Genomic DNA, 107,664 nt, shown 5'->3' on the forward strand with positions numbered 1-107,664 from the left:
ACTGCTCGCTCCGTATTATGTCCATTCCACAGCTATCCATTACCTGGCTCGTCTTACTGGGTGGCTAGACCCAAGGTGCAGCCTACGACACTCAACCCATCCAGAAATACCTCGCCGGCTTGTGCACGCAGATAGTGCTGCACGGCCTGCTAACACAATCGAAGACGCTCCTGAAATACCAGCCAAGAATTGAAGCAGCCCAATGAAAGCGAAAATGTCACTGTAGTTGTGTCCTTTCCATTATGAGGGTTTGTATTTGCTCAAACTGCTTTTTTCTGATACAATGAGCAGTGGTTGAGAGATTATCCTCCCCACATGGCAATGGAGACACCTGAATTGTAGGGCAGTATTGAAGCAATTATCCACTGCCACTCCTCCACGTCCCCACACGGCTGTCAAGCCTGTCAGAGACACTGGTCTGTGTGTGTGTGTGTGTGTGTGTGTGTGTGTGTGTGTGTGTGTGTGTGTGTGTGTGGAGCAGGGGCCGATCTGACACCAGAGCCCCCAGTGTTGCTCTTTTGTTGCTCTTTTCCCAGTCAGCAGCCCTTTTGGTTTGTGGAGTGGAGACATTGCGTTGTTCCCCTTGGCAGCTCGACCCCTCCCAGACTCTCCCTCTCACCTCCTTCTTCCTCCCTCCCAGGCTCTGGGTAGAGAGGGAACAGCCAGTGCTCTCCGAACACAAGGAGAGAAGCTGCCAGCAGGTAGCCATGGCAACAGCTTCTCTCTCACCCGCCACTTCCCCGCTCGGTAAAAGGGAGTGTGGAGAATTGCAGGGCCCCTCTCCTCTCTCTCTCTCGCTCTCTCTCGCTCTCTCTCTCTCACACACACACACACACACACACACACACACAGCCCAAATTAGATGGGTCACAGTGTTTTTCTGGCACCCATTTTAAATAATCATACAGACGGATATGTCGAAAGAGAGGGAGGAAGAAATAGAGGTGGAAGGGGGGCACGCCAAAGAAGTAGAATGGAGGTGTTAATCAAAAAGATTGCTTCACAACAAATGAGTTTTTTTTTTTCTCCACACATAACACTGTGGTGGGTGGAGACAAGGACGCTCGAGATATTTGCAAGCCTTGGCGCAGAACTTATCTCAACCATGCAAGCGCAGGAGGGACGGCTCAGGTCGTAATCGCTTCAACCGCACTGTCTCAGAGAGATGGTGTGAATTTCTGCTCATTCTCTTGCTGTTCGTATCCAAATCCATCTCTGTATCTTGGCAGTTTAGGTTTTGAAGCACCTATGAGATGAGATGAGGAGACTAGACTAGATTTGCCACTTTCACACCTGGAGTTCAGAGTTGTTACATTGTATATTCATGTGGTTCTGTTGGTTTCACATCTGTCGTGGGCGTCTGCTGAGCTGATTGGTCGAGGCCACAAGCGTTCTGATCCATTTTTTTCAGTCATACTTTACAGCAGCAGCGCAGACAGATGTCATAATATGGCAATTTGATTTTTCGCTGCTCAAACTACTTCTACTTTTCCAGAAAGCCTGGCAGACTTTAATGTTATTTTGCCAAACTTGAATGCAGCATTGTTCAGTGGTTCTCTGAAAGCCTCATTCTTTCATTTCAGTTCTTCCTTAATATAGTCATCAGGCATTATTCCACTAGACACTTTATTCCTCGTACCAGATGCACCCACAACTCATGGGATCTGCTATACAACCTATGCAACTGGATATATCCTGTTTACAAAATGCCTCATCCATACCGTACAGCCTTTGATTAGGCCGGGCATCAGTTTGGTCCAGACTAAAGTAAAGGTGTGTTCTCCCATGTAAGGAACCGACCTGGTTCCCTTCTGCACTTGTGTGATCATAAATGCCAAAATGACCCAAACTATTCTTCCACCCAAACTCGCCTACACATTCTCCCAATTTGGACTTGACTTGAAAAAAAGGCAATTTGACTTGACACTGACACCAATGGCTTGATAACTAAGATTAACCACATTAACCACAGATTAAACAATCTTAAAGAATGGAGTCAATCAACCCTTCAGTTCAAGTCAAGTCAATTTTCTTTATATAGCCCAATATCACATGCAATGTCTCAAAGTGAGTTACAGGCTTGCAACATCAGGAAAATTCCAGACCCGCCCAAAGCTCTCTAGGAAGACGAGGAAAAACTCCAGAGAAAACCATAAAGGATAGGGAAAAAAGAAAAGAAACCTCGAGAGAGACAATTCCAAGAGAGATTCCCTCTCCACGAACGGCTGGGTGTGCAATAGGAACTTCCAGTGGGATCATACAAAGGTAGAAAAAAGGCATGCAAAGCAGCAAAGACAAACAGTCATGCATTAGGAAGACAGAGACGAGGGAGAGAGAGAGAGACACAGAGAGAGAGAGAGAGAGAGAGAGAGAGAGAGAGAGAGAGAGAGAGAGAGAGAGACACACAGAGAGAGAGAGAGAGAGAGAGAGAGAGAGAGAGAGAGAATGATATAAGCACGTCACAGTGCGGTTCTATTTGCAGATTCTCCCTCCTGGAGCAGCAGTTCATGCAGGTAGTTGGGAGAGCGGTCCAGGTATGCAGTTCCAATATTCAATGAGTCAGACAGCTGCACACCAACAACAACATAGTTGATCAGCAGACTAACTTACTGTATGCCCACGCAACAGCCTTCACTTACAACTGCATCATTGGCAACAACATTCACTATTGTGTGTGTAATGTGACGCTAAGTCTGAACTACTAAGTTGATTCTAATAAGTGAGTCGTTTCTGTGCTAATGCCAAATTCGTGTTAGGTAACTTTCATAGTTGTTGGAAAAGTTCACCCTAATAAAAAACATCCATGATTTGTGTAAAGCGACCATAACAGTTATTACTCTGCCATTGAATTTAGTATAGAACACATCATTTGTAACTTGAAACTCAGAGTTTAGACTTAGACTTGGCCGTCTACAGTGTAAACTCTGACAGTGTACAAGACAGTGTAGACTCTACACTGTCTTGATTCAGGTCTTGCGTCTGGTCTCCTCCACCTCTTCAGACTCGACAGTAGCACTCGTCCCATCGTCTCCAGCCCTCACTCTCTTTGCTCCTATATTGCCCCTGGCAGATACAGTTTTCAGCAGGAGCCTTGGCCTTTTTATGGAGCAGATGTTTCCGTGCACTCCTGCAGCAGGCCCATGTAAAGTACTTCCTGTGCTTCTGACAGTTTATGTATCTTCCAAGAGGTGCTGATATTGAGAAGAAGAAATAGTATGATGGAAAAAGCTGAGATGTTTTCTTTTCATGAGCTGCTGCCACAGGCCTGCTCTGGTTTAATAGCATCCTGGCTTTTGAAAATAATTCAAACCTGCTTATTTTCTACTTGATTTACTCTGTGCAGGCCGTCCCTCGTCAGGCCGAGGTTTTGATATGAGGCCAACATAAATCAGTTTCTCTTTTGAGTGATATGTTGGGCCTGCACCAGCAGCAAAAAGAAAACTCTCGAATGCAGCCATGGGATTACATCACAGGCAAACAATTTCTATTTTTATGCTGGACCAAGTTTTCTGACTTCTAGGGAAGTCCAAAACAGGAGAAATCTCAAAGATTGAGCGCAGTAATGAAAACATGTTTAATTGCAGACATGAATCAGGGTCAAAGATGCAGAGATTAGACACGGTTGCCCTCTGTGGCAGACTAACTGAGTGCTTGTAAAGGTCACTGGTTCCCACCCCTTCAGATAGACTTTGTTCAGCTGATCACAGCCTCCTGTCACCTCCCTCGAGGAACAGACGGTCTTGGACACTCTGCCTCCTTCACTGCTTTTTATGAAACTCTTTCAGCCACGGATGCTTGTTTGTGATTTAACAGCTTCAGTGCAAAACACATACTGTAACTCTCAGCCTTTTGGTGTATTCACAGTTCCACTCTCTGATTTTATATTTAGATTCTATATTTTCTTCTTGTCTTTGAATATTTATCATAGGATAAACCTATTATTATTAGTAGTACTTGTAGTAGTACTGGTGTTAGTACTAATAGTAGTGGTAGTAGGAGGAGGGATAGGAGTAGTATTATTACTATTAGTAGTAGTAGTAGTAGTAATAGTGGTAGTAGTAATAGGAGTAACATTAGTAGTAGTAGTAGTAATAGGAGTAGTAGAAGTAGTAGTATTAGTAGTAGTAGTAATAGTAGTAGTTAAGAGTCATAGTGTTGTTCTTTAGAAATAAGATTAATTAGACTGATGGTTTCTTTCGCAGTAGTTTTGTTAGTCTGTTAGTTTTATGATTTTAATAAGAGCCTGGTTCATGAATAATTCATCAGGACAAGCAAATGCAGAAGTAAATGTGTCACATCGTTACAAGCTTGCTTTGATCCAGTGGACACGATGTTTGCATTAGTACAAACAGCTGCAAGCTTAGTGGAACAGCCCAACTTGAAAGGTGTGAAAGGTGACGTCCCAGACGGGGGGACAGGTTTCACATGTAAGGGTGACATGTGACTAGGAGGTCACTGACAGGATGTACAGGTGCTGCTTCAGCCGGCGTACGGGAAGACAAAATTGTGTGTACAGGTTTGTGTGCATTCACAAGATCGCTTGACTTCCCCACATTGATACCAGATGGCCCATCCCATCATGGCCGATGGAGGAATTCAGCTGGCAGGACCTCTTCTTGTTCACGGTCACAGTGTGTGGGTGTGAGAGTGTGTGTCTGTGTGTATTTCGTGTCCCTCGTTTTGCCCCTCCTTTCCCACACTGACCTATTTGTATTCTGGGCAGAGCAGATGAGGCTCCAGGCCCGCTGCCCTGCTCCCCTCAAGCCCGGCCTCCCGGGAGGGCATCTGTGGGTCTGCACTGGGCAGATAGGGCAGACCCATCATGGCAGCACTTTAAAGATCACCTCACTGGTCCGTGGAGAGGGGATGTGTTTGGATTTGGGTGTGGGGGCCTCTGTGCTGAGATGGCTCCGGCTGCAGCGCTTTGTTTCAAAATAGGTCGCTTTCTGAGCACAATTCACTACAAAAGCAATCACCTGACCTCAGTATTGGAAAGTTCATGGTCAGTGGAGATTGTGGTTACTCATGACGACCGCTCATAGTGTATTAACTCATCTAATGTCATTTACTTCTCTGTATGTGTGCAGCGGAGAAAGAACATATTTGAAAGCTATCACACAGTGATTACCAAGTCAAACAGGGCATGTATCAGTGCTTCTCAAGGTGGTCAAGGTGTGTGTGTGCGTTTCTGATTTCCAATTCAAACTCAGAGGGGCTCATTTAAAATCACTCAAGCATCTCTGATAGGCCTCCTATTTTTAACCCCCATACCCTCCCCACATCCCTTTTCACCCTACATTATTTGTTGATTTGCAGTTACACACATACCCTCAGAAACCCACACGGCACACTGCTAAGCGCGTTTGTGTGAGGGATAAATGCGCGCGCGCACACACACACACACACACACACACACACACACACACACACACACACACACACACACACACACACACACACACACACACACACACACACACACACACACACACACACACACACAGCCTTGCGTGTACATCCACAAACACACAGACAGGGTGCCGAGCCATAAAGGAATGCAGAGCAGGATAATCACAGCATCATCAGCTCTGTCCTCTGAGAGAGTGGGCCAATAATGCCCCTCTAATTGAATAACTTATCCACAGCTATTTCCCAGGGGGCCGAGCTGCAAGGCACAGTCACAGAGAGAGGGGGGCAGATGGCGGTGAGCAGAGCAGCATCCTCCGAGAGCCACAAAGAAAGGTGGAGGTAAATAAACACACATTATCACACAGTCACAAGAGGAATTCTACTTTTTTGTCATTTGGATCACAGAAGTAAATGACACTTAAACCACTGATTGGCTATAGGTCAATAAAATACAAGACATTTCACAGGCAATTCACAACACTGTATCTCACAAATAAGACAAAACAAGCTTTGTGTCCTCTTCTCTTAAGTCTTTCATTGTTGAATTTCTCCGAGTGTCCATCACAAACGTGATTCCTCCTTGTGTGGGACTGAAAAGCCTGTTCCATCCCCGAGCCGGAGGGTGGGGATAATTCCCCTTCATCTGGTTCCTTGTTCAACCGCCCATGGGCTCACAACAGGGGGTAACTATACATTCTATTTCCTTTTTACCCATCAGAGTGCATGCCACCCTGCGCGCAAACACACAGTATCTTGAAAAGAAAGATGTGTTTCAATCATTATCTTGGATCCCGGCGATGCTCGGGCAGTGTGGGAAAAATGTATTGGCTGTGGCGGCGGCTCTCTCTCAGGGAAGAATGCCACATGGTGCCAGTGTGATTGAACCGAGATCTTGAGTCCTGATGATGCAGTATTTTTTTTTTCTCCAGCTAACTATGTGAATTCCTCTCTGGTGAGCTGTACCTCATCAGTACACACATCCCAACTCAGGTCAATACCTTTATGCCCACAAGCGTTGTGGATAGTCAATGGAATTTTTATTAGGAAACAATAACGGGGGGGGGGGGGGGGGGGGGGGTAGGTAGAGAAAGAGAGAAAGCGAGGTGTAGGGAGAGGTAGTACATTGATTTACCCTTCATAGTTCGTTGCACTACATTTACCCAGCAGAGTGCTCAAATTAGTGCCCTCCAGCTCTCTCCCAATTAGTTTCCACAGAGACGAGGTGTAAAGCCAGTCACTGGCCTCATTACCTCCCCTCTCTCTCTCTCTCTCTCTCTCTCTCTCTCTCTTTCTCTCTATTCACCAACCTCCAACTCTCTCTCTCTTTTTTTGTGCACCCCACCCACCCCCCACACTTTGGCTTGGCTGCTCTCCTCTCACTTTCTCTATCACAGCTCCCCACACCCTTTACTTTACTCTCTCTCTCTCTCTCTCGCTCTCTCCATTTGTGTATTTCCCTGGTTAAAGCCAGGAGCCTTAACAAGGACTGAAGAGAGTACATTCATCTCCAGGAACTCGAGGTGGGTCGGGCTTCCAGAGATCCAACTACCTGATGAGGAATACAGTATATGGTGTTTCTCCACTCTTTTCATTCTCACTCAGACTCTATGGACGTCTGCACTTAAGTACAGCAAAGGATACTGTGTGACAGCCCCAGTAGTGGAACAGAGAAATCACTTTAACTAGTCGAACTCCACTTCCTTACTGGGGAAAGAAAAAGCTGCAGTTTGACTTTCCGTTAAATCCTGTGGTTCCCAAACTGTGATATGTGACCCATGGATGACTCTTTAAGTGCCATCTGGTGGTTAGTTAGAAGACTCTGGACGTGTTTTATTAGTACTCTCTTTTCAATTCTTCTCTTCTCTTTTTTTCCTGCTTTCTGAACAACAATATCATTGTGTCTTTAAGTCGTTAAACATCGAGTGAAAAGGCTGTCATTGTATCACCCCGAGAGACAAACACTGGATTCAACCAATGCATTATTTATACATAAGCAGTAAGTAATTGTTGTGATGTTAAATGACGGTTTAACGATTACATTCATTATCTGACAAGAGAAATCAATGTTTTCTGTAAAACGTTGTAGGTTTTTCATTTAAAGTGAAACATGGACTCCTTCTTCTCCTACAGCGCTAGAATGATTGAATAAGCACTCTTGGTCATATATCCTTGGCCTTGGAACAGACAAATTTTGCCTGCAGAAAAGCAAACACCTTTCCCTCCCTGAAGCCCCCAGTCCTTTCTCCTCCCTCGCTCCCTCGCTCGCTCCCACCCTCGCTGCGTCCCTCCCTCCCTCCCTCCCTCCCCGCAGAAACCCTGAGAGAATCTGGGTGATGTGTCAGGCCAATGTGCTGCCTGCAAACAAAAGCCGCCCTGTCCACCCCAGACCCAGATGTTCCTTATTGATCCCCCTGTGGATTTGGCTGAATGTAACCGCTCCAAAATTGCTCTCTCTCTCTCTCTCTCTCTCTCTCTCTCTCTCTCTCTCTGCACTTTTCACTCTGTGTGTGTGAGCGTGTTTGTTTTTGTGTTCGCTCATGTATATGTGCATGTATATCAAGTCAGAACTGGAAGTGCTGCTTCCCATATGAAGTTTATAGCACCAGCCAGCGGTTTGGGACTGCCAAACCCTGAACACCTCCCTGTCCCCCCTCCTCTTTCCTCTCTATCTATCTCTCTCTCACTCACTCTGTCCTCTTGGCTATTTCTGGTTAATAATGTAGCATGCCTCGCTGTCTGATGTTGTGTAGGGTTGCTGTGGCACCAGAGAGAGCGAGAGAGAGAGAAAGAGAGAGAGAGAGCGAGAGCGAGAGCAAGAGAGAGAGAGGGGCTGTCTACCTTTCTGGGAGGCGCTGCAACTGGTTGCTAAGGAGTTGGTTTCAGCAAAGAGGCGAGAGAGGAGGGAGAGTGTAAAGTAGAGGTCTGGCAAGAGGCAGAGCGAGAGAAAATGGCAAAGACAAAGAGAGTGTGAGAGAGAAGCAGACAGAGAATGAGAGGTTGAGTTTGAAAGGGGAAAAAAAGGAGAGACAAGCCAACCCAGCCCTTGCTCGTTACAAAGCCACTTGATCTTGATAATACACACTCTGCTCTGTTCAACAGCGTTTCCATACTGATTAAAAAACAGAAAAAGCAGGTGGAATGTTCCTGAAGGCAGGTTTAGTGTAAGAGATACAGCGGAGGAATGTTGATGGCATTTGTCTCGTGTCCTGCGGTCTTAAGTAATGGATGGTGCTTGGGGCTTCTTTTGCAGATTACAAAGACGGTGTAAAATACAGTGATGGGGTTGAGCTGATAAGGTGAAACATTCCTTGAATACCAAGAAGCCATGTTCAGGTTTACTTTGCGTAAACTTCAAAGTCTAAATTCTGTTTTCATGTAACAAAACCAGCATTAAAAAAAAATCCTGCATAATGATCCCATGTCTAGTTCAGAGACTGGCGGTGTGGGTGGAATATGTCATTCAAATATAAGCTACACAGTGCATATTTATGTCAGTACAAGCAAAGACACGGTTCCTGGAGGAGGTGGTAGTCTGAGCTACTTGTCAACGTCTCAGTTAAATGTATTTTCCTTACAGCCAACAGGTTTACGGTACAAAATACGTCCCCGCACGCACACACAGGCAGACACACAAAAGCACGCACGTAGACATTACTGCTTGATGTGGCGGGATGTAAGGGAAAGCTGACTGCACGGCGTTGCCTTCAAGTCCATCCACGGTATTTTTGTGCCGGTTAATCTGATTCTAAAGCAAGGCTAACACAGGCAGGGTTGTGTCAGAGATGTCTCTTTTTACCAGTGAGCTGCTCCTACATCAATGAGATTGCCTTTATCTGCCTGCTTGCAGCTTGGGCTCAGATTCTGCCCTCTGTATACGGGAGCTGGGTTGTGGGAGGCATGTGGGCGAAGGTGCGTGGCATCCGGCCTAATGCACAGCCTGGAGAGAAATACTAACACTTCATATTCGCTGCGACTTCAACCCGCCGCCACAGTTGCGGCTCTCACATTTGGACAGAGATTTTTCAGCTGAGTGAGTCACAGGTTTGAGAGAGCTATTCCACGGCGACATGTTCTTCTAATTTAGCTGTGGTGTGAATAGAGAAAGAATCAAATAAGAACTGATTGCAGGCATCTGTGCGGTGTTGTCATCCTCACAAGCGAAGGCCGAGGCCGAGAGTCATCCGTCTGATTACAATTGCAGTTTTTTTTTTATAAATCTTGCCACTGAGTGTTCCTCTGCAGCCCCCAGATCTGCCTTGTGTTTGACTCAGGATATTCCCCGCTGTACCACATTCCACTGTTGTTCCGTTATTCTGGACCGGGTCCCTGCCTGTTCCTGCCAAAACGCTCCAATAAACACACGTCCACCCCTCAAGTCCCTCGCTCTGCAGGGGGCATTCCAGAAGTGTTAGCTTTCTGAGCCTTCCTCCCCGTTCAGACACACACACACACACACACACACACACACACACACACACACACACACACACACACACAGTATTCTTTCCCTTGCCCTAATAATACCCCCACCCCCGTGGCACAATGAGTGTGCTTTTCGGACAACAATTGACCATTCAACAAGATTAATTCATTCATTCTGTGCCATAGTCTGCTCCTTACGTAATAACCAATGATATTATAGATAAAGATACAAATAATACATGTCCCCTCGTAACCTTGCTACTACAGAGAAACTTGTAGACAAACTTACTCAGTCTTTATCTCATGATTCATACATTACCTCATTTACACTGATTGATACATGTAAAGTTTGGATACAAGGATATTACGATATTATGGGTTCATTTGACCAAAGACTTGATTTGATCTACCTGGCATGCTGCTGGGTTTATGATGACATGTTCCATAAAGGCCTGCAGAAGATTTACCAGGCAATAAATAAAAATGTTTCACTCTGGACTGTATCACTGATGCAAACTAATAATAAGAGACGAAGAAACTGAATTCAGCCAACATTCATAAAAGATGAGGAGCAATGGATATCTAAAAATAGTCAGACTGGTCACCATCATCATGCAGAGAGGCCAAAAACTGATTAAATGCACAAATGGGACTCTTTTATTCTTTGAATATATGAGTCATTGCTTAATCGGCTTAGGAAAGGAAGTAGACCAGGTAAAGAAAACAATGTGTGGATTGTTTACACTGAATTTAACTTCAAGTGTATACATGCTTGAGCAGATTGACCAACAATAACATCAGACATTCAGATCTCTTCCTCAGAATACATGAGTGTCAGTTAACGCCAATGTCAGTGAGTTTATGGTGTTGACATGAAGCAAACTCTCAGCTTCTCGTGTATTGTGCAGTCAGAATGGATCCCAAACCTACAAGGTTAGCTCACACTCGCATCCACAACGCACTCAATTACCCGACCCATAGCATAAAATATGCACACATTAATGCGTGGGTATGTGGAGCTAAGTGGTAAGCTGTACCAACATTGGGTGGAGGAGGTCAGAAAAGGGTGTATCGCTCCCAACATCCACGGTCTGTGCTGCTACCTAGAAACCCTGGCATCAATCTGCTACCAAGCAGAGAGAGACGAGGCTGGACCACACAGGGCAGAATGCCTCAATCAGAGCAACCAGGACTGTACTTATGGACTGTACAGGAGAAATGTGTCGGTAGGTAAAGATGCAGAAAGATCACACGTTGAATATTTGAAGCGTAAAATGCACAATGCAGAAATCGGTATTCAGATTTCTGCAGCTTCCTATTGTGATGCAGGTCCTGCAGGGAGCTCCACGGTGAGGAGGGAGCTGAGCCTGAAGGCAGAGCTCTGAATGACATGATTAATCTATGCTCAGCTAAAGGCATGAGCTCTCGCCAGTGACCAAAAGAACAAGACTGTGGGTACAATCAGTTAAAATTAGTTTTCTTCTGCAGCGTGTCCAGAATCGATAGGGTGAGGAGAATCAACCAGGAATACACAAAATACATCCCACCTGGCCTGGGAACATCTAGAGATACCCTAAGAGGAGCTGGAGCATGAGGTCAGGGAGACGGACCGTGACCCAGATATGTGGGGGAACAAGAATGGATGGATGTAAGGTGAAGTTTCTACCTGTTGGATGGAAAATACATGTTTACCTATTTATCATATATGATTTGTGATCCAATTATACCAGTCAACCCTGTTCTTTTTTGTATATTTAGTGAAATGGTTCTCTGGCCCATCATGCAGCTCGTCTCAGCTGTTGACATCAGGCTGTGGTCATCATGAAACTGCCGACCCAAATAACAGCACAAACCATTTCCTGTCCTAACCTACCACAGCGCTCTCTCTCTCACTCAACAATATTACACATTTAAATCTTATTCTCTCCAAGTAGAGGGCAGATATGACTGACTAAGCAGTCACACATCCGGCCTGCATGGCAGTTCAGCTGAATGCCATATGGCTCGCTCGGTTGTTCGGCCACAGTCATGGAAGCTCTATTATTTAAAACCTTTTAGTTTGAGGGTATCCTGTTCCTACACTTGTCTTACACCGTTACAAGCTGAGTGTATGGGTTCACGCCCCAGGTATGGATGGAGGAGGTGAGTACTGTTTCTGTAACTAGTGCATCATGCTGCCTATAGTAGTTTATGTTCGCCTTCAACCGCTGTGATTCCTGCGGCTAACCTGCCTGAATATCAAGCCTGCGCTCGGTCTTCCATGCTGTGTGAAAGGTTCATGTTTTGATTATGACATGACAGGAAAATATCAAATTCTGACTTGCTTTACCGCGTTATTTGACCGTTTTATGACAATGTAAACAACGGCTGTGAATATCCAGTCTCAATCCTGGTCTGCAGACCCTTGCGCTGCTTATTTCCCATCTGTCCCTGCTGTTCCCACCCACACCTGATCAGCTAAGCCAGGTGTGTTTCCATCATCAAGACCTGGCACCTCCCTGTTCCTGATTGGCTCAACAAGTCATATTCATTTACATTTCAAGTGTGTGTAAAACAGGGAGAAAGGGGAAAATATGCAGCTCTGTGTGGACCCGGGGGCAAGATTGAGAACCACTGACATAACAGGAGGATTAACTGCTGTGTATCACTTCCCCTGGATTCACAAACAATATTTCCTTGATCCTTTTTCAGCCCAAAACTATAACAGAGGAAATGGGGATATACCTGTAAGTACTTTTACTGTAATGTTTAAGTTTGTTCAGCAGCTGTTGCATCTTCCACTTTCTGAATGGAGCATTTTAGTTTAGACACTTAGACACAATCGAACAATTCAGCAAACATGTGGAAAACATAACTTCCACGCTGGAGGTAATAATCTGCAAAAGTGAGATTTAAGGAAGGCAACAGTGATGATCTCATGGTGAGTGTGTAATACTCACTGTGCAAACGCTGTAAATTATACACCATCTTAGATCAAATCTGTAGTGCAGGAAGTGTACATATGGTGGCCTGTGTGTGTTCAAAACTCTTACGGTGTTGACGAGTGAACTCTGCTCATCTATTATTCAGGCCGATCACCTAGCCTCCTCGCTGTCTCCATTTTAGCCTTTCACTTGCTGTAGTAGGACCTGCTGCGCGGCGAAGACAGGCCCGGTCGAGGAAGAGGAGGAGGGGGAGGAGGAGGAGGGGGCAGCCCTGTAGATAGCCTGACTGGAGCCAGAAGAGGGCTGGAACAGGAGTATTCATTAAAGTCACCCCAAGAGCACAGGCATAGGAAAGGATAACAAGACCCTAGGGTGGCTGATGTGGGCCCTCACTCCTCAAAAACCATAAATGTATTCCCCTTCATCCAGACAAATCCAGAGTCTACTGTGTCAGCAAAAATACACACACACACACACACATCCACCGTTGCAGGAACATGGACTTTTCACTTTTTTGTTTCGCTATATATTTTACTCACAACTCTTTATTTGACAACTTAAAGGAAATGTTGTGTGTGTTTTACAGCCTCATTCTCGTTTGTCTTCAGATAACGTTTCACATCTCACTCTTACTTTGCCAACGCGGGACAGCTGCACAAACACACGCCAGAGTTCAACTATACTGCATCATCTAGGCCGCTTCTATTTTACAATCAGTTCAAATTTGACCTTCTGCACTTTGCCTTGGTATGGACACACACTTTTCCCAATTCATTTTCCAATAACAATGTCAATGAGCTCCTGCGGTCCGTTTACGTCTCCAAAAGAATTTTTTTTTGGGTTTAGATTGCTGTTTTCTTTCAAACCTGACTGTCTGGCTGAACACTAGAACCGCATGTCCCATTGGATTGTGTTGTGAAGCTGTGCGTTGCCACGTCCCTGTGCCTCTGCTGAGTAAATTGTTATCCTAACAGTTGGGAATGACGGCCAAAGCTATGAAAAAAAGATTGTTAAAAAATCAGAATTGTCAGTAAATTATTGCCTTATTACACAAAATGGCAATTATGATGTTCGTAAAAACAAAGTACTTGATATTTTTAATGTAATCGAAGCATGTTGTATCTATAATGGGGTTTTGATCCAGCTGTTGACTATCGCCGATCCAATAACTCACCTTCACATATTGGACAGAGGTGGAGAGAAGCATTTAAAAGAGCCATAACTAACCCAATCACTCCTGAGGGAGCTTTGTCTGACTGACGTATGTGTCTCTGGGGTCTCTGGGCTTTAACTGCACAGGGCTGTTGTTTTCCCCCGTCTGCCTGCCTGCCTGGCCTGCCCGGTTTGTTGGGCCTCATACCAGGGGTTTCCAGAAAGACCCCCAAGCGATGCCGCGTTCAGCCAGGCTGAGCAGTAAGCTGAAATTAAAGCTGTTTCACTGCGGTTAGTTAAATAGTTGGACAGTGAGAGCATGGGGTGGCCTGGAGTCAAGGCTAAGGCTGTCTGGGCTAGTGAGTGGAAAACTCAGAAAAGGCTAAAGGGTTAGGGGGAGGATGGGTGTGGAGGGGAGAGGGGAGCATGCAAAATAAAGGATTAGAGGAAACTCAGACAGTGACCTGGTTAGAAAGTTTCATCAGTTTTAGGTGAGGGAATGAACGCAGCGCTACAGCTCTATTAGCTTAGTGTCACTGTGTTGCAGCAGTTGGAAAGAATGCGCCCCGTGTGTTACATAAGATGATATAAAGACTGGACAGGACATACACAGGCAGGCTGGCAAGTCCTGAAGCTCTCTAAAGGTGAGCGGGGAGCGGAGGAGAGCGGTTAGATTTTTACGTCGTCTCTGGTTGGAGGTAGACGAGAGTGTTTTAGTCTCTGAAAAAGTGCCTCTTTGTCAGCTAGGAGCCAAAACATACAACAGTGGATACAGTTGCTTAATATTCCTCAATTGCTCTATAATTAGTTGGTAGTAATGCATTTGAAATTGCTGATCATGTGGTTGTCTGAGCGTTTGGATGGCCTGTGGCTAGACTTCGGCAACAGAGTGATTATTGAATTACATAAGTGTTTGGCAGCAATCCGGTGCAAAGGAGCAAAGGGTGGATCTACAAGGTCGCTCCTGCCTACCCCCCATGACTTGCTTGGCTTTGACCGCAAGTCCTGCCCACATTCTTAAACCTCTGCTCACTCCTTTCTGAGGCGATCTGTGTGCGCTCCGTCCAACATGAATCATGCCACATCGTGCTTGTCAGCAGCATGTTTCCTGACAAATGATTTCATCCTTGGCCCTCGTTCAGTCTCTCATCCAGACCACATATTGAAAGTATCACGCGTGATCGTAATCATGATACAGCGTTTGCTTCTTTTTTTCGTGCGAATTACTTTCTATTTTTATGCTTGTTGGATTCGGTACAAGGGAAACATTTTCTCTATGTTTCTAACCTACAGTGGATTGGCCATACATAATGACTGGAATGAAGGGGAGTGAATTCCTGCGCCAAGTTCCTTTAAATCCATGGGGGTTCACGCAGTGCATGGCTCAGTCTTCCAGAAGGAATAGGAGCCAAGACATCTGTGTGACTAGCAGGGACTGATCCCCTCCAGCACAACACTGGGAATAGGGAAAACCGGGATTATATGGTCACATTGCATATCATGGGCGTATATTCTGCATTGCATCCACCGCGTTAAATTCATTATGCAATCTGAATAACACATCCTTATTAGCACGTGAGCGCACATGCGGTATGTTTGTGAGGTTGAACTCTTTATTAGAGAAAACATTTCTAATCTTATTTGGAAACCGGGTGTAGAAGTAAAGCCGTGTGAAAACAAATAGCGGAGAGATGCATCATGCTAAGAGTAATTTACTCAGCGTGGGAGTTTTCATTACCCACTATCCACTGTGTTGACGTTCAGTGGGGTCTCTGTGCCCGGCTAAGAGTCCCACTAGCCTCAGGGTAAATGAATGGTGATGGGGCTGACGGGAGAAACGGGTTTAACTATTTCACTGCATTATATCTCCTTCCTGCAACAGTGCTGTAAAAGTAGAATATTATTTCATCACTGCGTAATTATGATATCTGCCATGCTTGTAATATCACTTTGTTTAGGCAGTAAATCACACGTTTTGCAGCGATAGATTAGAAATAAAGATGTATGTGAGTGGGAAAGATGAGGGCTCAGTATTTGACTATTGGATATGTGCAGGATATCTATAGGTGAGTGTGTGTACATAGGAAATGCGCATGCAAGAGCCTGCAGGAATGGAAGCTTGTGCTCTCACATATGTGACCTCCTGTGTCCTAGAATGCCGCCTCCACCCAACCACACCCCCAACACACACACACACACACACAAGCTCACACACATACACACACACACACAACACGCACATACACATATTCCACCCTAGACAGGCCAGGTTGCCAGAGCTACACAAACTCCCACCCATTAGCGGCAGGATTCCAGGATAACCATGGCAACCAGTCTCTCACCCCCGGGGAGACGAGCAGCAGAACTGAAAGGCTCCATTCAATTTCCACATCCCAGTACAGCACACAAATGGACACACAAGCACACTTTTCACACACTCACACACACTCACTGACAAACACACACACACACAGCAGTACACATGGATTCACACAGACACACACACACGTACAGATATGGACACGTCCAAGGCAACCCACTTGCTCTAACAGCCTCACAGTCACTCTAGCCCTCCTTGCCTGCCTCCACTGGGGTGAGTGGGAGCTTGTTAGTGAGACCGCACACTCTCACCCACGGTCCTCTACACACACACACACACACACACACACACACACACAGAGTGAAACATTAATTACACCTCACTCATTATTAGACACACAGAATAAGAGAAAGCAGACTCTATCTTATGCACAGATTCATATTCTCCCTCAACATGTCAACAACAGTGTGTTGTACTGGGTCACGGCGCTGCGGACACACTCGCAGATGACAACATGACATGTACGTTCTTGTCTGTTCCTCGCGTGACGGTCATAGATGAGTTTGGTAGCGTGTAGTTTCTGACACTCCACTCCCTTCTGTGCACAATCTAAAAATAATGGTTTGAGAGAAATATAGGATGAAAGAGAGGAAGCACACTTACAGAGGGTTTATTGTGCCTAATAAGGACGCAGTTGTGATCTCTGGTGATAACCCCGTCCCCACTTGAGTGAGCGCGGCGAATGTATTCGCTGGGTTTAACCAAGAGGAGAGAGAAAAAAGGTTAATGACGCACAGTGGGAAATCAACCTAAGTACCTCGGTGAGACAGCAGGAAGACCTTGTTTCAGGCAAAGTATCTTGTAAAACCTATGTCAGAAACCTGTAGCGCTCGTGCCGCTCTCATGCACTCATTTACACTTGCATGTGGGGGGCTTGCGGGTAATTGGACTCATTAGGAAAAATAATATCAGTATAATATGTTACAGATATAAAGGTCCAGTCCAATATAGAAGCTGTCAGGGCGGTTCAGGACCTTTGGCTCGGTCTCCTTGGACGCATTTCAACCTCACATTTAGCAACTTGGACATTTTAACATACGATTCCTGCTATGCTATAATCTTCAAAAACTATTAAACTATTTAAGGCTGATTCTGCATGATAAGCGTACACACCATCATTAGCGAGACGGATTTGGCGTGAGCTCTGACCTCACTGAAGCTGAAATATGGGGAAAACAAAGGGCTGAGGACCGAGGAGGAGCAAGTGGAAGTTTGGGAACTCTGAACTGACAAGTCAAACAATACCATGTCAGTGTGTGGGAGCTGTTTCTTTGTTGATTCATGCTTTGCTCTCCCACGCACCTGTCTCTTTAAAAGGTGTGCGCAGACTTTCTGTTCAAATGTAAGAAACAAAGCCATCTAGAATCACTTTACAGTTTCTATTTAAGCAAAATGAGCAAAATCAAGGCGCAGACATGCCACTCGCCCCTCTGCGGCACTAAACCAATTGTTTTTGTTTCTCTGGCCGCGCAGGCAGCAGGGAGAGATGCAGAGGTGTGAGGGTGTGGCGTCTGCCGAGATGGACGGACAGGTGGAAAAAGTGGCAGAAATGAGGTCAGCCAGACGTGTAGAAACGGGCGTGGCACTGTTTATGAAACAATGTAGGACACAGAGAAAGAGAGAGAGGGAGAAAGAGAGAGAGAGAGAGAGGGATAGAGATCTGGAACAAGAGAGGGTTGGAGGAAGAGTGGAGTCTGGCTGGCACTAATGATGGGTGTGCCCAGGGCCACAGAAGTACAGCTGTCTCCCCTCCCAACTCCGGCGATGTCAGATCAGCATAATAAAACCCTGTGTGTTAGTCTGTGCTCACACGAACAGCTGGACCGCTCTGCTGCAACCCCCAAAAAAAGAGGGAAGAAGAGAATAGAGAAAGAGTTGTGCATGGCCGAGATCTTATCTTCTCTCTCTCTTGCCTCCAAGCGTGTACAGTTTCAAACAAATCCCAAAGACGGTGAGGTAGACGGGGCATATTGGTGGACACCTACTTACACCTCTTGGCGCTCTCTGCTTACACAAATCACTTTGCTTTCATCAAGTTTCCCCGGCGCTGACGTCAGCCCGATGTCCAGAGTGCACTGAGTCACACGTGTGCAGGCTATGCGCACGGCCTCGGCTCTGTGTCGGCGTCCACAGTGGCCTTGTGAGAAGAGCCCTTATGAGTCGCCGCACAAGCCGCACAATGCAGCACATAACAACAATACAGACACTGGGATACAATGTGTATAAAGAAGGTAAATGCCTGGTGAGAGAGGTGATGGGAGATTTGCCTGTCCTGCCACCTACTGGCACTGCTGTTGTAAAAACTTTAGCAGCTGCAGGAGTAAAGCAACGCATCGCAGCAAAATATGTCATAATACAGTTCGTTGCCGCGTCGATTGTTTGGAGACCGGCCCTGCCTTAAAGGATATACGCACAGAGGGTGATGTCATGATGTCAGAGGGACCTTGGGCCCTCGTGGTTGTGTCATACCCCAGGGCCGTACAGGCTTAACCCCTAAACACACACACACACACACACGCGTGTTGCATGCAGAGATAACGTCATCTCAGAGAGGAAGAGGCAAACATGTCCTCAGAGTCTCCACAGAGCTTGATCGCTGCGTATTATTGCACTTTTATTTGGTGGCCGCAGATGTAGGAGTATATTCGCCTGTCTGACTCACTGCTTGTCTGTCTGACCACCCCCTCCTTCCAGCAACACTCTTTGTCTCTCTCACTGCATCAGCCTCTCTCTCTCTCTCTCTCTCTCTCTCTCTCTCTCTCTCTCTCTCTTCCACCTCCTCCCCCGCCTGTGTTTATCTTAATCATTGCCGAGGTGATTTGGGCCGGGCTGGGCGGTTGAATAACATGATCAGAAGGGGCCGTGAAGCAGCAGTGACCCGGCTCTGATCACGGCGCTCATCTGGGGGGGACTGCGGTCACACACATTTGTCGGGGATCATCAGGTGGAAGAAATGGCCTGAATAAGATCTGTGTGTCTTGTTACTCACGCTGCATGACCCTCCTGTTTAAACCTTGCTCCTGAACATGTCGGTGTGCGCTGCTCAAGATGTCTGCAAGCAGCCAACCACAGCCACAGTATGGAGGCCTGGGGGGATGTGGGGGGGCGAGGCACAGCGCCTGTGGGCTGTGTGAGTTTGCCTGTACGCTCGTGTGTGTGCATACCAGTACATTTGAGATCATTATGTGTGTGCTTATGTGTGTGCAGTGTGTGTGTGTGCGTGTGTGTGTGTGTTATACAGACCTCCAGAGGCTCCACCAGATGAATGAAACATCGGATCAGGTAAGCTGGGCAACGCTACCCCAGAATGTGCTGCAGCTGGCCCCGAGAGATTACGGGGTACGGTGTATTTGCCAGGCCGTTAAGGGGGGGAAGCTGAGACGGGGAAGAGAGTGGCGCTCGTCAGGAAAAAAAAAGATGAAGAGGGATTAGACATGACAGGCGTGTCATTAATCACAAGATTCTCCAGGCAATGTTAGCAGATCTACCTGCACTCAGTGGAAATCAAAGGAATGGAAACCTGGACTAGACATGGGAATAGGAGGAGAAAGCAAGAGTGTGTGTGAGTGTGAGTGTGTTTAGTCCTGTGTTTCTTCTGTGGCTTCATTATTGTCCCGTTCCCAGTTCCTTGTGTCATTCCTCTGGCCGTGCACCATCAGCCCCTCTGGCAGACGTATCCGTGACAGGTACAGAGAGAGAAAAGCTCTCTGTAGGAAGCAAATCTGTCACCGCGCTAACTAAAACATGTCAAGGGGGAAGTGCTGTGTGTGTCCGTGTGCACGTGCACGCAGGCAGGCAGGCAGGCAGGCAGGCAGGCAGGCAGGCAGGCAGGCAGGCAGGCGTACGCAACGTCGTGGATTGTTGATCGGGATCCAAGACTGTTGCCCTGACGAGTTCATTTCCTAAGTTTAGAGACGGAGGAGAAAGGGAAGGAGGTTTTTACAAGAGCTGGAAGAGACGGAGGAGCGGGGGTTAGAGAGGGGGGAAAGATATCAAGGCAGGGCTGAACTCTGAGACAGGGAGATACAGTGTGTGTGTGTGTGTGTGTGTGTGTGTGCTCAGGGGAGCCAGCTTCTCTCCCTGGACTCCTCCGAGCCCACCTGAGTCTCTCTCCCACCCCTCCAGCTGTTTCCTTCAACACCTTCAAACCTCCTCCCAATCACCCTGATCTCCATCCACCTCCACCCCAGCGTTCTCCGTATTCAGTAACTCCCAAAAATCTGTGTGTGTGTGTGTGTGTGTGTGTGTGCGTGCGTGCGTGCGTGCGTGTCTTCCAGATGAGCTCATTTGCCGTGCCCCTTGTGTGTCTCCACGTCTGTGCCATTTGCGTTTTGGTTCCCCAAACCTCTTTGCAGTTTGGAATCCAGAGTAGAAGTGGAGCCGCTGCAGTGATATTCCGTAACATTTCGCACTGACGGCTGGATCCCAGTGTTTTCTCTTGAAAGCACTCCGGCCTCCAGAGTGCACCACAAACCGGAGCAGCTTGAATTCCCATATAAGGCAGGAGGACCCTTCCTAACCTTCCTCCTCCCTCCTCCACCGCTCCCTCTTCTACCCCATCGCTCCTTTATTGCAACCACCTCTGAGCTCTCTTTCCTTTGTGCAAAGACTCTGGTCTAATGCCTTTAAGACAGAAAAACACACACACAGACAGAGACACACATGCAGGCGGATATGGTCAACCTCAACCTTGAAGCGCAATGTTTTATTCAGTTCATTGGTTTGATTCCACTTTTTTGTCATTGCTTTCAGACATACCTGAGCTGTATTTTGGTTGTTCTGTAAGCACCTCCACAGCAGGCGAGGAAAGTAAATACCCCCATGCCTGACAAAATAAGAAACTCTTCAGATTGAGCCTCACAATTCCAAAGGGAGGATGAGGAGAGAAGGAGAGAGAGAGAGAGAGAGAGAGAGAGAGAGAGAGAGAGAGAGAAAAGCAGAGTGGGAGGGAGAGATGGATTGAGGGATGAAGATAGGGAGGGGAGAGAGAGAGAGAGAGAGAAAGAGAGAGAGAGGAAAAAAAACACAACAACTATGGCTGATAAGACCCTCAGCAGAGGAAGTGTCGTTCTTGGCCAATTCCCAATGGAATCCCAGTATCCCACTGTTCCCCTGCTGCAGGATGTGTGTGGGAATACACAAGGAATGTGGCCCCTTTTGTTTAGCGTGTGATAGGCTCCTGCTTGGCCGTCCTTAGTGCGAGAAGCTGCAGGCTTTGGCGGCGGCGGCTGATCAGAGCGACACTCTACAGCAGTCCTTTCTGGGCAAGACCGCTCCGAAGGGAAAACAATGGCAGGCGATACGGCGGCCATGTTTGAAGTCCCTCCTGGCCTCCATTGTGTTCAGGCTGGACTCCAGTCGTCTCCACGGACTTCCAGCTTAAACAAATGTCCAAGAAAGCGTCTACATCAAACGATCCGTCAAACCCTTCAGGGTATCATCACAAGTACACAACATCTTAATTTGGTGCTGTGTATGCACTGGAGACTTCATTCTTTATAGTGTTATTATCATTTAGAAAAATAGAAAACTTCCTAGCCCGAGGTGTTGCACCAAAGTAAAAACTACGGAAAAGGCTTTTTTTAAATAGAATCTCTAAATGTGTCCAAGGCGAACGTGCCCTCTTACGCAATAACGCTTCCACACAGCAGCAGAGTTCAGCTCCAGGCTACATCCTACACTTTGGAGTGTTACCTTGTTGAACAGCAAACAGGAACATGATTTTCTTTATGAAAGGGAAGGAAGAGACGCGAGTAGACGAGGGGGAAGAAAAAGGCATGTTGAGGTTTATTGAACAACGCGTGACAGTTTCCTTTTTGCTTTGAGTGAAGCCCTCGTGTCGAAGGAGAAAACAAGTCACACAAATGATCTTTCATTGATCGTGTTTCCAGATACCAGAAATGTCTTACAATCAGGGGTTAAAAGCACCGTGTGTAAGATAAAGGCAAGGAGAAAATCTTACCTGATCAGGGGCTGCACTGTAAAAAAAAGTTTTTGGCACAAATCAATAAGATGAGAGAAGAAACAACCACTAAAGACGGCAAAGGTCAACCAGTTTACCAGACAACCTTTACTTTTTGTTTTAGTGCATATTCACTGCCAAAGTTTGGTTTCTTTTCAAGCTGTTGTCATAATACAAACCTTAAAAGCTCATTAATCATTTAGAAAAGAAGGAAAAAAAAGGAACAACATGGAACACATTACAGCAATTTTTCAAAATTCAGATTTGAGAATGAACCGACACATTCTTTCTTCCAAAACAATCACGTCTTTGGTTCAAAAGTCTGTTTCTATGACGCACCGAGAGGCTAGAATACAGTGAGGGAAGCCCAAGTGGGCCTGTATCCTCCGACATATTGCAATATACAGTTTGTCTGATATGTTTTCATTGGAGAGAAAGGCTGCGGTTGTGTGCTTACTGTTTCTCCATTATTTATGCGAAGGTTGATGCAACAACCTTTTCAGGGTCGCCTCAATTATCACAGGATTACCCCAGCATGACAGAGAAACGTCAGCTCGGATTAATCAACCTGCGAACCTACGTGAGGGCGAGTGCTCTGCGTGGACGCCATCGACAGGTATTTGAGAAACGTGGCGGCGTAGAGACGAGAGAAGAACATTAGGAACGAAACTTACAGAAGCAAAACTTTACAATTTAAAAAAAAACCCGCCTGTGCTGCAGCGACACTGGCAGCGGCCAATGTGCATTTGCTTTCACCTTGCTTTCACTTAGATGTGTTTTTATAAAAGGTGGAGTGCGGGAGTGTTTTCCTTTCAATCAGAATCATTGAGTGAGTCAGAAACAGAGGTGGGTTCAAACAAAAACCTAAGAGTGAACCAGGGACACTCTTGAAACACATTCATCTTCCCATTCAGCCTGCCAGTCTGTGTGTATATAAAGAGATTAAAAGAGACTAAAGTGTCTTTAAGATTCTTCTCCTCTCCTCTGTGGTCTCCCTCTTCTCACAAAGAACACCGCTCATGTCACCAAATGGAGTACAGCCACAGATATCTGTTGTCCAGGAACCTTGAGCAAGGCAGCACCAGTTGTTTCCAGCCGCACGTCAGGGCCGCAGATGTCAGATTATTGCTGATTTTGTCAAACCTCTGCATCACAGATTGGCTTGACAAACATTAAAAATACAACGCAGGAAGCGTGTCAAACATAACGCACGCTCACATTCTTCCTCTGTTTCTCAAGGCAGGCCTGCACTCTGCCTCAGTGACAGACGAGGAGGCGACACCGCGGTCAGTCACACAGGAAACTGAGAAGGCAGACGACCTCTCATCCGCCCTGAGCTTTGGATGAAGCACTTCCTCCCAAATGACAGCAGCAGCAGCAGCAGCAGCAGCAGCGTCGCGCGTACTGATGCTTCGGTTGCTCTGCAGCTACGAGGCTTCCTTATGTGCCGCGATGCTTGAGAGATCATCCACCAGATACTATATACATCTGCTGGAGAGTAAAGCCCGACACGGCAGACGCGCACACACATGGATTTTTAAAAACACAAGGCTACCACGTTGCTCTTTGGAGGGAAATCACATTCACAACATTTTCAAGTATATACGAATAAAAGCAAATAAGCCTGCAGCTCGGACTTTAACACGTCGGATAAAAGTTCACAAACTGGGTTTTCAACTCCAGTGTGATGCACACTGGTGATGTCATAAGCCGACCCTGAGCTCAACGCCTTCTGATGCTGTTGTGTTCCTGAGGTGGGTTGTGAACACGTCATGTCTGCACTGAAACCGGTGAAAGCAGCTTGGTCGCTCTGATGGAAGAGTTTAGCCCTAATGGAACTCAACCGCTCCTCCCACCAGACTTTTATCTGCCAGCAAATACGACTTCGGTATTTCTCATCCAAGTCTGCAGGTCTCAAGGTCCAGACATCAAACATTAACTCTGTGTGTTAGTACATGAATATCTGTTGAGCTCTAGGAGTCTTTTAACAAAGCAGTCTGAAGAAAAGCACCGTGTCTATCTGCCTGTGTGGGCAGGGCAGGGTAGACCGTGTTTCCTCCTCCACCCCCCCTCCTCCTCCTCCTCCCCCCCCCCCCCCCCCCCCCCCCCCCCGCCCCCCCACCAGGTTTGCCACATCAGGGCTTCTTGGCTGCAGGTTTGGCTTTCCCGTTGGGCCCCGTTTTGATCTGGGTCATCTCCACATCTGCCTGGGTGTCAGCAGGAAGGCACAAGCGCATGCGTTCGATGGTCTTCTGGTAGGCTGCCTTCTCTTGCTCCAGAGAGCGGATGGCGTGCTTCATTTTGCTCTCCCGGGACAGGAAGTTCTCCATGTTGGTCTCCAGCGTTTGGATCTTCTGCCGCGCCGCCTAGAGGACATGAGGGGTTTTAGTTCAACTGTCATGGGTAGAATCACATTTGTAGCAGTTCACGCAAGACCTACTGTATGTTTTGTGGTCCAATAACTTAAACCCCTTTATTAACATGTTAACTCTTGGTTGTGACTTAAAAGATTCCTGTAGCAAAGATTCACAAAGTTCAGAGCAAAATGGGGGGAAGTATTTGGACAACATGCAACACTGCAACTCTTTTGTCTTTCCATCATTTGCAGCATGTCTTTTAGTTGATGTTTTAGTGCCATCTATAGGTCGGCTGATGTACTACACATGTATGTCAACAGACCCAGAAGTTCAATTCCTGCACAATTACATGAAATCTATGTGCGATCCATCTTCATTCATCTCCATTGTGTTTTTATCTTTATATTATATATTTGTTTATATGACTACCTTCACATTGACATTTAATGTGTGATTTCATATCCTGTTGTCTGCATTTATATTTAATGGACCTGTTTTGTTTGTCTTGTCACGTTTCATCATCATGAATAATAATAAAGAGAATTAGAAGAACAAGAAGGTGCACTGGGCGGTCGCTATGATGTTCTGGGCAGTTGCTAAGGAGTAAGTGGATGTTGCTAGGGTGGGTATTATGGTTTTCTGGGTTGCCGGTGGTTGCTAGGGTGCATTCAATTCTGTTTGAGGGCGGTTGCAGCTCAATAGGATAGTTAGGTACAGTACATATAAACATTTATACAAGATCTTGTAACTCAATCTATGATTTACCAAACCAAGCGTTGACAGTTAAAAGCGATGAGGGCGGTAAGAGGAAGACATTTAAGGTTCTGATGACATCGTGCTTTCAGATGAGGATGATTCCAAAGTGTGACATCTACCATTTGGAATTAAATTAAGAATTAAGTAATTTCTTCTTTCCTTTTTATTAACCTTTATACAAGAGAACTACATTTCTTAAACAGAGGCAGCAAGAGCACAACATGTATAAAAGCAGCAGAAAGTGAAACCATGCACAGAAAATATAATGAGTTAGTCTTGTGCTGCAGATGGAAACGTTTATGTGACTTTGGTGGAACATCAGGTGACTGTTTGACCTTTCAAACCCTGTGTTCACTTCAGCGGTATGTTTAGGTTCACAGTCCTGCTGTAACTGCTATGGAATAAGGACAATTATTCTTCCCTGGTTTAAATATTAACAGTCTTAAAGCCAAACGTCAGCACTGTGAGGTCCGACCAATGAAAGTGCCTCTGCTCTCAACAACACAGAGCGTCATTAGCAGACCACTGGCGCGCACACACACACACACACACACACACACACACACACACACACACACACACACACACACACACACACACACACACACACACACACACACACACACACACACACACACACACACACACACACACACACACACACACACACACACACACACACACACACACACACACACACACACACACACACACACACACACACACACACACACACACACACACACACACACACACACACACACACACACACACACACACACACACACACACACACACACGTTTGGTAAGCCTGTGCTGTTTGGATCAACTGGACTATCAGATTCTCAGCAGGTTCACTCCACCTCCCCGGGGCTGCTGCTCTGACGCCTGATTGAAAGTGTAGATGCAGCCCCCATGAGCTTGTGGTGTGAGCGGCCATCAGCATGTGTGTGTTAAGGAGCATGGTCTCTCTTCCTCTCAGAGGAAAGCTTGCAGCGTGAGAACTGTTTTTGTTAAATAAGACAGAGGAAATGTGTGAGAACCTGGTAAAGACAACTGAGGAAATACAGGTATAGGAAGCACCTCATGATATTTACATTTCAACCATCTCAAATAATTGCGACTCACCAATTTAAGTCAACTGCACTTTCTTGAATTTGTCCTCAAAGGACATCTGTTCAAGAGTTTCACATCAGTCACCATTCAAAATTAAGAGTTAAAGGACTCAACTCAAAGTCATGTTGAATAGAAATCTTGAATGAGCATAGAGATACACACCACATATAAAGAGGCCACTTTCCTCCTTCTCCCACAGATGGTGATAAGACAGCTCACCACTTAGAAAACTTAATGATGTAAGCGTTGAATCGACTCAGCAGACTTTAGAGCAGAATGGCTACACTGGAGCTGCTCCTTCTGCTGGTTCCTCTCTAAGCATCATTCATGCAGAAGCAGAGGCCATCGAGGTCCTACAGGAGAAGACCTTTCACACCTTCAAACTGCCCGGGGAGGCCACTTTTCTGTGTGATCTCCAGTCAGTATTACAGTTTGTAGCGCAATACATGACGCAAAAGACGTCAAGGTCAGGTTTGGAGATACAGTGGACGTGTGGCGGAGTAGCTGAAAATCGGAGCGACAGCAGCAGCAGCAATAGTAGCGTTCATAGTATGCAGTAGGAGTATTTACCTGAAGTTTTTCCAGCAGCTCCATGTTCTGCTTCTTCAGCTGTACATTGGTCTTTTCCAGTTTGTCGAGTCGCTCCGAATCATCAGGTAGTGGCCCTGAATCCAACATCTCATCCTGCAGGACGTGATACTCCACCTCGTAGGCGTGCAGCTGCTTTGAGATGTCCATGTCGATTACCTGACAAGCCACAGGGAGAGCAGAGCTTAGATGGTCACTTACTTGATATATTAAGTATATATGCAAAATGTCTATGCAATTCTATTCTATTCCCTGTAATTCCCAGTCTGTACCTTCGCCATGATCTCCTCCATCTGTGCCTGACTGAGGGTGGGCAGCGTCGTCTTCAGATAATCCACAATGCCCTCAAAGCTGTCGCACTCTACTATCTCTCCCTCATGACTGCTCAGCAGACAAAGGGCCACTTTAAAGATCACCTCAGTCCCTTGCGCAAATAGGAAATCTGGGGAAAAAAGGCAGACAGCAAAGCAATGAATATGGAATACACGCGTCTAATAGTGAGGCTTTACTGTCCAATTTGGGATGTGGACATGTAGAAACATACCGAAGATGCGGGACACAAAGCCAAAGGAGAACTGTGAGGCGAAGAGCGTGAGGAACCACGGGGCTGCGTAGAGGCTGGGGCAGATCTCGTGCTCCTCCAAGTGATAGTACAACTCGCGATGGTAATCATGCAACAATCTGGAGAGCTGGTACATTTGAATCTGGGTATAGACAAACACACACACGCACACACACACATATACACATTGATCAAAGTCTGGAGCTACACCACAAAAAACTGGAACATCTGGATCAGCAGGAGACGGAAAAATCTATTGTCCTTTATCCAAGCGTGGAGCTCTTTAATTCTGCAAAATGCTGCCTGAGAGACGCGCAGTAGAGATCGCGCATCTGATGAGCTGCACAAATAGTCTGACAGTCTGTTTGTACTACAGCGATCCCGTCAAGTGCAACAGCTAAGCGTCCGGAAGAGAGAAAAAAAGAGAAGCAGAAGTTAGATCGAGCTAAAATTAGACTGTTATCAGATAAACTGTTGCCTGACAGTTACAAGGGAGACAAGTAATACCTTCACCTCCTGGTAGAGAGTAACGGCTGACAGATAATAGTCAGAGCTCTTCCCGTCCCAGAGAACTTTGAGTCGGCATTGAAAGGACGCTACAGGAATGTGGAGCGGCAGGAGAGCGCCTATTGGTTGAAGGGTTTACCTGATGTGGATTAAACATTACCACGCCTGCTGATGCTTTAACACGGGGAGGTCAGGTGACATGTGTAAAGCTAACTGAGCACGCATGCATGCCTGTGTAGTTTGCACAAGGGGTGGAGACACTTGGCTACTGTTTGCTGTAGATAACTAACACAACTCACACACACAAAAGCTCAGTCTCTCACAGGATACAAGAGAGGTGAATAAAGAATGTGGCTTCTTACCACAAACTGGTTTAGATAAAAAATAAAGTTTAACTGTGAAATTTACATAAAATCAGAGGATTTAGTGTTTTCTTGCACATAAAGTGAGTTTTAGATTTATTGCATGTAATCAATATCAATGTATTAGTAATCCAGTAACATAAAGTATATTGTAGGGGCATATTAAGACAATCCTAAATGTAAAAATATATAAAAATATTAATACATTGCAATCCTGTTAAAGATCAAATCAAATATATTCAAATAAAATTACTTGAATTCAAATTAAGTCCAATCAGATAAAATAGACACGTAAAAATGCCTGCTATTGTTATTGGAGTTAACAGAATCTGAAAAATAACACTTTATATTGATGTATTTCTTCATCCATACACACCTGCAGAGAGACCATGTCGGGTCTGTACTGGCGTCTGATGCTGAGGTCGTACATCAGAAACTTCAGCATGTCAAAGGCTTGTTCCTCGCTCATGTGCAGCAGCAGCACCCCAGCCACAAAGCTGATACCCTGACAGTAGCCAACCTGGATATTAAACAATAAGACGCTGCATCACAACGCGGGCCTGACAGTAATGTCCCATGGGGAAAATGGGGAAAAATGTGTCGATTCTGCACGTAAGCCACACAACTGCAGCAAGTACCTCTGTATCCAGCAGAGAATAGGCTTTCAGGAGGTTGTAAAGGGAGAGCTGCCCCGCGCCCAGCTGGGCAGAGAAGTACTGGTGTGTGGGGAAGGTCCGGCCTGAGGACAGAGACACAGACGGAGACAGATTGAAACAAAAAGACCATGATCATCCAGGCTACAAACAACATCAGAAGACTTGGTGGTAAAGCATTGGCATTCACTGTGGGCACAGAGTTCACAAGTGAAAAGACGAGTTAAAAAGTAACATAACCAAACTGCTATTAATAATTACAACCATAATGACTAATGCTGGTATCCATGTGTGGTTTTATAGCGAGGCAGTGTAAAGTCCTTCATCGTCATTAAACAGTCAAAGTGCATGATGGTGCGAGTCCCTTTGGCCTTGTGCTCACCTAGATCCACCAGAATGGCGTGCTGCTGTGCGGTGAGCTGCTTGAGCAGGTCTTGGTAGGGGGTGTCTGGGGGTTGATGACGCTGTGGCAGCCTGTGACGCAGCCGGTGCTGATGGGAGAGAAGCAGCCACACCTCCCCGCGCCTGCTCTTAGGGACACCTGCACGGAACGACAACAAAGCCTGTGCTTATCCCGAATACAACACGCTGTTTACCGTTCAAAACATTCTCCAGCTCTCTATCCTTACCTTGGCAGAGTGTGCGGCAAAGCTCCTCCTTGTCTTGCAGGACTTTAGTTCTTCCCGGGGTCGTCAGCTTTCTCTCCCACAGTGCCTGCGCGTCCTTGGAGCACTCGCACACCTCCTGGTAGCTCAGCTTCATCTTGCGGATGTGCAGCTCGTCTCGGCTTGCTGCAACAACGCCACCAAAATAAAGAGGGATGACTTTAATTCAGCAAATCAGATGGCAGATGGAACCAGACAATCAACACAGGAGACCAAGGGAAGAGGACAGAGTGATACTTGTGAGGGAATAGTCCCTGTGGATAAAGTCTAGATCCTGAGCAATATTAGATATTATCATTGTATTTGCAGTGAAATAGTAATATTTATGTTTACAATGATTGATAATTTCAAATTAAGTTTATTGTCCATCCTATATTTGTTGTATTGAAAGTAAAATTGATCCTCAAGTACATCTCTCTGTTAGGATTATTCAACAACAAATCTAAAAGTTTTGTTTGTATGTAGAATTGTATGTACAGTAATTGTAATGAAAGTGTTCTCCCAGTATTTGTCAGGTCACCAGCCCCATGGAAAGCAGATGAACAAAAGCAACCACACAACACCCATGATGACATCGTCCTCATTATACAGAAAGGAAATGAACAAAGCAGGGAGATGTGAGTGATACACAAGGAACGAAAACACCATAAAGTAAAACTGACCCTGACCATGCAAACTACAAGAAGTTGATTTGAATAGGAAAATACAGAAACAGACACCCAAACACATGCAAAACATCCGCGCAGACCCAAAGAGCAACCGAACTGAACATCTCTTACCTTCTATTCAAAATGGTTATTCACAGTTAGGTCCTCAGACCAGCATTGGTCTCATATGGTAACAGACAAAGGGAAACATTTGTTGGTGCTCAGAATAGAAAGGCTGCTTGATTACAGAATGTGGCGCTGGTTCTGCCATTAGAGGGCGATGTTTCCAAAAGCTACGCCCTGTTTTTATTTCTAAACTGTGAATAAAGCATGCTGTGATTTAGCATGAAGAGAGAATGACTCCCATGCATGTTCAATTCAATTCAATGTCCTTCGTGTTTGAGGATCGGTGAGTCGATGTGTGTGTGGCACATGCAACACTCAAACATTTTTCTAAAAATAGCTGTGCTCCAGAAGCCCTAACAGAGGTGGCAACGTTTCACTCCTTTGAAAACGAGCAGGAGTGAGAGATGACAGCTGAAACGCTTCTTAACTCCGGCCTTTCTGTCCTTGCTGAAGTTAGGAACAACACATGTCAGGGACCCTGGAGGTATTGTGGGACAAGAATGGCAACTACCAATGTCAGAGCTGTTTTTACCAGCTGATTAAACCGGGACAATGACACCAGTGTGGGCAACTTTCAACAGGAACGGCCTCGTGACAAATTCAAATCATCTCCAGTGTCTGCAGAGGAACTAACCTCAAAGCAAGAACAAACCTCTTTACCGTCTAGCAGCAGTAAAATTGAGCTCAGTGTCCATATTTGTAGTTCATGTGACAAACAGGATTCATTCCAGAACAAAGATCATAATTCATCTGGTTTAATAGTGGGTGTAACTCACCCTCCAGTCTCTGGTTCTCCTTTTCCATGCGCAGCAGCAGGATCTGCTGGTGGATGGCAGTCTTCCAGAGGACTCTGTAGTCCGCCCCTGTTCTCTTCTCCCCAGTCAGGGGATGGCCTTGGGCCATGGGCAGAAGATGGCCCATGGGGTCTAAACCGGTGTGCAAGGCACGGGGAGACAGCGGCAACAGGTCCCTGGCATCACAGTGGTCTGAAGTATAACAAGCAAAAACATTCATGAGTGACAGCTGGAACAGGGAAGGCCAATGTTAAAAATATATGAGCTGATTTAGGATGACGCAAAACTGTCTGGTCTGCGAAAATAACATGAGTGGATTGTAAGGAAATAACAATGGTTTGTATAATAGTTTTTTTCCCACAACTTTTGGAATATTGTAATAGTATATGATGTGGATGTGTATAATGGAAATAATATATCTTAGAATAAACTTTAATACTAAAATGTGTAGGAAAGCAAAAGCAGCCCTGGCTTTGGGAGCAGATTGGAGGAATCCTTCAGGTGCTCCTTTATCTGACTGGCTCGCATGAGAGATGATGTTTTTCCACTCACACTCATACGTGCCTGTGTGCTTTTTCCATGTATGTAGACCTCAGAATAGTCATTTTCCACATGTATTAAGCGTTCTCACAGGCTTGTGCTAATCGTCTATGCACTTGTGGATTATTCAGAGCGTATTCATTCTGCATCATGTTGTGCCTCGCTTGAGTTGCGACACTGATTGTGTTACAGCGAGTCCGGCAGGTGTCTGGTGTCCCACCTGCGTTCTGCATGGATGCAGGAGGTTTGTTGGTTGGCGAGGCGATGCTGAGGAAGATCTTCTGTCTCCAGGAGATCCTGGGCGGGGGTGCGGGGAGACCCCCTGCGCTCACAGAGTCGTTGCTGCAGCCAGACAAGCTCCTCTTCCTGCTTTCCCCATTGCTAGGAGAGAGCACAGCAGCGTCACAGACACCCGATAAAAGAGTCAGGCATCACGTTACACCAGCAACCTTTCAGCATCCTTTTACAAATGCAGAGACACACAAGGCAGACATCCTTTAGTATGCATGTGCACATACTGTACATCCAACCTGTCCACACAGAGAAAGCCTTATACAGTACATGCCTCTCATCAACACAAACACTCTGAGGTGATGAGGAATACAGTCTGCAGGAACGAAACTCATGCAAACCAATGACTGACACCCAGTGCTCCTGTTAATGAAGCAGAAGGCTCATAATTAGTATGTAAAACGACACAAACTTCAAACGAGCGGCCAAATGTACGGTGTGAGTGGGTTTGTTTCTGGAAAGGAAGCTTTGGTGGAGACAGAAGGAAACATTGTTAATGATCTGCTGGACCTGCTGGGCAGAACATCAAACCTCATCAGCACAGCCATTGTAAGAGTCTATGACTGAGGTGAGGACTCCATTAACGTGAGGTTACTGGATTTGTCTGTTCCATTGAAGAGATGACAATGATGATAAGGAAATGACCCACAGAGACAAAGATCACTGGGGACAATGCTTCTATACACTGATTACAATTCATCACGACATCCGATCATATTACCAGGTTATACTGGCAGTGCAGACAGTCGTGAGGTCTTCATAGAAAGGTGGCGGATGAGCGTGACAGGCTATTGTTCTCTTAACGCTCTACTTTAAAAAGACAAACTGCTTTAGAACCTCAGCTGATGTGGTGCGGATTGTGACGAGCTCAGTGATCAGATATCAGACAAAGGTAAGACAAGACCGTGGCTTTAAATATGTTGACATGTATAGAAGAAAATACACAGAAGGTTAAGGGTTTCTACTTGTCATTCAACCCTGCTAATACTCATCAATGGTGTGGTGAGCTGAAAGAGTTGTGGCTGCTCTTCTTGCTCCTGCCTTATCTGCCCTATTTTTAAGACTGAGCTGCTGTCAAGAGGAAAGAAACATTAAGTGGAATTGACAGTGAACAACCGTCTGCACCGCTGTGCCTCATTCATAATGAAATGTTAACCTTTACTTTCTCCCACTTAGACACCGACACAGAGCGGAGCGAGGCCAGAGAGAGTCAGACGCCCTTGCAGTACGTCTTGTTCCCTTGAGAATACATTAGCTGATTAATTAGTGCAGCAGAACATTATCTAACAGCAATGTTTCACAATAAATACATCAGCGAGATGCTCCGGGAGCATCGCCCGGGTGCAGTAGTCACAAAAGGGGGATGCAAAGGTTTGTAATGCAGTTAATAAAGGCTTTAAATCAGTATTAATCACAGCCTGGCCGTGCAACAAAAGCTTCATATCTGCATGCAGATATAAAAAGGAGAGGGGGGGATCAGCATCCCATTCTACTTCTGAGGAAAACAGGAAGACTGACTACAATTGCAGAGAGAATGAAACAGCTGGAGGGTATATTTTTTCTGCCAATCAAAAAGTGCTGTGAATAGACAGGAAACGGTGTCAAGATAGAGGGTCAAAAAAGCGGAGTGTTAAAAGGCCCGGACAGAGCGCATGAGTAGACGGCTGCTGCCATCCTAACTAACAGCAGTGTCAAGTCACTGGCCGGAGCTTGTTGGGTCTAAGTAGGGGGGTTTGGGCTGTGCAACCCCCTCTCACCTCTTGAGGCTCCCACTGTCTGCCAGGGAGCCCAGCGACCCAAACGAGCCCTGGTAAAAGCTTTTCAGGAAAGAGGGAGCTGAGAAGGAGGAGGGGAGGCTGAAGGAGGACTCGCTCTCCGAAACACTGCGCGTTCTTGAGACGGCCACAGGGCTGCTTGAGCCAAACATATGAAATGCCCACAGGTTATACACACACACATTATTCAAAGAGAGAGGTGCACGTCGCTAACAGCGTATATGTGTGTGTGTGTGAGGAAGGGTAGTGTGTGAGCAACTCGTGAGGCATCAAACAGTGAAGGGAAACTTGTGATGCTATTGTTCGAGGACAGTGGGATTGTTTGTGGGGAGACTTGGGACTGATCAAAGTGCTGCAAATAGATGCCTGTACATTGTCTTTGTGTCCGTGTGTGTGTCCGTGTGTGTGTGTGTGTGTCCGAGTGTGTCCCTGTGTGTGTGTTTCAGGTCAAATAAATATTTGTATTTCTCAGTTTGTGTCATTTAAAAAGGAGAACACGGTCACAACAATGACAACTTTAGCTGTGCGTTCAAAGGGAACGTTAAGACATTAGAGCACAAACTCACTCCTGAAGTTTGACTAAAACGTCTGTAACATTCACATATCTAACCAGGCAGTTACCTGCTCTGCAGCAGTTCGGGGTTAACGGACTGTTGTCGACGCAGGGGGGCCTGCTTGGCGGGCTGGCCCTCAAAGGAGATGCGTTTCTTTATAGGTGGATGACTGATGGTGTGGGCACGTCGTCGGAACTGCATGCCAGATTCCGGGTCATCCTCAGGGAACGCAGGAGGGGAACCCGGAGGAGAGTGGCCAGGAGACTCCTCATCCTGCTGAGGGTGAAAGAAAAGAGTGGTTGGTCGGTGGAAAATGGACACTCGCTTCTGTCCCCCTCTACACTTACAACCCGGCTATGGCATGAATACCTCAAGTGTGTGCTGTTATCTACATTTATGTGTTTGGAGGCTTCGCGATTACTAAGACACACAGAAGACTTCCTGTGATTGTCTCTCCCTTCCCACCTCCAAGTGTGGACATGCTAAACAGGTATAAACATGGATATTTTCCGATCGGGTTGGACACCAAAAGCATATTGATGTTGTATGTTAAAAGCTGTAACAATGGTTGAAAATGGGTGCAAAAGTTTATATCTACATTCATAACATGGTTGGATTTTGACTGTCTTTTGGATAAACTGAGGAGAGTGAGCAGAATATATCACAAACTCCTCTTTCATGTGCAGCATTTTGGAGGCTGGAGAGATTCTGGCTGCAAGCTCAGAAGCAAACTTCAAACGGTGTGAAGCGTTCTGAAAGTCAAAACTACATGCACAGAGAAACTAACTCCAAAAAAGCTTCAAAAGGCTAAAAAGCTTCAAACGGTTAAAAGCCAAATAAATCAGAAGCTCAATCACTCAAATTACAAGACTGCACTCACCTAGACAATGCAGCCCCGCAGCAACACCAGCAGTCCAGGTTCAACTGTGCAGTCAAACACACTTGGATTCCTGCTTCCTGGTCTTAAAACTCCCACTCCCTCCTTATTGTATTCTAATTGCCAATGTCCTGTGACTCGCAGCATCGCACACTATTGGCGGGGACGCTCTTGTATTCAACTCAAACTTCAATCTCCTCCCTTCAAGCTTAAAAATGCCACCCTCTGCAAGATGAGACACGACGGGAGACATGCAATGATGTCTGAGTCGTTTGTGCATGGAGTTAAAAAGAATAACACTGTAAGGGGAGTGACACCACGAGTATTGATTACACCGATTCATACCCTGGCATGGCTACAGGCGATTGCAGGAGGCTTTTCAGTCTGTTGCAAATATGGATATGCTAAAACATACCGTACAAACTAGAATATACGGATACCATTTTAAGGTTTTAAACTAAGAAAGGAAGTCAGGATAAGCATGGCTCAGCAGACACAGAGCTGGACATCCTGACTTGATTTCCTGCCTGCCAGGAGACCTACATCCTGACACAATCCCCTAGACGACGGCGTACTCGGCTTAATCACGGCGCAAACAACATTCCTGGTTGTGACGCTACTTCGGACACGGGATGAGTGAAACAAAGAGCAAACGCAGGTAACAATGTTAATATGGCAAGAGAAAGAAAAACACAAGTTCTGATTGATAAGTTTTGAGCTTTGAGACGTAGGGACACAAGCAAGAGCTGTGTTGAACAGACATTCTAAGGCAGGAGGCCCAGAGTTGTGCAAAACGGACCAACTAGATAAATGTGCTGTGATTATGCATGCACTCAATGCTATCCATGATTGTAGATTTAAATTAACTTATCAACCGTTCCACCTGATTCACCCCCACAAACATGCAAATCGTCCAAAATGTGAAAAAAGGTTTTAACTGGAACCTCTTTAGCCTCAGACGATGATGTCATATCAGCTGTGGAGGATTTTTTTGGACCGCATGGTTACCAGACCAGCATTAAGTGGTAAGGAGATCAACTTAAAGCATGAAAAGTGAGATCATTCTTACTCGACTAACCTTACCTCATTTAAAAGGTTCCATTTGGAAAACCTGCACTTTTACTTTTCCTTGCTGCAGCAGTGCACACTGTGTGAAAATACAATCTAGGTAGGTACTGCTGTTGCTGTTATCATGCGTATCATGACTGCCCTGCGTTGACCCCTCTGTAATGCATGTGTGTGTGTGTGTGTGTGTGTGTGTGTGTGTGTGTGTGTGTGTGTGTGTGTGTGTGTGTGTGTGTGTGTGTGTGTGTGTGTGTGTGTGTGTGTGTGTGTGTGTGCGTGTGTGTGTGTGTGTGTGTGTGCGTGCACGCGAGACAAATTTCAGATTCAATAAAGTTTCCTCTTCTTCTTCTGTTAGTTGTCTCATATCATTACATCTGACATGTCATGGAGGCAGAATAGAACCAGAGGTCATATGAGATAATATAATATTCCAGCCCATACAAGGGTCTGTGTGTGTTTAACATAAGTCAGGAGTGATGAAGGGTTAGAGCGGCTCCATCACACAATCTCTCCACATTCTGCACAGCGGTGACATAACAGAGCCCGCAACCCCAAATGGTTGGCTGACAGCTCCATAAACACACTCTGCACTGTTTGGCTGCAAAGGCTAAACCGCACAACTCTCTGGAAACGATGCAGCTCAGCCTCCTGCTCCCACATGAGAAGAGAACCGCTGGCTGCATCAACTCATGTTTACGTCTGTAACTAAAGGTGACTGCCGGCGTATCACACGTGCCACTTTCCAGGGACACGGCCGGAATAGAACTGGTACAAAGGTGAGAATTCCCAGAGTTCCTCCAAGCACAGCTCTTGGAATTCACACATCCCCCCCCATAGCAACACTTACCCTATCAAAACTGCTCATGCTTCCCAAACGTCCACGCATCCGGCTGGCACCCTGGAGACAGAAGTGATTACATGGTATGAGAGAAGTTTCGAAAGCATATAGCCAGAACCAAAAACTGCACTAGAAAACAATCATAGACGCTTGATGGTGTGAGGAAGATGAAACATCAAAGGGCCCAGAAATACAAAGGACGCAAACATATTCTGACACGGTTTATAGTGACAATAACAGATGGCAGCAAAGCTCTCAGACTGCCTCTCTTCTTCTACTAAGCAATCGTTCTGCTGTCTCACTGACGCATGTGGGTCAATCCTAATCCCCTCCATGACAATGACACAGAAACGGCAGCAGACACCAGAGGGAGAGCAGAGAGAAACCTGAAAAAGTTCACAGCACCTACCGCCTACGTTCACTCAGGGGTGGGACAGTCACAGACAAGAGGGAACAAAAGGTGGACAGCGAGAAAGCAACATAACAACGCTGAGGAATGAAAGCAGGAAAAGCACTTTACCTTGGAAAAGATGTTCTCCAGGGAGCTGGTGATGGAGGAGCGAGCTTTGTTTTTCAGGATATCCAGTTTGAAGCGGCTGCTGGTGGCTGTGCCGTCTCCTGCGGCAGAATTATTCACCGCATTCTGTCAGAAAACAAAACAAAACAAAGGGTCAGAGATGAGGTACAATAACAGGTAATATGACTTTCACCACTTCACCCATATAGCTTCTATATAAATCTCTAAATTGCCTGTTTAAAGAAAAAGTGTTCATTAATTTGCAGTTAATTAGATGCCATAAGGAAATTCATCCATTCTCCTATTTAATTATTCCCAACAGCTACAGTATTTGGAGCAGTGGGCAGCCACAGGGCGGCGCCAGGGGCCAGACTCCATGGAAACAGCCAAGCATGTTACGCAAGATATGGAAAGAACTGCTAAAACTCCACAAGGAAAGGATCAAGGGCAAACACAGGATTCAAACCCAGGACCTGTAGTTTAATAGTATTTAGTGGTAGATTTGGTATAGTTTTGGTCTTATGGAGCAGGAATGCAGGATTGTATGAAGTGAAGTGTATGAACCTGAGGGGCCTCTCCGATGTGGAGGTGGGTCTTCTGCTTGGTTTCGCACAAGTGTCTCAGATGGAGAATTGCGAGTTCATTCTCCTCTTGATCTGATGTGGGCTTCATTCTCTGCAAGCATAGATAGACAAACACACAGACGGTTGAGACAGAATCTCTTTCAATCCACCGTTCCTAGCAAACAATCAACAGAATCTGTTAATACGTGACTCATTTTGCCATCATTCCTTACCTGAACTCTCTCAAAAATCTCAACCTGCTCGTTGTCAGTCAGCTGGGAGAGATATTTCTGGATAGCGAGCTTGGCTCTGGGTGGGTAGAGACCTGGAAACAGGGGAGTATGTGAGACTTTCTCGCTTTAATTCTCTGAGAAACAGGTTGTGCATTAATATATTCATGAGTCAGCCTGGAAAAGAAGGAGACTTAACGCTGAATACCTTCAATCCGCTCACAGAGTTTGTGCAGGTCATGCATGGGGCAGGCCTCACACAGTTGGATCTGGGTCTTGCTGCTTTGTAGGGTTACAGCTGTACTAAACGCCTGCTTCAAGGTCATCATCACCTCGTCCACCTGACATTACGTGCACGGGGCGACACAAAAACAAGCAGCACGGAGACGTTTGTAGTGATTTTAATGACATTTTGTGATTTAACAGGACTAGCACCTAGACTAGAGTAGTGTCAATCATCTGTTATGTTCTGTGTCACTCACCAGAGACTCACTGGCACACTGGAAGACATAGCAAACATACTGACTGGGTCCGGACTCTGCTTGGTCCCGACAGATGAATCCAAAATGGTCCGTCTGCTTTATACCCTGAGACAAAGTCGACAAACGCATAACGTTCAACATGCACCGAGTAGAAAATCGAGTCCTTCGCATCATTAGACATAATGAAACTGGACTTGTGCCTAATGCTGCAATGGTTGTTAAGAATTCCATGCTTGTAAAAACATTTCATTTATTTAGTAAAATGGAGAGTGTTATCTTTGAACAGAACGTCTCGTCTAAGGAATGGAATTGGATGTTTGGATGTTATTTGCATATAAATGAAAGATACGAGATAGAAGCCAGCAGTACTATGAGGATGGGAGCAAGTCTATTAAGATATCAAGTAAAAATAGCAGAAAATGACAGCAAAGGTTTTTAACAATTTGTTCATAAGTCATTGTTAAACATGAAATTGTAAAAACAAATTACTATGGTTCCATTATCAGGGAAAATCTTTATTGAGTGATTTTGAAAGAGACTGTAGCATTCTGCAAAGGTTGCTGCATTTTAATTCATTCCATTATCAATAAAAACCATTTCAGGATTTAACATTTAAGCGAGAAAAAGCCAGACTTCTTATATATGATTATAACACATTTTTTTAGTTAATTAGTCTTTACATTTCTACCTGTATAAAGAATTATCTCATGCATCCTCAGTTACTATTGAACTATGATTATTGAAGAGTTTCAAAAGATCAATTTTGTGATGAGCATTTGAATTTCTACTGTTCTTTGGTGCAAGTAAACAGGACAGAGAGACATGAGATATACAGAAAGATGGACAGAAAGGCCCTTTGGTCACAGTCACCTATTAGACAGAACGTATTGTCTGGCCAGGACGGCAGCAGAGACAGCAGAGATGGACTTGTAGTGTTAAGAGTCAAAACACACAAACCTGACAGCAGGATGAGATGTCTTTAAACTTCTTCTCCAGCACCACTGTTTTACTGTCTGGACTTATGAGGTTCACCTCAAAACGTCCCACCTGTAAAACACAAACATGGGCAGACAGACAGATGTATGGGTGGAAGTAATTGCTTAATGTGCTAAAAAAAAAAAACATACAGATCAATTCAAATTCTCCATGGCTACGCTGTTGTGCACACTAAGTGAATACAGGCTGTTTCAGGTACCGTCTTCCTACAGCTGAAAGTGCTCAGATTGGAGGGATTTATCGGGTGTGACCTGGCAACACTCATGGGCCATGTGACTACAATGCTGTACAAATGATCACAAGCATCAAACTTTAAGGGTAAATACAAATGTGTTATACTTTGGTGTAAAAATACTAAGAACCAATCAAGACCAAAGCTGTCAAGGCACTTCAGGACCTATGGGTTTGTCTTTCTCCAAGTATAAACCATGAGTTCTGCAATTTTGACAATGTTCAACACATACAGCACTCCCTAATATATACACATTTAAATGGGGGGAAGTAAACAGCATCTAATATCCCTTTAAAGCTTGATCTCATGACAAAGACTTTGGCTTTCCTCATTCATTGAAAGATAGGCACACACACACATACACAAACACATACAATCAAGGTCAACAGCCTGTGCAAATGATTTTTCCCATAATTGACTGCTTTGGAGTGTATCGTATTGAGCGGCGTGCTCCAGTTTAAAATTAGCATCATGAGGAAATGGGCATGGTGTGTGAGGAATGGCAGCTGGCTAACTCCACAGCCTGCATGTTTATCATGAGGACATTGCCTTACATCCTCCCAGGAGTAGCACTGCAGTCACACATTCTGCTCAGGAGTTACAGCCTCTTTAAGTGAAGTAAATAACACGGTGCCTTCCCCGTCCGTGCATCATAACTGCCACACTCTCGCACATAAAAAATGATTTGCAGGAGCGGCACCTCAAGCTGTAGGGCTAAATACAGGGAGGGGCCCTGTGACAAACACTGCTGAGGCACACAACCATTTGGGGTTGCTTGTTTGGCAGATGGATTCAAGCTCTAATATACATTACTAGTCAAAAGTAAGTGGAAAGAAATAAGTCCATGCATCTTAACTGACAAAGGGAATTTAGAGTCCAACGGCTAAAATCTGGCACAATAACAAACGATCAGTACAACTGTGGTAACATCCAAACATTGCAATATTCCCTTCATGCCTCACACACAGCACATATCCCTTACATCGGAATACACCCCTTTCGATTGATCCCCTGCTCCCGGCTAAGTGCTTGAGTGCATATTCAGTCAGTCACATGTTTCAGTGAGAGCATGGTCGCTCATCTTTCCACACTGCTGTGTTTTTTTTCCAAAAGACTGCAGTCAAATGACCTGCAGAATCAGAAACCTTTGAGAAGCTACACTTTCTCTAACCACGACATCATCCAAAGTAAAGCCCAGGATGACGTCACAACGTTTAGGTCTCTGCATATGAGACCTAAATGTTGTGACCATATCTAAACGTCCAAGAACGATGTTGCTGTTAATGTCAGGTATACATGTACCCAAGGTGAGACACGACTGAGCTATATTTAGTCCTTTGCTTCTACCTGGAAGAGCATGGTGCGATTCTTGTCCGCATCAGTTGGCTGAACGTGGTTGGGTGCGCTGGCGTGTCTGCGGCGTGTGGGGGCCAGAACCACATGTTCCCCGGGCATCTTCTGCAGACTCCCTGCCAGGCTGCTGCATCGCGTGCGGAACTCCTGCGGCTCCTCAAATCCAGAGTCCTCCAGGATGCGCTCGGGGAACGTTCCCCTCAGGCTGGCCTGACTGCCACTGCTGCACAGGCCCTTACCTGGACCAACGATACAAACACATACATCCATTTGTCCCCAGATAACGATGCAGTACTCACAGCAAATAAGCGACGCATATCTTGTACAGACAGGTGATGCATTTCTCTTATATGCAGTCCTGGTATGAGTTATAGTTTAAGCTATACACTACCTAAGCCACTGGTCGTATCCACCACACTGGTGCTTTCGAGGTCTTCCGTGCTCTCACTGAGAACAGAGGACAGTGGGTCTGCATCTCCTCCCAAAGTGAAATCCAAGGGGCTGCTCTCTGTGGAACCCCGCTGGCCATTCAGCAACCGCAAGCGTTTGCGATCCAACTCGTGCTGACGAAACTTATCGATGCAGTCGTCGATGAGGGTGGATGGAGCCTTCTTGTGCCCAACTGTGACCTAGATTTTTTTTTTTATTGATTGCAAACAAATCAAATGCCTTGTCAAATGCAAAAACTCCCTTCGTAAAATGTCAAAATGGACATTAACTATACAGCAGTTTATACAGGACTGATACTGACTCATAACTGAAGAAACAACTTCATCGAGTGGAGGAGAATCTTCAAGACTAAGCATGTCCAGTGGTTTTGAATTACTGCTGCTGCACATTACGCTGCTACGCTGTATGGAAGAGGTACGCATTGATTTCTACCTTGCCACAGTAAAGCACTTCAAACTTCTGGGAGTTGTAGAAGGCCTCCTCCGTCTCCTGCTTGGGCTTAGCATCTTCTTTCAGAGCTGATTTGGACACTTGGCGAATACTGGTGATCACCTCAGGTACCTGACGGAGAGCAGAGCAGAAGGGAGGGAAGAATGATGAAGAAGACACACTGACAAGGAGAGTGGAATGAATATGTGTCCAAGATCAAAGTATACTCTACAGTGAAAGCATTAAAAGGAGTAAATATGGTCAAACCACAGACTTAGATTGTGTTGACAGCTGATTACAAGCTGCAACTTAAAATAAATCAAGGCTTTAAAAAAGACAAAATAAGACTTGAGCCAACAAAGACTGCAACAGCAACATCAGACAGAGTAAACAAACATGACAATAGTGACCTAGTGAGGCGAGCAGCCAGGAGACGCCCTGGCTCTATAGGGCTGAAGACAAAATAAAGGGCTGAAGGTCACCCAGCCTGTTTAGACTCCAGCGTGTTGTGCACAGCTGCAGGGGAGACCAGTGCCACCAGACCTGTATGGGGTTTTCTTGGAAGGAACTAACATAAACTGTGCAAGTTCAGGCAGAGAATATATGTCCCTCCGAGCTTAAGCAACACTAGGGAGTGTCGTTCCAGTTCAGCTGTCTGTCTTGAGGCCTTTTCCGGAACAGCAAAACACACGGGGCTGATGAGCTCTGAAGACCAGCTCTTTAAAAGTAAGAGTGGCTAGAATCAGGGCCACAGCCAAGGTCACCAAGTACCAATAAACAACACTAAAACAAACAGTGGCCCCGCACACTGCACACATCCCCTATCACACCTGATAAGCCAATTACATATCGGGCCGGAGAGCAAATACATTTTTAAAGAACGGGGAGGGAAGTTGCGTAATAAAATACATCACTCTTACTGCAGAAATGTGCTCATTATAAACCGGCGACCGAGACAATAAAAGCGGGAAGGGACACTAACAGGATGAGAATGAAAGTGACGAGGAAAAGAACAGAATGTCCCAGAGAATCTCATCCCAGACAGGTCATATGTTTCAGCCTGAGTCCTGCCATGTTGCTTCTGTGGCTGCGATAGCCCATTGAAGCAACGACTGCAATGATACTGATAAGACGAAGAGGACACGCGTTGGAGCAAACATCTCACACATACACTCAAACAAACTGGAAACTGCCGAAACAACAAGGGTGTGGCTAAGTTGGATCATTTGCCAACAACAGTTACTCAAATTCAAACTTAAGAACATATGAGCGGCCCCAAAAAATAGTGTTACTATACTATACTATAAGGAAACTGGACACATTACGGTTACCAGGGTGACAGGTAAATACCGTGCATTGCTAACTGCATGTCTAATGGAGCAGATGTACCAATTCTCCAAAGAACTGGTATTTTTCAAACAGCGCATGAGAGCCAAATGGGTTCTTTAGTTGGGGGAGAAACTGCAGTCGGGCATAAAAACAGGCAGTGTTGACATTGTGGTATCAAGGTGATTCCGAAGGCCTTGATGGGTGAGAATCACAGCTGTGCCGTCTGGACTTAGGTCAGCCAATTAGGCCGATGTCCGTCACCGCTCTGTCACGGCTGGAAAACAAATGACACAGCTGCGTCTTAACATTTAAAGAAACTCTTCAATTATACATGCAGAAGATGACACCGTGGCACCACGGCACATTTGATCTAATTAATTATTTGTAGTCCACCCAAGACAAAGGCAGGAAAGGCGCTCATTCCACGGACAGAGACAGGATGCGGCACAGCCAATGGGTTTTTCCAGTTGAAATCTATTCAAACCTTTCCTCTGTTTATTGCTGTCGAGGAGGCTCTGTTTTCCTCTGCATCTTCATCATTGTTTCTTTGACTGCAGGGAATGGATTTTGATGACATTTTGTAAATACGTGGGTCAAGGACGAGTTAAGCAAATGCAAATGGGGATGCTGGCCTGTTTGTCAAAATAGCAATCTTGATGAGAATACTGGGCTGCCACAGGTATGATTAGGACCAGACTCAATTATTGACCCAGATCTTGTAGGTCAAATATCTGTTAAGGAATCAGACTCAAAGGATGCAACTGCCACCAATGTGCAGCTAAGAAGATGCCAATTCAGGAAATGTAAAAAAAATTGTTTCAACATATATTCAATAGTTACAGATACAATGGCAAAATCAAAACAAAATCAGAGAGCTGATGGGCCTAGGCAGAGTGACGGTATGTGCTCTGTAGTTCTTCAAAGCAGTTCATGTCTAGCCTTCATCCATTATCATCCGCTTTCTCACCTGCGATATCAGCGACAGTGATACAAGGCCAACAGCCCCCGCTCAGCTTTAGAGATTAGAGGGAAAAACAAACACGAGGATTGTACTGTCTGACCTGGAAACAGAAGCTGGTGGTTAGTTTGAGGGCTCAAAGTGTTGAGTTTGCCCACAGCATCTACGGCGAGACCTAATTACACTCCTAGAGGAGACGGGGGTTAACACCGTGTCAGTGCATGGAAAAGGTGCAGTTGCTGAGCCATGGATTCCCTGCACCAGAGAAGCAATTAAGATAAGGTGCTTCTTAGGTTATAATGGACTCTCTGATATTAAAACTGTAATTAGTTTATATAAAATTGACAATGTATCCTTATGCAACTATTTCCTATTCCCTGCACTATAAAAAGTCATTAGAAAAAGTACTGTGGAGTAGTAGACGAGTCAAAGTTTGGGAAGCTGGAGGCACATTTCTGTTCACTACAGCTCCTTTCCCAGTGCTTTTCCATTCGCCTGAGGACAAGTTAGCAAAGGTCATGTCCCAATTCCAAACAAAGCAAGAGAAAGGCCACCTTCTGTCTTATGTCACCTAAATACTTAATACAGTCGCATCTGAAATGAAGTATGCAACTATTTTAACAACAACAAAAAGGTTTTGGACTATCTCTTCCAGGAGCTGAGATCAATATTGTATGTCTTAGTTTTCAGAGGTAGATTACTCAATTGGTGCTGTATTAAAATCTATACAAAATCCCTGTCTGTTCCTTTTGTTTAATCTAAACAGGAATTTACTTGATTCTGTGATCTGCACTATCAAGCCAACTTTCCTCGTCATCTAAAATAACAGTGGACCGGCAAAAAAAAAAAAAAAAAAGGGTATGCAGCCCTCCTTTAACAATACTATTCCTTGTTTGGACGTAAAATAATCCCAACATGAGAAATATTCCGCTTGGCCCACGGGTCAGTGTCAGTGGAGCAGCTCAAGGCTCGTACGTTATCAGAGGCTCACATGACATCCAGACAAGAATCTTTGTTCTCTGATTTCTAGTTGAACAAGAAACTTGATCATGTTAGGAGATAGGCATCGGGTCTTCAGTCACTCTTAAAAGTCGCACAAGGCACGGTTTTTACATAAAAACAGGCCTTGAACACAACACGGAGGCATCCTATTATGCTGGAACCTAAGCTGGAACCTAACTTGCTGTAAGCAAAAGAGTTGTTGTGTGGACGCCAGCTGCTTTCTTTAATTGGAAAAACCTGTTCAATCCATATTATGCTGTTGATTTTCCATCCAGCCAGTCTACCCACGTAAACTAACTGTTTGTTGTAGTGACATCACGGAGGCTCCATTAGGCAGCTGAGGGGAAACGAGAGACAATGGTGATGGAAAGGTTGTGTTTTTCAGAAAATGTAGACGTGCTTTTGTTGCTGGCTGAATCAGAATCTCCCAATGGAGGAAGTGGGACACTTTTCAAGTAAGAGGAAAGCTTGTTTACATTTGAGCTGCTGGCTCTTTGACAAAATCATGTACGAGGAAATCTTAATGTTCTGACGATGGTAGAACTGCTCTACTGCGCCTACTATAGGCAGGTCGGGCTGCAGGATAGGTAGGCCATCTATCACAGGGCTGACAGAAAAAGAGACAGACAAATCAATCCCAGTCACACACCATTGGACAATTAACAGTTTCCCCTAACTTCCATGTCTAATTAGGACTGTGGGAGTAAACCAGACCGGCTGAAAGACACTGGCACACAGGGTATTAGGCAAAGTGCTCATTGAGAGAGTTTAATATTGATTTTCCCAAGCTAAAATACAAATACGGTGTAGAACACTCAAGACCCCCCAACAAACCTTGGACTTGTACCCATGAATAGCCCTGTTATGACCAGAGCTACATCCAAGTATGGTGCTCTTGATGTGGCTTGGCCAGAAAAGAGAAGTGTCAGTGATTCCTACAAGCCGCCGAAAGATGAGCAGAACCCAGATTACAGCGGTGCACAAATCACTCAGACGACAGCAGCTCTGTTCCAAGTCTGAGGACAGGCGGAACACGTGGGCCCACAGTTTACACTGTGCTGTGCTGCCCGGCTCACAGCACAACAGGCTTGAGTTAGTGTTCTATTTGTGCCTGGTGCCATGCCAGTCTCTCTGAAGAGGTAAATGAGTATCCCAGACTCCAGCCAGGTAAAAGGTTACAACTTCACCGACCACCGCAGACTGTTTGCTTAACTTGCTCGGCTCTCACGTCCCATTTAGCATCTGCGTTAACCGCTGTATGGTTAAAACATGATAATGAACCTATCGTCATGGTTACACTAAGTCAGACTCCAAGCAACAGTCCATACTATTGGGTGTCGGTGAGCTCTAAATGTCAGACATGCTACATTAAACTCATATATAATTATTGCTGGATCATAAACCTTTCTTTAAATGGATCGGGGAGGAGTATTTCCAGTTGAAATACTTGATTGTAATTATCCAACACGTCAAACAAAAGGTAAATACACCCACCAAGCATTCCACTTTTATGTACAGACTTGCCTTTTTCAGCAGTGGCATTGTTATTCTCCACGTTTTAATAGCTTTCTATTTCGTTCCTTTCAGCAAACTAACACAGACTTCAGCAAAACACAAGACAGTCATTTCATCCTAGCCTTTTAAACTGACAGTGATGGCAAATTGACGTCAAAAAGCTGTGATCACCTTTCACACAATGCACTCTAAGAAGACACTAAGAATAGATCAAGAACAAGGTCGTCTGCCAAAAATAAACCAGTTATCCTGTTTTGAATCAGGAACAAAAGAATAAATAAAAATGTAAAACATGAAAAGCTGTAGTTAGAAAAAAGGAAATTTCAGCTTAATAAAATCATATCAGTAACAGGATGTTACACAAGGCAGCACAGTACTGATTGAATGAAAGCATTTGCATTCCACATGGTCTACCTTACACATGTTCCTAACTGCTGGCTACCAAACCAGTTTTTGTTGCGTAATCGTGCCTTTAAGATGCCTTTGTAAGGGCTATAAACATTTGTATCCCAGCGGTGGGGCCTGACACCTCGGTGGAGCTTCTTCCCCAGGAGGTGTTGCCTCTTCCACTCTCACCTTTCACCAACAGACAAATAGTGAGCTCAGGCCTTTGCACATACCACAAGGAAACGTGATACAGCCAATACAGGCACATTTCAGATCAACATAAACACCAGCGAGAGAGAAACAGAGAGAGAGAGAGACAGAGAGCGAGAGAGAGAGAGCATTAGTGAGCAGTAATGTAAGGTGTTTCCTGTTTCACTTGGGGCACGAGCACAACATGGGCAAACGAAAGACCTACAGTATACTGGCCCGTCTCTGTCTAACACTGTTCAACAATCATTGTGGCACAATCCCAAGCTGTGTGATGTGAAAAAAACACCTAAAGACCAAACCACTGACATCAATAACGGGGGTGAATACAAATCTCGACCAGTCTCACAATGTGACTCAGGTCAGCTCCGTGCCAAGGCCCCAGACTGTATGTGGCAAGATACATTTCAACAAAAACAACAAAGCATGACTAACTGACTCCCACCTTCCTTAAATTCAACTGTGGATTTGGCTTTATTACTCAAGACTGGCGTGCTGATCAGAGCATGTAAATGTGCTGACTAGATATTGTGCTGATTGAGTTCCTGTCACAACAAGGGGCACCACAAATGTTTGATCCCCTGAGAGAAGCACAGAGGCTTGGATTAAATGTGCACAAAAAAAACAAAAACAAATCTAGGGTGCCCAGTGTCTCATCCCCAGAGACTGGTGGCCTAAATACTTAATACCAAATACAAACATGTTTTTGCTCCCATCACTAATCTGTTGGTGTCTGTGTTTGAAATTAAATGAGAGTAATCACCTCAAGGAGCATGAAACAAAGACCTCTAAGGACATTTATCTTGTCTTGTGTTTGCAGCTGAAGCACCATTTGATCCATCATAACATTTGAAACACATCCTGTATATGCAATAACAACCTCAATTTGATAGATTATACATGTTTTGATTAGAACTATGTTGTGTATCTAATGTCTCAGTACAGTGTCCAATGTGTGTGTGATGTGATGTGTATCCTCTTGTGGTCTAAAGTGTTGGAAGTGTGATCCATGCTCGGCCTACCTGGTTGGGGTCGCGGGCCTTGAAGACGTGACAGGACATCTCAGACTCGGGGTTGTCCGGTTGTCCCCGGAGAAGGTAGGCGAAGTAGGTGAGGTCATTGCTGTTGTGCATGAACCGGGAGATGAGCTGCGCCTTGTGCTCGAATATAAACACGGACGAGTTGCTGTGGTTGGAGGGGACGCATCGGATGAAGGGGGTGTTCAGGACCAGCTGGACTTCCCTCGGCTGCACCACGGAGCCGCAGTCGCCCTTCTCGCTCCTCCGCCGGATCTCGGCCACCAGCCACGGCAGCATGGGCAGCGTGGTCCGCCTGTCCAGCGAGGACCAGCCGATGTAGCTGAGGGCGAACCTTTTGTCTGACTTCGGGGGGCTGCTCTCCTTCTCATCCTGACACTCCATGTCGATCACACGGACTTTCCACTTGATCGCGTTGACAGCACTGTAAGAGGACTACTTTCCAAAATACAACATGCGACTTAGCATTCTCTCCAAACAGGCGAGATTTAACACTAAACTGCTTAATTTGTGACTGTTTTCATGTCCGCATCCTCAGTGAAAGTTCGCCCGATGACTGCGCGCACAAACCAACATGTGCTCGCACGTCGAGCAGAGAAAACAACCCATGTTTTTCTGCAGGAACCTTCAAAACCTTCTTCCGACAGACTGTTTTGCTTCAAGACGCTCATCTAAATTTACTTACACAATTATGTAAGTGTAGCAGTTTGCTCCTCGCTGCTCCTTCCTTCTATGTGCACGGGCAGTGAGTCAAACACCAAACAGTCCTCCACTGTACTGTCCCAACCAAGCTTGCTCGCTAAAACGTGGCTTTCAGAGCCTCCAGTGTAAACACAAGTGGCCCGGAGAGATCTGATTTCTCTGCCCCGCCGTGCGTCTCTCTCGGGCGCTGAACAGGCGGCGGCGCGTCTCTCGCTCCAACAAAGACAAGACAACCTCAGCTCTCTCCCACGCGTGTTGTTCTTTGTTAGACGTCTATGAAATGCATACTGATGCTTGTTGATCGCTTTGTAGTGCAGTTAGCCTCCCCTTGTTACATATGAGACCTTCCCTTCTCACAAACGCGTTGGAGGCGGAGCGGCTTGTGCGCGTCGGCATCCCGTCCACCCTCCCCATGTGCCGGAGGAGGGCTGAGCTCTGGCTCTGGGGCTGGTCCGGCCGTGTGGAACGTGACAAGAGGCGAAGCTCCACCTTTTCTCAATGTGCACAAGAAGCTGCTCCGTGTACACACACGTGGATCGTGTGAGTGTTTGGGTGATTCAGTGGTAATCGTGGCACTCTGATGTCAGAGGCTGGGACTTAAATCAACTTGGGTCTGCACACTGAAGCTGAACTTGTTTCTAAAAAGGATGCAGATGCAACAGTTTAATAAACCCTAACATTTTTGGGGGAAGATTAGATCAGTCAGAAGTGCATTATACAGCACAGGGATCCCCCTCTCCTACCAAATGCCACAGTTCCAAGCACTCACCCTGTCCCAGAAATAGTCCTGTAGCTGTGCCATATATAACCTCAATATTGAAGCAGGAGCCTGTAGCCTTGCAGAGCACTTTCACCCAAAGTAGACCAGTGGGGGTTCACAAATGTTTTCAATCTGCACACACATTAGGTCACACAAATAGACACACATTAAGTCATGCAGATAAATAGCATCACATTAGGTCACAGGGCCATATTTAATAGAAATGTGCCAGGGCCCTGTGCCACTGCTCTTGTTTTGGTTGCTACTCCCTAAACACCTTCCACTGGGAATAATCAAAATACCCCTCTGTTTGCTGTGGACCCTCCACTGAATGCTAAGAAACACACATACCTCTTACTGGGAAACACTGCCACTGAAATTGCACATAGGTAACAACAATGTCTCCCCAATTCTATATTTAAAGAGCAGTCACATGGAAAACGACACCAATTCAAAGAATTCCTTGTGTACACTGCACATGGGTGTGTGTTCTACCTGCTGTGAGCTGTGGAACTGGAATGAAATATTGCAAAGTAGATTCCTATTACCTGCTTGTTTAGTTATTTATTGGATCGCTATTAAATTATAAGTTGAAATTGACGAAAAGGCAAAGTCATTTTCAAAATCAAACCGTATGTGTACCAGTACCTGGAAAACACACAAAGCAATAATAGGTCTTGTAATTAAGACAGTGACACGAAGCATGACGTGTTCATGTGAACAATACATCATCAGAGACAGAGCATTAGTGAGCAGCATGTTGTAAAGCGAGCTGTGTTCACTCCGAGCGTAAACAAAATAACATACAGCAACTTAAGCAACAGCCGTTTCTACTTTGGCCATGTATTTCCATTCTGTAGTCAACAAGTACCAATACTTAATACTTAATACAAACCAGCTCAGTGCAAGAGATGTGGCACCTGTCCGCAAGTGAAGAGTTGGTATCTTGGTAGTCAAAGTAGTGACAGGAAGTTCTTCATTATAACACTTGAGCAAATGTGCATTGTGGGAAAGATCTGCACAGTCCAATGATTAAAGGATTGATTACTGCACTTTCCAAACATATATAAATCAGGGAAACAAAAGCAGAAGTGGACTGGGTGTGTGAACTCCCCTTTAAGGAGCCACTGTCATTTCTGTCCACACACACACACCCCTGGCAAAGGTATACTTCCTTTAATTCCATGTCAGCCAGGGTGTGATCCTGCTGCAACAGCACGGACGGACGGATCTGTGTTTGCGACCGTCATACCGTCTCCATGACAGCTGCCATCTCCTTGACTTGTTTGTGAAAGTTCTGCAAAACAAAAGTAATTACGAAATGAATTATATTTTACACCGACATGGTTATAAAATACATTAATGTACTGTACAACAACTGTAACTGAAGAGTGAGCTGATGTGCGATACGGACACAATTATATACAGGTGCAGCTCAATGAATTAGAAAATCATGGAAAAGTTAAATTACATACAAAGTGAAGTATTTCAAGCCTTTTTCAAGCAGATTTACTTTTATCCAGAATATTATGAATTATTCCTTTCAAACTGCGTGGAAATATAGGTGAAAGGTCAAACTGTCTTCAATATGTGCTGACATGGTGTATTTATGTGCAGTTAAATATGAAAAATGACTAATCACAAGACTGCTTGTTAGTCAGATGACTCAAACGTGACTTTAACCAACATACACAAAAAGTGTCCGCTGGAGGGAAACAGTTTATGATGTTTACTGAGTGATCATACATCTACGACACACACAGACCTGGAACTGTGGAATGGTCATCTCGAAAGATTTCTGACAGATCTGTCCCGAGGGCTCAGCAATCTTTAGCAGCAAAGTCACATACGGGGAGTTCAGGGACCTGCAGGTGTCCGAGCTCACCGCCATGCCGAGTTTCCACTGAATATCCACCAACTAGAAGAACACAGCAGGACAGTTTATAGTCTCCTAGTGTCTCGTACTCTTCTACATACATTTTGGAGAAGAAGTTCATATGAAATGTTACTGTACTGCATGTGTGACCCAAGCATACCTGGCCAATGCTGAGCATGGCGTGGGCTTCTTGCTGAGTCTGCACCAGTGCTCCCTGTTCACTCCACAACCTGTGCACCACTTGCAGGGAAGCCTTGGGCCATTTGCTGCTGCCTTCTTCCAGCCTTAACACAAGTTCATCTGCAGAGAGTTTGCTCTTCCCCGCAGACCTAGAGACACAAACCTTTATGTATCACACCTACAACATGAAAATATGCATCTTTTATGTATGATTGAGCCTTTTGCAAATTGTGACAAATACCTGAATGTTAACAAGAGAAATCGAATGATGCTCTGCAGAGCTTCATGCGCCAGTCCAACTCCAGCTCTCTGAAATCTCTGCCAAGAACATCAAAGTGTTCACAGTTCACAGTTCAGAAAGAGACTATGAAAGAGGAACTTTGGTTTCTAAAAGTCAAAAATATGATGCAGATGGTGACTCACTTGAGAGATTTCACCTGAATCTACTCCTTTGATCTGCCCTTGAAGATAAGTCAGGATGTGCTGACACTGTGGAGATGAGAAGATTAGTTAACAGAACTATAATGTCTGCAGTAACCACACACACAGATGCCACAAACATAAGAGCACAGCTGCTAACAGCACCAGAATGACAACCATCACACTGTATTTAATATCCTAATGGCTGTGCAGTTAAAATGTCAATGTTCAGCTCGGGGACATCAGCATTAAAAGCTTTCAGATCCGATGAATAAGATGAATTTGATATGTAACTTTTTATACTCAGTGAAATGTGTAATGAAATGGTCAATTTTGTTTCTCCTACTCTCATTTTATCACTTAAAAGTATTGTATGTATAGACACAGTGAACTGCTTGTATGTGTATTAAAGTGTGTTAAATCACTAAAATGTGCAAATGAGTTTAATGGTTTGTGTTTTGGGGATTTGAATACAATCACTGTGTCTCTAATAAAGGGCTATAAACAGTTTTCTTTTTTGAATATGGAGTTATAGAAATAAAAAAAATATACTCACTGCTTCAGCCAACAGATCTGGTGAAAGTCTTGCAATGTTGTCCACAACTTTGGTAACACCTGGAATAAAAATAAACTGCCTTTAAAATCAATTTTGATTGATTTCTCACCTTTTTTTGTTTTGTTTTGCTTTCCTGTGTCTCCCCCTTTTTTTCTCTTGCCACAGCTCATGATGTGTTTGTAACTGCTGGTAATGCTGGATGAAAAGCTAACTGCTCTTCATCATACCAGCAACCCTGATATCATTTGATTCTCTACGGTTACATTGTCTTGTCATTTCAACATACAGTATCTTTGCTGGATGCGTCTTTGTTCTCTTCTGTTCCCTTTTTGTCGTCTTCTCTTTTCTTCCCTTCTGTATGTATAAAATAATCTAAAAAACGGTGCCATAACTGGAAACTCATTGTAATGCCAGATGCTTACTAATAAAACATTTTCAGAAAATAAAATGTAAATAAAATGTTGATGTGTATTTTCTAAATCTGTGCTTGTTCTTATTCCAGTATGTGTGTTATGGACGACAAGTCTCAGTACATTTACACACTATAAATGCAATCAACTACTGTAAACTGATAGAATTAACAGGATTGTTTGGTTCTCCGAATATATGTAACATGTTGCTTGGTATTTTATTGTAATGTAGTCTGTGGAAATGTTATCTGAACGATACAAATCTTTGTGTTCATCTGACTAGTTTGTCTGAACACTGTCAGTAGCTGTTAGCTTATCGCAGTCAATTAGACATGTAACTTCTGCTAATGAGAGGCTGAGTTACGATAGCGTTTATTCCGGATTTATACACTCATTAACAATTCCGAGTCTGGCTGAGACGATGGCGTGCGGGACAGACTGTGGTTTGGAAAATGTCCCGTGTTTTTAAGTTTTAAAACTCACCACAAGATTCGTCAGCAGGCATCTTCTTCCTCTATCAGCTGTACTTCTTCGCCCGATAAAGTCCGTGGTAACGATTTGATAAAGCACAACAGCGCCCTCGTCTGGACGCCAGAAATCGGCCGCGTTCAGTGTTTGTGTGAGCGTATGGGGGGGTGTGTGTGTGTATATATATGTGTATATGTGTGTGTGACATACAGTATTTTCAGTATGGTAAAATAATAATTATGAAATCATAGAGATACAGTCAACTTCTATATTGTGATTTAATGTATTCTGCAAAATAGCAAACCACAATCGCTTATATTCGTCACCCGGAACCGAGCTCAGTGGAATGTTCCATTGTGAGACTGTATAGTGGACAAGTAAAATCATAATCAAACAATTAATTTGACATAGGAAAAAGCAGGAGTATTTAGAACGCGAAGCTGTGGTTTGAGAAATAAAATATACAAACAAAGTCGATGGCTATAGTGGAAATGTAAAATAAGCGTGTTTTATGTTTTATAAATGAATAGGTCCCCCCTTCGATTATTTAAAGTTCCAGTTGGTATAGCGAACACGGTAGTGGTTCTCAGCTGTCAAACAGATTCGTGAAAATCAGTTTCAGCTCCCGGTTATAAGGACATTTAACTGTAAACGCTAACGCTTACCCGAGTAAACATGGACCGTCCCCGCTGGCTACCTCTGGAGTCCAACCCAGATGTATGTATATTTACGTTCGATCACGCCATATTACTTTGTTTAGGTCATTCATTCCTAGTCATGTGAAGGCTAGCTAACTGCTGGAGCTAAAATGAAACAAAAGCTGTAACCGATGTCGCTACTGTGTGAAATCGACAGCGGCTTAACTAACGTGATTCTATGTTTGTGTCGTTCCAGGTCATGACAAAGGTGAGTGTGTACTTTGCATTCAGATTAATGCGAGATTTGATCTACAACACATGAATCAGAGACACAAGGCCTGCTGAGCAGAAACGCTACAAGCTACATTTGCAGCAGTGTTAAATAATTAAAGATACATAATCATTAATACTGACAAAGCAATAAACAATATGAACTTACTAGCAACAGGGTTTATTACTTAAAGATATTGTTTTATGTTTATCATCCTTAGTACAGTCTCCTTTCCTGTGTTTAGCTACATTTTTTGCAAGTAATGGTCGCTTTAGGCATGATTGTGTTGTTTGCATGCATACATTAACTCTTATCTATTGTGTAGTTCCTCCATTGTTTGGGTTTGGTTCCAACCTGGCAATGCGGGGATGTGTACGGATTAGATCCAGAACTTCTCAGCATCGTGCCAAAGCCAGTCTGTGCAGTGCTGCTCCTGTTTCCTATGACAGAGAAGGTACCTGAACGCATCCCAGTCATGTGTCTGTGTCCCATTTAGCTGTCATTTAAACCATCTGGAACATTAATCTTCTCCCTCTGCTTCCGTCCAGTATGAGGCGTTCAAGGTAGAAGAGGAAGAGAGGATCAAGGCGGCGGGTCAGAGCGTCTCTCCTGACGTCTACTTCATGAAACAAACCATCGGGAACGCCTGCGGAACCATAGGATTGATCCATGCAGTGGCAAACAACCAAGCACAACTGGAATTTGGTGAGTAGTTGTGGAGTGTATTGTTCATAGTTCAAGCTGAAGAATATTAAAGTACATGGCTGAACTATTTAGTTAATTGTATACTTATTAAAAACATAATCGTAACCCATCATCTTGTCACTGCAGGTTAAGCACATTGTGAGCTATAATCAACCAAAGTCCAATTCTGTCAGTGTCTCATACTTGGCCTGTAAATGGAGTTACTGGTTATTCTGGTTATTTGTGAGTTTGATAAATTGGTGCTTGTGAGGAGGATTGAAGTAGGAAGACGAGTACTTGGGACACAGATGTGATATCTCTTCTAATGTATCGGCAGCACTCGTGTAAAATTGTGTTTTCAACTTAATACATTACCAAGTCGAAGTACCATCACAATGTTCACATAATACCTCAATAAACTGTTGCTGTAGCACAGTTAAAGAGCTGACCTTTAGTTGTTTAAGCATGTATTTAAACATGTTGTGCTGCGTGTCGTTCATTCTCCTCAGCACCTGATTCCGCTCTCAAGAAATTCCTGGGACAAACGTCTAAAATGACCCCGGAGGAGCGAGCCACCTTCCTCGAGAAAGACGAGGTGAGGACATGCTGGAGAGCCAAAGATGCCACTGATGTTTGCCGCCGGTCTGCACTTGTCTTTCCACCCCAACACCCCCCTCAAGGACATGTCTCACCACCTATCTTATTGGTTGCAGTCTGGAATGGGGGGGGGTCGTTGTATTGCATTACATCATCAGCTCTTAAGTGTATTCTGCCCTCCTTGTGTATATCAATCGGGTGAAGAAAACTCTATCTGTCTCTCTCTCTCTCTTGCTCTCTCTCTGTGTCTTAGTCTCTCTCTCTCTCTCTCCTCTGTGAATGGGTGGTATAAGTGGTCAGGGTGGTGAAGCTACTCTTGCATTGTAAAGGCCCACGGTGTAGTTTACTGCTGGTTAAACATGAATGACGTGGTTGTCCGTCTTCTTTTCCAGAGTATCCGTGTTACACATGAATCCAGTGCACAGGAAGGACAGACTGAGGTTTGTCTGAGGTTGTTTAGGACGCACAACAACGCTGCAAATCTTCACAACACACACCAATTTAATCTCTGGGTCATTTCTTTCCCTCTTGCTTTAGGCCCCAAGCATAGACGAGAAAGTAAATCTGCATTTTATAGCATTTGTGAACGTTGGAGGACACTTGTATGAACTGGGTGAGTCATCTGCTGCTGAAATGTGTCAATAGTTTGAAATCTTGTTGGAGTTGCATTCTCTCTTGTGAAATATCCACATGGAACATTTTCCTGACAAACTCTCCTCCCTGAACGTAGATGGACGCAAGCCTTTCCCTATTGCTCACGGGAAAACCACAGAGGATACTGTACTGGAGGTGAGACAGGAGTACATAACAAAGCTAATCCATGAAAATGCTTTTTGAAAGTTGAATTGCGTTTACATGCGTTTCTCCTCCCGCAGGATGCCGTACAGGTGTGTAAGACCTTCATGGCTCGAGACCCTGAGGAGGTTCGCTTCACCATCATCGCCCTCTCCAAAGATTCCTACTGATGAAGACCCCCCAACTGGCCCACTGCAACTGCCAAACATTCTCAAGTGCTGAATTTGAGTTTTTGTAGAGTGTGTATTAAGTAAGTCAGTAAGCAAGCATATGATTTGGTTCAAAGAAATGTTGACAATCATTTTAAAGTAATGCTACAAATTAGGATTACTTGATATGATTTGTGCGGAATTGTAAGGGAATTAAGATGCTGCTGTTTAACAGTGACGTAAGATCATGATAGACCAGTTTCCCCATAGCTGAATTCCAAGTAACTCAGCATAAAAATTGCTTACATGTCGTATTCGACTTTAAAAAAAACAACATTTAACAGCTTCTATGGGGAAGTGAACATAATTGTGTTTATCTGTCGGTTAAAGTGATGCATATGCTGCGGCTTGTTCTAACCTGCAAGATGAAGAAACACGTTTTACAATGCTTGATAATTAACAGTTATGGCTTTGAAAGCCGGTCCTAATGCGGTAATGCACTAATGGTGTTATAATGAATTGAACAAAATAAGCTTATCTCTGTGTGAGACTAAATTAAAATGGGAGTCGTTCATCATTGCAGAAGGTGCCTACATTTTTTTGTAATAATTAGACATTGCTTAATAAATGGCAAATTTATTACACGTTTCTTGTCGATGCTTCAGAAGTGTGGAACTTGACCAGAAATTCAGAAATCTTTTATCTTTGAAAGGTTCAGTGTTGCACAGGAATCCCACTGGAAAGTTTAGTCATTGTGATCATTGCAGTCACCGATGTAATCGGCATATTACTCATCCTTTAACTTGTGCTGGGGTTCTCCAAGTCTACATGTGCATCAGAAATTAGGTTCAGGTGATGTAAATTTGCTGCAGTGTGGGAGACGATGTTTCACTGTTGAGATAAGAACACAATAGAAAGAAGAGATACGAGTTTCTTAATCATCACTACAGTGTATGAAAATGCAAATCATACATGTATGTAAAATGAGCTACAGCGATGAATTGAAGTGCCATAATGGAAGATGATGGTAATTTATGTGACTTTTTGATTGTAGACCAAAACATATTTGATCTTTTTTATACCTTCCTCGTTTTTATCTTCTATTTTTGAGATGGTTTTGGAAGCTGTACCAAAATCCACCGCTAGATGGCGCACCAGGAAAGTATTAACGAGGGGTGATTTCTTTGAAAGAAAAAAGAGAAGAGAACTGAACTCCTTCTAGTTGCACCGTTGCCTATGAAACACAAACTTCCATATTTACCTGGCTGGTGAACAGCAGCAGGCAGAGGACTTCAAATTAGGTTTTCCAGGCTTAAATCTCAGGATAGTTTCGCATTTAGTTAGAATTGCCAGAATTTGTTGTGAAATTCTACCATAGTGTCGATAAAAGTAGACTTCGAAGAGTGAAACGGCAAGATCAGGCTGTTATCTAACAATCAATCAATCACTCCCTCGGGTCTCCTCTTTGAGGCAGTTGAAGGAACTTGTGGAGGTCCCCGGACCTTACTTTGGGCACCCCTGGCTCAGCCTCAGTGAGTAGCTCTGCCCGCTGTCTTGACTTTACTACACGAGGTTTTGATCTTCACCACAAGCCCGAAGCCTCGACTGACCGCAGCCTGTCGCGACGGATTCTAATCCAGGAGGAGACAAAACAACGAGGTGTGTCGGATGAAAGAACAGGTACGCGGCGGCTGATGGTCTGTGTGTGTATGAGTGTATGAGTGTGTGAGGGGGTGTTATTGTGACACCTTACATTTACTCCCCGAGGCTCATTTTGTTCACCCGAGGCGATACAAAGCTTGTTACAGCTGCAGTCTGCTTTGCCTTCTATTCATTTCATGCCAGTGGACTGAAAAGCTGCGACCCTCTCGGAACCCGAACCTGAACCCGAACCTGAATCTGAATCTGCTCCCCTCGGATCGCGTCTTGTTGCGTAAAGTTGTCGGTGATGGAGTGGAGGGAGCAGTCCAACGTCAGCTGCGATGAAGCCTACAGGGAGGCGCAGAGGTGGCTTGAGGTGAGTGCAGAGCAGCGACAAAACTCTTCAACCGACCCCCCAGGTTTTAATTTGAGCGATTTCAAATGTTTTCCACGATGTTTTTGTTTGTTTTTAAATGGGGGGAAATAACTTTTGGAGTTTGGAAAATCAGTCTGGTCTCATACCGGGAGGTTTTAGTGGCTTTACCCTCCGATCCATCCCGATTTAGAGGTATGTTTCTTTGGGTTTATGGGTGAAAGCTGATCCGAATACCTCAGCTACTTGGCCCCCAGGCGTGTGTGTGTGTGGGGGGGGGGGTGTCTCCCTCTTAGATCACATCTCAGGTAACCACAATGAGGAGTAAATAAAGAAGAAACTCTTAATTGTTCTCTCTCTCTCTTCCTCTCTGAAGACAGGTGCACAGTTTTGACCTCATTCATCCTCATTGTTCCTTTTGTGGGCTCTTGTGGGCTCTTGTCTCAACCCGCTCATCAGTTCCTTTAATATTTTCAGTCATCTCAAGGCTTTGAAGCTCCGGTTGCAAGCAGGCGGCGGTGATGGAAACACCAATATCAATCCTATTAAGACCCCTGGTCCAGGTGTTGTAAGTCACACCGGAGTGTTTACAAGCACACAGTGAGCCAGATTCATACAGCAGCTGGTTTATGTGTATCACCAAATTTATGAGTCTTGTAATAAAACCTAATACCGCATTGGCAAACCGTAGTACTGCATATTTGAATTGTTATTTTAAAGTAATGAATCACAGCTCGTGTGGGAAATCACACGTTCTGACATATGTGTTTATGGTGGTTTTATGGGAATCTGTGATATGAAAGATGCAGCGAAAACTTGATGTTTTGCCCTCAACATGATTTATGATCCTAACCTATCCCCTCTCCTTGTGTAATAATCCAAATTCCGTAGCTACTAGCCCAACAAACCTATTCAGCACTTTCAATACCAGTCTCATTTCTAAAACATCAAATTATCTCAACTTTCCATCCAACCTGCAGCCAATCTCTCCTCTCCTCCCTCTCTTTTCTCTCTCTCTCTCTCCCTCTCTCTCTTTTACAAGCAAATTTATGTTTCCTCCCCTCTCAAACTCTCTTCCCAGCAGGGTGTCGTGTAGCCGGTGTGCCACTGTAACTAAACAAATATTGTTCTTATTTCATGAGGGGTGAATCTGAATGCTTTCAGTGTGACATCAGTGTCTCTCACACTTGCACACTGGCCCATTGTAGTGGCCCCTGCTGCTGGACTTCGGTGGGAGCAGAGTGATTGCATAGAGGGGAGGGGCTTGGAAGCTGAGTAAATTGTTTTGGTGGAGGTTAGAGGTGATGGAGCAATTGGGGTTTTGGGGAAATACAGCGTAGAGCGACTGTCGGTATTCCCTCAAAGAGAACGTTTTCAGTTTTCGCACCGCCGCTGAATGATTAACAAGCGTGTGCGGCGTGAAAAGCACTGTAACAGAGGCATGTATGCGTGGAACGGTAAGCGGGTGGTGTTAAAAAAACGAGACAAAATGATCTGGACTCTGTCACATGGACACATTCCTGCATTAGTCTGCTGTGGCTGTGAACCTCACCCCCCTCCGAGCGTGCCGGCCACTGTGCTGTAACTACAAGGTCTCGTGCTATAATGGAGGTCCTTGTTAACGGAATAGAAAGGCCTCAAGTGTGCCTGTTATGACAATCAGGAACAAGTTGGCAGAGTTTAAGACATCAGAGAAGCCAAACAAGACATCAGAGAAGCCAAACACGCTGCTCTGATTCATTACCAGTCTATTAAAGGGTTAATGGGGAGATTTGGATTAATCTGTGCAACAATGCTGCTTGTGATTACGCTGCAGTAGTTTGGAATGTGACACAAATGTCATGGTGACACAAACAAAGTTCAGGCCAGTTCAGAGGTTCTTATTTGATTCGGGATGGACAAGAGTAATTTACATTCTTTAAAAACCACCACTGGGTAAAAGTCTTAGTCAGAAGGCTTAGAACAATGGTTTCTATTCTCTTTGTGTTAGATTGAGCATCAGTGCACAAACCAAAGATCAGGGTTAAGGTCACATAACAATGCATAACAACTCTGTATAAAGGTTCAGATCTAGTTTTGATTACACGTCATTGTGTTTGTGTCTGACTGACTGTCCACCTCTGATGTAGTTAGCGATGTAACTTACCCACATATGAAACATTGAGCAAAACCTGTAAGTTCACAAAGCTTCCTCCCTAATTGTTGTGCGTCAGATGGAAATTAGAATACATTTGATATCCATAATCCCTCCCTTTGTCTTTCTTTTTCCTCGCCCACTCATCCGTCCTCTAATGTCTCCCCATCCCGCCGCCAACACTCATGAATGGCTTTCCGTGACCTCCGCTCCTGTGTTGTTTTTCACGCCGCGCGCCGCCAGCCTGCGCCAATCCTCCATCACGTCACTGTAGCGGCACTCCGTTTTGAATGTTTTGATAGAGAGCAGTGAGTTGCTGGGACGCACGCATTCAGATGAGCTCGTGTGAAGCAGGACCGCACACAAAGACCCACTTACACACTACGTGCACTTACATGTTGATGTAGTGTAAGTAAGTCGCTTCCTCAGGGTTGTGTTTCTTTAGGCAGATCCATGAAATATAGCCGATATCTGACTTGTGCCCTCTAAAGAACATCAGAACTAGTACTGCATGTGCCTGGGGGGGGGGGGCGGGGTCCATCTCGCGTGTCCACTGAAACCTTGAGTCTTGATTTGCCTCAGTGCCCTGCATGAATAAACAATGGTTGTGGTCACGGGCCCAGGACCCCTTGTGTCTTCTGATGATTCATAATCTACGCCGATAACATTCCGGTACGTCTGTTAAGACTCAAATTGAAACTTGTTACTTTGTTTTCTTTACCACATGAGCGCTCCCACATTTCAGTCCGTTTCTGCTTTTACGGATACATTGTAGAAAACATTCACATTCGGGAAGACGAGCTGTTTTCCCAAATCTCTGCTCCTTTCCTTTAACCCTCCTTTTTTCAGTGAGAGTGGTGAGAGGTATGCTGTCGCAGATTAGAGCTTTAATGCGACTTGGCAGGTTCAGCAGGAGAGAAGAAGGGGGGGGGGGGGGGTAAGGTAGGCTGGACTGGATGGGGAGTTAATACCTTTAATGATGTGACGGAGAGGAGGAAAAAGCACTGGGCCTATTCTAACAGCCAGCTTAGCGCCGGTGCCAGAGGTGGGTCCGCCCTCCACACTCGGCCTGGAAGATAATACCTTAACAAGCCCATTCAGTCCGCTTGACTGAAGTAACTGGATAACATAAGTAGAACCTGAGGAGAGGGAATAAAAAACAAATTGTCCTTGTGCGTTGTTGTATTTGTAGTTTTATTGTAATCAAATATTTAATGTTATTAAGTGAATCAGAGAATAAAAGCCTCCTGTGCCTGTGCTGCGCTCTCTGATTACAGCAGGTTGTCTATTAGAACAGTAGGGGTCAGGGTTTCACACGCCAATGCTGTGCCCTGACTGATGATACACTCCAGTTTGCTGCTAGTGTGGCTGTGTGTGTGTGTGTGCATCTGTACAGCTTCTCTCGTCTGTCTGTCTGTCTGTTCTTGTTTTTCCTGTCGTGATCGGAATTTTGTCAATGAAGGTGGAGTTGATAATTGGAATAGAAACAAAACAAGCACCTCCAAATAGTGACTCCATCATGTGGCAGCTTCCGTAAGAGGAATGATGAGCATTTAGGCCTAAGCCAGTTTAAGAGCTGGGGTGTGCTGAGGTGTTGTGAGACTTTGGCCAGAGGAACGCTACTATTAGTTTCTTACGATCTGTCTTACAGCTCTGATTCATCCCGCCCTCCTCATAATGCTCATTGTACTTTGACATTTATTGTCCATTTGAACAATAACTGAAAGGAACAAAAGATTCAAACGAGGCAATTTGTTTGCTGTGACTTGTTTGACCTGTTTGGCTTGTGTGTGTGTGTGTGTCATGGCAGGTGTCCCATTCTTACTCCAAACTTGTGTGTGTGTGTACTCATCTCTGCCTTACTGATGAATACATCTATAAATTCATTAATTCCTAATATATGAGCGAGCTTAGAACTAATCGCATACGTTCTGCATAAATGTCACATTATTTAGAACACTCTCTAACAGAAACAATAGCTAGAATACAAATAACTACCGTATCAATGTGGGTGGCAGGTGAGGGAAAAACAAATCAGAGCAGGTCTTGCAGTTTAACTTGAAGGTACAAGATACTTTAAATGCATTGAAAAGATTTGATCCAATGGTTTCTGACAGTTTTACAGAATTTGCATGGGTGCACGCTGTGTTTAAGATCAGAGATGACGTTTGTTTCTGTTTCTGTGTCTGTGTTGAATGAGTGTATGTAAGCATGCACATCATATATGCTGTGTGTGTATGTTTGCCTGCATAATGGGTGTCGGTGTTCCTGCAGTGGCGGTTTGAGATCATGGGAAAGGCATGAGGTTATAATGCAGCGCTAGGGTTCCTCCAGGCTCCAGATGCTCCCATAGCCTTGTGGCTTGGGCTGCTTGGCTCCCACACTGTTTTAGCACAGCTCTCTCCCCTTTTTTCCTGTAGATTTTAGCATTAAAGTGAGCAGATGGAGCCAAAAGCGATCCGCTCCAAGACCTTCAAAGGAATACCTGAAGAACTCTTAACCCTGCTCAACTCTGTCCCAGAGACACTGTAGAGCTCAGGAGGAAATACCTCTGACTTCCTCTCCTACTGTTCTCTACATCCTACCTTTCTTCTTCAGCCTCCCCACCCCAAACCCCCGCCCTCCCTCTTCACACCACCCTTTCTAGCCACTTTGCTGTGTTTTGTTTTCCAGGCAGTTACCAAGAAAAAATTTGGAACTAATGACTTCCGATCAGCACTGGAGAATGGCGTTCTGTTGTGTGAGTAAGTACCCTGCTTTACTCTGCCACCCTTCTTAAGCGGCTCATTCATATGGAAGCTCTCTCCTCTCCTCCAGGTCTGCGCTCCGACGTAAGTGTTACTGATATTTCCCAGGCCTGAACCCCTGCTGGGTGAATGTTTGTTTGTCAGTCACATTAAGTGGTTGCCTGTGTTTGCAGACGGCACAGGGGAGGTTGGATTGTAATTTTGCAAGTTATTTGACGTTTTTCACAATCAAATCTGCGCTCTGTATCTTTGTTTGAGATTGTCAAGTGTGATCTATTTCTGCATGGCCTGTTTGACAGATGTTTCAGTTTGGGATGGGCTAAGTGCCATTCTGACTTTTAAGCAGAGCTGGGAGAAACCGTGTAACGGATGGAAATCCTCCAGCTGAAACCACATTGAAGAGCGAGGGCACCCTGCTTTCTCATTAGACTGGGTGCAGTGAACGTTTTGATAAATTAGAGGATTAAATTTATCTACACAGCATTGCCGTTTGCATTGAGTAGTGGAATTGTGGCTTTTCTGATGGGAACATTGGATCGGGCGCCTGAAAACGGGTGCAAGCGCAGCGATCCTACGCAAGCGGCGCTACTAGATAGACTCAGTGATGTTATTTGGACAAGTCAGCAGGATGGTGTAATTACCAGCAGGCGTGCAGAGTCTCACAGACCCCTCTTGGCATCTGATGGAAGAAGAATCCCCTCATTGTGCTGATTGGAGCTGATTGGAGCCTGACTCCACTGTTTGATCACTCCACCAGACCCTTTTATTCGGGGAGCTGTCCATGTTTTCCCAGTGTGAGGAAGAGGAAGACAGACATTATTTTTCCTTCAATTGGAAACCTCTTTGTCCATTGTGTTTGAGCGCCTCAAGCACTTTGGGAAGGAACAGTTAGTACAGGCCATACACGCGATTATTTCCTACTTAACCTGCCTCTTATCAGAATGGTAAAATCGCCATAGTTACCATTGTTTCAATTTGAACTGCAGAATGATTAACCTGGACCCAAAAGCCAGTTGATATAATTTATCTTCAGGCATATTATCAGGTCATGCTCAGGCCTAAAACACCCCTCTTCCTACTCACACACACACCCAGACCCTAGTCTCTCAAATGATGCACACTGCAGAAACATCCACCTTTACGACATGTTGAACTGTCAATAATAAGAAAGAAAGAAACAATAGGGCTCAGAAAACAGTTTTTGTTGTTGCAGGAACATTAGTTTGAGCTGGTGTCATGAAACAAAACAGAGTGAGGTAACTAGAATAAAATATATACATATACTTAGAGGAATATAACAACAATTAGGCAAGTGAGTCTTAAAAAGGATTATGAACAATTAACTACATAAAATAGATGTTATAATAGGAATGCATGTTTACAGTCTAGTTCTTGTCAATAGTCTCATTGACAAATTCCTGCCTTGTTTACACAAACGGATGAACCAGATGAATTTCAACACAGTTTGCTTAACCCTGCTGCTGTTTACTATCTGTCCGTTTGGAATCCAGTAACTCCATGAGTGAGGATGTTTGTACCACCAAATATTTGTATTACTACTTTATTGATCTTGGAAAGCTTTTCATCCCTTGATCGAGTCTTCCGAAGCGATCAGACAATGTCACAAAGTTTCTGAGGTTTGGAGATGAGGTCTGTTGAGGGTTGTCTGAGGAGAGCAGGGTATGTTTTAGGAGCTCAGGACCAGCATGTTTACTTCATAAAGCCTCACTAGCCATTTACTAAACTGAAGCCAGGTGGTCACCATTAAAGAGAGTCGTAAACACACAGCAGCATGACTTTGCCACTCTTTTTGTCCGTTCCTCCGTAGTAAAGCCAGTCTAGCCCAATGACCAAGTACTCTCACTTCACCCTCTCCAGTCTCTTGACTTTATATGTCTTTTCTTTTTGTTCCAGTCTGATCAATAACATCAAACCCGGTATTATCAAGAGAGTGAACCGCCTGCCCACACCCATTGCTGGACTGGTAAGTACCCTTTTTTAAATTTGAATTAAATTAATATGAGGTTGATAAGATTTTGCATCTAAAGCTAAAGATTTAATTACATTTGTAATTAAGCCTGTCGTCGCTTTCTTTCCACTTCTGTCATACGCCGTGGGAGAGTGTGTAGAGGTCTGATCGATGACAGGTCCGCCAATGAGAGCGAGATGTTCGCCTCAATGACTTGTCTCTTTATATCCATCCACATTAATAAACTCTGGAGATGCTGAAAGGCCAATGGGTCCATTTGAGTGCACCCTAAAAATGATGTGTGGCATGCTTGACGCTGCGTTCAATCAAAAGCATCACACACACAAAACGTCTTTGTGCTGGTGTGGTAATTACGTTTTTTGATTGAGTGGTGGGAGATCAGGTAGAGTTTGGTTTACATAATGAGCTGTTGTCAGACGAGCGTTTCTCAATCTTTCAGACAGGAGTTCCCTGAGAATGCACCTTTGTAACGCCTGCCACTGTTTCTGAAAGGAAACAACTGGTGGTCAAGGTCTTTTGGGCCACAGTGGCTCATTTGAAGTAAATGTTTTGGGAGTGTCTGCACATAAGTACTCGGGAAGTAGAGGGTTGAGAACGCTACCTTAAACCCATCCCTCACAAAGCTCTCTCTTGTGGGTGTAATTGGGTCCAGCTGCCCTGAGGAATTATGGAGAACCCCAACTCTAAGCTGGTGGGCTCAGTAACACTCAACATGTTTGGCAAGACAATGACAAGTTGGCGTTAGTAGAAACAAAGTGGCACTGTGGCCAGATGTAAACAGTAAACATCGTATTTACTGGATCAAACAATGTACCAGCATGTCTGTGTTATGACATTAATCACACCGTCTGCCAGCTTGTTTTGGACTGTTACTCATTTAACTGGCTGGACACCTGCTGTGGCTATAAGGGAAAGTATCTTCTCGATCTGAAGCTCCGGTATGTCGGAGACTTGGACTCGGAGCCAAAACCACTCGATTGTAAATTCTCTGGCAAATGTGAAAAAGCTCCCGGTTGGCCTCCGGCTATCAGTTACTGCCAGCTCCATGGGGAAAAGTGAAAAGCGATCCAAACAAACATTGCTTTCTCTCACTGCTGTGAGAATCCCCTTCATCCATGAGTAGCTCAAGAAGTCCTCTGCTCCACCATGAGTAGCAGAGAAGGACCCCGTCCTGTCTCTCTCCATTCTATAAATAGTGGTGTTTCTGTCTTACAGGCATACTGCATTGTTTATGTATTATTTTCCATTATTTTTAATCCTAAAAACTGCTCTTGATAAGTCATGGTCTTGTTTACGTCATGTTTACCTCAAAATATAACATTTGAATTGATCCTCCACACACCAGAACACTACAGGTTTCTCCTTAAAGAGACAGTACCTGAAATCATTGTTTTCTCTCAGTGTGCACAGTCAGTATGTTTAACTGCACTCAGTACTTTTCCCTCAATGCGATTAAAGGCCAGAAAGGTGATTAAGAACCAAATAAACAGGATCCCTCTGTTTTCTGTGTAAACATGATGTTGCGTTGTGTAGTTGCAGTGTGAGGCGAGTTAGTACTCTCAGGCAATACAGAGGATGCATACTTAAGATTAATAGCACAGAATTAATTGATTTACAATTCTTAATCTAGGTCTATTAACTCTGAGTGAGCATAAATTCATTTCTTGACTTTTTTATATTAATTGCATTATGGTGTGTAACCTTTTGAAATCTATTTATTGCCCCAAAAAATACAAGTTTTGTATTCGACGGGGTGCTGAAGCAACTCAGCATTGAAGTGGGGATGTGTTTTTGGCTCATTAAAGCATTGCAAAGGTTTCTAAATTGCAATTAGAACATGTAAATAAATATGATATGTCCCCTTTAAATGATGTAAAATTAGATTGCTATTTCTGCATTGTCAGAAACAGTGGTTGACTTTGGTGAAGGGCTTTTGGAATGTGCTATCAATCGTTCTATCTCTACTGAGTGTTGTTGTAGGGAAAGGAAAGGAAAAATATGTGGTGAAGTTCTAAAAATGCATGAGGAAGAAAAAATACAATGGACAAAGAAAAAGAAAAAGAGGAATGTTGTTTCTGCGTGTTCGTTTCTAATGTTGATATGACTTGAGTAACTGTTGAACGAAAGGCTCTTTTGCAAACACGCCTCATTAACACTCAAATATGAAAAAGTGCTGCCATAATGGTCGTAACTGTCATTTTTAGTTTTCAGAAATAATACCAGGCTGCAGCTCAGGCGGAATCGGCAACAAGGGAGGGAATAGGGAAAAGAAGGAAATCTCTGGTTTTGTGGAATATTTAGCTACATTGGCTCCAGATCCTGGCCTATTCTGTAGTTTAACTCTTGTCCAACGGAATGTTTCCCATGTCAGCACACTTCTCTCCCTGCAGAGTCTATGATGTGCGCTCGGCGGGCTGCGGGTTTAGGTCATGGTACCTTGGTTCGGGCTGGTTCTGCTTTTTACCAATGCTGGGCAAGACGCCTGCAGCTGTGCGGTGGGGCAGCCCGCCACATGAGAGGGGGCCTTGGAAGGGCTGAGTCCAGAGAGACGGGAGTTAAAGATGACTCCATCGGCCTCTGCCCACCGTAAATACGCTGTAATTGACATTGGAGCTGGTTGTTCCTGCATGCACTAACCCTTTGCTGAGCAGAGACTGCATGAAATAGAAGTTGAAGGAGGTAAACAGACATTTTCATCGGCCTTGAGAGTGTCTTTGCTAATTTAAATGTCTGTGTAATCATCTGCTGCAACGACAGGCATTCCACCATGTTTTGTTACAGTGTTTGTGTTGTATGGGTGCATGTTATGCCTGGATCTGATTTTTGAAACGCAGGGGTTTTATGGTGTCTATTTCGAGACAAAGAACGTTTTACATATTCCCGCTCCAGCTCGGTTTGTTGTGAGAGGATTTGAGAGGCCTGATATTTTAACCACGTATAAAGCGCTGCCAGGGGTCATTTCAGAGTAATTGTAGCGTTTGTCCATCTCAGACAAGAATGCAGTGAAATAAATAGAAAAGGCCACAATGTGACGAAGGAGGAGATCGCGTTGCAGGCGACCGAATCGGACACCTCAGGAGAGAGAGAGAGTTTTCTGTTGTTTTGTGTGAAGTCCCTAAATCAGGGTCCTTACGTGTGTGTGTGAGAGGATTAGAGGCTGTGGGTTGGGTACAGCATATTTAGCAGGATTATGTGTAGGTATAAAACATTCCTTCTGGATCATTACCTCATCATGCTCTGGAGAGTGATTGATGGACCTGTACTTTGGCTTATGGTTGATTTGCTCTTTCAGGTTAAATTACATCGATACCTCAGATTTAGTTTGCACTTCCGCAAAAGTGTAGCACAGTGTACACACACTTCATAACAGCCGTAAAAGTCACTGTCACTGAAGAATGTGAATAATGTTGCACAGTCTTACTGAAGATTTGATTGTACGTTGCCTGTGTGTTTCATTAAATCAATCAGTCAGCTGGATATTATCGTGCCCCATCATGAATCTGATAAATAACATTTCTATCACCTAGATAAAGCAGGAAAATGGAAAGCCCCCACTGTTATTATGAATAAGCAGAGGCCCCAGTGCTTCTCTAAGTACATAACACTTACATAAAAGGAAAAGGGGGCCTGGGGGATTGATCCTTGGCCTGTTGGGGCCCACGTTGACCTGCAGAGCCTGGCAAAGTGCCGTTTGGGGACACCGACATACGGGGGTCAACTCTCTTGCTCGTTTGTTAATAAGCATGTTTGCCATCTAAATAAAGAACAAGCTACCCCTTAATTATATCAGCCCATGTTGAAACATGTGTTGGTACATGACACCGTGTTGGTGGAGGCTCTCCCCATGGGAAATACACAAACAACACACGGGGGATTAGACATGGAAGCATCGGAATCCTGGAGAGGAAGAGTGAGATTTGTTTAGAATATAGGTATGTATAGAGAAAATGTGTTTTTGTTGCCCTATAATAAATTCATACATGTATGCAAATCATGTACACACACACACTCACTCACACACACACACACACACACACACACACACACGCATAAAGCCACGCAGTATTAAATGATCCACAGATTGTTGAAGGAGAAACCATCCTTCCATTCCATTGGCCTCTTGTGTTGCATCAGGGAAATACTTCTTAGTTTCTGTCACCCGACCTCATGTATCATAGCAACCAAATGTCTCCAAAATAATCCACCGCCTCATAGATTCCACAGGTATTCTCAACTGCAGGGCTTGGCAGGGAGGGGAGGGGGCAGTTTCAGGGTGTGAGAAGTGCGGTGGAGCAGGCAGGGTGCTCCTGAATGTCAGCTCTGCCTCTCATGACACTTTGGGTGGGACTTGCGACGCTCTGATGTCATTCTTCCTTGTTCAGACTGTGGCCCCACCCTTTCCCTGCCCACAGGTAGTTTTGTTGCTGTCAGTCAGCTTCGCTCTCACAGCCATGCCCCCATGCGTGTTTGTGTGTGTTCTGCATTGGGTCACTTCTTATTTGCTACACACACACGCTCCTCCCCGTCCCTGTCTGTTCTCTGGTGATATGAACTTTGGAAGCAATGAGGCTGTGGGTGTCCCTGCCAGAGAATTCCAGTGTGATTATTCTTTGCCTCTGAAGGTGGACAACGCGTATCCCTGCTTTGTTCTCTGTTCAGGACAACCTGAACGTCTTCCTCAAGGCCTGTGGGAAGCTCGGACTTAAGGAAGCGCAGCTCTTTCACCCGGGGGATCTTCAAGACTTATCCTCAAGAGTCACAGTCAGGTAAGATCTCATTTGTATTAACACCAAAGCTGTTTTGACTGCCAGGCTTGTCAAAAGAGGAGAGCAAGTCTTGCACATGTCTTAGGCTCTCCCTTGATTTAAATGTCCTTTGCTTCTATTTATATGTACTGTGAGCAGGAACATTTCAATGTAACTTTCAATCTATTTTTCAGAACACCTGTCTCCTCATGTGAGCTATGATTGTGGCTGCAGAGGTGTAAAAAGGTCAATTGTGGACATATTTGATGCTATTTTCAGTGTGGAGTGTTCCTGTGTTGCACCTGCCCAGCCCAGAGCTATTTGTGTTATTTTGTTATTTATGACAGAGGAAAGCATTCGTTAAACTGCATGTCGTGGAAAACTGAAAGTAATCTCCAGCATGTCTGATCTCTTGATTCGGTCGAATAAAGAAACAAATATCTGTCTGATACACAGGAAGTGGAGTTCTGCATCACTGTTTATGATTTCCTCTTGTTTTTTGTCGGTTGCTCTTTATGTGTGTGTGTTGCGGTTTGTGCGCAGGGCAGTGATGCATGCAGTATGTTGATCAACCTGTTTAGTTTTCACACAGGTGTGCCTTCAGGGAGTCATGACACAGCTAAAGAGCACAGTTCATCCACTCTGACAGGTTCTCTTGTATCTGTACACCACAGTGCTGTGCAAGCATTAAGAGAGCTGCTTCAGCAACAACAGCCGACCCGTGGTTGAGCTCAGCTAGCAGGCATTCACTGGCAAATCTTAACATATCGCTTGCGGGGAAAACTTTGTGTTGGTGATGAAACTGTGAGAAATTGTAAATGTGACAATCGACCTTTTAGCCTGAGGAGAAAGAAACAGCTCTTATTGTATGTTCTGAATACTTCTCTTCTTCTAGTTAAGATATATCAAAGCTTTTTGCACTCTGCTGAATCAGCATCATCTTAACTACAGACCAGGGATTGTTGCATGTTTCAAACCCATTTCTTACTGTCAGTTTCATTAATGTGCGACCTGTCCAAGCATGTATGCCTGATCCAGATCTAGGTATTTATCTAGATCCCAACCAAATTGTAGCCATTGACAGTATATCATGGTAAAAATAGGTCAAGTGTATTGTATCACACATTTTTAAGAAAACTGCTATCTTATCTTGCAAGAAATATTTCTTAAATGTCCTCCCGTTAATGTGAATCTGCACCGGCATTTAATAGACTCTTCCCTGGAAAATGCCCCATCCACATTTACCAGAATTCAGTTCATAACCTTATGAGTAATCCAGCTAAGGATGAAACAGAAATCTCAAGTAAATCAAGTAAAACAGAAAATATGCTAAATTGGTGCCTTACTCTGATTTATATCCCTGCAAAACTGAAGTTCGAAGATTTACTTTGGACTCTGGAAGACCAAGTTCTTAAGAAATTAATCCAAAATGAATCCACAGATCAATCAATCAATGAATCGTAATTACACGCATCCCTTTTTGATAGCCCCAATAAGCTCATCACCTCCTTTAAGATGATGACACAACCGTGAGAATTCTTTTCCCCCATCAACCACTCAACACTTTGTCATCCAACCTTCAACAACCAGCGATGCCTTAAATGGTTGCCGCAAAAACACACAAAGGGTTTGTGTGCACACAGATGTACATACGGCAGAATACCAATTTAAAATAAACAAATCTACCCGAGTATTTCCAGGACACACCCTCCCCAACCCTTCACAGCGGATGATATGCCACCATAAAATACTGCACGATAGCGCGGATTGCGTAACAGCATTGAATGTCTGATTCATTGTTGCGAATAAAGATAGCGTCATTATGGATCCTGTGCCCTGTACGTTATCAGTATCAACCCTATGGCATAATCCCTCCTCATGACACTCCCAGTAAATTAAACTGAATGAACCGAGAGACGCCCACGATGCGGGCCAAAGATGGAGCTTTTCATGAAGTGATTACCCACATTAAAGTACTAAACTGACCATGAGATATTGCTGCATTTAAAATTGTGTTTCTGCTGATTTCTTTGAATGAAATCCCAGTATCATTATTTTGTTAATGTTTAGTTCCGCTCTTTGCCTCGCTGCCCGGGCTATGATGGTGAATGTGTTTGTGTGTGTGTGTGCGTGTGTGTGTGTGTGTGTGTATGTGTGTGTGTGTGGGCACGGGGGGAGGGGAGGGGCCCAGATAGTGCGGCGGGGGTCATTGACGTATTAATAGAACTGAGGGGGGGTCACTTTGAAAGAGGAGATTGATTGGTATGGTGTCAGGACTGCTGGTAGAGGAGCTTTTTATAGTCCCATATCTCCTCCCACTGTATTCTGGTCCTGTAACTTCACTTGTCTTTAAGTGTGTGCGTGCGTGTGTGTGTGTGTGTACGTTCTGTACTGTATTTAGATGTTCACACACGTTCACAGTTACATATTGTGTCGCTGTATTTCATATAGAGTTCACCTTTGACTTCCTGGTGCAGCACATGTCGCTCCTCTCATCTTGACGTGAGCCTGCAGCTGCTCTCAGTGTGTTTGCTGAGGACTGAGCTGTAATGCAATGTGCCGGTGATTCAGTCCTGATGAAGAAGAAGGAGGTGATCTCTCTTTTCACAGTGATTCCTTAGAACTTTATGCCCATAAGCACCAGGGCCTTATTCAGTCTCTCTTGCTAAATTTGGAGCTTTGAGTTTGTGGTTCCACGTGTGCAGTATTTACAAGAGACCAGTTGGTGATGGCACGCAGAGTGATATCTCTCTCTAATCCCAAACAAGGCTGCACACAAGCAACCAATGGCTTTATTTCGGTGTTGCTTATCAGACCCTAAGCAAATTAGCCAGAGGAAGGGAGGGAGGGAGGAAGGGAGGGAGGGAGAGAGAGAGGGAAAGTTGTCTCTCTCAGCTGTCTGAGCCTGGTGTGAGTCCAGCCTCCACTCCCTTAAACCTACAGTCTGACAGGTGCTTTGCTCAGCTTCCCCATTCCTTGTTTCAGCAGCAGTCGGCCTGCTCTCATCCTGCTGGTATGTTGTTCTTTTGGCCTGGACTAGTATGTGCTTTCCTTAGCAACTCCCTTTAATAATAATACAATTGATTCGAAACATTTGAACGGAGAGGAGCAATCCATCACTGACTTTCACCTACGTGGCAAATTCCAAATTTCACACTTTCGGTGTGTTGACATGCATGTTAAATCATATTAAAACTTGAAAAAATGGCTACCTGCTGTGAACTAGGCGATGTGCTTGATACAGATGTATTATGGTGCCTGTTCCTGTTCCCAGCTCTGACTGGGATTGGTTTGTTTGCTGTGTTATGTCCTATCTTTTAGGATTACTGCTGTCGTGTTGCCCACTCGCTGCATCTTAGGAACTATTGTTATGCATGTTAAGCAGTGACTTATGTAGATTCATCTTGACTTGAAGGTCTGTATCTTCCTCTTTTCATGAAATTCAGAGTCAGATAATGGCTGATACAACATGAACTGGACTCGCAGTTCAGTTTTTACCCGATTGTGTTGTCACAACAACCATAAAAGATTATTGGCTGTCTCTTCTAACCTTTGAGCTTTGTCAGTTGCTGTGGCGTTGCCTTTACCACCTCCTGGATCATATACTGCAGTTTCACCTTTAGCTACGCACGCTGCTCTCCGATAAAGACGCTTATCCATTACTGTCTGCATTCTTTCAATATCATAACTGTCATTTAACGTGAAAACTGTTGTTGTAGAGATATGGATTGATAAGAGATCCTGGGAAGACACGGTATTGCTGTGTCACGTCTTCAATCCCGGAACGTTCTGGAATATATTCTCATATCATCCACCTGTCATTGAATTGTGAAGCTCTAAGCGCAACCTGGTGCTTAACACAGAGGTGCCATGCAGACCAGAATGGAGGCTATGATTCACTTTGGACCGACTCTTTCGGTTGGTAACAGCTGCCCAGGAAATGAGGGCATTGGATTGCTGGAGATGAATCATGGCATCTGTACGGTCCAGCAGCATTTCAGACCGCTTTGTTTAACTTCGAGTCTCCTTTCTCAGTCTCGGCTTTTTGCTGGGTACGGAAATTCAGCAGGGACAGCAGACAGCCCATACTGGTACCACAGCTCTTGACAGTAAGAAAGGAAAAGCCCCCCGCTCCCCCCGACCTCTGACTGTCAGCTGATTGTATAACTCTCCAGACCTCTGTGAATCTTTTAATAAGAGGCATTTCTCACTGAGCTAATCCCTAGACAGGATCTGAGCTATAGAAGGCGGAAATTACAGTGCTTGATTCTATTACAGAGTGTGGTGTCATAGCTGAGACATACTCATCTCTTATTCAACGTATTCCGGTAGGTGAACTGCAATAACTACAAGACAGGGATATACTAGGATTAGAGAGATTACATGATATGTTGTTCTGTGACTCCGACTTGGCCATGCTGACATTCCAGACTTTCTTTTCTTATTCTTATCCATCCTGTTGGTGAATTGCTTGTGTGTTTTGTGCCATTACATCCATTGTTCCTTAAATGACTGCCAGCTGTCCAGGCCCCGAGGCAGGCATAGCAACCCCCCCCAAACCATGATGCTCCCTGCACCAGGCTTTACAGTCGGGATGAGGTTTTGGTGTTGGTTTGCAGGACGTGTTTTCCCTCCAAAGATAGACAGACTATTGTCCCAGAGGTTTTGTGTAATATACTGGTTGTCTTTTGCAAGCTCATGTCATCAATTGTCGTGTTGGAAAAGCAGTTTTATTGCTCTGTGGTCGCGTGACAAAGACAGGAGCCTTGAGCAACCTATGATACCGTTCATTCTCAATCATTGCTTAAGGCAGATTGTGTTGTGACTAAGATGGTAGTCAGACCACATGTGATTCATTGCAAAGTGAGAATCTAGCTCCTTCCAAGGGGTTTACTCAACCTTTCGTGCAAGTGTACATTTATATACTGTAGAGCTCAAGATGCCTTGGAGCTCAGGCTGACGTTAACATTTATTCTGTGGCCTCCAATAGCTGACGGGACAAATGCCCCACTGAGAGGGGTCCAAAGTCTGGCTTGTGGCTGCCATTTGATAAAGGGAATTATTGACTAGGGTTGACTCCCCTCCAGACCAAAAATAAAAGAGCTATGCATGATAGGCAGGTACTTCAAAAAGTCATTGTCCTTAAAGGATTTGAATGGCTCTCTGTGAACAATAGAAAGAGGAGTGGCTGTCTAGTGTCATTACTTGTTTTTGGTTATGGAACTGCGTCCCTGGCTTTTGATCAAACCAAGTGTTTGAACTCCCTGCAGCGAATATGTTGTTTCCCATAGTACAGCCGTATATCAGAACGTGGTTGACAGAGACACGCCGTACTTCTGCCTGTTTGTCTGTCATGTAAGTAATTAGAGAGTATTAAACTCATCATGGGGTGGAGTCCAAGGGTTCATGCTTAGTGCCCTGTCTGTTAGTATTTGGGGTGTGGCTCACTGTGCTGGCACTGCTGGGTTTGGTTTCATGTCTTTATGGAACTGCTGTCACTTCTTGTATCGTTTTGTGTGAACTGTGGGCAGATTGTGAAACCAAACGAGTGATGATGGTGACCAACAAATAAAGTCTCCGCTCCATGACTACAGTGCTGCAGGCTGTAAAAGGCCAACACAAGGGCTATATTTGTGCTCCCTGGTTGACTGGAGAGAGACATGCCTGCCTCTCCCTGTTTCCTCGCTCACAGTAGCTGCAGTGTCTCTGATAAGTATGACACACTGATGCCCGATACTGTCTCACTCACAGCTGATTCATTTGTTGAAACCCTCCTTGTGATTGGGATCCAAGGCCGTCAGAACTACTTGTGCCTGCCAGTGTGTGTGTGATTAAAGCCATTCCCAGTGTAAGAACATAGTTGCAGGGCATTCCGTGTGGTGGTGTTGAATGCAGCAGAGCAACTGATCATCTTCATACAGAGGTATGATTCTAAACAAACATGCACACCCTTTGGTTTCCTTTGGTGCTTGTGAAAGGGAGAGGACAGTGTTGTGGCATCGCTCTGAAGTGCTTTTCAGTCTTTTCTGAATGGTGTTTGGGAAGAGAGGAGCTTGGCGGAGCTGGACTGAGCTGGACTGAGCTGCACTGAGCTGTGCCTGTACGTTCATGAGTCGAGGCCACCTTCACCCTCAGGTCTTGTTCTGGATGTAGAAATACGATTCTTCCTCAGTTTGTCAATTGACTTTGGAGGCAATGCCCCTCCCTGTGGCTGAGAAGGTATTTGTCTTACATTTGAATAGTGGGTTATGTTACACACTTATGTGTGTTTTGTGTTTCTTTGGTGTGTGACTGCCTCAAGTCAAATTTGGGACGAAAGTCTTATTCAACAACAATGAGAGGAAATAAGACTGATTTTATAGTTATTGAAGCTGATAGAGCTACATCCTGCTGCTAATATGGATCAATATTACTGAGCTCCATCACAGAGGAGGAAGGGTTTGTGACCTCACTGGCTGATGAAGAAGGGTTACCTCTGACACTTTGACCTCTGCAGTCATGCTGTGACGTGAAAGCTTGTGTAAGCATGCAAAGGTTGAGCCTCTTCACTGACTCCTGTTCATTGAATTCTGCTCGCTTCATGGGTTATGATTTGCTTTATTGACCCTGAACAAATTGCACCTTTTTATTTCCTGAACTCATATAGTATAATATAATAACATTGAAGCAAATTACTGTTTTTATTTGAATTTTCCTGAAATTGAAATACAGTTGTAGTCGTTTTCTTCTTACTAAGGTTTTATTCTATAGATATGTATTTAGAATTTCAGTGTAGATGATTGTGACATGCAGATTCTATATTGTTATTATATTGAAAATCTATCATATCATTACATTTTGAAGGACTATAATCAGCTTCTTATTTGTATTTCCCCCTTTGCTCTTCTCTTCACTTTGAATTATCCGAATCATATTCTGGGCGACTCATTTACTGTAAACTGAAGAGTTTAGCCTTCTTGGAACAGGAAACAGTAACTTTAAATGTGTGGGAACATAAAATCTGTTTGGTAAACCTCCTGCGCTATGAAAAAAGGGGAAAATCTATAAAACCTGAAAACAGTGAGCTTTTCCCATAACGTAACACAAAACATTGTGTATCAGACTCCAGTCGTGGTATTGATGCTTGTGCTCACTCATCTGATCAGGAAGTGCTACAGCACAGCACAGAGGCTCTACAGGCCGTAAAATAGACCTTTAGAACCTTTTTGTTGTTATTAGTTTACGATATATTAGCATTAGGAAACTTTTTGGGGTTTTTTTGTTTTTACCATTCCTTTACCCTCGGGCCCAGACTCCCACTGCTATAATCTTAAACTTAGCAACTTTGCTCCAAGCCACACAAGAGAGGGATTCTTTCTTTTTTTTCCTCCTGCCTCTTTTATTGGACCCATAAATTTGCAATATGTGGAATTGGGAGGCGTCCATTTCACATTGGAGAGTTGGCATGATAGCCTGGTGTGAGATGACGCACGCCGGTGGGGAGAGATGATCCAATTCTTAACCCAGTTCTTATTGTGTAGTCAGTTCTAATGTCTGGCTGTCATTGGCTCTGCTTTTAAAAGGACACTTTAAAGAGATGTTCCTACTTTGATTTAACAAGTCTATTTTTGAAACTTTTAACAATGATCCACATATTGATTGTCATTCTATCTGAGGTTAAAAAAAACGTGTGGAACCGTTTGGAACATTTCTGATGGACAGGCAGTTATCAAAGCCATCAAAGTATTTTTATCGTCTGCCTGCATAGAAGTGTGTGTAAGAAATCCAAGTGTTCATGGGTAGGAAGGCATGTGTGACTGTTATATGACCACACGATGGGAGGAATGTGTATCATGGGGGCTATCTGACAGGTTGTATATCTTCCTCGGTTATGCTATTTATCACCGTTTAAAGCCAACACGCTACAATCAACCCAGGTAACAGCTGCGCAGCGCACACAACAAAAATAAGCTTGAGCTTTGTTTGGTGTCATAGGAGCCGGAAGGAGCTGCTGATTTAATATGAAAGTGATTTGAAGAGTGCCGGTCCACAGTCAAACCCCTGAACTATGACTGAGATTGTGTATAAGTCAGGTGTGGTGCTTGGAGCTGAACAACAGGGCCTTGTTTGGTATTCAAAATGTTGAATTAGCAGTTATCAGCTGTGTCATTGAGTCAGTGAGTCAGAGACTAAAGCTCTTTTTCTGTCACTTGATTCTGTGATTACCAGTGACAGAAACATTTCCCCACATGTCACAGTTTTTCAACACACACAGCAGTATTCATGTTGGCTGGCAGTGATACATTTTTCCAGACTGTGTGTGTTCTCTGCGTGTTTTCACTCTCAGCTTTTGTGTTGCCGAGTGGCAGCGGTCTGGATTGTGCTCTCAGTTTCCAGCCCTTTCACTGCTGAACACAGAGACCCAAGCATGTCCTGCATTCTTTTATTGTCATTTTCCCATAAACTTCACACAAACACACACACACACACTCACACACCTTTTTCCTGTTTTGTCTTACAGGCATCAAGAGACCAAAAGGAGGCTGAAAAATGTGAGTGCAAACACACAAGATATATTAAAATCATAAACTGAGTTTCTTTGGAAAGTTTTGACTTGCGAGCCGCTCAGTCGTCCGATAAGTCCAACATGATCTGACCTCAGTTCAAGTCGTCAAGTCGTTTCATTAATTCTGTAAAAGCCCCTTAAACATCTTTATGGAATAAGAAACATTGAGGGATAAACCAACTTTTGTGTGTGCATAATCAAGATAACCTTTGCTTTGGTTCCATATGCTCACACAGCTGATCAAGGAAGTGAATTTCTGACTCAACCAAAGTTATATTTAACTGCAAAGTAAGCCTATAGGTGTTACATTCAGTGACCCTGGTTTTATATTAACACGTGTGTAAGCGGGGTGAACATTAAGGTCTGTTCTTTATTAAGGAACCTTTGCCCCGACTATACATATATGCACTTCCTACGCATATACACTGAAACAGCTTGTCACACACACTATCATCGCTTATATAGTTAAAAATAAATCAATGTGTGCAAAAGCATTGCTGGAAATTATTACTGATTTCTTAATAAGCAGCTTAATCATCCCACAAGAGAAAAAGATTGATTGATCATTTTGTTATTGACAATTTCAGAGCCCATGTGGACATAAACTAAACTAATTACACATAAGCGTGAAAATAAGAATTAAGTACTTAAATACTTTTACTCTCAAGATAAACAAACAAAATCTGGCTTAACAAAGATTTTGCTGAGTAAAACAAGAAACTCTGCAGAGGTGGAGGCCCTTAAACACTGTTTCCCTGTTAAAATCTGATTTAAGACCAGATGCGTTAGAGGAGAGCTTGCAGATCAAATTGTAACTGGACCCTGTGTAATACACCAGTGGCACTGATGTAGTGGTGCTTTACTTACTTGCCAACCCAACACACACATACACTCAGACACACACACAGGTAAACAGCAGCAGAGAATTCTGGATGAGCATGGAAACAAGAGCACAGTGTAACGTAGGGCTACAACCATCATAACAACCAGCTGCTTTAGCACTGGAACATACATTCATCACTGAGGGCAAAGGTATAGAGCTGTTTGAATGCATTCTGTCTGGTAATAAAGAAATACTCCATGTGTTGATGATGGATGATGTGTGTAACGATCTATTTTCTTCCCTCCAGGTGTTGATCACCATATACTGGTTGGGTAGAAGAGCTAATTGTGACCCGTTCTATGATGGACCTCACCTGAACCTCAAGGCATTTGAGGGATTACTGGGCACAACACTGTACAAGGTAAAGGACCTCTCTCAGCTCTATTTACTACCCTGTGGAAACCAGCAATAGCATGAATGAAATCCTCTTTTACAGCCACTGCCCAGTACATTTCTCTATCCCTCCTGGTATGTGGACTATGTGTGAAAGCATGAATGTGATAGGCTAAGGGGGGCCTCAGGGTGCTGGACACCCAAACCAAAAGCTACGTTAAGTCATAACTGACCTGATCCCCTTGACTCAGCTATTTTAATCTTGTTTGCAGCAGGGTGCACAGTTCGCATCGTCTGATTTTGAAAATAGCCGCATCTGTTTTTTGAAGAAGCCTCTCACTCCAACGCCGCGGTCACGCCAGTGTTGAATTTAGCACTTTGGCTTTGCGCAGATTTATAAGTGACAGTGTTCAAGACGTCTATAATTCAACTGACTACAGGGACTTTCAGTAATAGCAGTTGGTTTGCAATATGGTTTGTCTGTTTTGCTATAATAATCCCAGTTCAGGGGAGTGGAGTTAGACTGGGCTTAGTTAGCAGGCTTTTATTGTGCGGTAGGATTCAGTGGATCACAGATGTGAAAATTATTTTCTTTGGAAGTGGCTCTGGAGTGTTTGCTTGTTTGTAACCACGCTGGTTAAAGTGGGTCTCAGGCTGGCTTATGTGTTTATGTGCAGTGCCCCAGCGCGCCGCTTTCCATGCAATAAATAGTTGTCATGGGTGCATAGACCGTAGCGCTGTTTGTTTTGAGAGACAGACTGACATTAAGTTTACATGAACACTATAGTAGGATTGTGTCTATACTGCAGTGACGGCAACAGTGCAGCGTAAGACACAGTACACATGGATGGAATCACCAGAATGTCATTATCGCTTAAAGGGGAACTTCACTGCTTGAACACATTGATTTGCTGTCTTGGGGAGCACTATTTGGCAGAAAGAAACTTCCTTAATATTTCTCTTGCTGTATTGGGCTCTGTGCAAAATGATGGAAACTGACCTCAATGATTACTTCCTGTTTGTGTTAAATATGACAAGAAAGCTGAAGTGACAGTATAGACATGGTTGCTTTGAAATCAGTAAAAAGTTCTGGGAGAGGTTTCAAACACTCCTGTGACCCCTGTGATGTCATAGCGGTCAGAGAGGTCCCTTTCTCTGATTGAGGCGTCCCTGCAGACACAGATGTTGCTGCATGCTGAATAGTGAACCCAGATCTTTGTTTAATGGCTTCGAAACGATTGTAAATCACATTCGATCTTTGATGTTGAATAATATGAATGTATTGCCTTAATCAGATTAGAAATAAGGTTCAATTGAAAGTGTGAAGCAGTCAGATGATTAGGAGCTCTGCCATTAGTCACACACACACACACACACACACACACACACACACACACACACACACACACACACACACACACACACAGGGGAGATAACTAACTGGCTGTGCGTGGGTTTGCATTTGTGCGTCCCTGTGTGTGTGTGTGTGTGTGTGTGTGTGTGTGCGTGCGTATGTGTGTGGCAGGCGCTCCAGGAATCGTCCAGTCAAAAAGGCAGCAACGTCCGAGACAGCGGTTTTGGAGACAGCTGGTACTCGGAGCGAGAGGAGCTCTACCAACTGAGAGGAGGAGGAGGAGGAGGAGGAGGCGGAGGAGGCAGACACAGGAGAGACGACTCCCTGGATAGTCTGGACTCTGTGGGCTCCAGACCCCACAGCATCTCATCTGACACCACCCTTAAAGGCAGCTGCGAGGGTAGGAGACGTTCATACCGGTCGCACCCACACACTCATGAATGAACACACACTCACACACACACACACACACACACACACACACATTTGCACATCTTACAAAACCTTTATGAATTCTTTGTATCCTGTTGTTACATCTGTCTTTATTTAAAATCTTGAATTCACATGATGGCGTTTGAGAACCAAAAGTATGTTTTTTCTGGATGTTTTTGTGTTTTTGTGAAATTCTTACTCGCTCTCCCTCTCTCTTACTTTTTTAACCCTGTTGATGCTGGGTTCATCCTTGCTTGCTGTAGATCTGAGGTCATCCATCTTCAGAGAGCTCCGATTCTCTCAGATGATTGGCAAATATTTATAATACACCTCATCCGTCTAGAAACTTCAAATATTGTGCGGGGTCAGAGCCAGAAAGTTAACTCCCATGTGTGAAAACAAATGCATGTCGCCATCTAGTGGTGTGTTGTTACAAGTGAATGTTTTCTCTGGAAATGCAACAAAGCCCTTCAGGAAGGAGAAACGTATCGATACCAAAATCCCCCTGTGATCCCGTTTCAAGACAGAAGCTCAGGATGTCTGGATAGAGAGAGGGAAAGAGAGAGAGAAAGAGAGGGAGGGCGTTCCGGGGTGTTGCGGCTGTCCACTCCAAGAGGATGCGAGGGTGCAGTGAGACATTCCACAGCTTTTTCTGCACAAGCTTGTAAATGAGGCAGCCTCCATTCCACACCCAGCACCCCTCTGTTACAGTTCCACACTCATGCCAGCACACACACACACACACACACACACAACACACTCCCCTCAGCGGCCCTCTTCGCTCTTCCGCTCTTCTCACACACTCCTTTGACTACTTTACCTCACGTCTGGACCTCCCTGGCATTCTCTCTTTCTTCACTGAAACCTCTTTGTGTCCTCCCTGCTCTCCCCTCTCCTCGCCCATGTCCCAGGTTGTTGCAGCGACACCGAGGCAGACTGTCTCTTCAAAATGGCCGAGAACAAGAACTCGCTCAGTTACCGCCGTTCGGCCGCCATCACGCCCAAGACCGCCACCCAGTTTAACCAGTTCCTGCCCAGTCAAGACAAACCCTCGGGCTATGTCCCCGCACCGCTCAGGAAGAAACGGGCCGACAACCGGAATGAGGACAGCCGGCGCAGCTGGGCCAGTCCGGTGTTCACGCAGGACGACGGCACCTTCACCAGGTACCGTCACAGCACTCACACCTGTGCCCTCATCCCTCTGTTCTTACACGTGTTGTTTCTCATCTGAGCCGATTCATGGAGACATGTAGTGATGCATGTGTTTCCAATCCCTGGTTTCTGCCTCAAATGTGTGATTCTCACATTGTAGCCGGTTATTCATTGTCATCTTATTGCTGTTGGTGTTGTTGTGTTGTCTGCGAATGATCGGTTGGTGCTGTCATCTGTGGTCATTTGTCATTGTGACTGGCTGTGGAATGACAAACCTCAGTGAAACAAGGCGTTCCCCCGACTCTGACGATAACGATCCAGACTCCCAGAGCGCCTTGCCCTCGGCTCCTCTGCAGTGGGCGTACGAGTACGAAAGCGGCAGCGACTCTGACGCCGACCGACCTGACCCCGATCTGGTTCTGGACGACCTGGCCAGCAGACGCTTCCACAGCCCCTCCCCGGCACCCCCTGCCAACTTCGCTGTGCCCATCAGTCCCCTGGCAGAGGGAAGAGTGGCCGGGGGGAGTATGAGTCCCCGGCCAAAAGTCGCTGTGCCTCCCAATGCCCCTCCGCAACAGAATGTGGCCTGCCTCAGGTCAGAGAAAACAAAGCGAATATGCCTGTCTGATGAGAGAGGAAATGAGAAAGTGCTTCTCTTGCCTAGTTTGCATGGTTCAACCGTAACCATGAGCAACCGCTGTGGTTGTAGTGTGCCGCTTCTAACAGAGCTCGACATTTTTCAGTTTGCTCTCTTTCATTTCTTTGGTTTTTGTTTGATTTGTTGCTTCAGTGAGTCTTCATTTGCTCCCTCTGGATGTTAGGAGCAGACATCCATTTTTTTGCCTTCGTTGCAGTTTGGGTTTGATTTGAGCTTGCAGTGTTTGGTTAATCCATGCGTGAAGTCTTGTGAGAGAATAACTGTGCTTGAGGAACTTGCTCGTGTCCGTGTGACTGGTGTGCTGCACGTGCGTGCCTGAAAAATGATTTTGACAAATGACTGGCTGTCTCTCTCGAGCAGCATCAGTGGGGAAACGCAGGCCCCCCAGCAGGGAAACGCCAGGGTGGACGACCGCCGAGCCTTGTCCGCCGACAGCCTGTTCAGGGAGATGTACAATGACTCTGAGGATGAGGATGATGACACGGGCTACGCTGACCCGGTCCAAGATGACCTCTATAGCCGCAAGCTGGGCGTCAAAGCCCAGCCTATTGGAAATGAGTCCTATAACAAGTTCTTACCTAAGTTCTGGACTCCAGAAGAAGACATTCACATGGAGAAGATCAAAATGGGCTCTCAGAGGAGACCATGGTACAAGAAGATGCAAGGCTTCAGGTGTGTGAGGGCATTAGAATCCAGTGTGACCAAGAATCCACACACTTATTACACACAATGAGCAAATCTTTTACCTTCTTAAAGTAGAATCTTCCCTGCTACTTGTCTTTTCTTGCTTATTTTACATTCAACCTTTTTTTTATATCACACTTTCTACTGAATTATTGCATGCCAAAATAACCTCAATCATAAATTCTGGTGTTCCGGTTCTGTTGAATGCATTTCTGCTTAGATTCTTGCCTTACTTATGTTCCTTTCTAACTTTCCCTTTCACCCTGTCTCTGCTTCTGTCCCCTATTTCTTCGTCCTCCCTTCGCTCCTGTAGCCGTAAGAAGTCGGGCTCTTCCTCAGAAGACTCTGACTGTGACACCAGTCCTTGGCTCTCCTCTGCCCCTGCCCCCTCCGGCCCCCCTCCCTCTCATTCCCTCACACACGAGGCCTCCGCCCACAGCGCCGTTGTTGTCGGGAAAAGGTCGATACAACTGCACGATTGTGACAATGCAGGAGTGTTTTAGAACCTTCAGATTGACCGGGAGACATCAGAGTCTCCTGCTTCCTAACACACTAATGATCAGATGTGACTGACTGGAGCCCTAACACGCCTGATACAGCAGCTTGCTTGCACCTTAATGAAACAGATGCTGGTTTTTCAGCATTATGCTTTTTTTATTACAGCCCATTATAGAGAATAGTTTTGATAGCTGTAAGTATTACAGTATTATTTTCTATCAGCTTGACTTTACAATCTGCATTTGACCAAAACAGGTTTGAATCAAATATCACCATTTTGGCTGCTTGTTTAGTCTTTTCCTCCTTTTCTTGCTCTTTGATCCAGTTCCCATGCATGCACTCATCACCTCTCTGTCCTTTTCTCTCCTTCTGCTCATCCTCCAGTCCTCACATTCAGCCACACACTCCTCCACAGCTCCCCAAGCAGCATCCCCTCCTGTTAGAAAGCCCCCCTACAGCATTTGCCCCGGTGGACCCCACCTCAGGTCCCAAATTGATTAAATGTCCAAAGTTGCCTCTCCTGGGGCGCCAAGACCCCCGCGAGCCCCCAGACCACATTGATTATGAGAGCATTTTTCCTGACCTGGATAATGATGACATGTTTACCAGGCGAAGCAATGCCTTCCATTCCAATCCAGACCTGGTTACCATGAAGACTCGGCTGTCCGGCAAACGTCGTCAATACACCTCTGAGCCTCAAATAAACATCATCATCCAGCCACAGGAGCGAGGCAGCACCCAGGAAGCCATCCTCTACCCTGACATTGAGCTGGATGATGTGGTCTACCGGAAGGAGAAAACCCAGCAGGCTCAGCTACAGCTCTCAGGTGCCCCTGATAACTATGCCCCCATGCCCATCCCAGAGCCCTGGGCTCTGCCCCCTGAACTCCAGGCCAGACTGCTGTGCCCGCCGTGTCCTCTGACCCAGAAAAGTGCAGCAAATAATCAGAATGTGGTCAACATGGAAACACACCCCACCACAGATGACATGCTGGTCCGGAAATTTGGAGTTTGTTCTAATCAGAGCCAATCGGCCAATCAGAATACTCCCTTACTGCCGACTTCCTGTAGTGAAAGTGATCTGCATAAGTGGCAGGCTATCAGGGAAGCCAGTCAGCTCAAGTATAAGAAGAGGCTGATGGTGGAAACACTGGCCTTTCTGAAATCAAAGAAATGATTCTAATGGTACCAGTTGCTTGTGTTCATTCTGTAGGTTAGTTCCTGTTGCACATTTTGGTGTTCTGTTGTTTCTGTGAGAGGTCATTGGTGGCATATGAGTTTTGAGATATTTCATGTCTGACGTTTACGTGGACGAGCCTGCAAAGCACTGAGCCTGTGACCGCCACAGTCACAGATGGACTTTCCACCTGAGAGCTGATGTGCCTTTCACATTCACAGATCAGTCGTGACTCTTTGAACATAAACTGCAGTGGAGCAAGTCAAACTGACTTCAACACCAACATGAAACTCTTCTTTCACGTGCTTGTTGTTATCTCGGAATTGCAAAAGAAGTTTTTTTCCAATCAGCAAACTGATAACGATAATGAACGCTTTGCACATGAGTCATTCAGTACAGTTTGATGCATAACGGTATTAGATTGAACACATAACTTACTGCTGCTGTCTTTAGAAGTGATAATTTTGAACAACATTGCATGAATTCTGCCACCGCTCTGCCAGGTATTAGATACGTTGGCACTGGCTCAGAAACTGTTTTATTTTTGTTTTTCTATGATTGATTGTGTTTGCCTCTGAATAGAGAACATTTTATTTGAGCTTAATAAAGAAAACCGCAGGCTTAATGGATTTCTGCTGTATTGCGTTGGATTGTCTGTCTCCTGGCGTTACCATAGCACCGACAGTACACGGACGTGTTTATGTCACACTGACATGCAAAGTCAAAGTCCATATCCAAATATGACCCAGGCTATGTGCTGGACACACTGTACCAAGCAGAGTCATTAAGTGCTGCCTCGCCTGAATGAAAGCCTATGGAAATTCCTCATGGCTCTGAAAGAAGATGAAACTTCTGGGCTCCATAGTAACATGAACACAAATCTGCACTGTAGTGTTTGCACATGAACGCACGCACACTCATGCACACAGGCACACACAAAGCCAGCATTTAACCTGAGTCAAGGCCATCTGGATTTACTTCACTTGCGTGTGTAAAGCCTCGTTTCTAATGACATCATCTCCAAGTCTTTAGAAAGGCTGTGTTGTTTGAGGAAAGATACATGTCTGCACGTTTCCACACTCAGGGTCAAGGAAAGGTGATACTGAGCTGTGAGCTTCCTAAATAAACAGCTTAACGTCCCGTAGTGAAAACCTGTGGAATCCTGTTTATCCTGGAAGCTCACCTGAAGATGAGCTGATCTGGGATTAACCGGCTGACTCTATACTCTTGTCCCTCTTGTAACAGTCCAAAGTGAGACTCGCTGTCTGCAGAAATGTGATGTGTGTGTGTGTGTGGTTCTCTCTGGTTTCCTAGACTGCACCAAATAGAAGACGGTAGCGACGGGTGAGTTGATACGGGCTCCCAGGAATGTGGCACGTTTGCATTTGCCCTGCCTCCTACACTCCATCGCCTCCTGCTTTTGTGCCGCTGTTCTCACTCTCTAACTGATAAATGCTGACACATAACATTGTGTATTGTATGGCATCGAACCAAATTGGATGGGAGGAAGGGAGGGAGGGGATTCCATCGCTTCATAAAGCTCTATTGACTAAGCCACAAAGTGAAAGGATGCATACAATAGCAATACAGTGGGGTCATCTACTGCAACTGGTGTGCCCAGTGTTGTTGTGGTCTCAGTTTAAATCCCTGAGCTCTTGTCACACGACTCATATCAACACTAAACTGGAACAGGTGAGTGAAAACAGAGCGGATTTATCCATCGTCCCTGAGTGATGTTGTTGTTTCACATGTTGGGGATGATGACTACAGCTTGTGTTTCTAACCCAGTGAGCTTTCCACGCCGCAGGTTTTAACGGTTGTGTTGTGTTTGCAAACTAACACTTGGGAACCGGCAATATTCTCCACATAAGTGTTATAAATATGAATGGGAGATGTAAGGTGGATGTATGTGTGTGACATTTGCTTTCTCACAGCTCTTTTTCACATAACAAAAAGAAATGCTGCATCTTAACATTTTAACCATTTCCTTATTTTTCCTGCCTGAATTATAAACAACTGGCCGGTGCTGCATTCAATGTCCTCTGGATTTATCTCAACCCTTTCTCATCTGTTCATTCTCTTGTCGACAGGAGCAAATCAGTGAGCGACATCCAGGTCGATCCCGGCGTCGTCCGCCAGGAACGCTTTGAAGAGCTGCAGAAGTTCCGTGAGCAGTTAAAGGACAGTGAGGATAAGTGGCAGGATGTGAGTAACAGATATGTGGTGATATTACCTGTTCATCACCGACCGACCTGAGCTTTCCTTACTTATCTGCAAGCCGACAGAAGGGCCGCGGGGAACGTAACCTCCCTGACATGGAGGATGAGCACATTATCTGTTGGATCTGTAGCATCAGAGCAACAACAAGGGAGAGCAGGTGTTCTGGCGCAGTCTGTGGCCACAGGGTGAAAGGAGAGCTATTTAGATAGAGACAGAGGCAGACACTGATTGGTGCAGTGCTGCCCTCTGGCTAGGGACTGTCCTCATTTCCCAACGTCTGTGGTAGGAATGGTAGGAATCATCACATTAATACTCCGAAACCGTGCAAAATTATATTAGAAGAAAGACACTCAATTACACTCATTTGAGGAAATGTTTTGCAACTTTTGTGCAACTTTATCCCACAGTGGTGCAGTTTTCACATCATACATGCGTCACATGTCATGCTCATCAGGGTTATTCAAGGTACAAGTGACAACAATAAGAATATAATCCGTATAAAGTGTAGTTTCTGTGATAGTGGAGAGTCTGTCAGCAGTCTGATTGAATAGTGTCACAGTAAAATAAAGGAGCCTTAAAGCAGCATTTAGGTCACACAGTGCCTAATACTCAGGGGAAGTGAGTCGGGAGGAGCCTAAAGCACACAAATAGAACACCTTCAAATGTAGCCCTTTAGTTTGTTCCTGTCTTTCTCTCTCCTTCTCAACTTCGCCCCATTCACTCCAGCCATGGAGTGCAACCAGACTCCTCAGCCCGCCTCAGCCGCATTGTAATGAAACGGTAAATGAGGTGATTTAGACTTGTCTCTGTGCAGGATTTGACCAAATGGAAGAACCGGCGCAAGAGTGTCAACTCTGATATCGTGAAGAAGAAAGAGGAAAGGGAGAAGATTGAGGAGATCACACACAGCAGCAGCAACCAGTAAGGGAAAATTGAACTGATTCATTTCATGGTCTAAACACAGTCTTGTTCTTGCAGAGGGCAGAGATGAGGAGACTGTGTGTAATTGTGGCTTAAGTTAGTGTGAAAGTGTAATCTAATCTCTCATCCTGCCTCCCCTTTTTTCCTCTCTCTACCCTCTCCTCCTCAACCTGTGCTCCCATTTCTCCCCCTCATTTCAACTCTAATTTCCTGACCCTTTGTAATTATCCCTTGAACTCTCCCCCTTTTCATCCCCTTTATGCATTATTTCACCAATTACCATCTTCACCCTGTCCCCCCCTCTCCTCATCTGTCTGGGTCACAGGGAGACAAGGAGAAAAACGAGTGTGGGCAGCCGTCTCAGATCTCTCTCTTACTTGGACGACGGGGACGTATTTGAGAGCCCCGTCCCTGCCCCTCGCACCCACACCTTCCCAGAGAGGAGCTACACTATTGACACGCCGTATCACTCCTCTGACTTCTCCGCTCCGGCTCTGAGAGAAGAGGAGCCCCCCTTTGCTTCCACAGCTACAGGCCGGGCAGATTCTCCTCCGACCTCACGAGTAGCTGACATCGTGGCCGATCGTGTTGTCAGAAACGACGCCACCACCACCATCGCTGCCACCAGCCACACATCCGTGCGCAGCCCCCGCTCACACACATCTCCAACAGCTGCGCCTTTGGGGACTTACACCAGCAGAACCAAGACAGAGGAGATCTCCACAGCTGTCTCCACAATCAGCTCCGTGCTGAAGAGGCCTGAGCCCAGGTACTCTTTGGTGGACACACAGACTGAGATGGAGGCCCCTTCCTCTGGCTCCCTGTACAAACAACCACAGAGCAGCTCAATGGAACCAAAGCCTCCCGGGGTGTCTCGGGTTTCCGCCTCCCTCCCCAGGAGCTACCAGAGATCGGATGGCTCGCGTCTCTCCGCCGTTGTCACGCCCAGGCCCTTTGGGACTCAGGCCACCCGCATCACCTCTCTTCCCCGGACCTTGCCAGTGAGTACCGGACTGTTCTGCAGCTATATACAACCAGCACCGGTGCAGTATGTTGGGATGAAGGATGTGTAGAGGGCTGGATGGTCTTGGTTTATAGCTCTGTTAAGTGTTATTTATTTAGCGGTATACTCATGAGTCTGATCTGATTACTCTGTTAGTGAATAAAGGATGAAGCTGCTGTTTTCAGCCTTGACTTATTCACTATGTAATGGGAAATAATTCACATCTCTGAAGAGTCACTTGATTCAATGATTTGAGTTTACAGATTATTCTTTTTTATCATTACTCTGGCCATATTTTATTCATTCCGAATTCTGATTCCACTCAACCTTCTCCTCTTTGTGCTCCCGGACAGATGGATGACCCTTACAAGCGCGTAAACGGCAACGTGGATGCTTCCAAGAAGTCATCTGTGCCGGGCCGCTATCACCATGTCATGACCTCTGAGGACGAGGCTCAATCCAGCTCCACCCACAGCAGTGAAGATGAAGAGGAGGAGAAGGAGGTGGGAGAGACCAAGGGGAAGAGCATGACCTCTACTCTGAGCAGCGTACCTGTCCTTCCACAGGTCAAGAGTGAAGCCCCAGCAGTCACTCCTGCACCGGCCAAAGACAGCAGCCAGGTACTTTGTGAGGAAGCAAACACAACATTCAATATTTAACTGAATACCTCCGCAAAAAGACAGGTTGTTTATATGTACATGGCCCGAAAAATTAAATTAAAATACAATATATTGGGCTGCACCAAAGTAGGCCTTCTCTCACATAGACATGCAGCCTGTACCGCTCTACCTCTCCACTCCTGAGTGATGAAGGAGACATTCTACAAGTACAGTATGTTCCAGCATCTTCACCTCAGATTTTCATTGATTCTAGGACAACTACTGCAAGTTGCGGATCAGCCTGAACCAGAAGCCCAACAGCAGCAGAGACTTCGGCTTCCAGGCGGATTGGGACTCCACGGGGGCTCGCGTCACGTCTATCCAGTCAGGTACACACACACACACAGACACAGATGCGTTCACGGTCAGAGCGATAATATTGGAAAGTACAGCCACTTCTGGTTGGTCCTCAGCAGGTTTTCCACATCCAGCCCACTGCAGCAGCGATGCCAGGTCTATGTAGGCCACCAAGCCTATCTGGGTCAGATCTGCTGGGCCTGAGCCTCTCTTTCTAACTAGATTTACCCACCTCCATATTACTGCATGCCACCTATTTAGTAGAGCAAGTAAAAATATCAGTGAATAACACAGCTTTCCAGCATTTTCTTTGTTGTTTGTATCAAAACTCTTATTGTGATCACCGATTCATACACGTAAAGACCAAATGAAGGCACAGACCATGATAGGTTTTACAGGTTATAGGCGTAACAAACACTGTTACTACTTAGATTGCAGATATAGATTTTGCATTGAAAACACGTGATGAGCTTTAAAATATGACCTGGGACAAACTAACAGGACATATATTGAAATGGATTGATATGATTCAATAACAAATCAATAATCTTTTTTCATAATGAATACTTACACAGTCTCATACTGTCAGTTCAATAATGAGAAGTTCAGTTTCTGGGACCTTAAAGTCTTGTCCTGTTATACAAAATCATACGTGTTGCTCCTCTGTGTTGCTCTGAGTGTTTATGTAACAGGAGTGATAGAATCAGGTGTCTTTGTGTTACTCTGTCCCGTGCAGGCAGCCCGGCAGAAATGTGCCAACTTCAGCCCAGCGACGAGGTCTTGACGGTGAACGGGCACCAGGTGGCAGACATGAGCTACACAGGCTGGAAGAGCCACTTGGACGAGGCTCTGCAGGAGGGCAGCCTGGTCATGGATATAAGGCGCTGGGGCAAGAACAGTGAGTCACCTGAATAATTACGCACGTGATGGCGTGAGAGAGATTGAAAGAGAATGAAACATTTGAACCACTTAAAGTGCTGCATTCCTGGACTGACAGCGCTGCTTATGCTGCTTGCATTGCTAAACAGTTTTGACACCTCAAATTGGTCCGTAAAATATTGTGAAATCATCCATGAATGATATTGTGACAGTGGAAGTTCCGTAACAATTCCTCTGGTCTGAATGGGGAAAACTTGACAGAGGACTTGAGTACACACTTCTGCTCTTTACATCTTCTTTCCCCTTTTATTTCTGCCTTTCATCCATCCTTCATGCTCACTGTTCTGACTCTTCAGCGTTCCTCTTTGTGTGGATTCGGAGCACTAACCCACCTCAGGTTCACGGTCCTCTGAGTGCAAATGTGGTTTCCCCTGTTTGCTCTGTTTTCCCTGGTGTTAGTTTGACAGGCTTACTTGTTCCTACTGTGCCACCTTGCAAAGATAACAAGCCTCCCTGTGTGCTTATATATTTACAGGCCAGTGGGTGTGTTGCCGGTTTGTGAATAGCTTTAATAGTGTGCATGGCTGGGGAAGGTGGTTTCTCTCTCATCCCCTGCTGCTCTCTAAGATAACAAAATAACAGCAAACCTTATCCCCTGCTTTACACACACTTCCAGGTATCGGGTACAAACAAACAAATCTCTGTCAAATGTTTCACATATGCACATACAGCTACAAATGTAATACACGTGCACACATGCACATGTACATCAAATTTTGTTTTGCCATTCCATTGACCGCGTGCAGCCTGGGGCAGAAATCAACCTTCCCTGCCATATAAAAGCCATAAGACCATCAATCTGACCAGTATGGATCATCCGATACTTCTAGGTTCCTCTGATGGAAGCTCTGTCAAATCCAGCTTGAATTTCACTTCGCGGACATTCATGGAGCCACTGAAAACTAATGAGGTCACCACCAACCCCATCATCGTAAGTGACCCAGGATGACTCAGGTTAACTAGCAAGAGATGCTCCTTTCTGCTCTGTTTCTGTTCTGGAATACAAATTTATGATTGCTGGTCTAATTCCATTGTGTCTCCCTGCAGGATGTGGCCACAAACGGAGTTAATGGAGGCTTTCGTAATGAGCCAGTGACCATGAGAAACAAAGGTAAAAAGCACAGAGCCCAATCAGAATGGCTATGAAGTAGATTTTGGCTGTGAATGCTGTACGGAATGGACAAATCTGTAATAACTTTTGATGGACAAAACATGTAGATATGCTGGACAATAGTTTTGTACATTTAAACAAAAATCATCTTTGTGCCTATGAAGGTCCTCAGTAATTCAGGTGTTTGGTGTTTATCTACAGTGGTAGCTCAAGACTACAGGATTTGCTGTTTAGTATTTCAAGAAGGCATTTGGCCGCTCATCCACGTATCCTCTGAGAGGTGTTCACACCCCGGGCCATGTTGTTAGATTCACGTGTCAGCCACGTGGGAGTCATTATAGACACTTGAATGCATAAGCAAACCACTCTGAATCTGTAGATGGATAGATGGATTCCTTAACACCACCAGTTTCAGAGGAGTTTGCGCTTTAATGATTCAAATCACTCTCACAGGACTCCAGTGTGGCCAGGGTGTGAATGACTCTGAGAGGGTCAAAGCCAGTGTGTTGCTCACTTTTGATTCAGAATTGAAGAATAAGCAACTTGACAGTGAGTGAGTGAGTGAGTGAGTGAGTGGCAAAACCTCTTTAAGACTAAGCAGCATTCCAATCCAGCAGCTTTGAACCACAACTGCCAGATAGAATGTTATCTTGTGCAACATGTGTAATTCAGTGTGCAGTGATATCTGTAATATAAAGTGGTTTTTCCCTTAAGGAAACCAACATGTTTCTTTCCTCGACTTTACCTCACTGTGTCCTGTTTTCTATTCCTCATGTAGAGTCAGAACCCATATCTTTGAAAAACTTAAAACGGAGGTCAGAGTTTTTTGAACAAGGTAAAAAGCGCTGACCTAAGTGTGTCTTTCAATAATAGGTTATCTTCCCTGTACAGCAATATGGTGGCTGGGCGCTTTGTGTTTTTCTCCCTCTGAATTCCACTGAGGGTTTATCTGTTCTGCATGTTTCTTTCAGTCTCGACCTCATGTTCAATTGAAAAAGTTGCGTGTTGTCAGCTGATTGTGAAATAGAGACTTTGGGATTCTGCCCTGGCTCAGTTTAGGGCTGTTGCTTTTTCTTGTGTCAGTCTGGTGTAACTGTTGTGCTGGGCCCCTTCCTTTCTCTTCCAGGCTGCTCAGGGTCCAGTGTCAGTGCGCTGGTCTACCTCTGTGGTAAACAGGGTTGAGTGTGCTGTGATCTCACCTCGCCTGGTACAACCTGGAACGCTGACATGCTGTCTAAGCCAAGAGAGTCCAGTGTGGTTCTAAACTTTTCTTAAGACACATTAAGAGATCTTCCTTTAGGCAAAAATGAAGCAAGGCTATCAAAAATCACTTTAACTCATCACATTTTCACTTGGATCTTCATCAGGCGTAGTATGAATACATGTCAGCCAAGTCTTCAAATCAATCCAAGTCGCTACAATAAACAACAAAGCATGCAGAGGGTGCAAACCTCTGCCAAGGCTGAACACAACATCAAAAACGTGCATTTCTTTGTACATTTTGTGTATTAACGTAAGTTAATTTCATCACCATGGATACACCTCTTAGAATATTTGAAGCTATTCATTCATCTGTAATAGTCCTCCAAAAGATTTACGGAAAATCGATCCATCTCTTTTTGAGTTATCCTGCCAGCAGACAGACAAAAGCAGCTAAAACATGATGTGCTCTGCAACAACCACTACATCAGGTGTGTCATACTTGAATGATATTAAAACAACCAAATTACGATATATAACCTCATAGGATATAGCTTTGATGTGAAGATTTAGTATAGAGTACATTGTGTATGTAAGTACATGCATACACAAAAAGGCATGTTTGTAATATAATTATATATATTATTATTATTATCCAGATCGTGATCCAGTCCCAAATCAAACGTCACCTAGTCTATGATCGGACACACAAGCGCAATGTTTTCCATTATGGTGGATGTATTTGTTTTGAGGAAATGAATAAAATATGTCTCATGATGACAACAAAAGAGAAAATAACCTCAAAATCAGCGTAAGGTGTCAAGGTAACTAGAAAATAATATTACATTTGACAGATTGAATAGAATATATTGCCAATTGCAGGGAAAGACATGAGAGAAAGAAATACTAACCTTGATGAAGATCCACAATTGATGTAGCTTATTAGATGTGAATGTTCCTCCTCATTCAGTGTTAAAGCCCTTAGAAAGGCAAAGTCACAGAATTGACCAACTATGTCAAATCCATTATTATTCTGTGTAATTAATTTATACTCCCAATCAATGATACAACAGAAATGAAACCCATAACACTCCTCTCCAAAGGCTGCACAGCATGTCAGACTCTGCACCAACCACACGATCCAGATGTGGTGGTGTTTCTGTGTGTTATCCAGGTTCAACTTTGCTGAGCATGACGATAAATGCATCCTGTTGCATGCGTTGAATTACCTTCTGCCTTTTACCCCGGTTGCTCTGCGTGTGTGTGTGTTTGCGTGTGTGTGTGCATCTTGTGCATGCTTCCAGTGTATAGTTTCTTTGTTTGATCTCACAATCAACATATCTATTTCAGTTTTTTATTCACGTATTGGTCTGCTGTGCAAATGTAAACATCATTCATTCAATACGTCCCAGCGGATGTAATTTGAAGATCTTTGCTGCCCAATGCTTGCTGAAAACATCAATTATTGTTGTGGTATCAACTGTAATTTTCAGTGATGAATTGGCACTTGACTTAAAAATGGGGTTAATCCTTTAATAAACCTGCAGCTTTGTGTTGATCTGATACGATACATCACCTCAAGGTTATATGTGTTATATACGTACAGTGTGTGTCACTGCTCTGCCTCCACAAGTATTTATTGGGTGATTTTCTTTCTCTCCAAGGAGGATCAGAGTCTGCAGTATCAGATGTGAGTACTATTTTTTTGTCTCATCTACCATGTCACCGTATTTGAAAGCAGATCCCACAGTCATTACCAAGCCCAGGTCCATTATGAAGCAGTTCACATGCACTGAGTCGGTCGTGCCCCTCAGAGTCGGGCTCAGTCTGCTTCTTAAGCCTTTTTCTTCCGCAAATTACCTCAGCTACCAGAAAAAAGACTGGCAGAGATCATCCCACGAGCGGTGACATCAGTTTTGTCTAAAGAGGAATCCAGTAATTGCAGGGAGCTTATGTAAGAGGGCTGGTATTTTGTTCTACCTTTGAAAACCCAGATGTAAAAAAAAATAGTCAGTTAAGTTTCCTCCCTTTTTCATTAGTGTTAGTGTTGTTTCTTAGTTCATTCATTAGTGTGTCGGGGAAAAACTGTAGCTTGATACTTTGGTTTCATTATCCACATTATTAAATATTTACACCATAATCTATGTTAGACAAATTCATTCCTTACATTCTGTATCTTCGTCTGCATTCCCATGCGTCTTGTAAAAGTGAGCTGTAGTGCCGGAGCCAAAGAGAGAACAAAGCTGGTTGGTGGTTGCTGCAAAAGAAGCTTAGAAGTTTTAATTAAAGGCTTAATATTTAATAGTTCTTTTATTAATTTATCAGGCATTGAGATGTGGGTCATCGAGTTCTGATGATTCCATTTTAATAAAGAATAATAGGCTATCGGGGTCTGCAGGTGTGAACGTGAGTAAGTCATGAATATGTTGAACCTGTCACAGCACCAAACCCTGAACGAGGCCAAGAACTTCAATATTTGATTTGTCCTTGCGCGTTAATGTCCAAGCCTTTAGGAGGGGCTTTAAAAAGACGGTTTTTGTTTTCACTTAGTGTGCACATAGGTGATGCAGCAAAGGCAAAAGGAAGTGACTCAGTTTGTTGTTGTTTTGACACTTTAAATTATTGACAGGGTTTTAAACAAGCCACTACATGAACATTAGAATATGGAAATCTGTGTAATATGTATGAAATTGTTTTGGGTCAGATGCTTTGCAGCTGGTTTTCCACAAGCTGCTGAGTGGGAAAAGACCTTTGGAGGGTCATCCTGCTGAATGTAATGATGATGAAGGAGAACATATACCAGCCTAAAGCAGTTTAGTGTTAATCTATAAAACATTGAGAAATAATATATGCACCATTAATTGAGAAACAGTTTTAACCTGACAACCCTTTATAATATAAGCCGTTTTAGGAAAGTGTGTTTACATTCCATGTGTATCTTGTCTGTTTTCAGATTTCTGTTCCTTCGATCGCTCCGCCTTCTAACCGCTGGTCCTGGAACCCGGAGGACGAACGCAAACGGCAAGAGAAGTGGCAGAAAGAGCAGGAGCGCCTCCTACAGGTAGATAAGACCTCTGGAGCAGTGATTATGTGACAAGCCAGAAATGGAAAGACCCAATGAAAGCGACCTCACATAATTAACGTGACCCTGGCCACCCTTCTGGAAAGCTGCTCTGTGTCACATCTGGCAGTGAGATGAGGCGCAAAGCAGCAAATTGACAGGCGACTTAACCTAATTATGCACTGTCCCGCTCATTATTCCCTGCTATGCGACTGAGAACAGAAACTTTATACAGCATCTGATGACTATCTAACACACTTGCTGTAGAATCCTGACTTAAAATGGTTTCATGAGGCTCTATTATTGGAGTGAGATCAAAGGCATCCAAACAGAGTGCTGATGTAGCGAGGAAGGTTGGTTACTTCTCCATTCTTATTCCCCGTTGGTTAACCGGCCTGATTTTGTGATGTGCCAGAGAGACTTCCTGCCCTGGGCAAAGCTTCTCTTCTCTTTTGGTTTCTCAACTTTCAGGACTGCAAGATAAAATGTTGCTGAACTTAAAGTTGAAATGATGATGAGGACGTTATCTATCTGTTCAATTATTTGTTGTCCCACTAGATTGTCCTTTCGCAGACACTTGTTCAATTCGATCTGGCAGATTGACTCCATGTTTGTGATGTATTCGTGCGTGCGCGTACGCGTGTGTGTGTGTGATCTAGGAGAAATATAAGCGTGACCAGGAGAAACTGCAGGAAGAGTGGCGCAAGGCTCAGCAGGATATTTCCAAGAGCGTCGACCAGCAGGCGGTAAACACATTTCTAAATGATTTATTTGTATAGTTATTTATTTATTTACCTTCTATGTAGTCCAAGAAAATATTCTAACTAGAAGTCGTGTAGCTGGAAAATATTTAAGGGCCAAGAAGTTGCTTTTTTTTCTGCATCATGGCACTAAAGGATCGTTATATTTCAGAAGGCTTTTGATGCTGTTGAATGCAGTAATTACAGATCATTTTTGGCCTCAACAATAAACAACAATAAAGTTTACCCACACAATAAATGTTTTAGTCCCTTTGCTATTTTACCTACATGCTAAACTAGATGGATGGTTTTGTTAGTGTGACATCTTGTCTCTTATAAAACCTGTCACGTGTCAAAACAGGCAAGAACAAGAACCAACAGAAGGACGCTAAGATTTCCAGGAAAAGGATTTCATTTCTAGGAAACTTCTTTAGGACATTTCAAAACAGTTGTCACATGGAGAGACATGTTCAGTTGCTTCATTGTTGTTGCACTTCCCTCTAGTCTAGTGATAGTTGAAGTAATGGTCAGGGTTATGTAACATCATCATGTGTTTCCTCTTTTCTCGCCTTCCCTTCCTCCAGGAGCCAGAGAGCCTGGAGGTGAACAGCCGCAGCGTCAGCCCTCGCTCCCCCCTGTCTCCCCTCAGCCGGCCCTCACCTCTATGGGAAGACCAGGCGGAGCAAGAGAGGAAGAACAAGCAGGAGCAGGAGCAGGAGCTGGAACGCCGACGGCAGGCAGAGGAGAGAAGGAGACGGGAAGAGGAAGAGCGGGAACTTCAGCGTCTCCAGGAGGAGAGAAAGAGGAGAGAGAGGCAGGAGGTGGAGGCGAGGAAGAGGAGAGAGGAGGAAGAGCTGAAATGGCAGAGGAAGAGAGAGGAGGAGAGGGAGGAGGAGAGGAGGCGGCAGGAAGCGGTGGAGCAGCAGCGCAGAGAGAGGGAGAGAGCTCTCCATCAGCAGCAGCAGTGGTCAGTGAAGCCTCTGCTCCTGTTGTGAGCCTGTCCACCCACCTGTCTACACTAACATGTGAACGTGTCAAACATAACCTGCTTTATTGTCTCTGCATCACCATAACTCCAACTAATGTATCTGCATGTGCTGTGTGTCATAACCTTGTCATTGCTTCTTGCACACCTTCATTAAAGGGCTGCTGAGTCTCACAGCTTTAACAAAATGCAGCCCCCACTGTCACACACAGACAGGTTAGTACGGGCCAGAACACACATGTTTGGTAGTCTAAGCACAATGTTTCACTCTGCATTGCTTCTCTAAGTGCACTAAGTAAGTAAGTGTACACATACCAGAAGCAGTGATGTGGACTCAGACTTGACTTGGACTCCAATCACAAATTTCCTGACTTGAGACTCAACCAAACATAATCATAAATAAAAGAGATTCCCAGCTCCACTCTGACTTGGTAACTTCCCCAAAGCAATGATTAAAATTCACAAAAAATAGATATCAACATGTAAATAACAATTTGCAGTCATTACAATTCAAATGGTTTCTGTGAATCATTCATCTAGCTTCTCCTTTTCCAGGATCCAAACCCAAACTTATTTTAAAATGACTTGAAAAGTAAAAGAGCAAATCATTTGTTAGAATTAGAGTTATGGACTAGGTTGTATTGCTTTGTGACTCAGACTTGGTCTCCATTAGCTAGTCTTACATGTGCAATAGAATGTCTCTTGACCTCTGACCTAAAGAACAAAAACAAGCCACCAGTGCCTTGTAAAGTTAATAATCTATCATTATGTCGGCGTAATGAGGTGGATAACTTCATAGTCATTAACATTGCTTCCACATTTGTTACAATATTTGCTCATCGGCATTCAACAGCTAGTTCATCTCCTCTGAATTCTTCATCTAATTCTCTGCACAGAGCTTCTGTAATAAGATTCATTTCTCCTTTATTCAATGTTGTCTATTTTGTTTCACAGGGTAAAGTCCAAATCATCTCCCCAGCTTGATGAGGAGGGCAAACCTGAGGGCAAAGGTCAGTTTTCTCGAGCCGGCCATTCAACTATGACTCATTACACATTTTAAGAGGACGTGGCAGCACTGTCCCACTATGATCCACACTGAGTGAAAACAGCTCATGTTTTTAGGTAGTATCTCTTTAAGGCTCCCTCGAAAAAAGCCATTGGATTTGTGTATGTGTGTGTGTTTCCTGACATACTGCTCGGTCCCGTCCGCTCCCAAGCTCACATACGTGTTATACCATGCCTCAGGTGTGTATGTGCAGCCGGGGGGAATGGCCCACTGGCTGCTGGAAGAGCAGATGAGGAGCTCTCGTGACAAACATGCCCAGAGCGAGAGGGCTGCATCAGAGCTGGAGCTGGAGAGGAGAAACATCCTCAATGCCATGAGATACAGACAGCCTGAGAGAGGTGGGCGTGGCCCCCCGAAGCTCCGCCTCTACGCTCAATCTCAAACCCATTTGATTTAATCTCACTGCGACCCCAATCAGAAAATCTCGACATGCTATCGAATCAAAACATACACTTCATCTCACCAACCAATCAATAAACCAATCACTCAGGCAACCAGAAAATTATTTACAGTACAACCAGTATTCATTGATCAGGGTTTTGTCGCATGTTAATCCTTCTGATTCACCTCTGAACCCGTAAATGAATTGCACCAGAAGTAATGTCTGATCACGTGTTGCAGCAAAATCTATCAAGAGGAACTCAGACTTGTGGAATATCATCATCACAATTTCTTCCTCTGTCCCATTTCTCTATTTTCTCCTTTCATTGCCAGCTTTGATCTGTTTTTATCTCCCCGGTATCTTATTCCCTCCGCCTGCCCTATTATTTATCTCTCCCTTCATATTGCAGTGACGGACAGCGGATTGGGCGAGGCGTCATGGCGTGACTCCCAAAGAAAGGGCCAGCAGCCAGGGTCTCACGCTGAACAGGAGCGGCAGCAGATCCTGAAAGAGATGAAGAAGAAAACCCCGCTGCTGACGGACAGCAGCTGGATCCGCCAGCGCTCGGCCACCATGGCCGCCAACAAGGAGCCTGACGAAGCCCCCATGCGCAGGTAGGTGACCCCTGCAGAGACGCGACGAAGGATCACGTGAACACTGATCGCAGTGCAAAGCAGTGTGTCAGTGTAGAAGTGTCGATGAGTGTGTGGATGGGGAGTAAAAATCCAGGATTAACTGGTGCAACGGTGGTTGGTTTACTTAAACACACTACTAACTGAAGTTGTGTATTGACATGAGAGCAATGCAGTGGTGCCCCATGTGTTGGTGTCAGTGTGGCTACCAGTCTGACTCTGCCTTGGCAAATTTGCTGATACTAATTATGGGTATTGTAATATTAGAGTATTGGCAGAAGTAACAGTTGGTATCCAGACTTGTTGTTAGAATGCTTGTACTAACTTGGCTCATGCTGGCTGGCTGGCTGGTGACTGGGCTTTGCAGAGGCGAGTCGCTCGACAACTTGGACGGCAACTCCCGCCGCTCGTCGTGGACTCCCAGAGGAGGTTACAGCCGAACGCACTCCGCGTTCTCCGGCGGCAGCGCTCCCTTTCACGCCGGGGGGTTGGGGGTGAGGCAGGCTCCACCCACGCTGCCATCCTCCTACTCCATGGGCTCCCTCAGAGGCGGGGCAGGAACCCCCTCGTCCCCAGGGTCCAGGCAGTCCACGTCCCCCTCGCTCTCCTCTCCGTCACCCACCACCTCCCCAGAGCCCATGTCTGAGACACGTGCTCCTCAGCAGAACACCAGGTAACACACACCAGAATCCAGCTTTGCTCATCGCTGACCTAGCCACTGACTGATTATTAACCCGTAACTATGGATTGGAGGTGGTGGTGAAGGGAAATCTTTATTTGTATCGGTTACGACTCCAACATATTGTAATATTGGTCTTGTTTTGATTGTTGCGCTCCATCCATTCCCTTCAGACTGAAGTGCTTTCTACTCATGGCACAAAACTCTGTTGAATTTCATTTGCACATTTATTATGTTGAGTTTGTGCATGTGTTTGTGTTAATGTTTATGTTTGTGTGAGAGTGTTTATGTTCTGAATACTGGAAAGATGATACAGTCAGTCATTTTCATATCATATACAGTATATATATAATGTTATTGTATATTGTAGTCTTGCCAGTCATCAAAGAAGCATTTGAAGAACTATAAGTGATAATAAAACATTCATTTACATATTTACATGTAATAATTTGAGATGCCTGGACGACTGAATAAGTAAACGTGCAGAAACAAGCATGAAACATTTGACAGTGTGTGCTGATGGAGATGATCACCATATCAGATGTTGATCAAACTAACTGCCTCAATTCGAGAAATGTGTATCAGCATATAACATGATACCGTCTATGTATAGTCTGTGCTGTATGTAAAGCTTTGGGTCTCATTCCTGGTCCCTGATCAAGAGTTGGTGCTTGTGAGGAACAGAACTGAGACCCAGTGTGTACTTACATATACGATATATAAAAGCAATATATTGATCGCGTGTCTTTGAGCTGTGTGTGTGTGAGTGTGTGTGTGTGTATGCGTGCATGCGTCATGCGTGTGTGCTTGGCGCTTCAACCAACAGTTGTACATTCTGTAATCCAGGTCAGTGAGTGGCAGGAAAATCTGTACATTCTGTGAGAACCCGCTGGGAAAGGGAGCAGCCATGATCATCGAGTCCCTGGGGCTCTGTTATCATTTGAGCTGTTTTAAGGTGAGAGTTGGGCCCAAGAGCACTTCGGCAGCATGTCCTGGTCGATCTACAAGGACTAATCTTGTCTGATTATTCCCACCTTTTGTTTTTACTAACCTGGTATGATTGACTGAAGTCCTAATCCTTTTACAGTTTGTGCCAAAACCCACAAGCACAACTTATCAACACGTTGCTTACATCATTACCCTTCATCTCTGTTTGTCCATTCATCCTGGAACTTCTGGAACTTTGATCTTCTCTTGGGTTTGACCTGTTTGTCTCCTCAACCTGAACAGTGATCCTTCCTTTTATCCTTTGTCTCTCACTTCTTCTCCTCCTCTTTCCCTTGCCTGTGACTGAACGAGTGTGATCAACGACCTTCACTTTGTCCTCCTCACTCCTCCTCTCAGATGTGGACACTGTGCCAACTTTTTGGCAGTGAGAGCACCCTTTTAACTCTTTCCTCTCCTGAACCCCTCAGTGTATTGACTGTAAGTCTGACCTCGGTGGATCTCAAGCCGGAGCTGAAGTCAGAATACGAAACAAGCAGCTCTACTGTAACACCTGCTACATGCGATTCAAAAGTGAGTCCTTGTGCAAAATGACCACCATCAGGATTAGATTTCTGCCTTTTTTCAATTTGTAATACTCCTTTTTTCCTCCCCCTTTGTAGCAAATCAGCCAACTGCCATGTGATGTGACTGTACTCCAGCAGATTGATGAAGAGACGACCTGTGACAACAACCCATGAAGACTACAGCCATAATTGAACAGCTGGGACACTCGGTGGACATAAGTGCATTTATGATTGGTTCCCGGCTGATTCGTCGCTGACATTAATATTTCTACTTTTTACAGCGTGTGATCGAGAAGGCAAGCTTGCAAAGCCGTTAGCATCTTTAACGTGTCTATAAGGTATTACGTATTGCAATTGTACAAAAAAATATAACGTAAGGGTTGCGCATGCACCAGAGTTCGTAAGTGTTTAGCGAAAAACTAGTCGAGCCTTATGCTGTCTATGAGATGACAGAGGGAAGATGGTGAGACGGATAGTGGGAGAGTCTGCAGGTGTGACTTGGGTGGAACTCTGTCATCGTCTCCTCTCGTTTCTGCTTCGTTTTCCGCCGAGTCTTGTGCTATTACAATGTAACGAGATATTCTCATTATGTCAATGTGCCTTTGTGTTTGTAAGGGGGAGAAGTAATTAATATTATTAGGATTATCTCAAATATATATTTAAGAAAAGATCTGCATGGAAAGCACTTATCTGGAGTTTTGCTGATGGATGAAAGATTGGACCGTTAAGCAGGTTTTGCGTGGGGAGAGCTGTCGTACTGAATGGCATTGATGCAGAATTGATTCAGTAACATTTGTAAATAAAGACTAAATGCTCATCTGGTGTGGCATTGCTTGATTTTTTTGTGTTACATATTTCAGCGCTATACGATCTGAGGCTTTTCTTCTTCTGTAATAAAGAGTCATGACACGATACTCATCTCTCTCTATGTCTGCCTCCCTCCTGCTCTCTGCACCGCCATCGTGATAATGAAAGGAATTTCAATGAGCTTTTGTGCGAAGGTTCAGAGAACCTGCCTGCTCTATGTTCTCCAAAGCCAATTTGTCATGCATATTTCATTCGGCATGCATGCATTACATTTGATTACTCTCTGATAAGCAATTCTTTTAATGTATTCCGTCATTCTAGCTGTTTCTTGAAATCCTACCTCCGTATACGCAGATTCAATATTCATGTGTAAATGAGCAGAAAGCTTCCTGACTGCTCACATAACGGTGCTTTCTTTTTACATGTATAGAAATAAGCTAAATAAGTTGGATTGGCTACACACAGGCAACAAGCCCTGTATTTTCGAGGTGAAGCCCTTTAGGCAGACGTCTCAGATTCCTTTTTCAGATTACCTTGGCTCTCTTGTGGGAGACATTTTAATCCTAATGCTTAGAAAACAACCCGGGCCTGCATGGCGCCGAGCGCAGTGGAGTGGCCGAGAAACCTAAAACCTTCCTGAATAAGCAACTCGTTCATTTTCTAGAGCAGAAGCCACAACCGGGCTTCACAAAAAAAGAAAGGAATGGCCTCTGTGTGCTGGGGTTTACGCTGAAACATTATGCCTGGCAGCCTGGAAGAATGAGGTCTGTGGAGGAGATGGAACACAGATGGAGGAGCTTAGATGATCTGACTGCTAGAACCTCCATCAAACAGCCTCTCCAGCTCTTACTGTTCCACGGTTTCTCTTAAATTCTCTCCCACTAACTGAAAACATTTCATTGTGATTTCCACAATTGCAGACTGACCAGAAGGGGGCACTGTAAGATAACGCTCATCAAGGCTGAATCGCTTTCTCAGCCATAGTCACCTCTCTTTAGCTGGATGATCACTGCTACCTCTGCAGACATCACCATATATTACACCTGCTTAACGTCATGCTGAACATTCCAATTACGTTTTGTCCAAAGTAATCAATATAATCAATCATTAACCACATGTATCTGTATCACTGATCAATGAGACTTTCTGTAGACTCCCTGTGGTTTAGTTAGGCTCCTTCATGTTGTGTAAGAACCAGCAGCAGAGTTCCTGCCATCTGAAATGAGTTCCTTTTTTCCAGAAACCAGAGCAAATTCATCTGAAATAGGAATTTATTCCATAATTAGTCATGTAATTGCAGCAGATAGCGTCTCAGATGTGTTGCCATGGCTTGCAGGCACCATGTGTGCAGCTTGAAACCCTTTACATGTGATACTGTACATATACTGCAATTAAAAGAAAATTGAGGAAAAAATAAACCTAAAACCAATCAGGTTATGATTGTGTAATTTATTTCACGTTTGTGTCTTTTTAGGGAGAAATCTGCCGGAAAATACAACAGAGAAGCAATTAAGGAATATACGGAAAATATGAACTGTCCATTGTTTTGCATAGAATATTGCTCTGTGCAAAAGAATAGACACTTTTTTTATTATTCAAATGAAAAGGGCTCATAAGACCTCATACCTCCTCCAAGACCATGATTTCAGATGCCTGCGACTGAATCTGCAGAGTGGTTGCTGCATGTTTCCAGTCCCATATCCTACTGCAATTCTGTTCATGTATCACCTGTTCAATTATTATTAAAAAACATGCTACGTTTAATACGTTTTATAGATTTTTGTAATTGTGTGTTTTAGATTTGTGATTAAAGAAATTGATTGCAGTATTAGTCTTTCCTCTTTCCTCCCTCCACCATGTTTACACAGCAACAAACAAACAACACGTCCAACTAAAATCAGAGTCCAATTTTTGTGTAATTCATCCTTTCCAGCAGTACTATGAGGTAATTTGAATACAATTGTTTGTCGTAAAGGAAGTTTCATCAGACACCTAATTAATTCCTTTAGTATTTAGCTCTGATCTAATCGACTCTTATCCCAAGACATTAAAAAGGGGTGAACGTAGAGATACTGGTCTCCGATCCTTTGTTGGAGGAAGAATACCTCCGCTTTGGTTCCTTTTGTGCTCGTTATAAATGACGCATTTAATCTTAGTTCCCAAAAGGGATTACACTTAAGAGCAGAGGTGTTTGTTTTAGGAAAGTCAGGATTAATTAAAGGCTTAAAGGTAAGAAGTCATATGAATTCCACCTTTATATACTCTGGGATACACTAGATGAGTTTGTCTGCTGAGGCAAACAAGGATGCAAATGAGAGTTTGGATAGCAACAGCTTTAGTTTGGCAAACAAAGGGTACAGACAGGGATCAGGGTCACAGCCCTGAGCAAAATAAAGAGAAAAGGTAGAGAATAGCAAATGGGTTCTGCAAAAAGACTGAAAGGGCAGACCACTGCAAAAACTGGCTAAACTGGCTGCAAACCCAGGAACTGGTTGGGTCTGATGAGCCAGAACAGACCGCACAGCTGGAGGGAGCGTTGCATGAATCAGATGATATAGAACTGGCCGTGACATTCTTTGTGTGATCCTTT

At 44.6% G+C, this 107,664-nt stretch overlaps 5 protein-coding genes across 18 annotated transcripts; 3 read left to right on the forward strand and 2 right to left on the reverse strand.

Annotated features, from left to right (window-relative positions):
- Positions 1-22,051: 22,051 nt before the first annotated feature.
- tbc1d4 (TBC1 domain family, member 4) lies at positions 22,052-50,132 on the reverse strand. 7 transcript variants are annotated; one of them, XM_076165657.1, is made up of 23 exons: positions 48,995-50,132; positions 42,578-42,706; positions 42,087-42,324; positions 41,690-41,934; positions 40,072-40,161; positions 39,115-39,219; positions 38,841-38,973; positions 38,636-38,727; positions 38,404-38,514; positions 37,843-37,965; positions 37,332-37,382; positions 34,610-34,815; positions 33,971-34,123; positions 32,143-32,303; positions 31,365-31,574; positions 29,780-29,941; positions 29,533-29,691; positions 29,136-29,236; positions 28,874-29,017; positions 27,611-27,770; positions 27,339-27,508; positions 27,049-27,225; positions 22,052-24,615 (listed from the first exon to the last, which is right to left on the reverse strand). In XM_076165657.1, exons 1-23 carry the CDS (start codon positions 49,391-49,393, stop codon positions 24,385-24,387), a joined length of 3,750 nt encoding a protein of 1,249 aa, XP_076021772.1. In that variant the 5' UTR covers positions 49,394-50,132; the 3' UTR covers positions 22,052-24,384. The 7 variants fall into 7 exon arrangements, with proteins under 7 accessions (XP_076021772.1, XP_076021771.1, XP_076021770.1 ...); XM_076165656.1 differs by having other exon boundaries at positions 33,971-34,126; XM_076165655.1 differs by having other exon boundaries at positions 34,610-34,818; positions 48,995-50,131.
- Positions 50,133-50,994: 862 nt separating this feature from the next.
- On the reverse strand, positions 50,995-54,472 carry commd6 (COMM domain containing 6). The gene is made up of 7 exons (XM_076165743.1): positions 54,397-54,472; positions 53,504-53,562; positions 52,951-53,016; positions 52,769-52,845; positions 52,508-52,676; positions 52,237-52,389; positions 50,995-51,768 (listed from the first exon to the last, which is right to left on the reverse strand). Exons 1-7 carry the CDS (start codon positions 54,416-54,418, stop codon positions 51,718-51,720), a joined length of 597 nt encoding a protein of 198 aa, XP_076021858.1. The 5' UTR covers positions 54,419-54,472; the 3' UTR covers positions 50,995-51,717.
- Positions 54,473-54,945: 473 nt separating this feature from the next.
- uchl3 (ubiquitin carboxyl-terminal esterase L3 (ubiquitin thiolesterase)) lies at positions 54,946-58,155 on the forward strand. Its single transcript, XM_076165732.1, has 9 exons — positions 54,946-55,098; positions 55,276-55,287; positions 55,616-55,744; positions 55,839-55,995; positions 56,484-56,569; positions 56,964-57,011; positions 57,109-57,184; positions 57,302-57,360; positions 57,447-58,155. Exons 1-9 carry the CDS (start codon positions 55,057-55,059, stop codon positions 57,534-57,536), a joined length of 699 nt encoding a protein of 232 aa, XP_076021847.1. The 5' UTR covers positions 54,946-55,056; the 3' UTR covers positions 57,537-58,155.
- Positions 58,156-59,094: 939 nt separating this feature from the next.
- Positions 59,095-105,084, forward strand: lmo7a (LIM domain 7a). Of its 8 annotated transcripts, none has more exons than XM_076165718.1 (31): positions 59,096-59,195; positions 59,361-59,532; positions 64,337-64,407; positions 66,325-66,394; positions 71,060-71,166; positions 79,646-79,676; positions 80,821-80,934; positions 82,432-82,660; positions 83,604-83,856; positions 88,176-88,205; positions 88,952-89,066; positions 89,896-90,002; positions 90,328-91,003; positions 91,359-91,625; positions 91,879-91,993; positions 92,698-92,859; positions 93,647-93,831; positions 93,948-94,011; positions 94,790-94,846; positions 96,876-96,901; positions 98,165-98,272; positions 98,932-99,018; positions 99,597-99,979; positions 100,157-100,213; positions 100,952-101,007; positions 101,243-101,401; positions 101,855-102,059; positions 102,445-102,750; positions 103,603-103,711; positions 104,172-104,274; positions 104,364-105,084. In XM_076165718.1, exons 2-31 carry the CDS (start codon positions 59,464-59,466, stop codon positions 104,384-104,386), a joined length of 4,344 nt encoding a protein of 1,447 aa, XP_076021833.1. In that variant the 5' UTR covers positions 59,096-59,195; positions 59,361-59,463; the 3' UTR covers positions 104,387-105,084. The 8 variants fall into 8 exon arrangements, with proteins under 8 accessions (XP_076021840.1, XP_076021833.1, XP_076021836.1 ...); XM_076165721.1 differs by having other exon boundaries at positions 93,731-93,831; XM_076165725.1 differs by lacking the exon at positions 102,445-102,750 and having other exon boundaries at positions 59,095-59,195.
- On the forward strand, positions 85,233-88,945 carry LOC143012543 (LIM domain only protein 7-like). Its single transcript, XM_076165727.1, has one exon. It carries the CDS (start codon positions 86,019-86,021, stop codon positions 86,859-86,861), a length of 843 nt encoding a protein of 280 aa, XP_076021842.1. The 5' UTR covers positions 85,233-86,018; the 3' UTR covers positions 86,862-88,945.
- Positions 105,085-107,664: the final 2,580 nt, after the last annotated feature.

Source organism: Genypterus blacodes, unplaced genomic scaffold, assembly GCF_046128005.1.
Source record: "Genypterus blacodes isolate CSIRO-AG114 ecotype Tasmania unplaced genomic scaffold, CSIRO-AGI_Gbla_v1 ptg000148l_1, whole genome shotgun sequence".
NCBI classification, from domain to species: domain Eukaryota; kingdom Metazoa; phylum Chordata; class Actinopteri; order Ophidiiformes; family Ophidiidae; genus Genypterus; species Genypterus blacodes.

Coding starts and splice junctions, on each gene's coding strand:
- tbc1d4 (XM_076165654.1), bottom strand. CDS start 49,393: ATGGAGTGTCAGGATGAGAAGGAGAGCAGCCCCCCGAAGTCAGACAAA. Junction 38,728..38,840: donor ACTCTGTGAGCGGATTGAAG/GTATTCAGCGTT, acceptor CCCTGTTTCCAG/GTCTCTACCCACCCAGAGCC. Junction 27,771..28,873: donor CCGACATGGTCTCTCTGCAG/GTGTGTATGGAT, acceptor GTCTATACCCAG/ATTCAAATGTACCAGCTCTC.
- commd6 (XM_076165743.1), bottom strand. CDS start 54,418: ATGCCTGCTGACGAATCTTGTG. Junction 53,017..53,503: donor CAGATCTGTTGGCTGAAGCA/GTGAGTATATTT, acceptor TCATCTCCACAG/TGTCAGCACATCCTGACTTA. Junction 52,390..52,507: donor CCATGCTCAGCATTGGCCAG/GTATGCTTGGGT, acceptor GTGTTCTTCTAG/TTGGTGGATATTCAGTGGAA.
- uchl3 (XM_076165732.1), top strand. CDS start 55,057: ATGGACCGTCCCCGCTGGCTACCTCTGGAGTCCAACCCAGAT. Junction 55,745..55,838: donor TGTTTCCTATGACAGAGAAG/GTACCTGAACGC, acceptor GCTTCCGTCCAG/TATGAGGCGTTCAAGGTAGA. Junction 57,361..57,446: donor CAGAGGATACTGTACTGGAG/GTGAGACAGGAG, acceptor CTCCTCCCGCAG/GATGCCGTACAGGTGTGTAA.
- lmo7a (XM_076165718.1), top strand. CDS start 59,464: ATGGAGTGGAGGGAGCAGTCCAACGTCAGCTGCGATGAAGCCTACAGG. Junction 79,677..80,820: donor CCAAAAGGAGGCTGAAAAAT/GTGAGTGCAAAC, acceptor TCTTCCCTCCAG/GTGTTGATCACCATATACTG. Junction 91,994..92,697: donor CGTCACGTCTATCCAGTCAG/GTACACACACAC, acceptor TGTCCCGTGCAG/GCAGCCCGGCAGAAATGTGC.
- LOC143012543 (XM_076165727.1), top strand. CDS start 86,019: ATGCACTCATCACCTCTCTGTCCTTTTCTCTCCTTCTGCTCATCCTCC.